Source organism: Crocodylus siamensis, chromosome 8, assembly GCF_052110815.1.
Source record: "Crocodylus siamensis isolate JL-2025a chromosome 8, ASM5211081v1, whole genome shotgun sequence".
Lineage (NCBI taxonomy): Eukaryota > Metazoa > Chordata > Crocodylia > Crocodylidae > Crocodylus > Crocodylus siamensis.
Genome location: NC_143402.1, coordinates 43,146,690 through 43,289,873, shown reverse-complemented (window position 1 = coordinate 43,289,873; position 143,184 = coordinate 43,146,690). Strand labels below are relative to the sequence as shown.

Genomic DNA, 143,184 nt, shown 5'->3' with positions numbered 1-143,184 from the left:
CTCCTGTTTTGGGAGCAAGGTACAGCTGTCTGCTGTAATGCACACTACAGGAGACGCTGCAGATGGAACAGCCCCAAGCAGCCCTTCTCCCTGTAGCTAGCGAACACATGCCCAGACCAGAGAGCATGCTGGGATCCTGGGCGAGTCTGGTTTATTTTAAAACAGAAAGGGGTCTGGGACAGACATTGCATAAACTGGTTTGACCCAGATCAGTTAAATCTGATATACTGCATTCAACCAGGTTTATCCCAAACTGGTTTCAGCCATTTTCAAACTGGTTTATGTGCACTGAACATCTGTTCTGTTACAGGTTTAAGCTAGTTTCTGATCACTTAAACTGGTTTGTGTGTAATGTCTGTCCCTAGCCATGGTGATGGTGGCAGTGATGTGGTGGGGGCCACTTACAGCAAGGTGTGCACCATGCACACTGCCACCCTCCCTAACAGTATTTGTTATAAGGACCCTTAGCACAGGCCAGGCCTAAGAGTGCTGTTTTGTTCCCTTTGAAGTGGGCAGTTATTTGTTACTGACTGCAGTGGAAACAGGCAGAGCCAGAGTTCAGTGTTATAGCTGGCTTGTGTGGGAAGTAAATGGGAAGCTGGTCAATTCTGCTGCTGACTCATCATATTTAGGTGAGTCAAAATTATGCAGCATTCGTGAGAAACCTCTGAAGGCCCAGAAAGAGCCAGGGAATTGTTAACAATAGGAGTTGGTGGACAACATGGATAAGAACAAAGTAACATAACTTGGAAGAAGCAACTTGAATGGTGAGCCATGGTCTCTGAGTTATAGGCGGTTACTATATAACCTCTGAATTGGCCCCATCTCGGGTAGCTTCCCCAGCCTGGCTATGGACTGCCAGGCTTATGGAAGCCACAGGTGTGGGGCAGTGCAGCAGGGATGGAGGTGGACTGTGGATGGAGGTGGATGGGTCAGTGGTTGCTGCTTTGCAGGCTCCAGGGTTCTCTGTTGCAGCCCCAAAGACCCCTGTCTACCCTGGTGGAATGGGATTGGGGGCTGCCATCCAAATGTCACAAGGTTATGCTCTCACCGAGGAGAGCAGCAAATAAGGAGGGCTAGAAAGCTGGCCATGAGGGTGCAGTGGCAGAGAGGCTGTGGCTGGATGGCTGGTATTTCCTTATGGATAGTCCCATTGCCTCAGTGTGATCAAGGAAAGAGGAGCAGGAGATTAGGGATTTAGCAACAGGAGAAATGGTTCCATGAGGCACGATGACTGCTCCTCTCCTTGCAGCAGGCTCTGAGAGTTGTTTTTGCATGTGCACTAGGTCCCTGTCAGGACTGGAAAAAGCCAAGGAACATTTCTGAGAGGTGCCTCTGATCCTGGCAGTCTGTGGAAGGGAGACTGCTCCTGTGAGATGCCCATCCCAGAGGAGTTCAGGCAGATGAGGTCCAGGTCACGAAGGGTCTGAGCTCTGCAACACTAGCCCCATGGAGACTGGGCAGTACAGGGACCACTGGGAATTTGTGCTGTCAGAGAACCAAGGTTTGGATAGTGCAAACATCTTCATGGAGTTTGAGCTTTTCTGTCCCCTGGCACAATCCCTGAGCTCCAGTGTGCCTGTACTAGGCTCAGTGTGTGGGGATGAGCAGGTCTTCTGTCTGTGTGTATATGTGTGTGTACCCCTTGGCAGCCCAGTGCCATCTGGTTGCCATTGCTGCCATAGCTGTCCTATGCCAGGGATATATTCGTGTGTAGCAGGCTTAACTTTCAGAGTTTGGGTTGAATCCCAGGCTTGAGATCCTGATGTTTTGATTGGTGAAGCCCATCCACCAATCAGGAGGCAGCAAGGTAAATAACATCACACCCCTTTCCTGAGGGGAGGGGGAGAAGAGTTCGCCTTGACCTGATTGAAGACTGCAAACTGTTAGGTCCGGAAGACTTCAGGGATGGAGCCTGGAGCATATAAAAGGAGCTACATGCCCAGCACAAAGGGCAGATGCATCAAGGACTGAGAAGAGAGAAGAGCTGGGTTTAGAAGAGCTGAGGAGAACTGCTTAGCAGGGCAAAGCAGTAGCCCAGGAAGAGCCCCTGAAGACTTCTATCAGCGGGGAGCGGGGGATGGTTCCAGTGGTTAGGCTTTCAGTGTGCAGCACGGCCCACGGCATCCAGACCCTGGGAGCTGTGTGAGGCAGCTCAGGTCTGCAACCTCTGGTGTGTGGCCAGAGACACGGTGCACAGAACAGGAGTCCCTGGAGCAGCTCAGGTCCTCAATCCCCAGAACGAGGCTGGGAGCTCGGTGCAAGAGGTGCTGCACAGAGGGTGAGAGACCCTGGGAGCTGCTTGGGGTGACTTGGGTCTACAGCTGCTGACACGGGGCACCAGCTCAGTGCAGACAATGCAGCCCAGAGGCTCCAGGAACAGACCAAGCCCCGGTGCTGCACAAGGCTGTCCATGCCTCCAAACACTTAGTATAAGGCAAAGCATCCACTACACATAGCAGTGCCTGTGGCCCTAAGCCAGGACAGTGGTAGCAGAGTCAGGTGGCAGGAAAACCTGGCAGGGACAGAGCTTGACCTGGAGAACAAGAGGCAACTCTCTGGGACTATGGAGTAGTAATAAGTTACCTTGGAGAGCTGGTCCCCACAGGGGAGGTCCCCCCACAAACTGGGTGTGGTATATCTGTGTGTGTGTGTGTGTGTATTATAGGGTTTATTGTTTTGTAAACTTGTACATAGATTATATATATATATATATATATATGTCCTTACCCTTTAATGGTTTTGTTGTGATAATAAATCTTGTATATAGTTAAGTAATTGATTGACTGGACCTGACTCTATAGGGGACAGAGGCAGCCACTGGGCTGTTGTGTCCCTCCACAACATGCTACCTGCCAATAATTCCCTCAATTGGAGAGGGAAGTACAAACTCATGTATGCCCAGGCTACACCTGTCTCAGTCATGCCATAAGCCAAGGAGACACTCCAGTCCTTCTCCTCATGGAAAAGAAAGCCTTCAATATGTTCTCTAAGGCAGAGAGATTAGCTCAGGAATGTCTTGTTCAGTGCAGGGGCCTTTGGGCTGATTCAGAGAAAAGGGATCATTCTGTGCGCACATTCATCCTACAGCTGAACCCATCTTGCTCTCTGATGCATCACTGAGCATGTACTCCTTAACAGAGCTCAAGATAGGCTCTAGGCCAGAATCCTTACAGTTGAAACTGGGGCAACAGGGGCAGGTGCAGCAGCTTTTGAAGGTGTCTGGGCCAGAGAAGGGACAAGATAATAGCAAGGAGTTGAATGAGCCAGGCCTGGTACTCAGAGGCCCCTGTTTTCTGACACCACTGTTTTCTGTATTAGTACCAAAAAAAATCCTCCTTTTAGCAGCTTCAAAGGACAATATGATCATCAGCTTTCTGACTCTATCTCCCCAGCGAGGAGAGTGTTGCTATCCAGATGTACAGAGGAGGAACCTGAGGCATGGCTTGTCTCAGGGCCACAAAGCAGCTCAGTAGCAGGAACATAACAGGCCTCCACACACCAGAATCATCATGAATCCAGGGCGACTTTGGGCACAGATATCCCAGTTCTGACCTCTAGGCTTAGGTAGATGCTGTGCAGCCCTGGCAGCTTCAGAAACTGTAGGCAGTGGGTCACTGAGTTCCCTGTGCCCTGTGTTTGCCTGAGTAGCCCTGGGGAGGACCTGGCATGCTTCTCTCCCTGCTCTCCCCCAGCCAAATCCCCTCCATTTGTGCCCAGAGGGTGGCTGTGCAAAGCAGAGGTAAAAGGGGCTTTGATATGCCATTTCGCTCAGTAACCACGGCTACTGGGCACAGCGGGCTGGCACCAGCAGGGAGCTCCTCATCTGCACAAAGCTGCCTACATGGTGTGTTCAAAAGCGTCTCTGGCTCAGATCACAGCACGGTGCTGCCTTGTTTTTGTCTTGCAGGGCAGGATAGTCCCTGGGCACTCCAGCTCCTGCTGTGATATGTTCTGAATGTGGCAATCCTCAGACTTTCAGAGCAGCAGGACAGGCCAGCGGGGCTTCCCTAAGGGAACTGGGCCATGGGGTTACATAAGAGCACGGATGCTGCCCCATGGCAGGGGGCACAGGGAGATCTACACACCTTCCGTCACAGAACAGTCAAACAACAAAGCCATAGTCTCCGCAGCCCTGCATGGCTGGAGCCATCCAAGAAATTGGTTTAATTAGGAGGCTGCTAGGGAGGAAGAAGCCACTCACACACTTCATAAGTGTGCAGAACAAGATTCAAGAGAGGACATGGGCACTGTAATCCCCCTGCAGGAAGTGGAAAGGTCTTGGGCCTGGAGATATGCACCTACGTGTAATGGGCCCTAAGCAGCTTCCAGCACCATGTGATGGCTTCACAAGCAGGGACTTCATGGAGCAAACAAGGAGGGTAGGATCCTAAGAGCAGGATCCTGAGTTCAGCCCAACCCAGTATCCTCAGGGACAGAGAGCCCTGCTGCACCAGCAGAGAGGCTCACGGGGCAGAGAGAGAGGAGCAGCAGCAGGATCATGGAGCCCAGGACATGCCTGTGAAGGGCTCTGGGGGAGGACTGGGGTATAGCCACAAGATACGGCTAATGTGGATTTGGTAGCCTAGCTCCCATCCCCTTTGGCAGTGCAGTGGGGAAGGAGCTAATTGCAACTGCATGGGTGACTGGAGGGTTGTGGTGCTACGAAGAATGGGCTGAACCAGAGAGTGAATTTCCCCACAAAAGCTGCATGTGCTAGGTTCTGTTTCCTGAGGACTGATGAAGCATCGTACTTCGCTCCCTAGGAGGCAGAGTGCCACTGGCCTCCAACTGGCGCTGTCCCACCATGGCTTCACTCCTGGTGCTTTTATCTTACTAATGTGCACCTTGGCAAAGGCTGCCTTTTCCCAGAGATCCTGGGAAGGCCTGTTGCACTGTAATGAAAAGAACGCCCATGTGCCTGCATGGTAATGGCACTATCTACGTCACGGGAGGGTCTTGCAACCTGCCCTTACGTCATGTATGGGCATCGCTCCAGGCCCCAACAGGGTCTTGGCTTATCGCAAGGGCTCCATGACCGTAGAGATCTGGGAAAGCTGTGATCATGCAGCTGCACTGGAGCTGATACAGTACTCCCTCTCCTTCTACCTTCATGCTGCATGAGGGGTCCTGCCCATAAGCAGAACAGGATGAAAAAAGCCTGGGTAAAACCAGCAGCCTGTGGAAGCAGCAAAGCTATGCTCACACAGTGCTGCACTTTGGCTAATTAGCTGTGCCTCTCAGTAGTGTTAACTAGGCGACCTACCGTACTGCACTCACTCAGCTACCCTAGCTGGAAACAGGAGCAGTGGAAATGACTTCCTCTCTGGAGTGTCCCGTATTTTGCTGCCTAAAAGTTATTGCTTTACCTCTGCTGGTACAAAATCCTGCCTAGCTGATCCAATGGCGCAAAATCTGGATGTTGGTAAGGCCTTGGATTTTACAGGATCAAATAGTCTCTGCAAACCTTGCAAGTCAGAGCCTGAATGTGAGTTGATGTAGAGAAATGACAGTCAGCTGATGGGCAGCTGGCAAACCAAAGGAGAAGTGGAAACCTGCGAAGCACTCCCTTCAGCTGCTTTGCTTGCCTGGCAGGTTTTCATCACACCTCTGTCCAATGGCCGGGCCAGATTCCAAGCCAGCCCCAGGATCTCTTCTTTCACTTGAGCAAAGAGCGCAATGAGAGGAAAGCCCCATGGATGGCTGTATCGCACTGAACATGGGGGCATTGGCCCAATCACTCCATCATCCAGAGGTCAAAGCCACCAGAGAACAAATAACAAAAGCTGGCAAATGAGCTATCCAAAACATCCATCAGCCAGCTCAGGTGCGCTTCTCTCCTGGACTGACTACATTGATCCTGTCCCACCCCTCCCACCCCTCCCTTCCTAATCCATTAGGCAATGCAAAGTGAATTTTCTCATGGCACAGACCCGACAGACCTTTGCAGACATGGACAAAAACTGCGTCACATCTGAGATAATATTTGCCCTGGAAAGTTCATCTAGGGATTTTGGTGAAAGCTTCCTTCAGGGCAGCTGGCGTTGTCTCCCCAGCTCCAGCTAGCACTCTCCACACTGTAACTAGTGGTGATCTTAGACCCAGCACCACAGAGAGTAGCTCTGTGCTACCGTTTATCAGTAGGAGGGCTGACCAACTGGCGCTCTGTGGGCTGCATGCAGTCCTTGGGCTCCCAGTCCAGGAGCCACTCCTCCCACTACTCTAGTTGCTGCTGTTACCACTGGAGCTTCTGGGCTTCTCTTCCCTCCTCTATCTTCTGTTTCCTGCCCCAGTCCCTGGGGGCAGGATGGGGCAGGGTGGATGGTCCTTGAGGTGAAGGAGCCCACAGTCATGGGATATGGGGGGCTAGGGACCCTGTGTGGTACAGGGGTGTTAGCACAGGGCAGTGTGGAGGCACCCACAGCATGTGGGGAAGATCCACGCAGTGTGCAACCCAGGAGCATGTGGCATGCAGCCCACATGCCATGTGGCTAGGGGATCTGCACCCCCTGGCCTCTGAGAAGTTAGATTAACCTGAGCTGGAGCATAAAGCAGGGATTGCAACCACTTGCGGGCATGAGAGAGCCCAGGTTCCTTTGCAGGAGAGTAGAAGTAGAATTACAATATCCTGACCAAAATCTGTGATACAAAATGATGTTCTGACTCCTGGACAATCTACCTTTGGTTTCAGCTATAGAAACTGCCCCTCAGAAAACTCACCAGGCCAAATTCTCCCTGTTGCAACCATATTAAACACAGCATCATTATCTACTCTGCAGTCAAGCTGAAGAAAACTCAAATTTTTAAACTCATCTCCCCCCATAATGTCCCCTACACAGATCAGTCCCCCTGAAATGTCACACTCCCGGGTCCATCCATCCCAGGTCAGAAATTATTAAGTGTGAGCTAAGTAACTGAAAATGTCAACTGGAGACCAGCTCTCTCCACAGAAAATTACACACTAAAAAGCCTGCACTTTCAACCGCAGACAGATGAGGTAAAGCAAAGTTTAGACCTCAGTCCAGCACCAGTCCAGCATTAATTCTGACTCCAACACCTTACAGAAGTAGATTTAAAGGTCAAAACTCATTCACCAGGAGGTGGTTAGTTTCTAATATATGATTACAGCAGTATTCAAACAGAAACAACACATCAGCTTCCAAACAATACTATTACCATGCCAAGACTTTATTCACTTATCTATATCTGCTCCACCAATATGCTTAGTACAATCCATGACAGCAAACAGATCAGCCCTTCTACTGCCAGGCCTCCAAACACTCTTCTGTTCCACCAAAACTGTGAATGATGAGAAAATGACTGGAACTCAGGCAGTCCCACGGGACCACACAGCCCTCCAGAGCTGCACTACTTCACCTGTCTCCACTTTGACTATAATAACAGCTTTTAGTTAGGGTTGGCCAGACAACTCGAGTGAAGGGGTAACAGTGGGTGATCATAAAGAACTGGGGGGGAGGGAAGGGGGGCGGGCCTGGCAGGATGGATTCCATAACTTTTTGTTTTTCAAATTTTAGAAGGGATATTAAACATCATAGTTTGGGGCTTCTGCAGCAGATTTCTGTGGGATAGTGGCAGTGGCCTTGGCCAGAAACATAAGGGAATGTATCTGTGTCTATGAGAGCAGAGACTTAAACTGGGGCCTTCATAAGGGCAGATCATATCACATCTGTGTGTTCTGCAGTGGTCTCTGATGCTGACCACAATTAGAGACAGGATTAGATAGACACTGGTTCTGGCTGTTTTGACTATTGCTATATGCCAGGAATGTCCTTTCTGCTTCGGAACTCAGAGCTGGTTGCTGCCAGGTGACTTCTCGGCATGGAAGAATGTGCAATATGGAAGAATCACAAAGCCTGGTTACACATGACTTTCCTTCAACAGTGTTAGATTCCTGCGTTTCTGTCCAAAGCCACCGCCACTGTCTCACAGAAACCTGCTGCAGAAGCCACCTACTCCAGGCAAAACTGGCAAGTATTGCAGTGATATCTCCTGGTGGGCATATGATTGGCTGTCCAAGCCATGCAATGAAGTCTCTCATGAGTGTTAGTTCTCTGGCTTAGGGTCATTTTTTCATCAAGGAGAGGTGGCTTTCACAGCTCAGTGGCCAGGTATCCACCCCCACTGACCATTGTCTCCCCATGAGCTGGCAGAGCTGCCCTGGCTGGAAGAATGCTCACTGCAATGTGATATGACAGTGGGAGAAGCCAGAACCCAAAGACTGTCGATGTGAATTGTTCATATTACTGTAATCAGGCACTGTAAAAAGGGAAGAGGAAAATAGTCACTGGGATGCTCTTCTGAGTGAGTTCTAGTCCGTTTTTGAGAAATGACCTCACAACTATGTCAGCTGTCAGTCAGGGGAAGTTCCAGAATGGAACAATGGGTCAGCAATGTGGAGGGCCACAGGCAGGACTGGTAAAGCAGTAGCCTAGGTCTGGGATAGCAGAAGGCTCTGGTTTGAGTTTGAGGAGCATCAGCAGAATTGGTGAGTGGGTAAATTGCCATATTATGTGAGATCCAGAGCTCTCTGGCCTGTGCACCACTGCTTACACCAGTGTGCATCAATGTACTGTATAACCTTCCTGTTAGTAGTATTTTACTCATACTTTATTTAGGTGTAAAGACAACAAGGTGCAAGGGGAGCATGCAGGACCAGGCCCATTAGTCGCTGTTTTAATGGTCCCTTCTACAGGCATCACATACGAATGCACCAGAGGGGAAATGCCCATGCCACTTAGATATGTTGTAGCAGCCCTGATCAATTGAACACCCTTAAGGCAATACAGCCATGGCCAAAGCCCCCAGGAAAACATAGGCCAGATGACACCCATACAATGACCCACTTCAACCCTGGCACCATCCATTCTTTCTGCCTAGTGCTTGGCTAGAGCTCTGTTGTAAGCAATGGAAAATCATGGTTCCTCCAGTTTGCCTTGTGCAATCCTGAATGCTTAGTGAGACCTGGGTTTCACTTTGAGCTGCGGCTGCTGGGACTTCCTCATTCATCTAGCATATTAGGAATCAACCCCTTCCCACCAATGGCTGCACAATAACCAAGGCTACATGAACAGCTCACTTCCCTCCCTAGAGAGATAATCTGTGCAGCTCAGGGCTCACACCCACCAGCAGGGCAGCTGAGGGAACCTGCAGTCATACTTCCCAAACTGCCCCTGGTATGGGGTAACCGGAGGCCCAAGATGTGGACTCCCCTGAAACATCTCCGTCCTGAGATCCTGCCCCACACACCAGAGGTACCAGGTCAGACCCTAGCTCCTGGCGACACCTCTGAGTCTATCCAGCAGAGGATCTAATGCAGTCTTACATCAGGGGAAAAGCCCCAGTGCCAGTGTTCAAAGGTGTCCTCTGCAGTCCAAAGTTCCCAGCTGCTGAGCTGAGGAGGGAGAGATAGCAAAAAGATAAAGAAGGAGACTTGGCACAGCTTTTGCCCAGCTTCCCCCTCAGCCAATCACCTTATTCTGCACTGCTGCCCTTCCCCCCCATCAGGAAGTGATGGGGTGGGGGCATTGACCCTAGCAGATCCCTCATTCTGGGAAGACCTAGATTACCAGAGAATGCCCCCTACTTCTCCTTTAACAAGGAAGCAGAGCCAGGGCTGGGATGCTCCCCTGCAATAAACCAGTGCAACCGCACCCACAGCCTAAGGAGAAGGAAAGGGCCAATGCAGATAGGGCACTGCAGGGACCCCAGTGACATTCCAGGTCTGTCACCAGTCTAGTGTTGCCACTTTCCCCTTTGTAATGGGAGACAACATTTTGAGCATCTGATCTGTGGCTATCTGAACGTTCTTATAGTCTAAACACACCTCAGGGGCTGGCTGTGACTGGCAGGGTCACACTGCAGGTGGGTAGCAGAACTTCCCTGGGACAATTGCAGTCCCCTGCATGCTGGGTCACACTGCCTCTCAGTGAAGCTACTTGGAGCCTATGTTGGGTTCCCTGTTACTTGACCTCCTTTAACCAGATTGTCCAAAGCTTTGAGGAACCCTCCCCAGAGCAGGTTCTATTACTGGGAGTTGGCTCCTATCACTGGGAGTTGCTGGGATGCTGTCCCAAGCAGGTTGTGTCCCCTGAGCCTGCCCTGCTGAGCACTGGCTATGCTGGCTCCCAGGAAGTGTTCTACGTGAGGCTTGACAGCTCTTTCCCATGCTGATTACTGCAATTCTAGGAAATGCAATCCACTGGAGGCAATTAGCCAGCCTGACATTGTGGAAGGGCTTATCAAAATCTCCACTGGACTGGTGCCAACCAGTGAGTCTACTCATGGCTCCTTCAATGGCCTTTTTTAAGATAAAGGTCACATACCAGCCTCAAGCTGTGGATACTGCCTAAGGCCTCCAAGTAAGCTGCCTTCCCAGCCCAGGGTAAGCAGTGAATTGCATTCCCTTGAACCATTATAATAGGAACCAAGGAACTCCCCAGGGCCTCCTCCTGCTCTCCGAGGCAGCTGTGTCTGGTGACAAGGGAGCTATGGCAGGTTGAGGGTGCCTTTCTGCTCACTAGCCAAAGTCACGGGAAGGCATCACCCTATTCCCCAGCCTTACATCGACCAAAGAGCCAGTCCAAGGTCCTTCCTCTGATTTCCAAAGCCCCCCTTAGTGACACAGTTCCATATATCTCCCCTGTGACACCCTTTCTTTCACCGCAAGGGCCTCACACAACAGATTCACTCAACCCACTGGGGAAATGAAGCAGTCAAGAAACCAAGGGAGACATGTCCCCAGGGGATGGACCTTCCCCAGCAGAATGTCTGGAGCTTCCAGAGGACAGGAGAACAAGCTCCCCCTAAAGAAAGAGCCCCCAATCTCTGGCAAAGTGCCCCCTCACATGCCAGTGCCCTTACACCCCACATACTGATGTTAGAAAAACCTCTGCACAATGCTGAGCATGCTCCTGCCTGTGAGGTAGAGGAAAGAGGGGGATTTGTGCACGCATGGTTGCTGTGGAAGCCACTCAGATGCCAGGGCAATGGGCAGTTTCACAGTAGCTAGACAGACAGCCTCAGTTGGGCTTAGCCCCTTGGGCCTGAGTTCCAACCTTTGTGTGGAAGTTGTCTTCAAGGAAATGTGTCCCTGAGTTTACACCCATTCTAGACATGCCTAAATATATAAGCACATACGGCCAGCAGGAAAGCTGATAAGGTGGGCACTATCTGGGCACTATGTCAAGTCCCACCTGACAGCCTTAATGGGCACATTGTACAAGGACATGCCAGCTACCAGTATGCCCTGCTGTGGGGCTCTATCACCTCACCTAACATCTGAGGAGGGACCACTGATGAGATGGACCAAGTTGGCAAAGGATTTTTATTGACAGTGCTCCAGACTGTCTACTGAGATGCAACTCAGTCTGTTACTACAAGCTGCAACACATCATGGGTCCCTGCATACTAGAGCTGTAAAACGATGACTAGTGATCTATGTGAAAGTCCACCTCAGTGCCCTCTCCTGAGGCAAGGCAAGGGGTAGTGCATGAGCCTCTTGGTGTTTCACTCACATAGCAGCCCTGTGGCTAGAGTGCTTCACTGAGGCTGCCCAGCAGTAGCGTAATATGGGATGGGCAAGCAGGGCACTAGTCCCAGATGCTGATTCAGAGGGGGTGCCAGATGGCAGCCCTCAGGGAACTCAGGCCACTGCTGCAGCAGCCTGTGTTTGGGGAGCTTGGTCTGAGGCAGTAAAAAGCCAATGTCATTCCCCAGAACTGAGTGGTCCCTGTGTGAGGAGATAAATGCTTTACCATCTCCCTGGCCAGGGCACCAGTACTCCAAGTTATGTCTCTATCGCCCAGCTGTTGCAGCACCCACAGCAGAGTGGGATCTCTTTGTTCAGTCTGGAGTCTAGAAATAGAGCTTGCACTGGGACCAGACCAGGACAATGCAGTGAAATCCACAAGGAGCTACTGACTGTGCTAAACCTCTCTGCCTCCTTTTCTGAATGCAAGGTACACTGCTTTGGTTGGCTTTCTCCAACTGAAACATATTGCAACAGGCTCAGGTTGTATTTACTTTAACTGGAATTCCAAAACAAAATAGTTCCCTTATGCAACCCTCTCCCTCTGGGAAGAGCAGGAGAGCGCAAACCCAGGATAGGTGTTAGTCATGGGACTGCTGGAGAGTGCTGAAATAGTTCTGTGGTGAGGGTGGGACTACCTATATAAGAAACTAGGGAACATGCTATCTAGACTACTACAGACAGTGGTTTCAGATAAATGCATATTTGAGCTTACGGTGCATCTTTAGAGGAGAAGGCTTCTTTTTGTTCTATCCTTATATGGCACCTGACATGCTGCAGATGGGGGGAAACCTGTGAGAACCACTGTAGAACGAAGAAGAAATACTGTAGTTGCCAAAAAAAAGCTAGTGCAGAACTGAGCCATCAAATTCTCTTTCTCGTGAGAAAAGAACTTTAATTCCTTTCCCCCAGGTTCTTTTTACGCTGCCCAAATGAAGGTTGACTGGAATTTCTCAGCATAAGTTCCAGCCAGTGGTTGCTACTAGGGTCCATGTCACAGAAAACCCCATGTGTCCAGAAGCAGAAGAATCCAATGGAACTGGAAGGTTCATCTTAATGTCCAAGCTCTGATGCCTTAGGACAAATTCCTTCTGGCATAACTTGGTTGGAGGCCATTGTATTATACATCAGGTTTCCAGAGCTTTGGAGCAGAATTGTGTTAGCTTATTGCAGGTTGTATCCAGGCGGAGGGAGGAGCAGCTTGCCAGGGATGGTGTTAAGGAAGGTTTAATGAAGGTTCAGGCTAAACTGTTTTAAAATGGCATAAAGGCCATCTGGCACTGCTCCAAGGGCCAGGCCTGCTGTATTTGCCTATGCATTTTTCCTTCACTTGTGTGTCATGAGCCCAGCTTGCTTGCTAGGGAGCATACTCTGTTAATCATTGACCACTTCTTGTGCAGGCTGCAGGTTACACTCTGTTCTGCTAGAAAAGGAACATGAAAACTGGGAGTCCTGCTTCAGGGAAATTTCCATGGACTTTGGAAGAACCAGCAGTGTCATAAGCCCGGAAGCCAAGGACAAGGCAGCAGCAAGTGAAGAAGAGGGAGAAGCAGTGCTACAGGTAGAAGGGGAGTCACCAATCATGGAGCAGAGTGGGGTTAGGAGATGTTCAACTAGGACCTCAGGAAATTGGGGTTCCTTGCCCAACCAGGGGAGCTGGTTGGCCCCTTCCCTTGTGTAGGTTGGAACAGCCCTGACTTGTGCATCTTGCAGCTAAGGCACTGGAGAGCCTTAAGAGTGAAAACTGGCCTCAGCCAGGGTCCTTTGTTCTTGTGTTCTGAGACAGAAGTTCCTGCTTTGAAATCAGGAGTTCCTTCCTGCTATTTACTTCCCATTCATTATTTCATAGATTTTTACTATGTCCTCATTTATTCACCTCTTTCTTAATTTGACAAGCCCAGTCTCTTCAAGCTTTGCTAAGCATGTTACACTTTCATCACTCTACTCCAAACCCCCATTCTTCTGCTATCTCTTTACTGGGATGAGGCAACCAATATGGCACATGGAATTCCAGAAGAGGCTGCACCATTGACTGATATGAAGACACTGGAATACTCTCAGTATTATTGTCTACCTCCTTATTCTCCTACTATCTTGTTAGTTTTCCAGTGTAGCTGATCAGAAGGCTGGAAGGGAGTGAAAGGCAGACTGAGCAAAATTCCCCACTGGGCTGTCTGCACCTACACCATGGTCTCTTTCCTCAGAGCATACTATTAACTCTGTGGTATATTGGGTGAGTTCTTGTGTAGGACTGTCCCAGTGACAACAGCCTCTCCTCTTGTTTACTGCAGAAAGGACAATCTGCTTCCATGTCAAGCATGTGTTTTGCTACACTAGCCCCGCCTTTGGCCCCTTTGATCTTGTATATGTGAGGAGTTGAAGACTCTCCACTAACAAGCATCAAACAATCAAGCCACACAGACTGGTCCAATCCAAGGGAGGTAGCTGTCACTCCTGTGCATGACCCTCATTGATTGCTCAATATATTGTAATGTGAGCCCTAGGGTCAGTCATGCCATTCTCTGTGTTCTCTACCATGCAATGGCCTCTGGCAAAGCCATGTTGGGGGAGTCACTTATGGTTGGCAGAGGGGTAACTAGGAAGTTTTGCACCCTGGTTGGCAGTGATGGCTGGGGCAGTGCTGGTGGCTGAGCTGGTGGCAGTGGCTGCCAATCTTACACCCTTCTCTATCAGTGCCTGTGGCTCAGGCTTAACTCACTAGCCCCTAGTTGCACTACTGATAGTTGGTACAGTATGACTTAAGGATCAATATCTTCTTGTCAAAGGCCATGCAATGGACTTTGTGCTTATGAGCTGCAGGCTGGAAATCAGGCCTTCTGGGTTCTATTCCTGGCTCTGTGAGGAAGGGCCTCATGGTTAGAGGAGAGGTCTGGGAGCTGGGGTTCCTAAATCCTGCTCCCCACCTGCTCCCCCAATCTGCTCTGTGATCTTGGGTGGATGATTTCTGCCTTCTGCACTTGCTTTCCACCATGTGCAAAGGTAGCCCTGCCTGCAGATGATCAACACATGTCCCAATGGAAAATGTTGACTTGACAAAGTCAAAGTTTTGGATGGAATATGTTGATTTTGTTAACTATTCATGGGAAGTTCTTGAAATCAAAAGTTTTGGGGGGATCCAAATTTAAGGTGTTGGTATATTTTGTTTGATGTTTCCCATGGGACACACATTTCATTTTCTACAAGACTTTGCTCTGGAGCAAGCTCTGGATCTGAATGTACAACAGTGAAGAGCCTTATTAAATGATGACTAGGGAAAGTCAGCTGCTCCAAGGCAGGAGCCACTTTCTTCTCAGTGAAAGACTGTAAAGCACTTGGCTCCATGAAGAGAACAGAGGGTGTGCTAAGGTGAGAAGTACAGTCAAGACCTGCTGTCAGTGCTGGTACAGGCCATCAGACCGGGGCTAACTACATATGAGCTGCCTCAGGCCACAGTAGGGAACACTGGTGAGTCACAGCATCAAGAGAGCTGTATCTTGTTGAAAAGGTCTGGGTTGGGCTGGCTCCAAAGAGCTCATAAATAGGACAATTATGAAAGCAACAACCCTGCGTCAGGAGGGTGGGAGCAGGAATTGGAGTACAAAACTGGAACAAATGGTTGCATCTAACCAAGAAAGGTGACAAACCTTACTCCTTCCTGCAAATCAACAAGAATATCACTGGGAGCAATGCGGGGGAAGCTGGAACCCTGAGGCTACACCTACACTTTCTCCTCTTCAGGTAGGTTTGCTCTAAAGTAACATGGCACTGCTTGATTGTGGTAGCCCTGAGAATTCCTACCAGACCCCATAGCCCTTCCTACCACAGTTGGCTCTACAGAGCAGGAGCCTGACCTTGGGAGTCCCAAGGCATTCATAAAGCAGACATGCCCTCAGCTAGATGCAATTCACATATCAAGGTAAAACTGCCCTGCTGCTCCCAAACCCTGCAGCCTGGGGGGAGAATAGGAAGCGGTGATTGGATTGGGTCTGCCCTGAGATTGCAGTTGCTTGTTTCCCTGCAGCCAGCCAAGAGCCAAGTGGCATGCCAAAACTCTGAATTAAGGGCCTTCCTTTGGCACCTTCCTGATAAACAGCCTTGAAATGGAATCTGCCAGAGACGGCCCATGGTGGGCAGTGCTTAGATGCAGCCCTAGGCAGAGAAGGTCAAAGGCCATTGCTGTCTGATGGCAGGAGGAATTCCTGTGTGAGAAGCGAGGCCCTGAGAGGCTCGGAGCCATCACATACAGCACTGACGCCATGGGCACTTGTGTCCTTGCTGCCAGTCTGAGCAGATAGAGCCACTGAAAGGGCCTGAGCCAGCTCTCCTCTCCCACTTAAACCACATCTACCTGCTCCTCTGCACCACACCCAGGGCAATGAGGGTCACAGGAGGGTTTCCTAATATGATAGCCTGACTGACTCCTCATAGCAGACCTCAGGAACAGCAGCTTGCATGAACTTCACCCTTTGCACAAGGGACAGAGACTGGGAGCTGGCCTGAATGCTGCCTCTGTTGGCTTAGAGCGAAGACTGGCCAGCAAGGCAGCATGGAGGGAGATTGTCCCTGCTCTGGGGATAAACTGAGATCTTCAGGCTGACACCCAGGGCCCCATTCACACTTTGAAGAGCAATGTGATCCCAGGGCTTGCAGCATGGGAAGAAGTCAATGCTTCCTGCCTGATCTGGGTGGCTTCTGTGTGCCAGGCTGGGTGCTCAAATTCACTGTGGCACCTGCAGGCAGCTTCCTGCCAGGGCTTGGCCTCTCTGCGTCTACACCAAGGTGTGGAAAATGATGAAGGGGTTTTGCAACGTGGTGACTGGGGTCAAGCAGCTGTCCAGAGAGATGGTGCTGTATGGGCACCTCTCCAAACTCCAGGGGAGCCTGTCAGCCTGCTTTGACCAGGTTGCATCTTGTGTCAGGAGTGTCCTGTGGAAAGCCAGGAACCTCCTGATGTAAAAGCACAAGGACTTAGAGGTGGTGGACTGTGTTAAAATGGCTCTGAGTGAACTCGAGACCTACTACCAAAGAATGGTAGCAGAGGACAGTGAGGACGCGGCCAAAGCCACCCGGCTCAGCAACTTCCGCCAGTGAGGAAGAGCGAAGTAAACACCGAGATGTCTGGATCTGCAGACAGCAGCAGCAACAGTGACAGCAGCAGTGGGTCCTCCAGCAGGGTGACAGCGACATGGACAACGAATGAACAGAGACTTGCAACCCTGTAACCAGGGTGGGGATCAAGGGACTGTGATTGTGGGGTTTTGTGCAGGTGCGTATATTGTAACGGGTTTATGGTTTTCCTTTTTGGTGTATGACTAGGAGTATAGATATATGTAACCTTACACACACACACACACACACACACACACACACAGAGATTTTTACAAAAAGAAATAAAAAATCAGCAGTGCTGCCCTGCTCAGCGTGAAGGGGACTTGAGCCCTCACTTCACATCCCTGCTGGACACTGGTTCTTCGGACGCCAGCTTCCTGTCTGCAGGCAGGGAACAGCATGTACTTCCTGCTCCCACCAAACACACCGGCCTGGTGCCAGTTTCCAGTGCAAGGAAGAAAACATGATCCCAAACAACAGCCCTGCCCTGGCACTGTTCTGAGCACACAAGGAGGCTGCATAGCACGCAGTGGTTTGACTGGCACAAGGGCCGCTACTTCTGTTGGTCCCAGCCAACCATTTTCACCTGACCCATGCACATCTTCTCTCCTCCCATGCAACTTCAAACCTTTCACCTTTTATAATGATGCAGTCTGGTCCCTTCCCTCTGAAGCCACAGTCCAGGGCTGGGCTGAGTCTGGCACACAGTTCAGTACACTTGAAATGGAACAAGCCCATCCCAGCCCTTCAGGTTACCAGAGCCTGGAGGTTACCAGAGCCGTGGCTTGGCTCCGCCTGTGAGGAGCCAGGAGCTGGCTTTGGTTTTCCGACCCAGGCTCATGGTCAAAAAGCCCAGTCTCCCCCAGGGCTGGCTCCAGGGTGTGGGTTGGCCTACCTCATTCCTAGTGCAAGCACATAGCTGTGCCTTCCCCTTTCCCCCTCTCTTTCCTCCTTGGCCTCTAGTGGCCTTGTGGTTTCCACTAGCTTAGATCACAGAGCCCAAGAGGCTGCCAAGGCAGGGGCTGCGAAGCAGGTGGGAGGACACACGTACTAAAAGTACTTGAGCCATTCTGATGGGACCATGACGCAGGCACCTTCTTGTCTGTTTATTCATCTCCAGGCAAAACAAAGTCCTGTCAGAAACGTTCAGGAAAATGCTGCATCCTGCCAGCTCTCCAGCCCAGTCTGGGCTCAGTACTGGTCCCTGCAAATGCCACCACACAGACTTGGGCTGAGGCACAGGGAGACCGTGAGACAAAGGGCAAGAAGGCGCATGGCCCTGAACTGATCCTGAAGGAGCCAGCTGGCTGCCTGGCCTCGGCTAGGCCCGATGCAGCCTGCTGGGCCTGCACTGGGCTGCCAGAGTGCAGCCCTTTAATGCTCCCTGTGACACTGGCTGAGGTGCCCAGGAAATAAAGTTGCTGGTCCTAGGAGAAGGAAGGGCCACAGTCTTTCTGCTGATCATTTCCTTTGAGCAGGGGATTCTGCTGGCACTGGGGAGACGTGGTTGGCACTACCTCCTGCTATCACAGTCAGCCCTGACTTCTCCCACAGCAGCATAGGCTGACAGAGCCGAGGCCGGAGGGGCTGAGGAGGCTCAGTCACAGGGTGTTTACCAACCAAGTTAAATGCAGGCCCACTTGTTTACAGACATATTGTCCTGTTATTAAACAAAAAGAACAACAGGATGCAGCTCCATCTCAAGGGGGAGGCCAGGCCCTGCCAGGTCCCAGGACTGTTACAGTGAAGCCCCCAGATGCTGCCAGGAAGATAAATGGATACCTTAGCCCTGGAGAGAACAACAGATCTTCAACCCCTCCATCAAATCCAAGAGACAAAGGGGGAAGGCACAAGAAAACATGTCCTGGTGTGTGGGTGAGGGGAGGATAGATGGAGCCAAAGCATGGAGAAACTCCTTGGGTCTGGGGCAAAGCCAGGCCCAGTCCCAACTCCCAGTGATACTGGGATGTGATATTAAATGCTGCTCTCCCCTCAGCATGAGCTCCTGAGGGGTAGCCCTTGGGGAGGTAAAGCTGGCAGCCATGTCTCTGTGATGAGTGGATGGGTCACTCCTGTTGATACCAAAGGAGTGGCGGTGCCATGTGGCTCACACACCACAGCACGGGAAGTCTGATGCATTCGAGCCATCCTCCTCCCCTCCTACTGGTTGGGCAAGCCTCCCCCAAGTGCCCAGGGAAGCATCTGTCCCCAGGGAACCTACTCCCCTTGAGGACCCGCACAGTAGTTTGATTGTAGGGTCTTTGGTGCAGGCTCTGTGTTTCTCTGCATCTGTGCAGGGACCAGCCCAAGGGGCTCCAGTCCTGGCTAGGGACTTTCAGTGCTGCTATGGTCCTAATATTAAATGGTGGCTCCAGGGCTGATACCACCCAAGCGACCAGTTCCACTCCTGTCTCACCAGGTGTATGTAACATTCAATCCCTCTCCTTGCTTTCATACTTAATTGTATAAGGTAGCAATGGCACTTAAGAGCAGAGAGAACACTGGGGGGTCTAAAAGCACATGAGAGCTGATGCAGCCTTGGAGAAATAGCTGGATGTTCAGTTCTTTTGGCTGCCTCTGCTCATGAGGATCTGTTTCTAAAAGCATCTACAGTTTCCAACAGGTATTAGCCCCAGAGTGCAATGATCATCAGTGTAAATTCAGTGCGCTTTGCCTTTCTCCCGCCCTGGTTCTGTGTGACCTTGAACCAATGCTGCGATGTGTACGGCCTGCAGAACATGGGCCCAGTGACCATAAAAAGCCACAGGAAGATCCAGGAGATGGTGAGACTAAGGGACATCCCGTCATCCATGGACCTGCTCCTGGGCGACACATGCCAAGCCACGTGGGAGTGCATCCACCTCAAGGAACTGTGCAAAGATCACAGGGACCTAAATTGACTTATAGCTCACTGAGCTCTCTGGGTGAGGGCCCAGAGACATAGAGAGGGGCAGTTGGGGAGACCCAGCTGCCCATGGCCCAACTGCCACGGGGCCACCGAGACAATAGAGCACCTCCTGTGGCTCTGCACCTGTGCCAAGGAGGTATGGAAGAGGGTACAGCAGCTTTGCAAAGCAGTGACTGGTGTCAGCTGGCTAACCAGCAAGGCTGCACTGTATAGGCACCTCACCAAAAAACAGGGGAGCCCCTCGTTCTGGTTTGACCAGTTTGCATCCTGTGTCAGGAGCACCTTGTGGAAGGCCAGGAACCTGCTCCTGTACAGACAAACAGACGTAGAGGTAGTGGGCTGCATGAAGATGGCTCTGAGCGAACTCCATACCTACCACCAGAAATCGGTAGCAGAGGGTGGAGAAGATGCAGCAAATGCCACCTGGCATTGGGACACATGGCCCAGGACCATACAACTGCCACCGAGGGAAGAAGAGAGCGGTGGCACCGGGGAAGAGGAAGAGACAAGTGAAACAGAGAACAGTGACAGTGACAACAGCAGCAGCAGCAGGTCCTCCAGCAGAAGCTGGAGTGACAATGACGAAGAGACCCTGTGTGCTGAGTACCTGACCCTGGAAGCAGGGTATGGGTGGACGTGAAGGGAGGGCTGGTTGGAGAGACCAGAAAGGACTGAGTGTGTTTTGCGTGTGGTTGCGGACATTGTAACAGGTATGGGTGGCCAGCGGCCCTTTGCACGGATGTGTGGGTGCGCAGGAGCAGTTTTTCTGTAATGGGATCAGTTAGATATATATAACCATATATAGAGAGAGAAATATATTTTTACAACCCACCCAAAAAAACCCAAAACAAAACAAAAAAAACCCAAACAAAAACAAACTTTGCCTTTCTCCTCTTCCAGCCTCTAATCATAAAGCACTTTATGATGCTAAAGCATTAAGTGTCACAATCCCTGCTGTAGGGTAAATTAATATCGGTGACCCATTTTAGAGATGGGGAGACACAGACATAACGATCTGCTGTGGGTCATACAAGCAGCCAGTGCTGGGAACTGGGGGTTGAACCCATGTATCCTGATCTAATCACTAGACATGCCCTAGAGGTAGAAATTACTAGAGAAGTGTGCAGCTTTCCTGCAGTTTTGTAGGACTGGGCTGTCTGAAAGCTTATTCTTTGTCTATGGGGAGTACTAGGGTTTGATTCTCTGCTGGAGTCTGTGATTTGGGGACTGAACCCTTGAGGTCCCTTCCAGACCTTTATTTATTTAAGTGATAAGCATTGCTGTGCCAATGTGGTGCTGGATGAACAGCCCTGATGCTGAGATGGGATTTCTGCCTCATTCTGAGAGTCCAGCCAGTGCCCCCAAAAACTCTCAGTGGGATTCATAATTTCAGGCTTTCGCTTCTGTTTGCTCTTAATGACCCACCTGGAAGATTTTCCTGCATTCTGCTATTGGACAAACTGGTTTTGCCTGGAACTGGCTGAATTCCACTCGGGAATGTCCTGCAGCATGCAAATTCTGACAGCACCGTGTATATTGACCAGGAGATGGTCTGTCTGGCTCTGATTCTACTCAAAGCAAAATCTCTGGGGCTACAAGTGCCCAGGGACAAAATCACAAATATCCATCTGCTGTTATCTTGGCTGTCACCACTGAGGCCCCTGCTGGTCTGCAGTGATTCTGGCTCACACAGGCTCAAACAGACCCCCTCTTACCTGGCTCCCAAGACAAACCTTTCTCTGTGCAAGTGCCTAGCTGGGCAAAAAAATGCAATATAGTGCAAGAGACAAGGGGATGTTTGCAAGGGGGCTTTTTCCCTGCCTGCAGTGTGAAACAGAAATGAACAAGAAATAGAGTATTTAAACATACAAAGGAAACAGAGAATGAGGGAACTGGCACAGCAAGGGCTGGTTACATATTTCTATGGCTGTCAAGGAACGATCTGCTCCATCCCCTATATGGCTCTGGTTCATTCTGGTGGTTTATGGTGGTCTTGTAAAGAGTCTCCATTGAGTGACAGTGCTGGAATCCTAGCCGCCTACTGTATTATGGTCTTGGATTATTAGACCATTTGGAACAGCTGAGGCTCAGAATTGCATCTGTACATCCTGAGTTGCTGGGTTGAGACAAATGCATAGCCTGCAGTTGAACTGTTCACCTCAGAGAGGCTGGAGTGTTTGCAGTTATCTGTGCAGGGCCCACATCTGAGATAGCCAGTCTGATAATATGGCCATAAAGGCATGGGTCAAAGCCACCTGTGGTGTTACCCTTCTGACTTTAGGGGTGGACCTGGCTCAGACTAAGTCAGGGTCCATATGAAACAGCACAGGGTCTATTTACACCAGCTGAGCACTAGTCACTAGGAACAAAACACACGCCATGCCTTGGGGGACTTTTCCTGAGTCCCCAGGTCTGACAGCTCATACCATCAGTCCTCAAGGATGCACTAAATGGAATTTGTGGACCATCAATCCATCACCACCCTAGCTCCCATGAGTATGCTGACAGGAACTCAGCATTGCCCATGTTCTCTCTGTGTCTGCACAACCCTGCTGTGGCCATGAAATGGCCATGAGTGGGACAGGGCATTTCTCTGTGATGTAATAGCTTTTGAATCCTGCAACTGAGCAATTCCAGTATTTCAAGGCAGGCCCTAACACTAATGAGGATCACCAGGCAGAACCCCATTGCTTCTGCAAATCAGAGAAACCTAAAGGAGGTAAATGGGCACACAAAGGGACTCCAGCACATCATTAGTACACCCAGGATCTCCATCCACCTGCAACTGTCTACAGATCACAGAACCAGGTGTTGGCAGGCGTAGCACTTTTCACCATAACAACCCCCATCCCCATCTCGGCTTTGTTGATCAGGTTGATAGGGTTTAGAACACTGCATGACTCTTCTCCCAGAACAAGATACAAGACTGATGGGAGGGAAGAAGAATAGGGGGTCATGAGAGAATGGGAAAGGGGCATATGCCTGGGTGGAGAATGGGGCAAGGGAGAAATACAACATTAGGTAAATTCAGAAGCCATGGAATGGGGGAAAATGGTGGACATGGGGGAAGGAGGGAACAGAGCTACTGAGTCCTTGCCAGGGAGGACAGGGTGGGGTGGTTGCAGCTGGTCTGTGACATGGGAAGTGCTGGAGTGTGGCATAAAGGAGTGTGTGTGGGAGAAACCACATGACTACTTCTGTGGTTCAGCTGGTCCCATGAGTGCTAAACACAGAAAGCCAATATTTATCCAGCTTTGCAGTTTCTCCTCACCAATGACTGCATGGGGAAGTCATGGCTGACATCCTCCCTCCAGCTCTCCAGATGATTCAGCCAGTCCTGTTTGCTCTTATGCCCTCTTTTGCTTTCTGACATTGCCAATGTGGGGGGATGAGACTGAGCCTATCTTGTTTCTCAGGACGTTTGTTAGGTGCTTCATTGTTTTGCATCAAACTTTAAAAAATGTAGGTATTCAGGCACAATAAAAGGCTGTTGTAATAAAAGGTGTATTGTGTACACCGTTCCAGAGCAGGTCCCTATTATCAGTGGCGCGCTGTTTCCTTTGGCATGGTCCCTATATGTGCACTCTGGTGCACTTCGAGAAAGTGTGCTCTTGGTAGAGAATCTATAGCAGGATGCTTCTCATGAATTTGAAGTATCTGAAGCCCCAGATTGATGAGTCTGCAAGGTAGGATAGTGTTGCATGGACCTGAACAACTGAGCTCTGCTCAGTTAATAGAACCCATGGCACAAGCCTATCAAAGATGCATGTTCTCCATCTGCAAAGCAGAAGTGAAAATGAGCTACCCCTAGGCCTTGTAAAGGCCTGGCAATGATGGCAGGACACAGGGTATAAGCAGGTTGCATCATGCCTCAGCGACACCATGTTCTGTGGGGAGCTAGCAGGAATATGGCTATAGAGACAGGCAGAAATTAATTTTCTGTGAGATCTGGAAAATGTTGTTCTCCTTTCCTAGCAGTATCCATAGGCTGGACAAGAGTCATGGAGCTACCAATTGCCATGGCATCATGTCTTCTCACATGATCATCTGTGTTGCTATGGATGATGGCTCATGTGTACATCCTGACCTCTCTGGAGCAGGCTTTCTCCTTCTCCCCACCATCTCTAAAATGTCCAGGATCCATTCGGGTCTATAGTACAGAAGTAATAACAGCCTGGTACTCTATGTGCTGACATATGCTTCCTCTAATAGCTGGGGAGGGATGAAAACCTTGGTTTCCATGTCCCCATGCCAGGCTGGCTGTGCTTGGCATATCCTCAGATCAGTGTCATGAGCCACGGCACAGACTGTAGCTCTGTGTCATGGTAACCATGTGTTATTTGTTTCGCTTTCTGGAGGAGATAGATTTTGTCGTCTGGCTATGAGGCAGAACACAGGGACCACAAACCAGCCGGATGACAAGTACAAAATGTACACAAGTGAATGTTCCCCCTGGCTGATTTGGGAGTTCCCTTTCTTCTAGTGCCGGGTTCATCACACTGGCACTTGTACTTGGTTTTGCCAGACCATGTGTGGTGACTGAGACTCTGCCACATTGTACTGACAGCATAGGAGCCCAGCTGGGTAAAAGAAGATCCAGTGACAATGCAGCCTGGGAGCCTGTGGGAAAGCCATGTCCAAATCACCCAGTAACCCCAAGATATCTGAGCTAATCTAAAATGGTGGCTACCACGTACTCTGAACAAGAGCTACAGCAGGGGCTAAGAATGAGCCACTCCTGGATTCAACTCCTGGCTAGCCAACAAGAGGGTCTCTGTCATATATTTATCCTAACAGAGCACGGCACTGCTGTTACCCTGCCCTACAGAAGGAAAACACCAAGGCTAAGGGCCTTGTTTAAGATCTCGCACAGTTTGTGGCACAGCAGAGAAATGAACCCAGGTCTGGGTTTCAGACTAGATCCCTAATAACCAACTGACCTGGGGTGAGGTCACTGTGGGGTGATAGGACTTGCTCCTCCTTCACAGGGAGGTGAGAGGGTTAATCCATCTCAAGTGACTGCTCTACCAAGGAAGTGTATTGTTATGCGTCAGCAGAGCCTTTTTCCAGTGGGTCTCTCTGGGAGATCCTTATTCCAGAAGCCAAGGCAGATTCAGACTTCTGCCCCTGCCACCCCTCTACTGCAGCTAGCTGCTCTCACTGCATGCACAGCGATGGTGAGATTGGAAAGGGCTCCCCCTGCCTAAGGTGTTGGGATGGGCAGTGTGTGGGGTCAGGGCTGGAGGCTGGTGGGTATCAAGCAAATGCAAAAAACCTGCTATTAAAGAACCAGCTTCCTGCAAGGACCCTGCGTTGCCTGGAGAGCAAGGTTGCCCCTGGCTCCAGGGGCAGCACGCACAGGCAGTTGGAGTTAGTAACAGCCCTCGGCTCATGCTCCTGCAGCGTGTGAGCTCCAGGTGTTAGCACCCTGCTGGCTGGGGGCTGGTCCCAGGGGGTTGTTTCATAGTTTTATAGTTAGTAGGGTCAGAAGGGACCTGACCAGATCATCAAGTCCGACCCCCTGCCATGGCAGGAAAGAGTACACGGGTCAAACAACCCCAGCAAGGTGTTCATCCAGCCTCCTTTTAAAGACCACCAGGGTAGAAGCCAGCACCACTTCCCTTGGAAGTTGGTTCCAGATCCTAGCCACCCTGACCGTGAAGTAGCGCCTCCTGATGTCTAATCTGAATTTACCCTCTGCCAGCTTGTGACCGTTATTCCTAGTCGCTCCTGGTAGCGCTTGGGGGAACAGGGACTTCCCCAGTGCCTGCTGGTCTCCTCTGACTAGTTTGTAACAGGCCACTAGATCCCCTCTCAGCCTTCTCTTGTGGAGGCTGAACAGGTTCAGGTCTCTTAGCTTCTCCTCGTAGGGCCTGCCCTGCTGCCCCCTGATCATGTGAGTGGCCCTCCTCTGGACCCTCTCCATGCTGTCCACATCCCTCCTGAAGTGCGGCATCCAGAACTGGAGGCAGTACTTCAACTACAGCCTGACCAGTGTCACATAGAGGGGGAGGATCACCTCCTTGGACCTGCTTGAGATGCATCTGTGGATGCATGACAAAGTATGGTTGGCCTTCCTGGCCGCATCCCCACACTATCGGCCCATGTTCATCCTGACATCAATGATGGCTCCAAGATCCTTTTCTGCCTCTGCACTGACAAGAAGGGAATTCCCCAGCCTGTAGGTATGGTGCTGGTTCTTCCTCCCCAGGAGCAGCACCTTGCACTTGTCAATGTTGAATCCCATTCTATTCTCATCCCCCCACCCCTGTAACCTGTCTAGGTCTGATTATAGCCTATTCCTTCCTTCTAGCGTGCCCACATCCCCCCACATCTTAGTGTCATCAGCAGATTTGAACAGGGTGCTTTTTACCCCTCGTCCAAGTCGCTGATGAAGATGTTGAACAGTGCGGGCCCGAGGACTGAGCCCTGGGGGACCCCACTGCCCACATCCCTCCAGGCCGAAAATGACCCAACCCCCACCACTCTCTGGGTGCGGCCCTCCAGCCAGTTGGCAACCCATTTGACTGTGTAGGTGTCGACACCACAGTCCCCCAGTTTCTTAATGAGAACGGGGTGAGAGACAGTGTCGAAGGCCTTCTAAAAGTCCAGGAAGACTATGTCCACTGCTACCCCTGTGTCTAAGGATTTGGTGACCTGGTCGTAGAAGGCCGCTAGGTGGGTCTGATAGGACCTGCCTCTAATGAACCCGTGTTGGTTGCCCCTAAGCATAATCTCCCCTGCTGGACCCTCGTGGACATGTGCCAGGATAATTCTCTGAAAAAGCTTGCCCAGGGTTGAGGTAAGACTAACTGGTCTATAGTTTCCAGGGTTCTCCTTCCTCCCCTTTTTGAAGATGGGAACCACATTGTTGTGTGTCATAGCTGTAGTTACCTCCATAGCTGATGCGTAGGGGCACGTGTCCCTGACCCCGAGAGTGCTGGTGCCCCCCCGATAGTGAGCGCTTCCCCCGGAGAGCACTCGTGCCCTCCCCTGAATTTGGCTCTGCCAGTGGCAGAGCTTGAATTTGGGGGAATTTGGTTCTGCAGCTCCCCCCTGAATTTGACCGGCCACTGGGGGACTCCCCCCAGTGCTGACTGGCCACTGGGGGACCCCCTCCCCAGTTGTGCCCCGCTGCTGCCTCCCCAGACTCGGGAGGTACCAATTGCCCATGGTTATCCCCATTCATGACTCCTGAGAGGGGAGCCCCAGCTCTAACTGCCTGTGTGTTATTTCATGTATCTCAAGTGTAACTGGCCCCTTGAGCCAGGTCAAAAACCTGGCCCTTGGCACAGCTGAAATCTGAAGGCAAGATGGAAGGGACAGCTAGGAAAGGCCAAGCAGGGGCTAGGTGGCTCCAAGCACCAGGAATAACATTAAGTGCTTCAGCTTTGGCCCCGTTTGAGCTGAGATAGCAGATGCCTGGGGAATCTTAGCACCTGGCCACACATGAAGGGGGGAGTTCCATTAAATCCTTCCTCTGCTCCCCTGGCCACATAGCACCTGGCCCAGCCCTGCTCTGGACCAGCTCCTAGCTTGGTTAAACTCAGCTGGGCTGGGCTGGATTCTACCCATGTACCAGCCCATGTACACACCACAGTATCCCCATGACATGGTGGAGATGGGACCTCAGTGGAACCTCCACAAGGAACTCCTAGGTCAGCAGCTCTGGGGGTTCAGGGTCATCTGTCCTCTGCTGGGCTCACTCCCACCTTGGCCTTTTCCTTCCTTCCTTGGGGGCACCAATGCCAGCTCGGCCACAAGGACTCCATCCTGACATCCAGCCCCGCGTCATTCCAGCAGCCCAGCCTGGGCATTCACTCCTGACCAGACCAGTATGTTGATGTAAACTCTGGCTCTTGTTCCTGCTCCCTGGGGTCCTCATTGCCCTGCTCTGGTGAGGAAGGTCCTTGATCCACTGAGCAGGCCAGCACAGGTGGACATGAGCTGATTCCCAGAGTCTCTGGCCATCTGGGTCACACAGCAGTGACTGGGATGGGCCTTGGCAACTGTCCTGCCCAGAGCTTCATGGAAAATTCCATGCCCCAAGCTGGACCCAAGCTCTTGCTTATAGCAGAAACTCTTTGCAGGGCTTGGCTCCGCTGGTACACTGCACACCAGGCACAGGGGTGGGATGTTTGCACAAGCTCGTTAGCTTTGGCTGTACCCAGCCCTTCCATGAACTGATCCCATTTGCAGCAGGGGATGTGGCATGTCTGGCTGGTCTACTCTGAACAGTGAGAAAGGCAGCAGGAGAGCAGCAGCATACCCTCTGTAGAGACACCTTTCTTCCATAGTGACATAGGTGCCCATACACACACTACTGAATACAGAAACAGGCACACTACTACATACAAACACACACACAGAGCCATGGGCACATTCAGACTCCCTTCCCTCCATCTGTAGCAGCTGTCACCTGGCACAATCATACACGCACCAATGCACATACCGATGCACACCTGTGGATACACACATATATGCTCATAAACACCCATCTCTTCATGGATGTCAGCTCAGCACACGTAAATGCACAATCACATACAAAACCCAGTGACTCAGGCATTCAGCTCTCACTCAGCTGCATTCACAATGTTAATCCATGCCACATTTGCTCCTTCTCTTCCCAAAGCCTCTTAGCACTAGCTAGGATCCACAAGCAGCTCCACATGAGAACTCAGAAATTCTCCACCCTCTCTCCAGCTGGACGGGATCTGGAAGAAAAAGTTCTTTCATTTCACAAATCTGACCTGAAATTCTGCACTCCAAGAGCAGGGGCAGAGCTGTGGACTTGAATTCCAGCATGGCCTCTCCAGCCTCTAGCACCAAGAGCCCCCCACCAGAACAGGCCTCATGCTCTCTATCTTCCCATCAGCCCCAAGAATGTGCTCCTGTACAGGGAGCCAGCTCCCTCCCCCAGAGGCGGTTACATTTCAGTAATGACAAGAGGTGATTCCTTGTACATCCCTGGTCTGAGTCCTCCTTCTCATGGGTCAGATTTGTTATTATGCTGCCCTTTGCATTGACTGACACCAGGACAAGGTGACAGTGTGGTTCTGCAGCTGAGCAGGGGAGGTTGCAGCTGGAGTGAGCTGGGGACATTGGGACTGCCAATTTCAAAACCACTTCACAATGGGGTAAATGCTAGTGCAGATGCGAAGGGTGAGGGAAGACCTATTTGAACACGTGCTCAGTTGTTCTGTCATGGGCTGAGCCATAAGCACAGAGCTACACACAGGCTGCACCTGCATAGGGGGGCATGTGCGGGCAGCAGGGAGGAGCATGGAACATGTGGGCACCACAGCTGGCACAGAGTCATACCACATCCAGAAAATATCACTCAAAGGCAGCTTTGGGTTTTCACAAGCAAAACACTTTAGATCCTCTGAGACACAGTGATTTAACCCTGCAGGATCTGGATGCAGTCAGACTGCTGGGACTATCAACCACCAAAATGTTTGGAGGCTGCCAGGCTCAATAACACAAGGCAGGGATGGGTATTAATCCTGAGTAGCCCCAGTGCTCACAAGTAAAACATGACTCCTTGGGGGCCAGGGCTTTGCAGGGAAACAAGCAAGAAGCTGAGCTAGGCGGGATGAGGCTGCAGGTTTGAGGAACCCCTCCCTGGTACAAGAGCAGGCTGATCCATTATTTGGGGGAGCTGCAGAGGCAAATTCCCCCAAATGCTTCAAAGTCAGCTGTGCCCTCCCCCAGGACACTAAGTAGCCCTCTCCCCTAAGGGCAGTGTTGCTGGCCTCGCTACTGATCTCCTTGCATCAGGAAGGTGGCAGGCTGGCTTCTTGCCCAATTGACCCCAACTAGAGAAAGGCCCCATGCTGCAGGGGGGTTGGGTAGTACAAGCCCCAGCCTGGTCTGCCACGATCATGTTAGTGCCACGGCTGGTGCCAAGGCTCGCCACACCCAGAGCAGTTCTCTCAAACCCTGCCGAAGCTTCAGTTTTCCACCAGCAAGGAGTTTCAGAACATTCCCCTGGACACCCAGATTAACCCTTTGCAGCCTTGGACACACCACGGTACCTGGCAGGACTTATGACATCCAGAGACAGACATTAACACTGACCAGCCCAGAGCACTCGGAGAGCACTTGTCTAGTAGCATGACAACAAAGCAGGCAAACAAATAAGCCACTGCATAAACTCCAGCCTCCTCTCCTGCCCAAGATGGGTAGGGTCAGTTCATCTTTCTGTCTCCAGTTTGGAAATGGTGGGATTTCACTGCCTACCTCAGAGGCTTACATGATGCCAGACCACCAAGGGTTAACCTGCTGCACCTCAGAGATGCTCTGCGGTGCATTACATTAGAAAACAGATATCTCCGCATGGAGGTAATTTTCTTCAGGCGTGGTGTGACTCTGTGCCAGCCAATGGAGCACAGTGCACTGGCTGCATGCCCCTCCCCACAGGCTGCACATGTCTCCCCATGAGGATGCTGGCTGCGTGTGGTTCAGTTGTCTCTACTCCACACAGCTGGGCTGTTTCATATCAGCAGGAAATGAGCAAAATGCCTGTTTTTGCAGAGCTGGACAGAAGCCAAAGAGAACAGGGCTCTGTGGTTGCTTGGGCTTGCTCAGTGCTCTGAGCCCTGTGCCCTGGTGGGGCTGCCCAGTGCACAGCAGCTTGGTGGATACTGGCAGCCTGACAGGGGTAAGGTCTCCCTACACAGCTGGAAAATCTAACTTTGCCCAGTTCAGAGACACACTGGAAAGGGGAAGGCCCCCCAGCCCATCCCAGTGCAGGATGGGCCCCCATTGTGCACACTTTAGGGCATGTCTTAAGTGCGCAGGCACCAATGCGGGGGCACTGCCATTAGCATAAGGGAGGGGGGCTCTCACCCTGCTACAGCTCACAGACCCTGTGTACTGAGCTCTTCTCATTCCTGATCAGGAAATGATGCCAGCCCCTCGGACCTGCCTGCTGCACTTCCCTGCATTTCCACCCAAGTGCTGGCATCCGAGAGCTGAGCCCAGTGTTTCAGCAGGTATTTCCCCAGAGCTGCACAGCAAGGGCTGCCTCTCTGTGGGCAGGAGAGAAGGGTTGTGTCTGTCTGTGCAGCACCCATGCTTCACTATGTTTCCTTGCTTGCTTTTGCTAATATGCTACAAGTGCTCTCTAAGTGCTCTGGGTTGGTCAGGGCTAATGCCTGGCCCTGGCTGTCCAGGCTCTGAAGGGTTAATCTGGGTGTGCAGGAAAATGCTCAGAAATTTCTTGCTGGTGGAAAAGTGAAGCTTCTTCAGGGTTTGAGTCGGTTGTTCCAGGCATGGTGAGCTTTGGTGACCACCTGATACTCACATGATCCATGCCCCTCCCTATTGCCTGCACATGTCCCCCCATGAGGGTGCAGCTTGTGTGTATCTCCTTGCACAGCGCTTGGTAGTTCAGCCTGGCTTAGCCCCATTTCAGAAGTTGCAAATTCAGGCCCTTTACTGGAAGGGCTTGCTGTGGGTAAGCTCAGGACCCAGGCCAGGGCTGCCCCAGGGGAAAAACTGGCAGCATTAACAAGGCACCTGGAAGGCAGGGCTGCTGCAGCCCACCAGGGCTCCAGTTAAAGATGTTGTCTGTAGCCTACAGTCATCTGAGTGGGGAGGGGAGGTGGCAGGGGAGGAAGGCACTGGATGGATAACTCTGAAGAACTCAGAGCAGACCGGTACCAGCTCAGTCTTCCCCTACACTGCTTCTACCACTGAGCCCAGCCCTGCCTGGGAAGCTTAGCCCAGATGTCCTGTTAGTCTGTGCCCTCTCTGCCGGCACAGAGGTCACTGGATACTCATCCAGGTGGTGGTGCTTTCAGGCTGTTAGCATCTTTCCCAGTGGCATGGATGAGCCCTATCAGAGCGTGTCTGCAACCACCACGAGCCATTTCATGGACACAGCTTGATGATGCAGAGCTCCGTGGACACCCTGACTCACTTTGCAAGCACCAGTTTGCTGTGGCACAGTCTGCAAACCACTGGAGTGCTAAGTGCTGCTAGCCAGATTATACCCATCATCACTATGCAGGGGCTGCAGGGTACCCAATCACACCACCCAGGGGCTCAGCTCGTGCTGGCAAGGCTTCAGCAAGCAATTGCTCAGCCATTTCCACCTGTGCAGCGGAAAGACTGTCTGGCATGCTGGCCACTCTGTTCTGCTGCTGAGCTGTTCTCCCCTGGAGAGCCGTGAGCAGCACATGGAGGCAGAGGGGCCTCCTCTTTGCAAACTGCCCCTCCTTGGCATCTCAGGGACCTCAGTGAACCAGGAGTGGGAGAAGGAAATGGGAATGGAAATCACACACCCCCTCCCACTGCTGGACTCAGCTCTGGCTGTGCTGGCCTGGAGCCTTCTGAAGGGGGAGATTGGGGGAGCCAGGATTGGAGCCCTGGGATCTCTTAAGATAGCCCTGCCCCCACTCCCCTTCCATCCTGTTCCAGCATTCGGGAAGGGGCTGTTTCCAGGCAGGGATGGAGATGGACAGAGAACATGACCCTTGTGATCTGGGGGTATGGATGCCTGGGCAGCCTGGAGCCCTGGGAGAGCCTATAGAGAGCAGACAGGTTGCAGTCTCCAGGACTGTGGGGGAGGGGACTGCCCCCTCTCCCTCAAGTTGTGCTTGGTTCTGGTTCTTCTCAAACCTTTGGCATTTCCTCACACCCCGTGCAAATCTAGGGTCCAGAGGCTGCTTCAGCTGCAGTGCCCCAGCCCCCATCCTGCAGGGGAACCCCCTTTTCTCTAACAGGAGCATCTCACTGCTCCTCTCAGTGCCAACACTGCTCCTCCCAGTGTTGTGTGCGCCTGTGTGTGTGTGTGTGTGTGTGTGTGTGTGTGTGTGTGTGTGTGTGTGTGTGTGTGTGTGTGTGTGTGTGTGTGTGTGTGTGTGTGTGTGTGTGTGTGTGTGTGTGTGTGTGTGTGTGTGTGTGCGCGCGCTCACAGGCATGTTTCCATTTTGCTCTTCCGCCAGCAAGCAAAGTGATAGCTGGGGAGGGAACCAGGGGCAGGTGCCCAGCCCCAGGTACCTGTAACAGCCCTGCAGGGCAAGGGACGCTGGGGAAGTCAGCAGTGGTAGTGGTGGGGAGGGAAGCCCTGGGAGCCACAGACTCCAGCAATAACGGTTGGACACACAGCAGGGCCTCCCAGCTGTGGCTGGGACACATCTGCCCCACCCTGCACCATGCGGCTGCACCCGTTTGACTGTTTACCTTGTGTTACCAGGGAGCTAACTACTCTCCCACCTCTTGGGCAGCCTGCAAGGCTCTGACTCATAGAGGGTTGGTTTGAAAACTCAGTTTCTGTTGTGCTGGAAGCAGCTTCAAAAAGCAAAGGCAGCCTGTAAAAGCCCAGCTGCCTACCAGACTGCTCCCCCCACCCACCCCGCACTGCCAGCCCCAGTAGGGAATCCCCTGGACACTGGGAACATCTCAGACAAGCTCTGGGGAGAGCTCCTGTATGAGAAAATACTCAAACAATCCCAAACCTCCCTCCCCTCCTATTTCAGCCCTGGGTTGCCCAGGAACAAAGCATCTTTTCTAGTGCTCCACAACCCGCAGCCCTCTGCTACCCCAGTCCTGGGGTCCTCCCACAGTTCTAATGGCTCCCCTCAATCCTGATCTGTAGCCCCCTGATATTCCTACACCCCCACCCTCCTGCTGACAGCACACCCCCAGTTGACTCCTGGGCATCTCCCAAACAGCAGATGACTTCCCTTACCATATGAGGTCATGATTCTGCATTAGCCAGGACTAGTCTGGGCTCAGAAGCTGCCCCCGGCCCCACCAGCCCTCCTAGCCCACTGGGGTAAATAGCATTGTGATGAGCCCTCACTGTACCAGCAGGGCTCCCAGCCAGGATGTTTGAGGCAAGGCCTAACTCCTATCACTCCTCCTTTTGGCATTCATAAATATCTTGATGATGCATCTCTCCCCTCCCCACCATCTGACAACAGGGCCCTGGTGAGACGCCTTAGCTCCCTGTCTGCACTAGGATGCTGAGAGATGTTGGTTGAGGGAAGTAAAGACAGCTGCATGCAGAGGTTTGTATGGTGTTTGACTTTGGCTTTAGCCCCAGCCTCTATTTAAAAACAAAACACTAAGCAGTATTAGTGTTACCACTGATCAAGAACTGGCTGACAGATCTCAGGAAGTGATTGTGAGTGGGGATCATGGAACGGGATGTTTTCTAGTGGGGTTCTGCAGGGATCAGCCCCAAGCTTGATGCCTTGACCCTTCTGTGAGCAGTCTGGCAGTAAGTGCTACCTTGCTCCTAATGGAGTTTGCAGATGACAGAGCTTCGTGGAGATGTTTACAATGCAGCCAAATAGCAGGTCATACATCTGGAAACCAGGGATGCAGGCAAGACCTACGGGGGTGGGGGTGGAGGTATTCTGGAAAGCAGGGACTCTGGAAAGGGAGCAAGGGTCAAATTGGATCAGTCACTCAACATGTACAGTGCTGCAATAAAAGGGGCTAATGCCAGCCTTGGATGAGTAGACAGCATGTGTAAGGGGTGACTTTCCCCAGGGTAGTGGTGACACTAATCCTGAAGCCAGTTCTGAGACCATCTCTTAAAGAGGATGTTGAAATATGGGGAGGAGGGGGGAGTATAGAGTCCCCAAACAGTCTGAAAGCTGGGGAAAATGCCTTGCAGGAAGACAAGCTGCTTAGCTAATCAAAAAGATCACAAGGTGTCTTGATTACAGTGCATCCAGCTATGGCTATGCTGTACGCTGTAATACAATATACTCTACTATAGAGCCTTCACAGCCAGAAAGCACTGGGTGCTGAAGGGCTCTCTAATCTAGCAGACAAAGGCAGAACAAAAGCCAACTGGAAGCCAGAGTCAGACAGATTCAAATGAGAAATAAGGCATTGATTTCTGACAGTAAAGGTGATTACCCAATGGCACAAACTCTCAGGGGAAGGAACAGATTCTCCATCTCTTACTGTCTGTAGGTTGAGATGTGATGCCTTTGTGGAAGGTCCTTTAGACAAACACAAGCGACTGGGCTGAAGATAGAGAATGCCCTGTGGTCATGCCTATTTGTGCTGTGCAGCTGAGAAGATCCAGTGGTCTCTCTTTTAGCTTTAAACTCCTCAAAGCCTGTGGCCGCATCTGTCTGGGCTCTGGGTACCATGCTAAAGTACCAGACCTTTCAGCAATAGTATTAGACTACAACAGCTTTGAGTGATGGCAGCTGGGGAGGGAGAATGCACCTCCTGGACTGTACAGTGGAGGGGCAACTGGGAACAGCTTGCCTGGCTGATAGGGAAGAGTGGGCACATCACAGCCCCCATGTTGAGCCAGTCTGTTAGTGCCTGAAGGACCAGGACCTCAAGGGGGTTGGAACAATCAGAAGCAGCTGGGAATGTGGGCAGCAGGTTCAGCATCTGCCAGAGCCCTCTCCCTGCTAGGTACATCAGGGGAAGGGACATTTTGGCCCCACAGTGGTCTCTGGCAAGCCCTAGCTGCACATCTGGTCCCCAGGTAGGAGAGTAGGGCTGTCCCCTCCAGGTTTTAGGCCATGTTAAAATTCCCAGTGACAGCCCTTCCCTTAGGAAAAGGGTACCTCAGGCCTCTCCCCAGCTTGCCTGCATCTGTGACATCATCCCTGCACCCCATGCCTTTGAGAGCTCCCAATTTCTACTCTCTTGGCTTTAGAGCCCCGTGCTGGAGAAGCAGCACCGCCAGCTGTCACACATACTAACTTGCAGGTGTGCTCCTCCTACCACAGGAGCCCTTTCCTTGGGTGTTGCCTTGCATGGATTCTTCCATCTGTTACTCACAAGCAAAGATGAGCTACAATGAGGTGGGGGAAAGCATCTGCACCCAAGGAACAACCCACATTATGGTCCCCAAAAAGCATTCCTACTCTCTCAGACACCCACCCTGACTGGGCCCTGCCACCCCAGCCCTTCCGTCCCTCCCACAAGGCCTTAATAGTCCCTTCTGAACTTAAGATGTTCGGGTGCTCGAGGAGTAGCAGCAAGTGATGCATCTGAATGTTTTGTCACTTGAGTTCAGCTTGCAGAGTGCTGTATGTAGCAGCATGGTGCTCCAAGCCTGGTTGGGTGACCTCCAACAGGGCTGGGGACAAGCCGCACTGAGGACTCTCCAATATTAGCACCACTAACCTAGTTGGCCTCATACTCCAAGGCTGCAGGTGAGAACTGGGAGAGCCCTTTGCTGGGGGAGCTCCCCAAAATAACCATAGCTCCAAGCTCTGCCCATCCAGCTCTCTCTCTCTCTCTCTCTCTCTCTCTCACTGCACACAGGGAGGGCAATAAGGACTCCCTCCTTGAGTGATCTGCAGCAACCTCAGTCCTCGTATGTTATCGATCCACCTCTTACTCAGGCCCTGACTGCTCTCCATGAACAGGCAGAGGCAAAAGGGCTACTAAAGCTACAGGCCACTGCTAGCATTAGAATAAATGCAGATGCATTGGTTAAAGATGAAGGAATTGAAAATCAGTTCCCAGCCAGCAGATTCCAGAGGCTCTGAAATAGCATCTTAATAGAAGGGTAAGGCAGCCACACTAGATTGATCAGCTGAAAGGGCTGACAGGACCGCTACCAGCAGCAGCAGAGGACTGACTCCCAGGTCCAGCAGGTCCCCACTAGGGCTGTAAGCATGAGCTTATCTTCCGCAAACACCCTTTCCCCACTGCTTTCCCGCAGGCTCTGCCTCCACCCCTCTTCCCATAAGGAAGCAATTCTCAGGCTAGTCATAAAAAAAGTACAGTTTATTGCCATTTCCATCTAGATTTACACAATCACGTAAACGGTCTGACTGTCCAACGTCACGTGTGACGCCCCGTCTGCTCCCAGTGTTGTGCTGAAGGGGAAAGCTCACTGAGCCAATAACTTCGGCTGTCACACTGAGCCCCATGATGGGACACACCCGTCCCATCCCTCTGTCCTTATTACAGGTTTTTGATTGGCATTTGGTCTGTTTCCATTTAAAAAACAAAATGTCTCCTCTGTGGGTGTCCAGCAGTTCTACTGTCAGCCTCTCTCTGTGCTGGTCAGCATGAAAGTATCTATCACCACTTTTCCATGGGGCAAACTACGTATTAGAAGAGGTAGCCCCGCAACAAGGCAACACCATTCACCCTTTTTAAAAACAGCTTCTAAGCATCCTACTGCCAGTCCTGACTTTAAGGCCCGCACATACCCCAACTGTATAAAGTTGGGCACACATCCCATGATCAAACACAGGTTCAGCAGATGCTGCTATCACCATTTGTGTGCGCGCTTGTGGTACATAGACATGGACAGAAGCAACCCCCAAGACTAACAAAGCTTTTCCTTGTAATCCCCAAACTGTTGTGTACAGGCCATGCATTATAGCACAATTGCCAACATGAATGTGCTGGCTAGGTCAGTGTTTAGTTCCTGCCCCAGCACACTTCAAGGTGGCTGGAGGGACAGATTTGCATCTCTCTCTAAGCAATGACTGGCTTCCTCCAGCAGTCAGTCTCTGTCAAAACTGGGAGACCTGCTGAACGATGCAGCAAGAGTACTCAACTGGCATGCAGCCAGGCCCCTCTCAGCTCTGCATTCCCTTGAACATGCCAAGAGACCCCCTTGGGTCACCTTGCGCTGCCAGTGTTTGAAGACTCCCCTGGGTTTGCTTTAGCTCATGCTGGGCAGACAACCTGCAGCTGCGACTCCCAGGCGTGGGCTTGTCTGCTTGGGCAGCACCCTAGTGCAATGCCTCACTCACAGAGCTCCTTCCTGCAGAAGACAGTCACGCATACAGCAATGCGGGCAGTGCCCTCAGAGCATCTCTCAGCACCAGCTATCGCTAGGTTGGCAAGTTCTCCACAGGAGACCAGGGAGGAAACAACTTGGGAGGAGATAAGTAGAAAAAGTTCCGTGGCTCTGCCCACCCCAAGGACAGAGCCACCTTACACCGTAGAGCCCCCAGCATGTTGGGCTGGGGCTGCCCCGGGGCTCTTCTCCTCTGGAGACAGCACCTCTGCAGGGAGCCGGGACTGGAATTTTTCCAGTTGCTCAGGGCTGGCGAGGGTTTTCAAGAGGTTGTTCTCTCGCTCCAGTTGCGAGTTTTTCTCCACCAGTTCTTTGATCTGCTCTTTGAGGATCTCCACCTCCTCCCGCACTGCATACATCAGGTGGTTCTTTACCAGATCCTGTGAGACGAAAAAAAGACAAGCTGTGAGCAAGCTGCTGCATCCCATGCTAGCTACTCCATTTTCCCAGCCTGGCCTCTAGCAATGCCTTCTCCCTCCCTGTGGGATGGAGTGCACTCTGGGATGCCACAAGCAAATCTCTGGGTTAGTAATTCTCCAGAGAAGCCACTCAGCAGCAGCAGGCAGTGCAGTGAGTAAATGAATGCAGCCTGCTTTGAGTGGGCAGAGGGCAGTCATTACAGTGCTCCAATGCAGAGGGGTAGCATCTGGCAGCAGGAAGACAGTTAGGACAGTTTGGCACTCAGCAGGGGCTTCCTACAAGTGCAAGCCTTCAGCCAAACCCAGCAAGCCCTGAAGGAAACCTGACAAAAGTGTTCCTGCCAAGCCCTTCTGCCATTTCCTTTCCCCAGGCAGGCTCAAGCTCTGCTCCCTGTCAAGGCTCTCAGGGGTGCTGGCACTCAGACCCAGGCTGAGCTGTGCTACTGGAGCCCTCCCGACATCTTGGATCAGGGCTAGGGGAGCCTACAGCACCGAATTACAGCAAAGGGATTGCTACACACAACTATCCCCAAGACAGGTGAAGCCACAGTAGATCCACCTCCAGATGGTGAAGTCATCTTGAGGTCCCTGGGACAGCCTTGCTGATTTCAGACCCCTGCCTGCAGGACTGCCTGAACCTGGCAGCCGCAAGTCCTGCTGCATGCAGACCTGGCTCCAACCCATGGAGCCCTGTTATGAGCCCCATTATCTCAACTCTGCTGCAGGCTCGGCTGGCTCCTGCCCAGTAAAACCCACTGATCCCAGGCCCCCAGTGCAGGCTTCTGCCCAGGGGACCAGGCTGATCTCAGACCCTGTTGCACAGCACAGAGCTGGCTCCTGCCCAGGCAATGAAGCACACTGCTCTCACCCCGCTGCACGCATGGCTGCCTCCTGCCCAGGGCAGGGATCTTAGCCAAGTCGCGCCTGCAGCCCTTGCAGGGTGAAATCCTGGAAGGGCAGTACGAGCAGACCGGGCTGCAGACAAAGGCCACAGGGGACCACCCCGCTCCGACACTCACCATGGCCTGCTCGATCTTGTTGTCGATGGCCACGACACTGGCTCCGGAGGCGCTGCAAGACACAAAACGGCGGCGGGTTAGCACCGGGCTACGACCGCCCCAGCCCTGTCCCCGCCCCGCCGGCGGCCCCCGCTGCTACCTGTTGTCCAGCTTCACCGAGACCACGTCGCCGCCCAGCAGCGAGGAGAAAAAGGAGATGGAGAAGTTGTGCAGCTGGTACACCGCCACCTCCATAGCCGACTGGTACATGTCGGTGGTCATGGCGCGGGCGCGGGCGGCGGTCGGGCGGGGCGCGGCGCGGGGCTGGGGCCGGGCAGCAGCGACCATTGGCCGGACGCGGGCACGACGCGACTGAGCGCGAGCCACCGACACCGCTCTTATCTAGCTGCCGTGACGTCACATGGTGTCAGGAGCCCAAAACAAATCAGGCCCGCGGGGGGCGGGGCTTGGCTGGGCCTAGAGCCAACCGCGGCGCAGCTCGGAAAGGCTGGGGGGGGAGGAGCAGCTGTAACCCCCGCCCCCGCCTGGCAGGCTCCCCTTCATCCGCCTGCGACAGCGCCCGGGGCCGTGGCGCTCCCCACGCACGTTCACACGCGCGGCGGGGGGCAGGCAGAGGCGCTGCGCGCTCCCCCGCGCCGGAGCACGGCCCCGCCGCCTGCGCTGCCTTGCCCGCGCCGTCTATGGCTCGCGGCTCCCGCCGCCCGGGGCCGCGGTTACGCGGGGCGGAGCTGCGGGCGCCGCCGGACGAGTTTGCGTTACATAACACAACATGTTTTGACTTTGAAGCGCGGCGCATACTGCCGTGGTGCAGGCTTTCTGGATTCCTTGCAACAAAATAATTGCTTTATTATTTTTCTGTAGTCAAACAATGAGTGGAAATTAGGAGCTGGCATTTTCCAAGGGCTGCCTCGAGGCTACTGAGGGCTGCCTCCAGCCTGAAAGGACCGAGCACCACTGGTCTGTGCGTGCAGCGCAGCGTGTCCGCGCTGACAAACGGCCGCTTGACGCAGCCATGTTCTAATACAGCGGCTTTGTGTGGCACAGAGAGATGCTGCCCTCTAGTGGACGGGGCCCCTGCAGGATAATCGACTGGTGGCTGCCGACACTTGCTACCTGCCTTCAAGGTCCTGGGCCCGTACTGTGGAAGGAATATGACTGCATGCACATGCATGGTATTTATGCAGTCTGAAGGCCGGGGAGATCTGCAGCCTGCAGCATGCCATCAGGCCTGGGGGCTCTGTGTAGTATCACCCTAACTGAAGGTCTCATTTGCCAGCACTGTCTTTCTCAGAACACACTACATCACCTCAGTGTCCTTGTATTGCCTCAGCTAAGGCTGAAACTGTACTCAAGAGCCTGCGAGACACAAAGCCAAGGGCCTGGTCCCTGCCCCTGCACTTTCCCTGTCTAATAGCAGCTGAAAGGGCCACATGGTGGTGCTGACAGATTTTCTTGGTGGAGCCTCTCTGGCAAGCTGTGCCTGCTCCTCCCAGCCCAGCTATCCCGTTGTCTTCACCTGGGCAAGGGCCCACTTTTGGCTCAGAGGTTCACATATTCCTTGCCCAGGCCTCATGTCTGCTCTCAAGCCAGCAGCTTTGCTCAGGAAGATAACACACCCTAGGAGTGCAGCAGCTTCTCTGGATAGGCTGGCTCTGCTCCCTGCTCTGCTGTCATTTGCCCCAGTGATGGTCCTTTCTTTCACCTGTTATTCTCTGGCTGCAGCAGCAGCAGCCATCCCACTGAATATCCTGTCCCTCCCTTCTGTCACCCCTCCCCAGCCCCCATCACATGGCCCTGGGGGAGATAAAGGACAGCAGAGCTGTTTATCTGAAGTGCTCAGCTAGTGAGCAGAGGCCACTGGGCTCAGCGTGGAGCCCCAGGCTGGTGTTTTGATTCTACAGTGTGTGGCATTTCTCAGGGAAAGAGGTGCACAGTGGCCCATGTCTTGGCTTCAGGCTCCTGCTTAGAGTGGGCCGAAGGGACTTTGGTGTGACTTGGCGTTGCCATATTCCAACTGCTGTGCAAGGCACTGCTTTACCCTCTCTAGCCCCTTTCTGTGCTAAGTGGGATGGGGGATATCTTCTGGTTCTGGTGATGCCTGCAGACCACTCCCATATTGCCGTCCCAGGGAAACCCTAAAATCCTTTCCTCTAATCTCTCGGCTCTAGCAGAACCTAGAGACTGGTCCTAGGCCTCTTCAACACTCTTGAGTACTTGAGTACACTCGAGGCCTCTTCAACAGTCACCTGGCTTACCCAAGGCCCAGAGACAAGGACCCATGGCTCTGCCCCATGCTGGTGCCACCCCACTGTGGTGACACATAACAAACAGGTAAAAGTCAGTTCGCAGTGACTCCAGCATTCAGAGTACTTCAATCTGCTCACTTCAAGGCTGGTCTCTGGGACAGTCAGTCAGGCACCACTGTGAGATGGAGAGGAGCTCAGGACACCCTCTGGCCAGCTGAGACAGTGTGGGTGAGTCCAGGCTAGCACAGGCCCAGTCTGCCTCTAGCACCCATCGTGCCTAAATAGGCTCTTGTAGGCAGCTGGCCAAGCTGCAAACCAGGTGGCCTGTGCCAGCCTAAGCCTTGCCAGAGATGTCTTGCCACTTGTAATTAGGACCCTGGTGTTTCCTGGCAAAGCTTCAAGGTATGGCTGGTCTGCATTGCCAGCAGGAGGGCATAAACCTTAAGATACCCCCTGTCTTTGCTGGGGGTAACTGCCAACTTCTCCCCTTCCCTAGCACAAAACTTGCTACACTTCAGCTGCACTGGACAACTAGCATCTGCAAGGGTTTCAGATCTAGACAAAGACAACAGTTGTAAAGGCCGCCAGAAAAGAGCACTACCACTCCTGGTATCTGGAAGCTGGATCCGTGCAGCAGTGCTGGTGGAGCCAGGGTGCCCAGCATCTATCTAAAGTGCATTTGAGGTGAGGACAGTCCAGCAAAGTCTGATGAGCTAGCAGCCTCTTGGAGTTCTTTTTTTGCCAGGGGGTTAAGCACTGCCATGGGATGCAATAACCAAGCTAACAGCTCATGTGCACACATCTCCTTCTGTCCAGGGGTCCCCCATGCACTTTCCACAGGGCTCAGCATTATAATCACTACTTTACGGATGGGGAAACTGAGGCACAGATTGGGGAAGCAACTTGCAAGGCACCTGCAGAGCTGGGAATGGGGTCGAAATCCCCAACATTATCTCCTAGAGCATGACTAGAATTCAAAGTTGCACTCTGCCTGGTATCAGGGGCCTGGGAAGACCAAAAGATGTCCCTTCCCATTACTTGTGGGTACCAGCCCCTCATTATAAGAGTGTACAGGAAAAAACACCTTTAGACTAACCAAAGTGTGTGTGTGTGTGCATGTGTATAACAGAGCACAGGGTGCGCTCTTACTTGCAGGGGCCTCAGCAGCAGCAAGGCAGCCTGCAGCTGTTCACAGCCCCACTTAGGCGGGACTGCCTGATTGGAGAACAGGGCCTAGCTGTTGTACATAAGTGCCGGCCCTGAACAACAGGGCAGCAGTTTGTTGTCAGCAGCTGGAGAGTTAACATTGGCCGAGCTGCTACTCAGCATAACTTAGAGGTAAAGGAGGAGCTATGGGGGTGGCTAGAGGCTCCTGGTCCTAGGCATGACTGCAAACTGCACCCTGTCAGGGAAGGGTGGCCTGGTGGGACTGTTTGTGGCAGGACAGTTCCCCAGAAATGCCAAACCAGTTACCTCCATGGTGAAAGGCGGACAGGGGTGCCTGATAACCCCAGCCCCCATGTCCCTGGTGGATATTAAGAGCTAGACGGGGGGAGCCCAGGCTCACTGCAAGTACTGAGGCAGGGCCCAAGCCTGGAGGGGGGACCTGTGGCAGTGCTTAGACTTGCAGTGAAGGCTGTGGTTGCACAAGAGAGCCAGGAGTTAGACTGCAGAGGGGTGGGGCTCTGAGCCTTGGGGAGATAGTAGGGGAGCTCCCAGGGAAAGGGATAAGGGTTATGAATTAGTGCTGGGGGATGGGACTTGGAGCTCTAGTCCTGTAGTGTGGGGCTTGGAGCCTGATGTGAGGGGCTTGGGTCCTAGAGAAGGGCTTGGAGCCCAGTATGTATTAGGAGTTGATAAGGCTGGGTGTTAGGCAATGAAATGTCTGTGAGGCATGGGACACAATAAGGGAAGTTTGTAATTGTTAACTTCGAGGTGTGGCAGGCGAGGAAGTGTGTGGTTAGCCTGAAGACACGTGGGCGGGCATACATTTGAGATCGACCCCGGGACACCTGATTTGTTACAGTGTATGTATGTGTACATGTATGTATGTGTGTATTATTTGATGTTACATCATCTGATGAAATGAGCTTTAGCTCACAAAAGCTTGTACTACATACATACGTGTGTGTGTGTGTGTGTATGTATGCATGCATACACACATTTCTACTTTGGTTAGTCTATAAGGTGCAAATCTACCCTGCCTTCCACTTGACTTCAGACTAACATGGGCATCTACCTTTTTCTCTACTAACTCCTGTCTAAAGTACTTTAGATACATTTTTGTTTCTTATGCTTATCACAACCTTAGGAGCAACTTTTACACACAACTACCAGGCAAGGTGCCCAAAACATCTTTTAACTTGCCACAGCTAAAGCAGGGGGGTGAAGGCATTGTCAGTGACTTCTTGCAATGGCAGGACAGTAGACAAAAAGCACCAAGACAATGTGCACACCACGGTACTGACTGCACAATATAGACCTGGTAAGGAACTTCATCTAGCACAATGTTTGTGAGTGCATCCATAAATACTTCAAGTAATGATGACTCAAGTGCCACCCACATGCAAACAAAAGCTGATGCACTCAAAGAGGAAACACAGAGTGATCCACCCTCACAACAGCTTGAGAGAATGATTCTGGAGGACGCACAGGAAAAGTTCAGACGCTTCCAAGCACGACATCTTACTGGGAAAGAGGAAATTACTGCACAGGATGAGGTTCTATGGAGAGGTCAGTTCTGCCTGTAGCAATGGTATTCATAATCTGAACAAAGCCCAAGGTGTGCAAGGTGAATGCAGCCACTGAAGATAGGGCGCTCAAATGAGAAACCTGTAATCAATGCAGGAAGCTAAAGGCAAAAAAAATCCTACTGAAACCTGAGATCCTGCACTGCCCTTGCTATGAGGCAAACATAGATCTCTGTGAATTAAACAGGAGCACCTGCCTCTTTCTTAAAATAGAGTTATCACATAAGGCAGCAATGAAATAATGCCTGGTGAACTGCAGCATGTCATTGTGAGATTCTAGATGGGTTAAGAGCAGATAGGCCTTAATTCCCAGGCTGCTTGTTTTTGTGTGTCCTTTTGCAATCTTGGCTCAAGCCTGCTATGACAAGCTCTTACAACTCACATGAAAATGGTTAGCACACAGTCACTGCAAATGGTAAAAAAATAAACAGACTTTGCAAACTTGAGAGAGTCATATGGAGCATTATTAGGATATTGCTACACAGTCCAAGAGCTTGAATAGCACCAGTGGTTGTTCTGAGATTAAAGAGCAGAAAGGCCCCAAATCCTAGTGTCCTAATATCAAACAAGGGGGACAGAGGGAAGGCTATAGCACATGTCTTCCCAGGACATCCAGAATGACTAAGGGAGAATGCTGCACATGGGTGGTAACCAGCAGCCTCCCCAGGGACCAGCTAGACTATAAGCACTAGGGTCTCAGAGAGTATAAAGTTCGGAGTGACCTAACAAGCCTCTAGTCTAGCTATAGAACATGCCATTGGCACCTAAGGCTGCCTGCAGGAGGATCAGTCATCTAAACAAACCCAGCAGGGATTGGTGCTCTGCTCCTGGAGGCCATCCAGGGTGTGGAGATAGAGTTCCTGTACTGGCAGAGCTGACCCAGTGACAAATATCAGAAGCAGCAAACAGGCTGCCCACAGCAGACCACAAAGGTGCCAATAGGAGCAGACCCTGCTTAGCTGCAGAGATAGGAGTCACCGCCTTGACAAATCACTTGTAATGCCTCAGGGTTCAGTTTGTCTCCCCTGGCCTCGTCCAAGGGCTGTATTGAAGCAGCTTGGTTCCTGGATCTGTTAGCTTGTGGCTCTTGGTTTCAGGTTAGTATTTGCACTATTTGCACTTGACTTTAAGAGGGAGATGTAGTGGCAGCTTCCAGACCTGGACTCTGCCCTGCCATATGAGAAGGCACTAACATCTGGAACCCTGGTCCCTGGCAGGTCTGTTTCCATCCCAGTGCTCCTGCACACCAGGTCTTTATCACTTTCCCTCTATGGCCTTAGTCTGGCACTGACCATGATAGGGGCCACAGCAGCAGCTGACCGTTGGGCACGAGCTTGCACTGGGTTTTATAGGGCTAACCACACACTCCTGCTACAAGCTCTCCTGCTAGATGCTTTCTCAGCACATCAGCTGGGCAGATGTTTGTCAAGTGGGGGGGGGGGCACTGATCAAATAATGGAAGAATTGCATCTCCCTGCCTCGCTGCCCTGTGCTCATTGGATTGGCTGGGGTGGGAGAAAGGGTGGGAGGGCTCTGCCTCTTGGCTGATACCTATGGGAAACCAACACACTGAAAGAGTGGGAAAAGAAGGGCAAAATGGCAGCTAATTCCTCAGGCTGGGTTTAAAACCCTCTGTAAAGTAAGGAAATAGTTCCTTACCCTGAAGTTTTCCCTAAGCCCTGTTACCTGGCTTGGCCTAGATGAGGGCCTATTCCAAATGTTACTAAGGGTTTACGTCCCACCACCCACATGTCAGTGAGCAGCAGTCATGGCAAAATAGTCAAATTCTGGCTACCCACTGCTGGAACCTCAAGGAAGGTGTAGGGGACACGTGAGCATGCTGAGGCCCATTGCTAGAAGGAGCCCTGCAGTGGGGGACCCAGGAGCACTGCACCCTGCCAGTGAGAGGCTGAGCCCCTGTCTAGCCCTAACCCCTCCTGGCTGGGCTGGGAGTGTAAGCCAAGTGTAGCCTCCCATTTGTAGAAACCTGGAGTTTTGCCCATTGAGTGCTGAGGCTGGGATGTCAACTCACTGCCATGGAAACCCCTCTCCCATGGCGAGCCCAGGACTGTGACTTTACTGCTCACTCTGGTAAACGGGGGAGTTCTGCTCGTGTCTCCTTGGATGCTTCTACTCCAATGTTATATACAAAGCCCTGTATAGGGAATCTGGATTATTTTCTCTATTTCAAAGCAAGATGTACCTACAGCTGCCTCTGGGAAGGCAACAAAATAGGCGCCTTAGGCCCCCAGCAGGTCTGAGGCGTCAGTAAACAGAACAGTCCCACTTGCTGCTCGGCATACTTACAGAGAAGGCGCCTTAAACCACTACCCTGGGTAGGGGGAGTTAGGAGCTCTGATGAGCTCTGCATCCAGGGAACCTGAGACAAAGGCAGAGGGAGACTGCAGGATTTGTGTCCTCTCCAGTCAGGTGAGGCAAACAGAGCCTCGTTCACTGGTTCCAGAACATTTCTGCTTCTAATTTTAGCAACCAGTGAGAATTTCACTTTCAAACTCTGTAGGGAGGGATGGTGTGGCTGCAGGCAGGAATACTCCATTCTAGGGAGCCTGGGAAGAGCAGGAGGGTGTTGGATCATTTTTTTTTCTTTGCCACAGTAACTTCTCCTGCAAGTTTATCACTGTTGGAGGGATCTTTTGTAAGAATATAAGTTTGCCAATGCAGGCCCCTATCCTGCCCTACAGGGAATTTTGCCAGAGGTGTTAATGAGAGCAGGATCCCTGTCACTTCTGGGACAGCGATAGCCTGGGGCTTTGCTGGTTAAGTGGTTTGGCAGTGGCTGGAAGGGATGACCTGTCCAAGAGTGATGCCAAACTGGGACTAAAGCTGGCCTTCAGTCTTTGCTCTCTGTTACTTCCCCCAGTGCTGGCTAGCAGCACTGAGAAGCACTGGATCTTGCGGTACTGTTGGGATGTGTGACTAGATTCTTCCCATCTCCAGTGCTTCTGACTGGAGGGAGATACCCAACCCCTGGATTCAGAAGTCCTGGAGAAACAGATTTTTTCTGTGCTGGTAAGATAACCCCGCATGGAGCAACAGACCCAAGAAGCAAAAGCTACGAGGGGAAGCTATGATAGACGGGGATAGGCTGGGGCCCAGAACTGCAGCTGGGAGCCCTGAGCAGTATGCTGGGGAAGCCAAGCTGCCCACCCACCTCTTGGCTGCAGCCAGCATCAGTAGTGAGGGACAGAAACACCATTATTTATATATTGCTGATCCTATCACCCCATATGTGGAACTACCAGGGATCTGCTGGCCACAAGATGACAAGGGCAGGGTCCAGTAGGACCCAAAGGTACCTCAAGTCCCTCACTATGGCCCTGTACAGAGCAGGGTCCCCAAGCTGGCTTGGGATACAGATCTGGCTTCACCAATGGCCATATGTCTCCAAAAGAAACAGAACTGGAACCCAGCCCCAAGGCCCCCGCACCTTTGCTGAGGTACTCATCTATGTCAGGCCCTTTCTTTATCAACAATACAGTCCAGAAGCAGCATTTTGCTCTCAAGACAAGCTCAGAGCCAAGGATCTCAGCCAGAAGGCTGGGAGAAACAAGTCTTGCCGGTACTGTCCTGACCTGGGACTACAAAGAAGTATGTCTGGTTGCCTCCTTTGCCACACACTCCTTTTACTAGAGTGGATATGTAGGTGAGTGTGAAACTCCTATCACAAGCATAATGAAGCAGAGAAGGGTAAGTAGAAATGGAGGGCAAACACCCTATCTTGGCTATATTGGGTGAATCCAGGCAAAGGCCAAGAACACACTCAGGTTATTTAGAGCCCAGCAGTGAGACAAGTCTGGCTTTCCCAGTTCTGTCTTTGCCTCTCTGGGACGGTGCTGCTCATCAGAGTTTGGACATGAGTGTTTCTGAGTTTATGAAGCTCATAGGATGGTGGGGGAGGGAGGAGGAGAGGCAACACAAGGATTCTGGCTAAGTGTGAGGACACCTAAATGCAGCCCAGACAGAGCCATCACAGCTCTCAGGACTTCAAATAGCTGGGTGCCCCTGGCACCTGTAAGCACAGTCTCTGGGGCAGCACCTTGGATCCACCCACTGCAGCCTCCAGCACAACAGAAGTCACCTTTACTGGAAAAGACCCTTTGGAATGGGGGGAGCTAGTCTAGCCCACCAGGACAGATGGATACGCCTGGCACAAGAGCACAGCATAGACCCCCTCCCTCTGATCAAAACCAGCACGCTTTGCCCAGCTGGCTGACCCAGCACCTGATGCCGCAAAACAAGGTGAAATCGCCTGTGCTCCCATAATGCACCTGGCTAGTTGTCCTGTGATGTGGGCTCCTTCCTAACCAGTCCCACAAGCCCACCAGAGATCCTGAAGCATGAAAGTTGATTTCCCTTATACTAAGGGAAGCCTTCCCATGAATCCCACCCCACATCCACCTGGATCACTGTACCCCAGGTGTATGTTCACAGAGGTCTGCCTCATATTTTGCTTACCCTCCCCTCCAGTACGTATAATCCAGCTGGGCACCGTGCGTGTATCACCCTGCCCTATACTAGCGGTTCCACCCCCTCACTTGGCCCCACACACACACCTTCTCCTGGCTGGCATCTCCCTTCCCCAGCCCGATCCTCTCCAGAGCAGCGCTCCTTGGGTGGACTCTTCTCACACAGACCCCGGGCAGCCCTTCAAGGTACCCAACGCAGAGGTCCCGTGTCCCACTGACTGGCTGTCTGGCGGCCAGGCCCAGCAGCAAGGTGGGAGGGGACAGAACTTGTCCGCGTGTTTGGGATAAACAATTGTGAGCTAATTAACTTACCCAATGGTTTGGCCGGCTAATAAGGCCCTGACTGTGTTGAGCCCCAGTTATGAAAGGCAGGGCGAGGGAGACTGCTAACCCCTGGCAGTGTTATTGCCAGCACAGACCTGGCTGTGAGGCAGACCCAAGCACTCTCTGCCTATTCTGGGTCACACTCCCTCCCCCATCCCCATCTGCACTCCAACCAACCAGGAGCTAAAAGGCAGCAGGAAGGAGCCTGACCCAGCTCCAAGGCCCCTGCACCTCTAATAGGATTTTCCTGGGCGCCTTTTTCATCCCTGCATGCTTGCTGCAGCTGAACAGGCATTAAGAGATCGCATGACAAAGCCAGAGCACAACTTTCAACTGAGTACTCTGGGCCAGGACTGTGGGGCATCAGCAGAGCTGTGAGGGCAAGGCCAGGGCTGGGATGGCAGAGGTTAGTGGGTCGGGACTGTGAGGCATCAGTACAGCTCAACTGAATCGCGTGCTGCTTCTGCCAAGGCTACGCCTGACTCTGGCACCAGGTATTGGAATTTCACAGGGAATAAAGCGTCTGTGTTGAGAGAAGGAAGAAAAACAAGCATGAAAACAGCCAGTGAAGCAATGAAGCTGCTGTGCTTTGGGGAAGCACCATGTGGGCAGTATCTCTGAGGGGCCTCTGCTCAGAGGCCAGCAATATATATTTCAGAGGCAGGAGAAACCTCAAGGTGACCCCAGAGGGTGTGTGCCCACTGCCATGCCAGCTTGGGGTGTGCTTTCCCTGGCCAGGGGCTGTGTGGCTTGGCATCTCCATAAGAGCTCTTTAGCCTTTCAGCTTGCTCCTTCCTTCTTGTTGACTTCCTGAACCCAGCTCAGCCAAGCTCTCTGGAGACCATCCTGGAGGGGCAACGTCTTAGATGGGCATTTCCCTCCCTTCTGCCCTACACAAAGTGGGCTGTTATCACCATGGCCAATGGGGTCACTTCTGCTTTCTTGCATTCATGAGCTATTCAGGGTAGCTTGGCTGGCACCTGACTGGACTTAACATCCCAAGGAGCCTCTGGGGAATCCCTGCCTCCCCTCGAGTTTTAGGAAAGCTCCTGATGATTTCAGCAGGGCTGGAATTTCACTCTCAGAGATTTTAAGGCTGGGTGGGATTGTCTTCATCATCCAGCCTGACTACCTGCATCTCCCATGCTGGGGAACAACCTCACAGACTTCTGAATCTAATCCAGTTGCACATGTCTGGGCGGGAGAAATGATTTAGAGTAGGGGTGGTTAACCTGTGGCACATGTGCCAAGTGGTACAGGAAGACTTTGTGCGTGGCACGTGGCAGATCAGGGAGGGGACAGGCAACACAGGAGCAGATAGGACAGGGAGCAGGAAACAGCAGCAAATCAGGCAGGGGAAGAGGATGGGAGTAGCACTTGGGTAGGGTGTGGGGCTGATCTGTGGCACACCTGCTGAAAAGGGTGGCTCCCACTGCTCTACTGAGAGATGTCTGGCCCTCCAAGTAAGATGCTCCAAGTAAGCCAGAGACTAAAGATCATCTGGCCAAAAACAAACTGCCTCAGTTTTCAGTAAGGATCATTAGGCTAGATCCAGAGTAATGTGGAATGAAAAATGGCAAAGGGGGACATGGAAATTAACACCATGAGGGAAAGCAAATCTCAGAGAGCTCAATGCACACATGCTGGGGGCTGGAGGGAGAGAATAAGATGATCTCTGCCAGGAAACTGGTGTATGAAAATGCAGGTCTCACAATAGGTGTTTAAAAAAATCAATCAATGGCATCAAATGACTAGAAAAGAGCAAATGTGGCACCTGTATTTAAGAAAGGGGAAACAGTGATCTGGGCCACTGCAAGGCTTAGTCTGACTCCAACAGTGGCAATAACCTCGGACACATATGCATACATACATACGTAAGAATGTGTAAAAACTTAAGACTAATTTTGAAGGACAAAATAATTAACAGCTTGGAGTTTGTAGAAAATAGGATAAAATGTAAGTAAAAAGAGTTTCACAAAGGCAGACCATGTCCCACTCACCCGATATTGTTTGATGGCCTAGGGAAGATGGGAGATCCTGTCTATGTGGACTACAGTGAAGCATTTGATCCAGTGCTCTGTGGAAAACTATTAGTTAAACTGAAGAGGCTGCAAATTAGTATAATACTTGCAAGATGGAGGTAAACTTGCAATGTGGTGAACGGTCATGTTGAAGGGGAAGAATCAGGTTGGAGGGAATGTAGGATTGGAGTGCCTGACGGATCAGCCTCAGCTCCTCTCCTTTTTGCTATTTTTATTAAGGACTTTGGCACTTTGGTCAGGCCGCAGCTGGAGTACTGCGTCCAGTTCTGGGTGCCACACTTCAAGAGGGACGTGGACGATATGGAAAGAGTCCAGAGGAGGGCCACTCGTATGATCAGGGGTCAGCAGGGCAGGCCTTATGAGGAGAGGCTACGGGACCTGAACCTGTTCAGCCTCCACAAGAGAAGGTTAAGGGGGGACCTTGTGGCCTGCTACAAACTGGTCAGGGGGGATCAGCAGGTATTGGGGGAGTCCCTGTTCCCCCGTGTGCTGCCAGGAGTGACCAGGAATAACGGTCACAAGCTGGCGGAGGGTAGGTTTAGATTAGATATTAGGAGGCGCTACTTCACAGTCAGGGCGGCTAGGGCCTGGAACCGGCTTCCAGGGGAAGTGGTGCAGGCTCCTAGCCTGGGGATTTTTAAAAGGAAGTTAGATGAGCACCTTGCCGGGGTCATCTGACCCCGGTGCTCTTTCCTGCCAAGGCAGGGGGTCGGACTAGATGATCTACCTAGGTCCCTTCCGACTCTAGCTACTATGAAACTATGAAACTATGAAACTTAAAGTAGGATGGTGAGAATGTAGTATGTTGATGACACAAAGTTGGGAAACACTGTCCATGCAGAGGAGGACTGGAATATCATATAGGAAGAACTGGATGGTCTTAGGAACCACAATAATAGAAATAAGATGAGATTCAACAGTAACAAATGGAAGATCTGGCACTTAAAGACTAATAACAAGAACCTTAGCTGGAAACTCATGAACCAGAGACAACAGAAAAGAAAGACCTGGATGTACTAGTTGATCACAGGTTGATCAATAGTTGCTTATAAGCCAATGTGATGTGGCCATGAAAATGTGCTATTAGGATGTATAATGTGAAGCATTCCCTGTAAAGAATTCATACCTTGGTGCAAGGTGCTGGTGAAAGCACATCGGGGATACTGCATCCCCTATGTTTATAAAGGATGAAGTCAAACCAGAGCCAGTACAGAGACAGGTCAGTGAGATGCCCAGGGGAATGAAGAGCCTATCTTACTAGATGAGACAAAATAACCTGGTTTGGTTAGCCTGGCACAATGAAGGCTGAGAGGGGATCTGATTGCTGCCCACACTGGGCAGAAACCCCAGGCAGGGAGAAGAGCTATCTAAGCTAACGGACAATATAGGCATAAGAACAACTGGCTACGGATCCATTTAGAAGATGATTTCTAAGCTTCAGAGCAGGACAATTCTGGAAAAGCCTCCTATCAGGAGGGATGGAGGTAAACTACCTCACTCATGTAGATATGAGGCTGGCTCTGTTTACAAAAAAGCTTTTATGCCATGTTTGTCTGCAGTAGCACCGCAGTTGGACTCAACAACCCACGAGGTCCCTTCCAGGTCTGTGATCCCAAGTGATAGAGACTCCTGGGTGACCTGTCCCACTGGTTATTACCTCCCTGAGTCAGATTCTGTGCTGTACCCTGAAATCAGCCTGTGCCTTTCTCCCTGGCCTCCACCGGGCCTGCCATGGGAGGGAATGTGCTCTGAGGGAGCAGGGGTGACAGTTCCCACCTTGGTAGAGCGGAGTGCTCACCCTAACAGCTCACCTGACTGGGGAGGGCTCAGGTAGTCTGGTGGCAGCTACTCTGCACTGGGCATATTGCTGCTGGAGAAGGGCTTGGGGTGTGGTGGGGAGATCCTGGGAATGAGCTGAAAAGCTCAGTCTTCCATGGGATAGACTAAGGGGAGGCCCCTTGGGAACAAGACCACTGATCTATGGAGAAGCCCAAGCAGCGATGCCAGGGCCAGGAGATCGCCTAAGCACTACTCACCGGTCTCTCCTCTTGAAGAGGCTGGGGGAGTACGGGGGCTGGAATGCCATGCTGGGTAGTGGGCAATGCCCCTCGCTGCCCTCTCTCTTCTTTCTGCCACCCCACGTCAGAGTTATGTGCACTGGGAGGGCTGGACTGAGCAGCACCCGATCTGCCTAGGGAGCTGTCCCTCTGGGCTCCCGCACTGCCAGGCAGAGCACAGCAGATGTATCCTCCTGCCCTGCAACAATGGGTCTGCTCTGCAAGGCTGCTGGTAGGAGCGGGTGCGCACAGAGGGCTGGAGAGGTGGCAGAGGGGGTGCGGAGCGTGGGGGCCGTGCTGCTCGGAGACATAAGCATGCAGCAGTTTGTTTTGGGTAAACACTTGGACACATGATCTCATTCAGGATGAATCGCTCCATTCAGCCACCACCGGTTCTCGCGGGGCCAGCAGAACAGTGTGCCACTCGAAGTATCCTGGGTGCCAAGTGGGGAGAGGGGGGAGCTGGTGCTTGCCTCTGCCAGGGAGATAAAAGACACTCTGTGTGTGCTTGGTTACAGGGAGGGGGAAGGGAGAGATCTCTTTCCAGGGGTGCTGCCTTCTATTGCCACAGGGATGCAGGGGAAGAGCTGGGCTCTCTTGCCCTTCGACAGGTGGAGAGAGATCCCTTTAGCACCTGTGAAGGCAGAGGGCAGCCATGAGGGTAGCCAGTGTGCTCTAGGGCAAATGTCCTGGGCTGGGGCTCAGCTCACTTGGGCTCTAATTCTGGCTCTGCTGCTGACTCAGCGGATAATATACACCAGTCACAGCCCAGTTCCCTGGCTCAATTTCCTGTCTGTACAGCAGGGAGGTGATCCACCTTTATCAACTGCCTTGAGTGAGCCAAAAGACAACCCCAAGTGCAAAACTGTGTGAGCTTCTCTTTGCCCATTATACAGCCCTTCACTGCATTAGCTTGGGGCAGAAGGCAACACTGCTCAGTCTTACCTGTGCTAGAGCAGCAGGTGCTGGCTTGGGTTCTGTTCCTGCCTCTGCCATGGCTCTGCTAACCAACTCTCAGCAAGTCCCCTTCCTGCTCTGTGCCTCAGTTTCCCCTCCTGTTCTGTGTCCACTTAGCCTGGGAGCTCCTCTGGGCAGGGATTGCCTCTGTACCAGTGCACCAGAGGGCCACTTGGCAATGACAGATATCCAGTGCTTCCATCATGCAATGTGTGTGCTAGTTCACCCCTTAGGGCTCTGTGTCAAACTCACTGTCCCCTGCCAGTTACATACCTCATGGCAGGAAATAAGCACATTATGGCAGGCTCCAGTGACTCTGTGGTCCATTATGACTGGCCCTCATGCTGCCTGGAATGGCATTGGCATATAATACCCTGAAGGACATAAGCTTAGTGTTCTAATGTGACAGAGGGACTCTGATGGTTTACCTGTCACCACGAGCCTGAGAAGAGCCTAAGTCAGTACTGACGTGTGCTGGAGCATTTCATTCCCCTGAGCCCATCCCTCAAGGTCTATTTTGTACCAAGGCACAACTCAGTGTCATGCAGACCTCTGAGTCCTGCACCATGTCTTGCAGCACTTCTTCTAGCACAATCCCCAATCATGCACCACTCCAGTTCCCCATGCCAACAACATACAGTGCTTAGTCACAACTGGATGTCTTCTGCACTGGCACTGAAGGGGAAGCTACGTGTATGCAGCAGCCCATTACAAGGGCATGGTCTGGCCACTGTAGTCAGACATGGAGCTATAGGAGCTAGTTAACTGACTGATTGATGTGCAGTAGCCAACCTCACATCATGAGCAGGGGATAGACTAGCCTTCTGGAACTGCCTGAGGTCTTCTAACACTTGAGAGGGTAGCAAAGATGGAGACATCCTATCAGAACCAGTGCTGGGCTAGACAGTACTGAGCTGCGGACATCTGAAAAGCCATTCATAGCTTGCACCTGGGATCAGAATTTAATTTGTGAGGACCAACTCCAACCCCTCTGTGTCATCATCTTTCTAGCCTCTTATGCAGACATCATGTACCATGAAGTGTGGCCTGGTTGCTACCATAGAATCATAAAAAATTAGGGTTGGAAGGGACCTCAGGAGGTCATCTAGTCCAGCCCCCTGCTCAAAACAGGACCATCCCCAACGAGATCATCCCAGCCAAAGCTGTCTAGCTGGCTTTTGAAAACATCGAATGATGGAGCTTCCATCACCTCTCTGGGTAACCTTTTCCACTGCTTTACTACCCTCCCTGTGAGAAAATTCTTCCTAATATCTAACCTAAACTTCCCTTGCTATAACTTGAGACCATTGCTCCCTGTTCTGTCATCTGCTACCACTGAGAACAGCCTAGCTCCATTCTCTTTTGAACCCCACTTCAGGTAGTTGAAGGCTGCTATTAAATCCCCCCTCAGTCTTCTCTTCTGTAGACTAATCACAGAGGGACCATCCTCTGCTTAGTTTACCCACCCACAGAGACAAACACTGAGTCCCTTTGAGGCTTTCAAGCAGCCTTTCCAGGAATTGCGGGAAGCCTTCCCAAGAAACATGGCTCACAGCAGGGTCTGAGGAACAAGGTCCTATCAGTACCCATTTCAAGAGCCCATTATAGCCTGGGGTCCAAGCTCAGGGGTCCAGTTGGGCCTTTTTGAGCGCTACCTCTTCCTGCTGCAGTTTGCTTGGTGTCTTGCTGCTGGAGCATACTTGGCTTTGCTCCTGTTCTCAGGATAACGTGAGACACTGAGGCCTCTGAGAGCAGCTAGTATAGCTGTACTGTTTATATGGAAGTCACAGGACCAGCCACCCTGGGCTTGGTCCGCCCAGAGCCAGTATAACTAGCAGGAGGACTTTAAACCAATGATAACCCCCTTTGATGCATGAATAGCTGGCACCACCTGGCTCACGGCAGGTTAGCTCTCACAGGTAACATCCAGGCAGAACATAATTCCACATAAGGGTGTGCTAAACTCAACCCTGCAGTCATGCTGGAGGGGACAGTAAGCCTAAGACCCAGTGTTGCAAGGTGTACTTGGCCTTTCCAGTTGCTCCTCCTACCCCCAGTCTGAGCCTCCCCAGTACCCAGGGTTTGGGTTGGCAGTTCCAGTTCATGCCCAGGAAGCTTGTGAGTTTTGGTAGACAGGCGCCTCACAGTCTGGGTTTCTCCAGCCTGGGTTAGCACTCTGGGTTTCCTGGTCCAGACCCAGGCCTCAGAAGGATGCCTGGGGTCTCTCAGCATCACAGCCCTGATGCTCCCCACCCTATCAGGCACACAACTCCAGTGGGATCACGTTCTCAGTTCATTTTTTTTCTGTGACCTCTCTGCCCAGCTTAGTCCCAGCAGTTGGGCTGGCTTCTTTCTGAACCACCCTTCCCTACCACACATGCTGACAATGGCGCTCAGAGCAGAGCTGCATGGCCAGGCCCACCTGAAACCGCCTCCAATCCCTGACCCCTGTAGCTGGCTTCTGATGGTGCAACACAACATACTATGCAGGGAACAGAGTCAGTATGAAGGGTTGTGCCTCCCTGAGCTTAAGTGCTGGTTTCTGGGACCAGCTGCCTAGTGAGTTCAGCTTCTTTCTGCTTCTGTCAGCACAATGTGCATAATCCTCCCAGGCTGCTTGTGGCTAAAAGTGTTTTAAACCTGAAGCAGGGTGACAGCAAGGCCCTTAGCAAGGGCAGCCAAGGGGACCCCAACAACAATACCCTGCTGCTACTGCTTGCAGGATGTGCCCTGCCAGGCTCCTGGCCCATCATGGGGCCATCTGAGTGGTGAAATGCAGCAGAGGTGCTTCTTGCAGAGCCCAGGGAGAAGAATTCCAGCTTGCAAAGGGAATTCAGCACTGCAACTTATCGACTGCATAAATCACCAAGACTTGAGACCTACTCAGGGCCAGGTACTTAGCAGCTCCGTGGCTCAGCTATTCAAGTTAGGAGCCCAGGCTGGGAGGAACTTCTGAACTTCAACACATGAGCAAACAACTAGCTTCGCTGCCTCCCATATCCACAGAGTAGCAGTCAGTTGCACATAGGCACAGGAGATTTATCGCTGGCGCTGATTCCAGAGGGGATGCTCACAGCCTCAGTTTTCTCATCCCTACCCTGGGAGACAAAACACTCACGATGGTAAAGTGCTTTCAGACTGAGGTATGGCCAGCACAGAAAAGGGCTGGTTTTGCCTCAGGTCTGATCTGTTCAGTTCCTGGCAATGTGCATTAAATGAACAGAAGAAATAGGCAGCTTATTAATTATTACTGAGATCTCCATTGGCACTGACTGGTCCCTGGTCTGCCAGCACAGAGGTCAAGAGCTGATCTTCCTTCTCCCTGCTCAGATCAGGCTGAGTCAATTGGGCACAAGGCAGTACCCCTAGCAGCCATAGTGGAGAAATGAAAGAAAACAGACCATGGTACAGCAGGTGCTGGCAGGCTGGGCACTTGGGTTGTGTCTGTGGATTTGCACTATGTTGCCGCCTTAGCTGAGGGCCCTTCTCTGCTGTGCATTCTTTCCTGGCCTGTTTCCAGCAAACCATCAGCGAGCCCAAATGCTTCTGCATGAGGCAAACTGCTACCATTCGTTCTGCCACTTGAGCTTCCTCACACGGATCAGCTGCCCATGCAGGGATCTATAGAAAACAACTTTTAGCCCAGACAAGCAGTATAGACTCAGTGGACCCATTGGACTTGTGGGTCCATTCAGCTGCAATGGGCTGGGCTGGGCTGGGGTCCTGAGTGCAAAGCCATTCAGGGCACATGGGCTATAGATGTATAATACGACTTGGCTACTATAAGAATGTACTACCTTCACAGTCTAATGAAGTTTTTAGTGCCCCTGGGAGCCAGAGAACCTGAGTTCTATCCCCAGCCCTGCCTTCACCAAGGCACTACCCTTCTTTGTGCCTCAGTGTGGGACAAGCAGTAACAATACCCCACTACTTTAGGAAGTGGTGGAAGACCCTTGGACAAAGCATGCATGGAGTCATTAAACTCCAAAGTCTGCAGCCACTCTGCAAGCTGAACTCCGCTCTGAGGAGGTCACAGGCACTGACCCAAACCCGCGCTCTGAGATAGGGTGCAAACAGCAAGTCTAGCCACTGCCCTAGTTAGTTATTTACATGTGCTAAGAAGCCACAAGGTGCTGCTTTCCGAGCAGGAGTGTGCAGTGCAGGCTCTGTTATTTCCACTAGAGTGGGTTGGATAAACAGGGCAGAGCAGGGATCTGGGGGTAGAAATCAGACATGTTTTGGCACCTCAGATGTTTTCCCTGGTAGCCCAAACCAGTGCAAAAATAAAATAAATAGAGGCAAGTAAATAACTTGCCAGAAGCTCCTCTTCTTGCCCAGGTGCCAGGGCTCCTGCTGGGCACTGGGCTGTGAGGTTGTGTGGTATTGACTGCCTGTCCACTCTAGCCTCCTGTGGCCTGCAAGCAAACATGTCAATAAAGTTTTCTTTCCTTCTAAATAAACTTTATTGAGCCTGTGGCCAGGGCAGCTTAGAAGCACGACAGAGGGGCATTGTGGACTGAGTGGCGTGATCTTCAGCCCAAGGGCTGGGCTTGCCAGGACAGGCAGAGCAGAGTGGCGAATTCACCGAGTCATCACTGCAGCTGGGTCAGGTAGATTCCTCCCAAACCAGAAGCAGCAGGAAGAACAATGTCCTCCACGCTGGGGGAAACAACCTGCACCACTCATGGGTAAACCAGGGTGCTGACTGGCACACTAACAAGGACTCTTTCATCTACTGCACACCCAGTATGGCAACAGCTGCCCTCTGTGGAGTTCTCCTTCAGCCTCACCAATTCCCACAGGATGCTTGGTGCAACATGAGAAGGCCTGAATGTGTCACTATTCCTGGGTGTGCGCCTGTGCAGAGTGGGTATCCCTATTCCTGTTGATGCATGTGCACATGGAGGGGTTTGTTATGCCTTCTGAAGTAGGGGAAAGTGCCATAAACTGGGTGCATGAGACCAACCCCTTCCAGTTACCTAGGGGGAGCAAAGGCCTGTACTAGCTTGGAATGCAAGAGACCTAGGTTTTCCCCCAGCCCTGCCATTGTCCTGCTGGATGACCTTGGGCAAGTCACTTCATCTCACTATGCCTCAGTGGCCACAGCTGTGAAATGGGGAATAATGACACCAAAGTGCATTGAGGTCCAGATGAAAACACTTTATAAAAGTGAGGTGTTACTTCTATCCATATATGCAGATCTGTTCCTCTGCCTGCACATGTTTCTTCTGGGCAGCCCATGCCCCTACGTATGTATGCTTTAGTGCCCTACTTAATGGCTGGCACAAGATCTGCTCTCAGTTAGTCCATGAAGGTCTTGCTCCTCCTGGCTGGCTGCCTGGGAAGCTGGCATTCATCCTCCCTGACTAATGCCAGAGGCCTGTGTTTTAGGAACAAATGCCCTCAAGCTCTGGCCATGCACAGCACAATCCCTACTGAAACACGGGCTCTCAACCCTTCAGCCAATTCTCATGTCCCCAGTGAAGCACAGTCCAACTGATTTCATCCCTGCCTCTCAACTCCCAGAAGGCTTTGCCCCTTGCTGGGTTCCTGGCTAGGTCTAGGCCAGGGGCAGGCAATTATTTTGGATGGAGGGCCACTTACTGAGTTTTGGCAAGCTGTCAAGGGCTGCATTGGTAGCCCTGCCCATTGACAGGTGCCCCGCTCCCTATTCACCATTTTAGGACTGGAAGTCTCACCTTCTAACCCCTGACCTTTGCCACCAGAAGTCCCTCCCCTTGCCCCTGGAAGTAATCCTTTCAGCAAGGGGGTTTGCCAACTTGGAACCAGAAAAATATATATTCTAAAAAGTGAACATCTAAAACATTCATTAATTTGATTTCAAAAAAATATTTTTGTCCTGGTTTACATGTGCTTGTGTAGTGTACACAGAGGTGATTGCACAATAGCTTAAAATGAAGTCTTCCTCTTGTATGTTGTGGGGGTGGGTATAGGGTTGTGGGGTGAGCGAGCATGTGGGTGTGCATGTGGATATGTGGGGTGTGGGGGAGAATGGGGTCTGTGGGGGGTTGTTTGGGAGGAGGGTGGCTGGGGTGTGTGAGGAGGTGTGGGGGTCTGCCTGTATGGCAGTGTGAGGGGGGGTGTGGGTGCATGTGTATGGTGGGGTGTGCATGTGGGGCTCACCCTACGAACACACGCACATATGCACACACGCACGCACGCACTCACCCACACACACACACACTGCCCCTGCCTGCGCACACATACTCTGCACCTGCCTGTGCGCACCCCCCCACCCACCAGCATGGCCCTGTGCTCCCTGGTCCAACCATGTAGCTGGGAGCCATGTGATGCTGCAGCAGGGCAGGGGAAGGAAGCAGGGAAATAGCTGGGAGTAGGCAGAGCTGGGTTCCTGCTGCTGGCTCCCCCGGGTCCTACTGATCTTGGCTCCTGTCGTCTTTGACAGGCAGGCAGGAGCAGATAAATATTTTCTAAATTTTTAGGGGTCCCATGGGCCAGATAGAATGGCCTGGTGGGCCGTATCTTGCCCGCCCCTGGTCTAGGCCCTAGTGTTCTGCAGGCCTCTTTGGTCCCGTTTGACCTTTCAGTGCCTATTAAGGACAAAAAAATTCCCCACAAACTAAGGGAGATCTTGTTGCGGCCACTAGATACAGGAGGAGGAAGCAGAAGCTGCTCAGCAGGGGCTGTCTGTATGTTTCTGCTGAGGCCCTGCTCTAAGCTCCAGGCATGGAGGCTCACTCAGATCAGCAGAATAGAGAGAGAGCAGCATCAGAGCCAGAGCACAGCTCTAAAATGCGGCTGGCATAGCCTGCGACAGGCTGGCCACGGGACTGCAGTGGGCACTGGGCAGCACCCCTCATACTGAGGTCTCTGATGCAGCTCAGGAGAGGCTCACTCTTGAGCAGGGGTCACCACCAGTTGACCCAGAACCTTCCACCAAGCAGTGGCTGCAGGGGTGATCAGTATGTCCCATGCATGGACAAAGCAGAGCAACGGAGCCTGCTGGTTTGCAGTTTTGCCCAGAAGTGTGCAATATGGCTGGCCCCACGCAGCTCTGCAGGGCTCCCTGGGTAAGGAGCAGCAGCAAAGGGTTCCAGACGAACCTGTGAAAGGCCCTGCAGGAGAAAGGGAAGCCCCCAGCACAGGGAAAGAAGAGCTCCTTGCAGCTGGGGCCTGCTCTCCCTGTCACTCCTCACACCCAGAACAGAGGGTAGAGGATGCTTGTAGCAAGTGCTTCAAACTGTCCATTCCTCCCCCATGCCTTCCCGTGATATTCTATTTTGCAGGGTATAAAGAAATGTTTGCTCCAGCTGTGGACTGGGCTCTGCAGGAGGGCTGTTTGATTAGTTGGTTATTCATACCCAGAAAATGTAGTGACTCCCCATTGCTAAGCATGCCCTGACCTGGCTGGGCCAAGCACCTGCTGGGCTGCCCTCTTCTTGCAGCACTTGTGGTTTCCCTGTACTTTGATCAGCGCGTACAGTACATGGCATATCAAGTCAGGCGGTGTTACCAGCTTCCGGACATGGGCTACCCCCCAAGCTCTGCCTCCCCAGGCCAAAGCCGTTGTTGTGAATCAAAAGCTGCGGTCACTGTTTTCCTGAATGGGAACCCTGTTTGCAGTGGTGGGAACTGAGTCAGCAATGGGTTAAATGCTGCTTCCTCCTCTGTCCTGTGTCACATTCCCCTGTGAACAGACTACCACAGCTGCATGTGTACATGCACGCACCCATTACACACATATGTCCCACAGCCATGCCACACAAAGGTACACCTGCCCTGAGCAGGTCATCACATACACATTCATGCTGTCTACACAGCCACACCACACAAAGGCACATATGCTTCCCCTACACATATATACACACACAAGCTCTGCACACACCCCTACCCACAGCTACAACATACAAAGATACACATTTCCCACCCCATGTAAACCTCCCTATGTACACCTCCCTACACACAGACACACCTCATGCACACACATATGTACATACATATGCTGCATGTACATGTCCTATACATACCACTTACACAGGCGCATCACAAGCATACATACCGCAAACACACAAATGCCTCATGTACACTCTTACAATTGCATGCTCCATGCAGATCCACTGTACATGTGCATATGTGTTTCTGAGTGCACGTATGCACACACACAGGATACCTATATTGAAATCGCATGAAGCCTAAGAATTAGCCTCTGTAAAGCGTTTAACCTTGGGGCTGTGTGTGGCCCTGAGTACAGGGAGCTGGTGCTGGGCACTGAGGCAGACTGCCAAGCCTGAGGCTCTGCACCCCCCAATCCTGTCTTGCCTGGATGCTGCCCCAGGAACAAGCCACTTCCTGAGCCAAGCACTGCATGGGACTGTGAAATCAGAGCCACTTTCAGGCCTGCCCTGAGCAGGCAATTTGTGATGTGGCCAGTGCCCTGGGGCCAGCATGGCTTGACACTGGGGCTGGGAGAAACAAGACCAGCCAGTCTCAGCCCTCCTGAAGGGTTTGGTTATGATAAGTTTCCTAGGGGGCACCCCCCCAACAACCTCCAGGAGCTCCCCCCAGGCCAAGACCTCCAGATCACACGCAGAAGGCTGCAGCAGCAGCAGCATGAAAACGTAGGCGCTATGAGTCACAGGAACCCCACCTTGCTGCCGACACCATCCTTCTGCCCCAGGCGCCAGTGGGAACTGAAACCCGGCAGACGGGGCGCCTGGCCAGCTGTATTCTAATCTTGTTGTGACTGGGAGGCTCCTATTCTGTGGAAATACGTCAATGTCAGAGGGAGGCCAGCAGGGAGCAGCCCTCATTACCAAGGTGAATACCTTGATAGCACATGGCTGGCACTGATGAGGTGGGCCTGCTACAAACAGGGCATCCCCTGGATGAGTCCTGAGTTGACCTAGAGCTGAAAGCAATCACTGAGCTAGCCCATCAGAGCTTGGTCTGACTAAGCACTGGAAATGATTGATCCAGTGCACAGACACCTGTTTCTGCTGCAGCATCAGGGCTCAGTTCCCCCATGGCCTGGTGCCAGTTACCTGTCCTTGGGGACATGCAGGAGCCTGGCAAAGCTGTCTGAGAACATGGTGTTCCTGGGCAAGTTTGAAAACAAGGGTGGGTGCCTAGAGATCCCATGTGACTCAGACACCTGGGTTCCATTTAGCCGCTATCCTAATCGGCTTTATGATCCGGGAAGAGCACACTGACTTTACAACTGGGTCTAAAGCTTGGGTTGAGGCACTTTGCTCTTTGGAGCCTGTGCCACTAAGTACTTCTGGACAGTGGATTTGCTGGACTGGTTCCAAGGCTAAGCTCTCAGCAATCCATCCCAGTTCCTGACACACACAGGATGTAAACCACAGAAACCCCCATCTTTGGGGAGGGACTTTCATTCCTGACCCCAAGCAAGGTGGGGCTAGTTTGTGCCTTGGTGCATGAAAACTTCAATATGCTATCCTGGTACCGCTCCAGGTGATTTCTCAGCCAAAGATCTAAGCGGTATCTTCTTAATCCTACAGGGGCCTTTGCCCTGCTGTAATGTTGCAGTGAGTTCCACAGACTCTTTCCCTTTCAGGCCATTCTAAAAAGCCCCTGCATCTCACTCCCCTGAGATTTGTTCTGAATCACTCCTGATGGTCCAGGAGCTCTGTGCTGGGATGCATTTCCCAGCAGGTGATGGTCACGAATGCTATTCCTGTGGTAGCCTGTACCTGAGGCCTATGGAAAAGAGAATGATTGCACCTTCCACCCACAAACATTACATAACAAGAGCATGGCGCCTAGTGCTCTGAGAGAACAGGGAGTCCCAGCCCCACCCGGCTTGGTCCCAGCCTGTTGAAGCGTGTCTCTAGGGCTGTCCTGCATCTCAGGGTAACAACAATGCATTTCAACAGCTCACCTGCAGGTTAGCAAATTCCAACTCATTCTGCTCCCAACCAGCCTGTCCCTAGGAGGACAGAAACTCTAATCCAGTCCCAATGTGGCTAGAAGCTGGTGACATTTCATACTAGCGGGTTCCATGGCTTCTGGAAAATGGGGCTGGTGACTCTGCAGATCCCAGTGGCAGGTGTGTTCACAGCATCCTGATGTGCACTGACTGACCTTAGGATGGCAGTGTCAGCATAGGCCATGGACTGAGTGGACCCTGGAGACCAGGCTTCCCTCTCTGGTAGGGAATCCCTCCAGGTCACAGCTGAGGCGCCTTGGCAGGACCTGCACAGAGGGCTGTGTCTCCAAGACATTCCACCAGCACCAAGCCTACCACAATGCCAGGGCCTCAAAAGGCCACTGTCTTTGTGTCAGCACGTGTTAATGCAGTGTCCTGGTGGGATCCCTCATTAGTCACAACACACTGTCTACCACCACATCCTGGGCTGCACACACTTCCGTGAGAAAGGAGCTATTGAGTGATCCCTGTCCTGACCCAGGGCTCATTGTTGGGGAAGGAGGTATGCTGGTGGTGGGGCTGGGGCTTGTCCAGAATACAGAGAAACCCACCAGCTGTGAAAAAAAAGAAATCACAGCTCCCAGTGCTTTGTGCCACTGCAGCAAACTGAGAAGTGGCCTTGGACTGTCTCTGGCATAGAGCTGGAGGAGGGCAGGGCAGCTGCAGAGCCCCATTCCCCCCACCACGTACAGCACCAGGCTTGGGCTGGAGCTGCAGTAGTGAGTGTGACGGCTTTGTGTCCCTGAAGCCTCCTCCTTCCCCACAGTCATTACACTGCAGGCAGCCACTACTGCGCTGTTTGCCTGCACCAGGTGAGATATCATCAATACCTCAGAGTCAAACAACCCTGCCCAGGGCCAGCCTGCCCCCACAGCCAAGGGACCCCCTGCAGCCATGAACACTCCAAATCAGTGCCGTAGCAAAGTTGGGTAGGTGGTTGCCACCACTCTGCATTGCTGGCTGCTCCCCACTCCCCACTCCCCCCTTGCTGCTGCCGGCTTCTTCGGCTGCTTGCCACACCCAGCTTCTTTGCATCAGGGGGCCCCAAAACTATATCTTGCAGGGGGCCCCAAAAAATTGTACGCCAGCCCTGACCCTGTCTTTCCCTGGGAATGAGACTTGATGAGATGGATACAGCCTCCAGTTCCGCAGCACCTGCTGCTCCCTGGGAGTGCAAGCAAGCTGCATTCAGGAGCACTCAGGAGCCTAGGACTACCAGGGCTCACTGAGCCATTCCTCCCTACCTGCCCGATTGGCTGTGGGGCTGCTTCTTGGCATGGGCTCAGGGAGCAGAGAGTGGCTTGGAGCCAGCAATCAGGATGTGGAAAGAAAGGACTTCCCAGGCCAAATCAGATACTGAAGCACAGTTGGCAGCCAGGTCCAACTGCTCCAGCAGCAGAAGCTAGCAGAAGTGACAAGTGCCCTGCACTGGGATGGCAATGAAGCTACCACCTTGGCCCTAAGAAGCCCCCTGCTGTGCCCAGTGACTTCCATTCCTCCCCAGTGAGATGCTTAAACCCAAATGCTTCAGATCCAAGGCTGACCAGTCGCTGATGCTGCTGCGAAGTGGCTGCACGTTGTTATCAGGTCAGGATGGGAATGGCAGCACTGCATGCAGGGGTAGGGGGGAAGGCTGTCCCTATCTGACTTGACCACATGCTCATCACCTTGCACTGCATCACAGACTGCTGCAGTAACACTCTGAGATTATACACCTGAGCACCCCAGATCATGTTCCCACATGCCTGGACTCCATCCTCCCAAGCGGGCAGGAGGAGGAGCTGAGGTCTCGGCTGCAGTGAGGCCTTGCCCAAAATCAGAGACTGAAGGGGATGGAAGCAGTGTTGTAACACTGGGAAGGTCAGGTCTCTACCTGCTCAGTGTGCAGCCAGGATCCAGCAGCACCCAGAGTGTGGGACAGGTGGGCAAAGCCCTAGCCCCAGCACATGCTCTGAGCACTGAGGAACTCAGGACTAGAGAAGTGAGAGCTGCATCCACTTCTCATCAAAACCATGAACCAAGACCACAGGAGGAAGGGGGTCAAATTCTGGGCCTGGGTAGACTCTGTTTCTATCCCATGCTGGTGAGGCAGAGCCCTCTCACCCAAGCCCTGGGCTCCCCTGCCTGCCCTTTGCTGTTACAAGAACCGGCTGGGGTGCCAGCTGTGAAATAAGCCACCTACTGGTTTCTTGCTCTGCTGGAAAAGAGCAGAGAAGCAGGGTGAGAGGGGAGCCCAGCCATCCCCAGGGTGCTCTAACCACTGGCAACCTGATCCCTATGTAACAACTTCCAGTGTGTGCACCCCCTACCCCCACAGACATGCACATACACACATGTACACACATATCCACATGCTCACACACACGTACATAATCACCCTGCTAAAACCGAGCCCCCAGTAGCAATGCCCTACTGCAAGCAGTGCTCTACTGAAAGACTCATGCTCAGAGCTCATATGCTACTGAGGCTGCTGGCATTATGGTACAGACACCTACTCTACGGGACTAGGCAGCAGGGCCCCATGACCTCAGGTGAGTGCCTTCACCCCTTCTGCTTAGAGTTTCCCCCTCATCCCTTGGAGGCCAGCACCGCTTCCTTTGATGGGGAGTGTGGGGGCTGTGATTCAGCAACACTTGTGCAGTGACGGGCAGAACACACTCTCTAGGCGTACCTGACAAGGACGGGGCGGGGAAGGTAGGGGGGGTGTCAGTATGTTCACAGTCTGGCAGCCAGGGCCCAGACTACCAGGCCACTTGGATTTAAAGGCCTTCATCTGCAGCACTGGTTAAGGAGGAGCGTATAGGTATCTGCCAGGCAGCCCTGGCTGCCCTGAGTCAGGTGAACTTTGGACGCTACCGCAGCAGCGCAGCAGGAGGGAGCTGGCTGGTTTCCAGATCTGAGGCACTCTTACCTTGGTCTCCCTTGTTTGCTGCCATTTCAGAGAGGAGCAGCTTCACTGTCCAGGGGCATTTGCAAGCACTCCCATTCCTACTACTCATCTTCCAGATGCTGGGGAGGGGGTGAGTGCCTGGCCCTGAAGTGACCCAGTACCAGGAGGGTGGTGAGGGAGGCAGCATTGTAGGCTGCAGTCCAAACTTCAACAGCTCCTTAGTCAACCCTGGGGCTGGCAATGTGGCCTCCTGAGCCACCAGCTCTTTGCTTGGATCTCAGTCCCACTAGAAACAGAGGTGTGGGCTGTTGAATCTGTTCTTCCTTTCCATGGAGGAGGCAGCCCCTCTCATTTGCTGCCCTCTCAGTACTGCACCACTCCAGGGTTCAGCACTCACCCCTTCCCCAGCACCGGGGAGATGAGTGCTGAAGGAAGGGTCTCCTGTCTGGCTGAGACAAAGAGCAGCAGCCCTGGATACCTTCTCTCTGCCACCCCAGTTGGCTCTGAGGATTGCTTACCCCACCACCATGGCCACTGGGCAGGGTGACACAGGCAGGCATCTCCCACTCAGACACACAACCCCCTTCAAGACAGGTACTCAGAGCACACTTGTCTCTCAGGCACAAACCACACACTGGTGTTCACCTTTGCAGGGCTGCCAGCTCCATGGCTTTGCCCTGTGACATCCTTGCTTCAGACAGGCTTCCCTGCTTGCTGGGGAAATAGCCCTCCAGGAGATCTCAGTGGGCTGGCTGGGTGCCCAGTGTGCAGGAGCTGCAGAAAGCTTTGTGCTTCCTCAGGTTGTGCTGAGCTCCCATGAAAGCAACAGGAGTGTGTAACAGTGTGGTCTGTCCTCTTAAAGAGGTCCCTGGTAAAGACCTTCAGCTGTGGGGCACTCTCCCAGGAGAAAAAAAATCAAGGGAAGCAAGTGGCGAGGGAGTAGATTGCTGTGAGAAGCCAGGGCAGAAAGTGGCTCATCTTATGTCTGGAGAGGAGACGGGATTTTGGTTTGTTTTGTTCATGGGGTAGAAACTGAATTTGTTTTGGGAAAGCAGAATGACCTGAGGAACTCGTAAGAGAGAGAACTGTCTCGCGCAAGGCAGGAGGATGCAAACCCTGAGTGGGTGCCCAGCTGCAACGACAAAGCTGTGGCACCTGGATCAGCTCCAGAACCAATGGCGGCAGCATGCTGCACCAAGGACACAGTGTTATGGCTCTGGCTGGCCACCAGGGCTTTTTAACATTGCCCCACACAGGCCCTTAATCTCAGGTACCTGAAGCTGTGGCAGGCTTGAGTGGATCAGGCTGGAATTTCTTGTACTGAGAGGATCCCCACAGGGAAAGGCAACCCCTCAGATTACGAGTGGCTTCAAGACTATATGGCCCGGAACTATGAGCCAGGCAATGCCAGGAAGAAGCACAAGCTAACATGGCACTGCCACAGCCAGGGCCTGTGAGATATGTTGCTCTCCTTCTCCCTTACAGATGTGCTCCTTGGGGGGAGAAGGAGGAGCATAGGACTGCTCCAGGGGCTGGCACGCAGCCTTTGCCTTCCCCACACCCAGCAGGGGGGCTGCTACTACAGCATAGAGAGTGCTGGGCTGGGCCACATGTGCCCTCTAAGCCCCCCCAAACACTCTCCTTCCCTGAGATGTCAGGGTGTCCCACGTCCTCCAGGCTGGCTGAGAACCCTCACCCCTACAGCTGGAACAAGGAGTAGCCCCCATCGGAAAAGCACAAAAATGGCTGAATCCTTCTCAGCAACCAACCACTCCCTGCTCTGTGCACATCTGAGTGCCTAGCCCCCCATTCACACACATTCATCCTAGACCAGGGGTGGGCAATTATTTTGGGTGGAGGGTGCTTACTGAGTTTTGGCAAGCCATCGAGGGCTGCATGACAAGCAGCCCAGGGCAGATCAATATTAATTTTCTAAATTTTTTAGGGGCACTGCAGGCCAAATAAAATGGCTTGGCAGACCACATCGGGCCCGCAGGCCGCATTTTGCTCACCCCTGTCCTAGACCATGCTTACTGCAGCCCTCCAGGGCCTCTATCATGAGCCTTGGTTGTTATGATACAGCAGTGTTACATGTTACTGCTGGGGAAACTGAAGCACAGAGCGTCACAGTAACTTCTCCAAGGACATGCAGAGACCATGGCAAAGCTGAAAATAGAAGCCAGGCATCCTACTCAGAGCCCCTTGTTCTACCCAGCAGTCCCCTGTTCCAGATCCAGTTCCCAGGAAGAGGTGGCCCCTTGTCTCACAAGAATACACCTAGACAAGTTACCTCCTGGGGTACGTCTATAGGATGGGCTATGCACATTATGTCCAAGTCACCCTTCCCAGGGAGAGGACCTGGAGTGTGACAGAGAAGTCTCCTGGGAAGGAGATGCACCCCAGGGGGCAGCACGGGACTGGGGGTGGGATGTCTAATGGAAGCAGCCCAAGCCCTGGTAGGACAGCACAGCCCAGCCCAGCCCAGGGGATGCACCACATGGAGATGCCATGGGAAAGGTTACATAAAGGCCCATGTCACACTGTGTCAGTGCAGCAGGCACAAGCAGAAATTGGCTCTGCTGCATGAGTGGGCAGGCAAGGTCTGTTGCTCCCTCATGCCTCACACAGGGTCTGGGCTGGCAGTGAGCCCTAAAGCTGCCCCCACCAGGGCTTCCAACATCTGATGCAGAGAGGGGGAGGCACTACCTCACTGGGACGGTCCCCCAGCTAAGCCAGTCCCTGACAGCGGCTAAAGCTAATGCTTCCGGGCAAGGGCTGCAACCCCCAGGCCCTGCTGAGTGTCCTGCACACTGGGGAAAGTTTTTCCTGACCCACTGCTAACTGGGGCTAGCCCTGGAGCCTGAAAGTTGTTTCTTCCTCTCTGCTACTTTCCAGCTGCTTCCTATCTTGCTAGCCCTGGGGAATTTTGCACTTGGGGTCCCTGAGCCCTGCTGGCATGTGTCTTGGGCCTTGGGCAGGCAGGCCACTGATCTGTGATGGGGCAGGTGCATGTTCAAGGCTCAGCCCAAGCCTTCTGCTTTGTTGGACAGGGTGCACAAGGGCTTGCACACCTTCATGTCCTCCTAGTATGACTGCATACTGGACATGTTCTCCTCCCGGGACACAGCTGGGTTCAAATCCAGCAGCTCCCACAATGGCTGAGGGCTGATCCATTCCCTGTCTAGACTTATCCTAGCACTGGCAGGAAGACCCTCAAGAACCAGTCCATGCCCAGCCAGCCCCTCATCCTGGGGCATCATCCTGGGGCTAGGGCACTTCAGAGCTATCATCCACTGGAAATCAAGCCCAACTCAGCACCCACGTACACCTGGCTCAGCCCCTCACACTGGCTTGTGGCTCCCAGGGAAGGAACTGGGAACACTGCAGAGATCGATACTGGCAGAGGAACACGCTGCTCAACTGGAGCAAGGTCCAGACCAGGGGAATGGGATCCCAAGGTTGTTACCCCCCCCCAACACACACACACACACACACACACACACACAGAGGAAGTCATAGGGACAGGGCAGGGGGAAGGAAGTTTCTGCTGAAGATATGAGATGGAAACAGATGGCCTGGTCAAAGCAGCTGGGGTGCAGACAGGCCTGCCCACTGGAAGCTTCCTGACCCCCACAGGCTGTGCAAACATCCTCCAGCACTGCCAGAGACCTGCCAGGGCTAGCTACTGGGACTTTTCTTCTCCATCACCTTGTGCTTTCCAGGGCCCCTGGCTGGCCATCTACCTTTCTCAAGAGCCACCTCCTCTGGCTCCTGGCTTTGTAAACACCGCACCATACATACTCCTGATGCCTGCTCCCTCAGGCCCAGTGGCAGGAAGGGCACTCTGGGCATAGGTGTGGGCACTGGGCTGTGAGGTCAGTGCCACCCCCCGCTGTGCTCTCCAGTGGTGCATCCACCCACCCGCCCTGCTCGGGGGTCCATGGGAACCCTCAGATAGCGAGGCTCCCGGGAGAACCAGCACCAGTGTGGGTAGCATCCCAGGCTTCCCACTTGCGGCACTCCAGCAGCATGGTATCAAACAGTTGCTGCTACCATCCATAGGGGTGAGGCATGGCCAGCAAGAGAAGTGAGGAACCTACAGGTTTCCCTCACTTTATGCTGTACATGCGTTCCTGGAAAATGGCACATAACTTAAATTTGCATACAGGGAACCCACTTTACAATGTAACAAATAGGGATATGTTCCAAGACATTGACTGTATTGACCCCCAGGCCCATTTCTACCACTTTTACAAGACAATTTTGGTATTTACCAACCGCAGACAGTACACACAAGCACAGGGTGGTGGTGAACGTTTAGCTGGTGTGAAGAGAGGGTGGTGAAGGGTCTTCAGTGTCAGACTTCACATCACTGGTAGGAGGTAGAGACAGGGTAACATCCATAGGAGAATCAACAGGCAAGAGTGGAAGTTGGAGATCAGTGGGGCCTGGGCCAGGCCAGGTGGTGAGACAAGCAGGGACCCGGGAGGCACATGCCTCCCAATCTGCATGCAGGGTAGAGGTGGTTGCCACTGTGCTTTGAGCCCCACTGCCCCAAAAGCTGCGTGACGCCACACGTGTCCTGCCACCTGGTGGGCAGTGGGCTTGGCATAGCTGCAGTAGGGAGCAATGCGCTTGGGCTTCCATCATACCAATCGCATAAGAGTGAATTTAACTCGCATATACCAAACTTTTGGTATAAAAAGGGTCATTGCATAACAGTGAATTCACACATACAGAACCCACATAGAGCAAGGGAAACTTGTAGTCCATAAATGGAGGGTGTGGGGGGAGGAGTATGGGGTGGAATATGCCTCAAGGGACAGTAGCCCCCAGGACGGTCTCAGATGGAGAACAGGACAGGCTTGGGAAGAGCTTGGCCTCCAGGGACTTGCAGAGCCCCTGCTACAGAGAGTCTGATTCCACCCCACAGAGCAGGCACCTAGTCCTGAGCCACTTGGGCCAACAGAGGCCTGCAAAGAGCTGGGGCTGCTGGTGCCTGCATTTGCTTGGGAAGCTGCCTGGCTCTTGTGTCGCCAGGGAGGTCTCCTTAGTTCCCAGTAGGGTGGCCATCATAGAGGACATTCTGGTTTTCTGCTACTCTGTCCTCTGTTGTCTATTGATACGAAACCCAACACCTTTATGTCCTCTATTTTTCTCTTTAAGTTATGTGCCATTTTTCTCTTTAAGAGAAAAAGAGAGGGCATAAAGGTGACCAGTTTCATATCAATAGAGGACAACTGGACTGTCCTATAATGGCCACCCTAGTCCCCAGACACCCAAGGAAGACTGCTGCTGTGTGTGCTTAGGCCCTGGCAGGCCCCATCTCCCCCACTCCCGTGTCTGCAATGAAGCAGCAAAGTCCTTCCCTGGGGGCAGAAATTGCTCCTGCCTGCCACAGGCAAGGGGCAGCCTGGCACCCGGGGCCCCTCCTCACCTTGTGGGTGGGAACCTCTCTACCCCCTCACACCTTCACAATGAAGAGAAGGGAAGAGAGCGGAGCAGATGGACAGCAAGATGCTTTGGTCCTACTGCTGGGGGAAAAGCGTCCCAACCCACAGGCCCAAAGGAGCTGCTGTGTCAGGAGGGCCTGTGCTCCCTCTCCCAGAGCATTCAGTGGTTATTTTGGGGAAAATAAAAGACACCAAGATGAAACATAACCCTGACACTAATTGTCCTTCTCTCCAGAAAAAAAGCCTCCTTAATGAGCCAGCTCCCCAAGACAGCTGCACAAGCCACTCACTTTATTTGCAAGGGAAAATACATAACATTGCACTTCTTACAGTGGTTCTCAACCTTGCTAGACTCAAGGCGACCCTTAGAAAACACCAGCTCTTAGCTTTCACTCATTGTTTGACTACTGAAAAACAATTGAACAGGTCCTCTGTTGCAAAGAATGAGAAAGATCACTGCAGGTCAGAATGGTTTCAACATTATGAGCTCCTACTGGGAATCTCTGGGTTTATCTCATGAATTATACACAGGTGTTTGCACACTGAACAGTGTTATTATTACACAGAACCCCATAACACCCTTCAAAGGATCTTATAGCGCCTCAAAGTGCTATGGCACCCTGGTTGAGAATCACTAGCCTAAAACCTTTGGCCATGGTCTTAGTAAGTCTCACTCATGCATGTGCAACCCTCTTCTACACTCACTCCCACACGTAACACTGTTGCATACTGCACCCACATTACTGGGCCCTGCCCTTATACAAAATGTAAAGGATCAACCCCCCAGGAGTTACCGTTGCCTCCCATCTTTGCTACTGGATGCTACTGCCTGATTCAGCTTACCAGTGCCCTGGGAGACATACCCTCAGCAACCAGGTTCACCCACACAATTTACTGCAGCCACTGGGGCTTGGCTGCCAACATATCAACCCCTCCAAAAGCTAACCTCGGGAAGATGATGCAGTGGAACATGCCTGTGAGCCACTGGCTTACAATGGCTGTGCAAGCCAATGGTTATTGCAAAGAATGCCACTTTTCCAACTACAGCAGTGGAGATGACACACCTTTCAGCTAACTTTCAACCCCACCCTCATGACTCCACAATGAAACAAGACCCTCTGGATCCTAGTAGATCTATGAATGACTTAGGCCATCTATCTTAATCCTCAGGCATCAACTCAGCAGCCTTCCTTTCCTGCTGCTGCCATCCACCTTCCCAAGCACATGTATCTCTCTGCATGAGGATCCTGCTGGAGCCATGCAGCTTCCCCTAACCCAGCTTCTCCCAAGCCCTGTGCTGACAAGCATGCCATGGCAGAGAAGGCATCATGCACATCCTGCATGCTGGTTGAGAGCAGGGAACAAGCAGTACGGCTTGACTGCCTCCCACCCTACCCCTTCAGCAGCCAGGGATCCAAACAGCCAATTCACCTGAGCTGCCCATGGTGAAGTGCATGCACTGGAGATGTCACAGTGCAGACACTGGTGCAAAACTCAGCCCCACAACTGCTCTGCCCCTGCTCCCCAGAGCAGGGGTGTGCAGAAAATGCTAGCACCTTTCCTGCCAAACACATACCTTGGGGGCCAGATGCAGAGGGCAGCCTCCAAGGCAGCACCTTTAGATCTTTGTCTGTAAAGCATATTGAAGTTGTCATGCACCAAGCTAGCCCCACCTTGCTCGGGGTCAGGGGCGAAAATCCCTCCCAAAGATGGGGGTTTCCGTGATTTACGTCCTGTGTGTGTCAGAAACTGGGATGGATTACTGAGAGCTTAGCCTCAGAACCAGTCCAGCAGATCCACTGTCCAGAAGTACTTAATGGCACAGGCTCCAAAGAGCAGAGTGCCTTAACCCAAACCTTAGAGGCTGCCCTGGTGCCCTCTGCACCTGGCCCCCAAGGTATGTGGAAAAGGCAGGAAAGGTGCCGCCCTGTGCCACGGCTCTCGGAAGCCCCATAAGTCTCCGACAGCAGCACTGTGCCTGTTAATATGGCCTCTGGGGACATACATCATATTAGCTGTGAGGGAGTCAGGAGGAGCGGGGGGGAATGGACACTGGGACACCTGGATAGATTCAAGTAGGAGCTGCAGTCCCCGTCACCAGGGTTCTTGCTGGTCCCCCCACCCTGTGCTGTTCTCACAAGGCGAGCATTAGGCAGCAACACTGGGAGGGTATAGGAGCACCTACAGAAGGTGAAAAACCCACTAAGCAGCCCACCCCAGGACCTTTGAAGCTGCTTTGTGGCAGCTGCCCTGGTTCATTCCCTTCCTTGGGCTCAGTTCAATGGAAGGAAGGTCCTCTGGAAGGTCTGAGGCGTGGGAAAGGTTTATTGCATTTCCTCTGAGCCGCTGGAGAGCAATAAAGGAAAGAATTTAAGCCAAGTAAATGCTGGCAGTGCAGCGGAGAAACTTTTCTAGCTTTGACAGGGGCAGTGAGGACAGGGGAGGAAAAGGCACCAGACAGAAAAATGCAGCAAAGAAGTTTTCCTTCGATGGCCTTAAAACCTGCAGACCCAAGCTCTGAAGCCAGAGCAGGCCAAGATCTCGCTCCACAGAGGCAGAACCAGAACAGGGCAGGGAACACATGGGGGCCTGCTGGGGGTTTACACAGGAGTGGCCACAAGGACTGGAGCTCAGAGCAACAGCAATGGGGAGTGAACCAAGGAAGATGGCATGATCTGACCCTAGCAAAAGGTTAGAGGAAGCAAGGACTTGTGAGTAAGACCTAGGGCTTGGACCTAGGTGTCCAGGGGTCAGGTCCTCCCCCTGTTGCAGATTCACTCAGCCTGAGAAAATTACAGTGGTCACTCTGGGTCTCAGTTCCACTCTACCTCCTTTTGTCTGGGGACAATACACCTAACAATTGCTCTGGCTGGCTGGGGCAGGGGGGTGGTTCTCACTAGGTATGGGGATAGTGTGCAGCACAACACCTGGTCCTCCCATATTATCCCACATAGGATAAATGGGCCAGTAGCCACTGAAGTCACTGGCACTGTGCCTGCTCCCTCCGGTAGTGCATTCACTCCAAAGAGTCACAGAGCAACAAAGCAAAGTTATTGGCTACTAATGAATGAAGACTGCAGTAGCAGTCAAGCCATGCTGTGAACCTGCCAGGCTTGGGGGAGGCCACAGCCCCAACAGTGAGGAGCTCAAGAAGGGACTGAGGAAGGCAGGCAAGCCCATGTATAGGGAAACTCAGGGCAGCCAGGAGCAACAGAAGAAAGATTCTTACTTCTGAATCCCTGAGGAGTTGAAGGGGAGGGAGCTTTAACAGTGGTTCCCTGCTTGCACAGGGAATGAAGTGCCAGAAGGGAGAGGGCACGCTGGGGAAGGCTTGTTGGGTGGGGAAGATGGAGTGAGAAGCCACGGAATTGAGGTCGTGCTAAGGAGAATTGATAGGGAGTCCGGCTGCAGTGGTAAGCACTCGCAGGAGCACAGGGTGGGCTCTAAGGTCAGCCCAGGGGTGGGCAATCATTTTGGCGGAGGGCCGCTTACTGAGTTTTGGCAAGCCATCGAGGGCCGCATGACAGGCATCCCAAGGCAGATAAATATTAATTTTCTGAATTTTTTAGGGGCCCTGTGGGCTGGATAGAATAGCCTGGCAGGCCACATCCAGCCTGCGGGCCACATTTTGCCCACCCATTGGTCACCCTATCCCAGTATGGACACTGCTAGTACCCAGCCCAGCAGAGGGAGGTGCAAGGCAATGTGATGCTCCTGGCTGAATACTGGAGAAAACTTCCTTCCTGGTCCCAGCCTTTACTCTGAAGCTGCTCAGGTCATAGTGCCCTTGACTTAGCCTGTGGAATACCTGCTATTAATAGTCAAGGAATTAACCAGTCTCCCTACTGCAGTGCTGGAAAATGACTGAACAGAGCCCTGGGAGTAGCCAGCAGGGTATAACTTCTCAGAGGGATGGGCAAGGCACCTTTCCATGGCTGTTCTGGCTGTACTGTCCAAGTGGCATCTTCCTGCTTTTCCTGTGGCCTGCTGCCAGCACAGAGCTTTTGCAGACACCCAACAGGGGAAACAGAGCAAAGGCAGGATTTTGGTCAGTGCTTTGAACTGTTAAGGCACTCAACCTGCCCCCCCCACCCAACAGCTCCCCTCTGGTTTTTTGTTGTTTTTTTGGCGGGGGGGGAGAAGGGGGCACGTAGGTTAGATCCCTTCTGTGAGCCTCTACACCCTGGAATCAATGTTGCCACAGGATGAAGGGAAGAGTGAACAAGGTCTGAGGAGACTCCACACCTCCCTTCCAGTGCTTTCCCTGATGCATCCTCCCCTCCAGCCCTCTGCATGAATGTCACACCTCCTTTGTCTCCCACATGCTGCCAGACATACTTGCATACACCCTACTGAATTGGGCACAGGGCACCTGTGACTTGTCCATAAGCAGAAATGGCACCCAGGAGTTCTGCTTCCCCATGCCCTGCTAAAACTCTGAGACAATTCTTTCTCCAATTCTCTTGAGAGATGGACAGTGAGAGCTTGAGCTTCAGCAGTGCCAAACCCAAACTCTAATGCTAGTCAGTGAAAAACACACTGCATTGACTGAACATATCACAAGTGCTCTGGGAGGCCAGTTCTGAAATGCAGGAATTCCAGATGAGCCATCTGCTCACCCTTCCTGGGACACAATCTCCTGCTCAGGTAGAAACCATGGTGCATCCCCACAAACAGAGAGTGAAATGGGAAGCCTCCCTCTGCATTTCCCAGGCCTTGCTCCTCATCACCACACAGTAGGAAAAGGTCCAAAGCTCATCTGGGGGGAAGAGTGCAGCAGCCACATGCCAGGGCTTGGCCAGAAAAAGAGAAGCGAGGTGCCCAGCCCACCTGAGCCCCAGAACCCAGCTTACAGGCAGGAGTAAAGATGCACAGCAAAGCACCCCGTGCTCCTGGATGCCGGGAGTACACAGAGACTCGGGAAGCGGTGGGCCAGCTGGCTGGCCGTTATGTCCTTGTCCAAATGACCTGTGTGTCCTGGCCAAGATGTTTACTGCAGACTTGGCACTGCCCTGAGCTCAGCCTGCAGTAAGCACTTCCCCCTGGGAGTGGAGGGAAAACAAAGAGCAGTGGCAGAAGCCAAGCATGACCTGGAATCTCCTCTCACCAGCCATGTGTTACCTGCTGCTGCGGGGTCATGGAGCTCCTCTGGCCACAGCTGGAAGTCCCACTATGAAGGGAGCTGGCTCCTTCCACCTGCATGTCCATGAGGCAGAACCAGGACGAGATAAGCCATAAATCCCTCTGCCTCAGGGCACTGGCTGACCCATGGCCATGGATGAAGAGGAGGGACAGATTCTCCTGTCCCTGCCCCATGCTGGCTTTTGTGGATCTCCTTTTGAAGGAGATAGGGTGGGCACTGTCACGGATGGAAACTGGATTTCCCTCACAGTGACAAGAAAATTAAACCCTAGAACCCAATCCTACAATACCCTGGGGTAGGCCAGGAGGCAGACATTCATAGGCAGAAGCCTGATAAGGTGTGACATGGGAGAGTGTTTTGTATTTACCATGTTTTAGGGATGTATTTGGTAGCCGAGTTGGTCTGAGACAAAAAGAAATGCAAAAATCCAGAACTCTAGTTTATTTCCTACATATGGGGATGTTTTACCATCTTTAACTTTTCCTGAGCCTGATGAAGGGTGTGTGAGCCTGAAAGTTTGCAGAAAAAAATATTCTTTTGCAATTTCTCACTTGGTCTAATAAAAAGTATCGTCTTTGAATCAAGAGTTCTACATTTTTGCATTGCATTTGCCATGGGGCTCTTACTCATTCAGGGACAGACTCCTCACATCATAGCTCCCTGTATGCCCTGGAGGCTGATAGGACTGTGGGCTGGGTTTGGGTCAGCCGCGTCTCCAAGGCGAATGCTCACCAGAGCCTTTAGAGTCTGTGCAGTTAGGATGCCTCTTCCCTCCAGGTCTAGCACCTATGTATGCTCCTGAGCCCTCTGCAATCCCCAGTCTCTTGCCTGGGCAGAAGAGCCTCCGTGTGCATACTTGAAAAGCAGTACTGATTTCCCAGCCCACCCAGGGGGCCCAGGGCCTTCCCAACCTGAAACAGCTTTTGCGAGAGCTCGCTTCTGAATTTCAGGCTGAGATTCTTTTCTGTCCTCTGGGGATTCAGAGAAACAAACTGAAATTAGGCTACTAATTACTGAACACATATTACAGCTGCGATGAGGTGGCTGCAGCAAACATAGCCCAGCAAAGCCAGCCAGTTCAGGAGCGCTCAGAAGCTCTCTGGACAGGCCAGGGGAAAGAGACCCTGCTCCCCACTCCTCCTCTGGCAGTCCTTTCACTAGCTAAAGCAGCAGGCACTGCTGTAGGCAGCAGTGCTAGTAAATACCCAGAGAGTGGCTGTGCTCCAGAAGAGGTTCCCTGGCTGCTTTGGCAGGTCTGACAGAGAACAGGCAGCTCCCTGATTGGCAGAGCTGTCAGTGGGCGGCTATTGTTGCTGTTCTGCTTGCCTCTTTATCATAAAAAATGTTCCTGGTTGAACAGCAAGGGGCTGGCACCAATCATAGAGCCAGGGACTTCTCCAACCTGTTGAGTTTGAAAGGCTGTGAGGAGGGAGAGGGTGGGTGAGAGAGAGAGAGAGAGAGAGAGAGAGAGACAGCTGGCAGGCTCCCATCTCCAGCTGTTGGGCGGTCTGCTTCCTTTGATAACGTACTTGGCAGTACTCCCAGTTCTGTGTTTTCTGGCATGTAAGTGCACACCCCTGAACAGGCCTGCCCAAAGCTCCTGCTTTCCTTTCTCTCTTGCTACTTCATAACTAGTCCATCCCCTCCATCCCCCACACATGGACTGCCCCCTGTTGGGCAGAGCCATCAGTGACATCCACCCCCCCACCCCGCAGGTGGGTCCTGCCCCACTAGCAGCTGGCTTTGTTGGGGGGCTGCTGCCTAGTGTCCAGCCCAGCCAGAGCCATCCCCCCAGTGCCTGGCTACTGCCAGGTTCACTTTTGTTCCTGCTGTAAATGGGAAGCCCCCAAAGCAGCTCAATTCCCCAGGACACCGTGTACCGGTAGGAACAGAAACGGCACAATTTGCATTTTAATAGCTGTGCTACCACACAGCATGATTTTGCAAGCTGCCACCCTCACAAAGGCAGCCTGGTCCCATCCTGCCAGGTGGGATTAGGGTCAGGTATCCTTCTGAATGCCCCTCACATGGGCAGCTGCTGGTTCCCATCACAGATGCCTTTTCCCAGGTAGGGGCAGGGGCAGGGGCAGGGGCAGGGGCAGGGGCAGGTAGAATCTCATGACAGGCAAAGCAGCTTGAGAAGCTGAATCTTAATCAGCAGTTCAGAACTGGGTTAGACCCATGTGACCAAATCTCTACACTGGGCCACTGTAGGAGCCACGATCTGAATGGCTCTCATCAGACCCAACTCCACCAGTTTAAGTCCTAATTCAGAGGAAGCCTAAACTGTCTGCCAGTGCTTCAGACAAGGAAGGTTTGCTTGTTAGCTTGCTGATCCAGATTCTGCCTGGGGTACCCAGAATATTCCTAGGGAAGCCACACACTGCAGGCTAGGGGAAAACTGCATAGGTATTCACCATTACCAGGGGCCCATCACACCCTGCAGATGCATCTCTCCAGGGGCCGGTACAGGCCCCAGGGTATTTGCAGAGCCCGGCTGACCTGGTTGACACCAAAACCCAGCCCTCATGACAAAGACTTACTAGCATAGCAAGTTTGTGGCAGGATCCTGCAACCTCTGCCTGTTCTGTACAAAGGACACCAAACACCACCAGGAAGGAGGGACCTTTGCTCAGCACCTGGTTTGGACACTGAACATAAGTGGGGCTGCACCAGCGCTATGTCTGGGGAGAAACAATGCTGCTGACTCAGCAAATTGCTCTGAGTGTCCAGCTGCATAGAGCAGCTTCCAGCCATGACCCACTCAACATGGCTCTTTTCAGCTGGGCAAGGGACAGGCAGGGCTGATGTCTAGTAGCCCCAAGGATCCCAGTTAAAGTCTAAGCTGCAGCAAGACGTCTGCAGCAAGGACGAGAGTTCAAAAGGAAAGGCCTTCCCAGAGTTTGACACCAGCTGAGACCCAATGCATTGAGGGGGTAATCACCTTGGGTTGGCCCATAAAGCATGAGAGGGGTGCTTCAGACTCAGCTGCTAGGTGGTGAGGCCATCTTCTGAAGAAGGGGACAAGCTGTTAGTCCAGTCATGAACCCTGGGAATCAGCTAGCTACGTGTGCAATGTTGCAAGCCAGTCCCTGTGACTCCAAACAACACTTTGAGTAAACAGCTAAAGCGGGCAGTATATGATTAGCAGGGGATATGCAGGGCCAGGCTGGGGGCCTAGGGCAAGACTGCTGACAGGATGCGCTAGGAAGGGGCACAGGTGTTGGCTGCAAACTTAGAGGTGGCTAGTAGCCTTTCCCTCCCCATAGCAGGGAATCAACCCTGCCTAGAGTGTGTGGTGCTTATGACACCCCCCTATCCAGGACTATCTGACCAGGCTTTAATGAGCAGTAATTTTTCTGTGAATGATTAACCCTCTCAGGGATCATGGGATGTATTGCTGATCGGGAGGAGAGAGGTACCCTTCCAGCCCAGGAAGCCAAGCTACACAGCATGACTACCATGTGTTGATATCAAAAAGCTCCCACTTTTGTATCAGCCAAATTATGAACAGAAAGCTGGACCCAGCAGGATGTGATGCCTGTGGGATGGGACAAAATGGTCTATGGGCCCTCTCTGCCCCACAAAACAAAAGCTGGCCTCCTTAAATCTTAAATAACTGAGGCTCTGTCTGCCTCTTAACTTTCACAGCTCCTGCCTGCCTGATGCCAGCTTGCAGAAGGCACTGTTCCAGATCAGCTGTCACACATTCCCGGGGTGCCCTGAGACTTACTGTGAAGTAACTATCTGGGATACCATGGAAACCCCAGTTCACCCACCCCCAGACTTTCAGAGTTAGCTTATGAGACAACCCAGGTGTAGCATGAGGTGCCCTTCACACATACAATCCCAAAGTGGTAATTTCACCCTACCAGCATGCTTCAGAATGACTAGAAACTGCATCCCCCATTTGCTTCCACACACAGTCAGCAGCCCTTGCGCATTGCAATGGAGGCTAGACCCCCAGATTTCTGGCACTGCCCTTCTCTCTGCCTTAGGTATCACCCTCAGCAATACATTGATCTCCAAGGTCACTGTTCTGGAGGGCAGAGCATGAGGCTCCACATGAAGGCTGAGAAAAAGAAGAGGAAGGTTTAGGGCTATTGTGTCTCCTTGTCCCCAGCAAACACAGCCACAAGAGCACCAGGTTTCAGTGTGGGCCCTGTGCTCTACTCTTCTCACTGTTAAGAAGACTCAAGGGTGAATGGCCTATTCCAGTACCCGAGACACAACAGCTGCCTGGAGACCCAAGACAGCCCCTGTTCCCATCACTACTTGTGAGGCTACTGGGTCCAGCAAATGGTGCTCTATTTAGGAACTGAAAACAGGGCCCCATGTGACATGTGGTTGATCTTCTGTACTAAAGGCTGAATAAGGCTACAGCTCACAAATCATGGGCACTCAGAGTTAAATGGAAATTAGGCATGGGTGGCTGCTTGACCTCTTCTGAATCAAGGTGCCATATCTGTGTCAGTTATCAGCGTTAAGGGTCCATTTCTGCCACCCTTTACTTGACTCGATGGAGGTTGCTTGCAGAACAACGCGAGTACAAATTGGTGGAATCAGACCCCAAAACCCTGTAATTCGATGTGATGTCCTCAGTGTCCTCAAACATCACCATTACAGGCAAACCTCCAACAGGCCCAGACGCTGCTTCTCTCCCCCCTCCTAGAAGGTACAAGGGCAGAGACGGGGCTTAGTTACAGATGGCATTACCTAGAAGAGGCTTCAAGGTGATCTGAACAACTGAGGCTTATGTCATATCATAGAGAAGACTACAGGGGTCTAAGCATCTGCATACAGTTCTGTTTGAACCAAGCAAGGGATGATCTAAGAACCCTGGCCTGAGATTAAGAGATGGAGGGTTCCTGTCCTGAGTTACCTGCAAGCACCGTGGGGACTATAAGAAGCCACCGTGCTAGAATTCAGGGGAGGAGTGCAGCTTAAATGGACACCTGCCTGAACACAAAAGGGATTTGGGGGTAAACATGGGAGATATTCCACAAGAGTGATCTGTCTGAAGTGACCACTGCAGTGATGTTTCTGTCCTTATGGCAGGGACCCTTCTGGACAGAGGTTGCTTTTTGGATCACTGCACATTGGCTGGGGCAGGTGGGGGCATGCCGTGGGAGCAAGGTTTTGAAACCAGAAGGGGCTGCTGTTGGTTCTTCCCAAGTCCTGAATCTCCTGGGTCAGGGCGGGTGAAGTTAGACCCAGAGAGACAGAAGCATGTTACCAAAAGTCTGGATGTGGGACACAGAGGGGCACCCCTGACTGTACATTGAGGGCAGCTGCTTGTGCCTCGGGCTCCTGGTCAGCCATATTCAAACCTCCTTGGTGACATCATGACTGGGGCAGGTAGATGGCCAACCTGCAGGCAGCCCCAGGGTGCTGATGCTCTGCCGAAGGACCCTCCCTCAGGTGGCTTTTTTCCTGTGCAGGATACTCTTCCGGAGGAAACAATTCCCAGGGCAGGGCCTCAGGCACTCACAGAAGGAAACCACCAGGTGATTCACAAAAGGAAGTCAAACACTCAGACAGACTTCGTGCTGGCAGCTACAGCTCCACTGTGCGTGGGGAGAGTCCGTGCCCTAACTGAGGTAGCTGGTTATATGATGAGAGGCGAGAGACCAGGAAGTTGCCAGCACTAGGGGTAAAAAGGTCACGGGTAATGTGGGGCCTGGATCTGGGGGTCATCACTGACTCCAAGATGAACATGGGCCGGCAGTGTGGGGAGGCAGTCAAGAAGGCCAACCGCACCTTGTCATGCATCCACAGATGCATCTCGAGCAGGTCCAGGGAGGTGATCCTCCCCCTCTATGCGGCACTGGTCAGGCCACAGCTGGAGTACTGCATCCAGTTCTGGGCACCACACTTCAAGAGGGATGTCGACAGCATGGAGAGGGTCCAGAGGAGGGCCACTCGTATGATCAGGGGTCAGCAGGGCAGGCCCTATGAGGAGAGGCTACGGGACCTGAACCTGTTCAGCCACCAAAAGAGAAGGCTGAGGGGGGATCTTGTGGCCTGTTATAAACTAGTCAGGGGGGACCAGCAGGCACTGGGGGAGTCCCTGTTCCCCCGAGCACCACCAGGAGTGACCAGGAATAACGGTCACAAGCTGGCAGAGGGTAGGTTTAGGTTAGATATCAGGAGGTGCTACTTCACAGTCAGGGCGACTAGGGTCTGGAACCAACTTCCAAGAGAAGTGGTGCAGGCTCCTACCCTGGGGGTGTTTAAGAGGAGGTTAGATGAACATCTTGCTGGGGTCGTTTGACCCCAGTACTCCTTCCTGCCATGGCAGGTGGTTGGACTAAATGATCTGCTCAGGTCCCTTCCGACCCTAGAAACTATGAAACTATGAAACTAGGACAGAACAGGGAACTAAAACCCACAGCTCCAACCCAGGGTGCTCCCTGCCAGCCCTCACTGGCCAGCCTGCAACCAAGCTGTGGAATTCTCTTTCTTTTCCCTCTCGCAATGCTTCAAAGGAGCTTGGGCCAGGCACAAAGGACTGGCAGCAGCTTCACCAGGCTCTGGGATCCTCACTGCTTAGTTGGTTTGGCACACTGCAACACCTGCACAACAGCGCCTGGCTTAGCATGGAAGTGCAGGGAGACCTTTGCTTATTCTGTAGACTGGACCTGCAAGTCAGTCCTGGGTGCCCTCACTCCTGCCCTGCAGCCCCCTGACATATTGGCTCTCCCTCCCAATGGTTCTCCTGGTGCCCCTAAATCACAGCCCACTTCCTCCTGCTCTTCCAGGCCTAGACTCTCCACAGCCGCTCATGGGTCTCCTGGTGCCCTTCCTTCCACCCTGTGCCTCTCATGTATGAGCTGCCTGTCCCCTGTTCCTCACTGTGGGCTTTCTGAAATTAGCAAGCATCCACTATTATTTGGATAATCAGCCCATGAACAGAATTGTTCTACTTGGGCCCTAAGACAGGCATCAAATCAAGTGCTCCAAAGTGGATGCCCCTAGGGCACTACAGAGCTGGCTCTTGCTGCACACCGAGCCCTCCAACACATCTCCTCTGATCAGTAGCTAGAGGCTCGATAGGAGAAGCTTTCCCACAGCAGAACTCCTTGACCCCTGGTCCTGGTGGCTCTCTCACGCATCAGGCGGGTAGTGGGGGTTGTGGTTAGTGGTGTGGAAGATCGGAGGGGAGGTGTGAGGGCTGAGTCGGCAGCTTCATGAGCAGTGTCTTTCCAATGGTGTGTTTTTAATGAGTCCTCCCATTGCATAATGTCTGGCTCGTTGCTTCCTGGGCCTGGGCCAGATAGGAGTGACTCACACATCACTGCCTGCCATCCAGTCTTCATAGAGAACTGTTTTTTTTCTGTGGAAATGGTGAAAGATAAGGAATGGAGCAAACAAAAGACATGGCTCCTGCAGTGATTTCCTTGTTGCTGGGTAGTGTGGGAAGGATATGGAGACTTGACACTCACTGGAAGCTCTCAGAGAACAATAACATTCAATATTGTTGCCAGTGCCATGGACCCCAAAGGAAATCAAACCCTTGGCTTACCACATGAAAGCCTCTTCCCAGGACCTCCCCAGCCCAGCTGGGAAAAGCCAGGTAGTTTGAACAGTCTGGATCAGAGAAGCATCCAAACATCTGAGGGCTTGGCCATGAAGAATTTTGGAAGCACTTCCAAGAACATGCCAGAAATGGAAGAGGGTCAATGGTCTGTCAACAGAACACAAGATGTGTCGTCCCAATCATGCGTAAGCAAGTCTCCCTGCAAGAGGTCAGCTCAGGACACGCAAAGACTTCTCTTTTGGCATGCACCAAAGCTGCAAAGACCCAGCTGAGCCTATTATTAATACCCTTCCTGGCCTTTGCAAAGAATCCTGGGTATTTTCAACTGAGGACATTTTGCTAAAACGGCTCCCTGGCTGACATTAAGAACAGTAACAACACTTTGGACAATAAGCCATCTGCTGGGCTTGTACCTACAGCCCCACCATGACTGTCAGAATATCTCAGCCTTGGCAAAGAGCCATGGCCCTGACCATGCCAGTACTCAGGGAACAAGCTGGGACTCCCGTGGCCTACAGCTGTCTTCTTACAGCTGTGCTCAGACAGCCAAGCACATTTCTTCCCATACCAGACAACTGTACCAGACAAGAGTGTGACAGGTGGACTAAAGGCTGTGTGCACCACACAGCCCTCAGTCCTCAAGAGAGTACCATAGGCCCTACCTGCAAGGTTCCCTGCTACTCAAGTAGCCAAGCATCAGAGGCCTGTGCCTCTAGAGCAAGAGGATCTAGGTTCTACCCATGTTGTTGCTGTGAAGATCTTGGTTCCCAGTATAGGCACTTTAGTGAAAATCCCTGAAGTACTTGGGATTCAAGGGCACTGGGGCTATTATAGTCATAGTCTGACATTTCTAAGCCTCTTGCTGGCAGTGAACGTTTAACTGCAAAGATACCTCAAGGTGCCCCAAACCTCTGATGATGCCTCAGCAGAGCCTCTCCATGTATAACATCCAGTGTCACTGCCATCCTCTTGTGCTGCTCAGCCATGGAGGGAAACTGCCTTCAAGACTCTGGCACCTGGATATCCTGCTGGCCTTTCCCACCAAAGCCCACAGCAGATTCTAGCTTTGCTATCTCAGCAAAGGGAAAGGCACTAATACGGGTCACACCTCTGAGTGGAAAGTCAGGCTGCCAGCTAAGTCAAGACACAGGGCCACTGCAAGGAGTGATCTGAAAGAACTGGGGAACCACATAAACACCAACGATCAAACACCAAATCCTTCCTCAGGCTTAGCTCTCATTGAGGTCAGCAGAATTCTGGCCATTTGGAGGCTCAGCATTTGGCCTGAGGACTGACGCTGTTCACAGATACCAATGGAGTCACTTTCCTCCTCCCTCCTTCCCCTGGATCATCCTTTATTTGGACAGCAAAATCCCCTAACACATATTTAGAGGGAATGACAAACTTCTGTCCTGCTTTCAGCAATGTGCAACGCTATATAAATAGAAATCCATGCTCACCGACTGTGACGCTGGGACAGCTTGCAGCCTTTTAATAACTCTCTCCTCCTCACCCACCCACCCGCATGCACACACACATGGACACGTGCCACAAACACATATTTATGGTGTTCTCCAAGAGTAGGACTTCCCACCCTGTCAAAGCACAAGAAGGGGGCAATTCTCTGGACTACCCTGCAGGCTCCAGGACAGTAGCAACCAAAAGAGTTCACTAACCATACACACCCCAGATTAAAGCTTGTTCCTCCCAGGAGATGCTTGGATTCCCCCTCCGTCCACCGCTCAAATGAAAGGCAATCAGATGCACTAGCGAAGCAGCTTCAGATGGATGAATGGAGAACATGGAGGGCTGGGCTTTCTGTTGTTTTCTAGCTGTAGTTGCTTCTTGTTGCTGGATTTCTGAATCCAGGGAGTTGCCAGATTTGCAATTTTCTGAGTGCCTGCTCTGACAGTGAACAATGACTAATGAAGCAAGCATGACAGAGGCTCCTCTGATCTCCAGAATAGAACATGCTCATAAAGGCAATATCTAATTTGTTTGTTAGACAGCTGCCTGTTCTCCTGCCCTCCCTGCCTCCCCCACCCCCTTTTTTTTTTTTTTAACCTAGTAAGCCCCTCCAGGGAAGAAACACCTCTGAACTGGCACCACCATTACTACATAATGCACACATGCCCCAATTATACATAATCATTCCCTCCCTAACACCCCCCCACACCCCAAGACCCTTCATATGTCATAAATAAATGCACACACCTCCCTTCAAAAACACACAGTCTTACATGCACCTCCTGTGTACGTATGGATGTGTTTTCAGACACACACACAGAGCTGAAACCTAAGGCCCTTTGCTCACTGATGCTCAGAGCACAGCTGGAAAAACTTATACACTGATAAATATTTAGACCATGTGCACAACAGTAACATGCATTTTCATGGGCATTTCTGAGCTACTACCAGGTGGTGTCTCATTGCAAAGGGGCCTTGCTGCTGGTTGATGATGGGGAATATGCCAAAAGCAGGGGCTCTAAAAATCATGGAGTACCCCACAGAGTTCATGTCTCTGGTTCAACTACGCCAGTCTCCTGCCTCCTGGGATACAGAATGAAATGGAAGGACCACTCAGTGTCACCTCCTCTTTCTGAATCAGTATCTGTCTAGCTTGCTGAAGGGTGGTGGCAAAGGCAGCCTTTCCTACAAAAGATGGCCAGCCACAGAGCTGGGGCCACTGGAGAGTTAGCCGCCCTGATTTCTCAGACACAGGAACTATCATGGGTGGGCAGCAGGACCTCCCTGGGGCTCCTAGGAATCAGCTTTTGGAGCTGCCTCCCATTCAAGTAAGTGAGAAGTTGGGGTGTCCAGCAAGGTCAAGATCTGATGCAGAAGTCAGGGGCATGTGGGGATTAGATGATCCCTCCATAGGGCCAGTGCTTTCCTATAAGAGTCACACACCTCATGCAGAAGAGGAAGACCAGGGAAGGTAGTAGTGCTGAGCCCAGTGGCAGAAGTTCTCCTTGAGGCCAGATTTATCTGAGTGGTATGTGAGCACCAGGCTGGGCAGGCAGGATACCAACCTCTCTAAAGTTGCAGGACTGGCAAAAAGCAGTGCCAGGCCCAGAAAGCCAACTCCTCTCAGTACACCCCCAACCCCTGCTGGGACATTACAGGGACTCAGTCCCCCATGCCTGCATAATGCTGGTTCTGTCACCTTGGCAGTCCAAGCTCACGCTGGGTTTCTGTGCCCATCTGGAAGTGGGTGCCCCTGCTAACAGGTCTGACAGCCATTGCTCCTGACACTACAGAGTAGGTCTCCTCCTCTGGCAGCTCATGTTTTGGAGGAGGATTAAATCTTAGCTGTCTCCTTACCCTGTATCTGTGACCAGACAATGCCCTGCCACAGAGCAACCTCACATGACAGTGGGTAAGTGCAGGCTGTGCCTGGGAACTGCCTGCTGGAAAGTCCCAGTTTGCCAGCTGTGTGCTGCCATTTGCTGTTTCAGCTCCAGTGCAAGTCTGCATGTGACTATGTGCGTACTGTGGGGGAAATGTGCAGAGATGTATGTATGGAGGGAATGCACATGGATGTCTGTGTGTCTGGGGTTGCAGATGTGAACATATCCAGGTGTATATATGTGCGTGCAGTTACTGCCAACAATAGGAACTGCTGCTTGAAGCCAGGGAAGTTCACCCCAGCACTGAGCTTAACGGCTGTCCAGCTATTGGCCTCCTGAGAGGCAGATGGGGACTGAAGTCTGGAGACCTGAGGGCAGTCTGCCCAAGCGCACACAGGAAGGCTGGGATTTCCTCAGGACTTGCACCTGAGTGCAAGACCTGGGTCTTTACCACAGAGATAGCCTTTGTATCCCAACCCTGCCTGGAAGAGTAAGCGCTGGAGCAGTCTATGCCAACTTAGCAGCAAAATTCTCCCCAAGACGAGACTGAATCTAACACCAGACTCAGAACCCAGCTTGACAGGTGATTCACATCCCAACTCTCAGGGGTGACTGGTGCCTCCTTAGTCTGGGGGAGCACAATTTGTGGGCGAATCAAAAGACCCACATCCACTCCTATGCTTCTGTGTTGTGGCTTAGTACACTCCCCCCTCCCCCAACATGCCACTGACTTGTGCGGCAAAAAACCTGGCCGGTCCTGAGCAGTGCCAAGTCAGGGGGCCAATCTTGGGGGGGGGAGGGCATGTGCCCCCTGATGGCACCCCTATCAGTCGTGTGTGCCAGCTCTGCATGGCAGGGCTGCATCAAACTGGAACAGGCTGACCTCCTGCAGGGTCCCTGGGAAGCTGCCCAGGTGAGTTCCCCTAGACACACCCAGTCCCCTTCACCCTCCTAGACAGTGTTCTTTTCCCTTTGTTGGTGAGGCCAGGGCCTTGGCCTGTCACAGGATAGAGATCAACACTGGTGGAGGTGGCAGGAGCCATCAGAGGTGACAAGCGTTAATGTCCAGGTACTAATTCACAGGTTCTCACCTGTCAGCTAGTGTACTCCACCTCCAACAGCTGCTGCAACCCCAGCCTGGGTGACAGCATAATGTGATCTCTCTGTAACTGCAACTCCAGGCTGGCCGATATCCTGGCTCACTCCCTGGCTATGCCACCTGCTATTCTTACCCTTGGTGATGGTGAGGAATGCTGGCCCACACTGGGCCTGGCAGTGGCAAGATGGGTGGGCTAGGGGAACAACAGGCTGCTATTCTCAAGCTGCACAGAGCAAAGGGTGCAACATCATGATGAAAGCCTTTGCAGCCTTATTCTGCAAGCAGGGGAGCATGGCCCAGTAGTTAAAGCATGGAGCTGGGAGTCTGGATTACTGGGTAATGTTCCTGGCTCTGCCAGTGCCTTGCTGTGTGGTATTGGGCAATTCCCTTCGCTTTTGCTTCAGCTTTCCTATCTGTCCAATGGAGACACGGGCTCCCAGGCTAACCCCTGGGGGGATGAAGAGGGAAAGGGGCAAGGGTGTGCTGTGAGTCAGTGCTCCTTGCTAGGGGAAGCTGTCACAGGCCTCCATGCTGGTACAATGCTTTTGCAGTCCCCAGAGATTACGGGACTATTTCTACATGCTGTGGTTCAGGAAGAAGGAAGTGAACCCAGGGCAAACCATGGTTCTTTGGGAGCAGCATCGAAACCCTGTCCTTGTGACAACATTGTTCAGTTCTGTGATTCTTCACAGGCTCTGTGTTATAGACAAACCCCACATATTAGGACAGTATGGTGTGGCCACAGCCAATTGCTTGCCTGCATCTCTTGCCTGTCACACACTTTGTCATGGCCAGGTCTCCCTCTTCCTCAGCAACAGGGGTGGGGGCTGACAGACAAGGCTGAAAGGCATCAGCAGAGCTGTGGGACTGCACAGGGTTATGATTGCAGGGAGGCTACAGGCATGGGGTGTGACTGACAAGTAGTGGGCTACACAGCCAGCAATGTCTGAACTATGCCTGGCTCTAACTGATCCAGCCCTGACTTTAACAGCAACAAACTCCTATGGCATGGTGCTGAGCACACAGACCAACTGCAGATAACATCCTTTCTGATTATAGCCCTGTTGCAGAGAATGCAGGGCAGCTCTAACTCTGCTGCTAACTGTTGGGAGGGGCACAGGCCAGAGCCTGATGTTATACAAATGTGTTATTCAAAATCACTTGGGCATGTACTACACCTGCCCAATCCATGCTAATTTGTGCCTGGGCAGATTTCCGGTGCCACAAGTCACCTTGTACACTAGACGAAGAAGACTATAGATTTGCATCCACAAGTCACTTCCTTCAATGCCAAACTACACCCCTGGAAATCAGAGGACACCAGGGCACTGATATGGGCTGGGCTGTGGTGCCTATGACCCTGTGTGTGGGTCTACAAGCTCACCAGCTGAGCTGATCCAGCACCTAGCCTAATAGGGGACTGAATCTGATCGAGTCCACTGGACACTGCAGGAATTTCAATTGAAAATGCTGGTTCTAATGAAACTATTGAGGCTGGGACAGTTGTAGGAGCTCTAGAAATACAGGACTTGATTCTCCATTGCTCTGCACTTCGGCTCATCATTCATAGCACTGGGAAGTGGGTATGAATGACAGCACTTTGCAAACACTTGGAACTAATATACGTGTAATGGTGAAAGGTGAATCATGTCCATAGTGGACAGACAACTGGATGAGAGATCAAGCACAGTACATAGTAATATGCCACTGACACCTGCCTGGGCTGCTGGACTAACTGAAGAGGACCTGAATTCCCCCTGTGCCCATTTTAGACTTAGTGAATAATCACTCATTGCTCAGTGATGGGCTCAGGGTTTAGTCCACACACAGCTCCCTGCAGGTCATTAGTGCACTGCTGCCTCACAGCTAACACCACAGAAAACATCCTTGATCTTATGTAAGGCCCTTGTCACCACTTGGCTTCTCTAAGGGGCACTGTCCCCTGGTCCCAGTAGCTGGAGTTCTGATGACTTGAATCACATTCCTCAGGGCTGAAATCTAAGCAGCTGGCCCCTAGCAACCTGGAGTGCCACTCTCAGACTGCCAGAGTAGAGGGATAGATAGCACTTGCTTGGCTAGTGGACTTCAAGGTTTCTGCTACAGCAGTGAAATAAACCAAATGCACTTCTCACGTGCACTGTAATCATCACCACCTCCTGTGCCTCAGTTTCCCCAGCTGAGATGTGGACACACTGAGGGTTACTTTCAGTGCAGTGAGGATTCCCAAGACCCTTCTCTGACACCCCCCATCCAGGGATTTCAAAGCCCATCGCAGCTCTAACTTGACAGGGAAACTGATGCCCAGGGCAGGTCCACAACTCACTCCAGCTCTTAAAGCAAGTGGCAAAGCCAGGATGAACCTTGAGCCCTTTGAGTTCTGTACATGGGACATAACCCCCAGCCCAGGAGGAAGACCATTCCCTGATGTGGCCACTCTGCTCCAAGACCCTGGGATGAGACACCACAACTCCCCAGACAGCAGAGCAAAGCTCAAGCTTTCCCAAACAGGGCACTGGCCAGTTCTCAGGGTCCGGGCTAAGCCTTGCTCCCAGCACAGCCCCTTCACTGCCCTGAGTCAGGCACTGCCCAGAGAACAGTCTATCTAGGCATGCCTGGAACCCCCAAGGCTGCAACATCAGAGCTCCATTCACACAGCCTGTACTCCTCTAGCAGGAAGCCCCATTACTTCTACCTGTGCCAGATGGGAAACTAAGCACAAAGAGAACTGACTTGCCCAAGGTCACACAAGTTATTTGAGGCAGAGGAGGGTCTCTTGAATGGTAGGCTGGTGCACAGCACCGCTCACATTAGAGCCCAACAGAACACAGCACAAAACTCTGCCTTTGCCCCCCACTGAGTTATGTATGCTCATAAAGCCCAGTGCAGGAGGGCATGGGAAGTTTAACTCAGGGGAGGCACAATGACTAAACACCACCACAGCAGGAACAATTGAGACTCCAGACACTCAGAGTGACCTGGTGGGGTAGGAGGCCACACAAGCACAGGAATGACTTTGTGCTGAGGGAACTGGTTTCGGTGGCCAAGGTGAACACTTCAGCAACTAGAGCAACCTCAGTGGAGTCATTGGAGCTGCTGTCTTGGGGCAAGAGTGCCTTCTGTCCTCACAGGGTGGTGTGAGGACAGATCAGTGAAGGGGTATGCGCTCAGATATGGTGATGATAGCAGCCAGATCAACAGATAGCGTGACTTCACTGGAAAAGCTTAGTCATGGCTCACTCCCCCTCCCTCCCTCCCCGTAGCCAGGGGCAATAAAAACTTTATAACAGCCCCCCCCTGTAGGAGGAAGCACCGGCATGAAGGCATGTTGCTACCCTCTCCTCCCTGTGCTGCTGTCTTTTCCAGTACACACTGGCTCCAAATGCTACTCGCAGTGCCCTCAGTCCTGTCACTTCCTGGCTGTTTTGGCTGATGCTGTCTCGCTGGGTCCCATAGCTGGGATTTTTCTGACCTGAACCCCATGCCTCAGGGCTGTGTTCTAAGCAGCTGGATCCTGGCACATACCAATATCAGACTGGGCAAGGGAGCAAAAGGTTTTGGGGGTTTTACAAGGTTAAAACAACACAGCGCTAGCACTTTGACACTACCTAGGAGCAGGGGCCTTTGCATAGAGCTATTCCAGGGAGCAGCCACTCAGGAGGCATGGTTAATTTTAACTTGGTGCTGGCAACTTTAACCCAGTTGGTGGTGAGGAGAGCTCCTTGTATGCTTTCCTGATGATCTGTAGCCTGTATTTGGGGGTGCATACCTGCCCTTTAAGTAAATCATTTGTGGCTGCAACTTCCTCAGGAGAAGCAGGTTTTCTGTTGGGCTCTGTGACATGGGCAGACCAACCTGCAGCCCTGCTTTAAAGCCCTTCAAGACCACACCTGGTCCCCTAGGGCCAATCACTAACAAAAGTTCAGAGCCACTGGCTTTATGCTGAGGTAGGCCCTAGGTGCTCCTGGTCACCAGCCACCGGCAACCGTCTTCTGTTCTGCTCCCAGGTGCCTGGGACTCACAAGAACGGGCATCTCCATTACAAAGATGCATACCCAGATCTGCATCTCCACCTCAGCAGGCCCTGGGAACCAACTGGCTAAGGGCCAGAGGCCCATCTCCTATAGCCAGACTTCCCAGCCGCACCCACCAGGGCTGAGGAAAGCAGCTTCCCCAGAGAACCGAGATGAATGCTCTGGCTGAGTGGCTCAGTGCTGAGCTGAGCATGCCTCTGCAGGCAGGTGGTACATGGCCCTGTCAACCATTCAGTTTATGGTTACCAAAACCACCCAAAGGCTTCACTTTATACCCAAACATGGGTCCATTTAACATAATGCTTTCCCCCCTTGCAAAGTCCTGGGCTATAACTTATAATAACTGAGATACAGCTTGTAATTCAGTGTTGCTGCTGAGCAGGGAGGCATCAGGCTGGGGAGCCCCAAGACCTAGCATACAAACAAAATCTCACCTGCAACACACTCTCCTACCTCTGTAGGGTTAAATGTCTCCAGCAGAAAGCCATAAACTGCTCCGGGCACTTTCATTTAATCTGTTGCCTCCCTTTCCCTGCCACTCTTCTGCCTTTTCCACTGCTCCTACTCCTCCCTTCTGCCCTATGCCTGCCAACCCAAAACTGGCTTCATGTCCCAGGTTGAGAAACACATGATGGCACTGCCTGGGCTGAAGCACAGCCACAGAACAGAGATCTGTGAAACAACCAAGTGCACACACCTTGGCAGCCAGTGCCAGCTCAATGCTGCTCCCCATGTGCCTGGCAGCAGTCTGGAGCCAAATCTGCAAAGGTATAGTTGTCTAATGTGCACTGACATCAACGGGAGTTTGGCATCTACCTGCCCTTACAAATCTGGCCATTTGGCTCCCAGCCTGGCTAAATACAACTGTGGTGCAAATGACTAAGATCCTTTAAATCAATGTGTCCTCCTGCAAAGGACAGCATACCAGCCAGACCAGGCAGCACCAGCTTGCTTGCCTCCCTATCCACACAAACACCTTGAGACACTGGCACACAGAGGGCATTTCTGCCGGGGGGGAGGGTTTAAGAAAGGAGTGGGTCCAGTTCCATGCATGTAAGAGCACGTGTATGATTGTGTTCAGCCATCTGCAGCATCTTGCCTATGGCATGTGATATGTATAGTTTTTAGACCGGTATGTAATGTGTCATGTTATTTCGCAGTGGTGTGTCTCTGTCTAGGAGCAGTGTTTTGCATTGTATAATAATGGGAGTAAATTGCCTGGTTTGAAGCACACAGTGTGTGTTAGTAGTGTTGTGTTGTGTGTACGGCAGGTTGTGGCACACTGTGCAGTAGGCTGTATAGTGTAGGTGTCTAGATCCCCATGGTGCAGGGCACGTGGAATCTGTGCAGCAGAGTGCAATTGGTTTGGGAGGAGCAGCTGAATTTCATGGCGTAGGCCATCATGCATGATGTGTGCCCCCGGAAGGGGGGGGGGGCATGGTGATTGCCTGCAGGCAGCGGCCTGAGCGAGTGGGGACCTCCCGCAGGTGGGGGTGGGGGGAGTGGTGACTATTCGCAAGCCCTGCTGGCAGTGTTGGCTGCGCTTCTTTCAGGGAGTGCACACCAATCTCAGCGGGTGCATGTGCACCTGCATGCATCCCCTACATATTGCCAACGGAGTAGGTATAACAGCATTTCACTCGGCGCCTGAACAGGGTTGTATACCACAAGATGTGGATGATATGCTGTTTGTAAGATATTCTGTGAAACAAAGTGTGTCCAGTAAGCTGTGGTGCATGGAATCAGTCCACGGTTACGCCTCCTCACTTTGAGAATTAAGAAGGGCAGCGATTTGTTTGGCAACATTTTATTAAAGCAGCTGTATATTCGCTGGAGATGTCAGACCAGCTTTCAGGCACTAAGTGCCCTTCCTCAGGTGCGGGAAGGAAGCTGCAGCTAAACAACAGATCCGGCTTGTGCTTGCTCCTTATGTAAATGCAATGAATTATGAAGGGTGTATTTTTCCACAGTGGGGCAGGCGTGAAACTGCGCAGCGGGTTTTCGCTGTGCATCCGCGTAGGGCCGGGCACCGCGTGCCCCTGCCCAGCTGTCTGCGGCCTGGGACGCGCGGAGGCAGCTCCCGGCGCGCAGGGCGGCGGTGCCAGGCTAGGGCTGGGCCCTGGCGCCGCGCTGCGTTAGGCAGCGCCCTGCCCGCCGCTGCCTGGAGGAAGCGGCCCGTGGCGCGCAGCCGGCGCACCCCGCATGCCGCGCACGTGCGGCCCCTGTGCGGGGCAGCCGGCCGCCTCGGCCAATTAGCGCCCGGCCCCGCCCAGGCCCCGCCCTATTGCATAACCCGCCCCGCCCCCCGCGCGCGCCGGCCCGGCCCCAGGGCGGTGCCCGGCGCCCTCCCGGCCCGGGACCGCACCTGCGCGCTGCCCCGTGGGTGGGTCGCGCTGCTGTGGCAGGCGCCTGGGCAGGGGTCCCAGAGGCAAGGGGCTGGGGCGCCATAGGGCCCCAGGCTGGGCAGGGAGGCAGCTCTGGAGCCGAGCCCAGGCTCATCATGCACAGCTCTGGGCTGCAAAGCAGCCTGGCAGTGCCCCGAAGCCCAGGTGCCCACCAGCGGCTGGCTTGGAGAGGCTGCCACACGGGTCGCTGTTGGGGGCACTTGTGTGCACAGCCCCAGCCCCCGCCAGTCGCTGTGGCGTGGGGCACACCCAGTTTGGTGACCCAGCAGCTCCCAACTGGTAGCCATGTTGGGTTTTCAGGTCCAGCAAGCCTAAAGCAGTGAACCCTGCTTAGAGGCAGACACCGGAGCAGCAGACTTGGGCGGGGGGGGGTGTCATCTCTCCACGGACTTGGGGGGGGGGGGAGGTGTCATCTCTCCATGACTTCTCGGGAGAACTGCCTTGCAAGCGATCCCTAGCCTGGAACCTGAAAAGAGCCAGGAGACAAGTGTCTGGCTACAGCTCACATTGCACAAGCTTCCTGCCCGCCCTCACACGTGTTACGCAGGCACCCACACGTGTCTTTTCTCATACAACACTTCATTGTTGCTGGAAAACCCACTTGTCCCCATTAGAATGCATAGCCCATCCAGGACGCTCTGTGCTGCCCTTTCAACAGTGTCCACCAAAGGCTTCCGTCAATGTGATACAAGTTGCTGAAAACTTCAGTCTGCCTCCCAAAGAGTACATTAGTGCTACACCTGGTATCCCAGCCCCATTCAGTCCTATCCGGTGCCACAGCACTGGGCAGCATGGCCCTTTGGAGAATGCACCCCTACATACTGTGTGCATCCAAAATCAGCACAGTGCCAACACAAACCCACACAACAGGATCAGAGAAAAGGAGACAGACAGCAAAGCAAAGCTCTGACCTTCTGCCAGGGCTCAGGGAAGAAGGTTCCCCAAAGACTTGTGCAATGCACAATGCAGCAATATTCCTTATCAACTACTCTTCAGGGCCTCAGCCACTGATGTTTTGAATATCTCTAGCAAAGGGGCTTCTCCTCAGCCTTAGGAGACACCACCATGGTCACCTTGGTGATGAGATTTTCCTGGCAACCCCCATTCCCTTTGCACAACTTTATCCTGTTACTCTGTTTTATCCTGCTGGAGTGGACACACTGCGTCGCTCCTCGACTTTCTGTGCTTCAGCTTTTTCTGTTTTTGCTCAAGTCTTCCCTAAGCACTGGTTCTGAGTCCAGGTGTGCTGCAGAGAGCAGCCCATCACTACGCCTTGCTGATGGACCTGATCCAGTGCAATCACTGATGCCCCTGCATGTGGGGGATGTGAAGCACAGTCAAATCAGGACTCTGCTTGTTCTCCTGATGGGAGGGTTTCGTCCTGGGCAGGTTTGCATGAGGGCTGACTTTTCAGGGAGCTGCAGCAGCACAGTGGATGTGAAACAGCAGGGAGTCACTGTAGCCTGCCCAGTGAGGGGCCCTTTGCTCCCAGACAGGAGGTGCCAAGTTACTCCTGGGGCTGAGCTGAGTGCACAAAAGGGTCTCCCCTGAGTCCACCACCCCCCACGATCCAATCCAGCTCTCCCACCCAGGCCTCTCCAACTGAGCTCTGTCTCCTGGGTAAGTGACTTTATGCCTTTTCTGTCTCTTGCTTGAGTTTACTGGAGGGAGCCTGCTGTGTATCCATAAACCTTTATGCTGACTCTGGAGGCTTTGCTGCTAAAGATCCCCTATCCCTGCTGGGCTGTAAATAGATCTGTGTTATCACCAGGGACAGTAAACCTACCAGATGTTTCCTGAGGGTGTGGTCAAGGTGCCATTCAGGTGGCAGTAACCTCCAGCTTGTGCTTAATAGTTTGGCTTATCAGCATGCCCACACCCAGCACCTACAATACTGACCATGCTACTGCTTCTCGTTTATCTTGCCTCATTACCCAGAAGGAGAAAGTTCAGGCTGGTAGAGAGCAGGACGCAGAGTGGCCAGCATTTCTTCCTCTGACCCCAGGTGGGAGCTACCTCCTCAGTGCCAGAGCCCAAAACCAATGCAGCAGCCCTGGGCCTGGAGTTCTGTCTCGGGGGCTTTCATCCTATTCTCCTGGCTTCAGCAGCCCAGCAGAGCAATCACACTCAGGGCCTCATTGCTGGGAGAGCAGGGTCACATGCAGGGAGCCCTCAGCTCAGAAGAGAGGAGAGGAAGGCTGCTGGCAGGGGTGACACAGCCAGAGGGACAACACACTGTGATGCTGCTTTGTCCTATACCCCACGGAAATACGAGTACTTCATGAAGGCAAACAACTTGACCCTCCCCGCTCCCTCAGGGAGCGAGTCTGGATCACTATTCCCATGTTACAGCCAAAGCTGCCCATGACAGCAAGTGTCACAGAACCCAAAAGTGCTGATACTCAGGCTTGTCCTTCAGCTGCAAGGACACCCACCATCCTCCAGTATGAACACCATAATGGGTCTTAAGCAGTCAGGGTGAAGGGGGGTCTGACCCTCACTGAGGTGTGGGGAGGGGGATGCCAGCAAGTTGCTGGCTCTGTCCAAATCCTGCCCCTAGGTTAGCAGAGGCGGGGTGGGGGGGAGCACCTGTAGCTTGCAGCTTGATATTGCCCAGCCCATGTGACCTTTATATACCAGCACAGCAACCTTCTCCCTCATGCAAGGGGTTGGCCTGTGCTCAGCCCTAATGCTCTGGTTTGGGTGCTCCAGCAGCATTCTCTGGAGGATGATGTCTGATTTCCCTCTCTTGTTTGCATTGCCAATGATTTATTGGCCCATGGTTTCCCTGGGAGAGGGAAATCTCACCCTCTCACTTCCTTGCTCCTATTTTCCTCTTGATTGGTTTTGTTACAAATGAGAGCCAGCTCCTGCCTCCCACCAGTGCAGCCATTACACTGGGCTGGAATGCCTCTTGCCTTGGCTTGTGGCCTGGCCCCTCCCTTCCCCACCTCAGCAGCAGCCTGAGTTACATAAGGCCCACATAAAATGCCTCCCAGAAGGATGTCCCTGAACAAGCAGTCTGCCTCAGCATCTGACTGTTCACCAGTAGCACCGACTTCACCAGGCAGCAGTGAGTCGTTCGGAGAGCAGGCATATATGGGTGGGGATGCACAAGCTGCAGGCTAAGCCGCCTGCTTGTGCTGTGCAGGTGTGCATGCACCTAAGTGCTTCTCATCCACATATATGCGTGATGCAATAGTGAATGTATGCTTGAGTGAACAGGTGCTGAGAAGAGTTTGTGCATATATATGTGCATGTCTGTATGCAGATTGCATGTACATAACATGATGCACACTCCTGTTGTCCAGAATGTGCGAGTACATGCAAGCATGCAAAGGGAGATGCAGGAATGTGCGGATGTATGCAGAAGGGAGCAGGGTGTGGGGGCAGGCAAGCAGGAGGAGGTATCCAGAGGCTGGCAGGCAGGTACAGCAATGGGTGTGCATTTGTTTGCCTCACCCTGCTCTCACGCACGTGAGCCAGCACTCACTAACACATCTCCCAGGGAGAGTATGACAGGCCTGTGGCATTCTAGGAAAGGGCTGTGATGTACACACACCTACAACAGTACAACACCCACTGTGCACCCTCCACTCCCCTCCTCTGTTCATTAACCTCCCCTGAGGAAGCAGCGTGTCCCAGCAGTGCCACCTGCTAAGCTCAATTCTCCCTCCACATCTGTTTTATAGAGACTCCACCTCCTGGTCCCTGACCTGGTGTCTACAGCCGCTGGAGCGCTTCAGTCACCTGGCCAAATGGAAGCGGCACAGGTCCGGCAGAATGGAAGGCACTGTCACTGCAGGGGGCCTTGGAAAGGTCAGATCCATCCCTTTGCCTCAGCTGCCTGCTCTGTGCCAGAGGGATATGGAAAGGGACTCACCCCTAGAGAGTCCCAATCACTGCCTGGTGTAGGGAAGTAGGGTGAGATGCCTCTGCACATTTGCACTGGTTGAGGCAGCCGGTGACAGGACGGTTTCCCATAACCCAGGGCAGCCCAGCTCCACTGTGGTTATACACACACAAGCCTGCTGACCGTACACAGCTCTCCCGGATGCACTGATCTCCCCGCAGCTGGCTTTCACCTGTACTGTGCTACTTCATCACAACCTCCCCTCCACCCCCCACAGTATATTTCGCCTAAGTCAACCTGGACACTTTTTAGCCACTCTTAAAAAATTGTCTCTTCCCACTGATTTGGCTCGTGCTTGCATGTGCAGAACCGGAGAAGACTCCCAGAAATTGACTGAACCGGAGCTGTCCCTGCTGTTGGGGTAGTGATGCTGTTGGGCAAAGGGAAAGTTATAGGGCCCTGGGAGAAAGACAGGGCAGCATCATGCAGAGTGAGGGAGCTGGTTAGTTCCATCATGCTGGTTTGACAGCTAAGGTGGAGCTCTGCACCACTACACACACTCCCACTTCCTGCCTCTTGTGTTTTCATGGCTTAGACTCCTCTCGCATCCATCTCTAGCCTGCCCCGCACAACAGCATCAATGCCATTTCCCTCATAGAGACAGCTTCAAAGGGCAAGTTATTTAGGAGCATGCCCTCAGATGGACAGCAGGCTCTGTTCTCAGCCCACAACCCCATTTCAAGGGTCCCTCCAGTAGAAGGGGGATCCCTGGTGGCAGTCAATGGGCCTGGCATTTCAGATAAAGCGAAAGGGGAGTTACGGAAGACAGTCCCGTGGCAGCAACTGGCCTCTACTTTGCTGGTGCTGCTTCCTGCCCAACTAAAGCCTTGGCAGCCTGGCTCCCAGCAGTCAGAGAGGTATCAGTTTCTCCAGCATGAACCTCAGTATATCTGGGACACACAAAGGTGGCTCTCCAATAGCTTTACGCTGGGCTCAATTAGTCACCACTGATGAACTGGGGTCAGGCAGGATCCTTCTTTGCCAGTTCCTAGAACTTGGTCAGTGGCCAAGCCTTTTTTTTTTTTTTTTTTTTTTTTTTAAAGTAAAGAGCAAACTCTCTCTCAAGGGAGGCATGTAGTCCAATTGTCAGAGCAGGGGGGTGGCAGCCAGGACTCCTGGGTTGTGGTCTCAGCTCTGCCATAGGCACTGCACATGACTCTGAAAGCTGGTCCCTCTCCATGCCTCAGTGTCCCCCTCTCCTAGCAAGTGATGAAGCTATTTCAAGGCATGTTAATGAGATATGGGAGAGGGCTCATTCTCTCACAGACATTGCCTGCATAGAGAAGGCAGGTCAGGAAAGTGAAACCTAGCTTCCAGAGGGGGAGTGGGCCCAACCAAATGACTAAAAGCAGATTTGCTGCCTCTGGCATGCCCCAGGAAAAATGCCAGTGCCTGGAAGGGAGCAGCGCTAGTGGCAGCTGGACAGTAGCTGGACAATAGCATTTTTTTAATTTAAAATTTCCATTTTCCAAGCCAAATTAGCTGAAACAAATTCCAAATCTGTGAGTCAGTCCAGAGCCATAAGTGGCCCTACTACCGGCAAACGTCCTCCCCCGCCCACATCTGGGGCTTCAGATGTTCCCAAATCCTTTGGCAGCCATCCTACTTGCAGGCCTAAGGCTGGAGGCCTGGGCTTCATATGCCCCCAAGTTTTGCTTGCCCTTATCCATAAGGCCCCAGAAGCAAGCTCAGAAGGCGTCTCCCATTTCCAAAAAGTGGGCATAAAGCCAAGGTTAACTGCATTATCTATGCTGATACTATCCCATGGCAGCAGAGCAGTCTTCCCCAGGAGTGACTAGGAAGCCAGTGTGGCAATCATGGCATTTCTCCTAACAGGTAAGCACAGGGCTACGCTTGAACTGAGCTGACAGGAGGCTGACAGAAGGGTTTGCACTGCCTGCACTCAAACACCTGCCTCTTACTCAGCTAGGCAAGTAACCCCACCACCACAGTCAGCATCCAGACACACAGGGCAAACTGCACTCAAGATTTCCCAGGCCTGACCCAAAAGGAGCAGCAGACACAGCTGGCGCCCATCGCTCTACAGACCCCGCACCCCCACCTCCTCACCCTAAAAAGTATCTCTGTCCTCCACCAGAAGGATGCAGCCATGTGGTCACAGCCTGCCAGGGATACTAGGTAAGGGCTGCACTTGGCAAGTCCTGTGTGATCAACCCTCCCAGCCAGGTGGGAGCAGGGCTATTTTCACATTGCTCATTCCAGGCTGGGGAGGCTTAGAGGGCCCTGGCCCTCACCAGTGCCATGGCTGGTTGCACAGTGAGCACCGGATCACCAAGGGCTGTATTTGGACAGGTATTTAGGTGCCTAAAGATGCAGACTGGAGCCACGCAGACTTACACAGGTGCTGGGCTCTGAACCACCGCAGCCCTGGGACCCCCGCTCTGGCCGGGCCCGATCCCGATCAGCACGGGGAGCCCTCCGCGGCCAGCGCGTGGCCCCACTGCCCGCCCGGCAGGGCCCTGGGCCAGCGGCAGCGGCAGCGGCACCCACCTGTGGAAGAAGAGCAGGATGGAGAGCATGGTCTGGTCGATGTTCCGGTTGCAGATGCCCTGGTTGAGCAGGTAGCAGGGGTCCCGCACCACGGGCTCCAGCGAGTCCTGCCGCATGAAGCTGCTCAGCTTGTCGGCGTTGAGGTTCTCGCACACCAGCTGCTCCCGCAGCTGCCGGAAGTTGCTCACCGTGGGGCTGCCCAGGGGGTTGCCGTTGCCCCCGGCCGCGTCCTCGGGGCCGCTGCGGTTGGCCAGGTCCAGGCAGCAGCTGCAGCAGTCCAGCCCCACGGGCGAGCGGCACTCCTCCGAGGACGACGAGGACATCCTGGGCACCCGGCCCCGCGGCGGTGGCGTGAAGCCCTCCAGCCTGCGGAACCAGCGGGGCCCCGCGCCCGCTCCCCAGGCTCCGCCGCCGGCTCCGCTGCCCCGGCACGGGCTGGGCGCCGCTCAGCTCCCCCGCGGCGCGGGCGGGGCGGGGCGGGGCGCGGCGGGCGGCGATCAACAGCTGCGGCGGAGCCCGGCGCCCGCACCCCGCACGCACTGCTCCGCCACTGGCTCCGCGCCGGAGCGCTCGCCCGCGCCTGATTGGTGCAGCGGCGTCCCGGCCCGGAGCGCGCCCCGCCTCCCGCCCGCCCCGCCCGGGCGCCGGCTCCGCGCTTCCTCCGCGCCCGGGAAAGTCCCGCCGCCCCCCGGCCGGGGTCCTGCCGCGCTCTGGCCTCCCGCAGCTCCTGACCCCACACGGGCTTGTTCTCCTGAGGGAAAACCAAGAGCTGGCGGTGCTGGGGGGCAAGCGGGGCCGAGTCTTATCGTATCACGGGCTGCCTCAGCCTAAGGAGGTTGAGGCTGAGGTTGCCTGGTGGGCTTGCGAGGCTGAGCAAGCCAGGGATGTCCCTGACGCCTGTGGCGGGTTGCTGGGGCCTCCTCAGGGGTTCGCTGCACGCCTGGTAGCGCTGGTGGCTCTGCTGGAGGTCGCTCCCCTCTTCGGGTCCTCCCTGGGCCCAGCTGAAAAACAAGTTGGCAGGTTCCCAGCTGCCATGACAGACAGTTGCTGTATTCCCCAAGCTCCTGGTCCCCAGCACTCCTGGACAAACAGGGAAGGCTGCTTGCCTGTCACACTGGGAAGCGTGCAAAAGAAGCACAGGCAGTGCCCTATGCTAAGGCCAGCTACAGTCTCCCGGCCTCCAGTCAGACACTTACCCAGTTGCTTCCCTGCCCAGCAAGGGCCAGGAGAGAGAAGTGACCTTGGACCAAACAATCAGCACTACCAGACACAGCAAACTCCTGAGGATGCCTGAACCACCCACTACAGGGATGTGGAACACCATGGAGCAGTGCTTCTCAAAGTGGTGGTCCACGGACCGACCGGTCACCGGTCTGCAAGTGAGTTGCCAGGAAAGAAAGAAATATATTTTCAGAAGCATAACATTGATATGTTGTAGCACCATAGTTTGTACGTTCCAACACTCCAGGTGACATCACGTTGTGCGAGGTGAGCAACGAGAAAGAAACATCCGGTCGTGCATTTGTGTAGTGCTGTTACCTGCAGTTGCTCCCACCAGCTGAACCAGGCACCGGTCCCTGGCCCACTGGAAAAAAATTACCTGTCTGCCACATCAGATACTTTGAGAAGCACTGCCATAGAGGACATCCCTGGTTTGTTCTGTGTCCCAAGGACACCCAAGAGAGGCTCTTGAGCTGCTTGGAGCAGACAGGTACTCATCACCACACTGCCCACATGAAGAAGAGTGAGGGGAGCATTCAGCAAGAGACATGGGCTGGATAATGTCAGCCTCAGGGGTTGCCACAGCAAGTTTAAAAACCCCTACAGATGCTGGGCAGGTGGGGAAAGTGAGAAAAGGCCAAGCCAGGGCGGCCTGGAGGTATCCAGGGTGCCGGTTGCTTTCCAGTGTGCTGTGCCCTTGGGACCAGATGTGGGGGCAGGGACAGCAAGGTTGTGAATACTTCCCCAGCTGGGAGTAGCCCAGAATGGAAGCCAGAGGAAGGTGGTTAGACTTCCTGTTATCCATCTTTTTAAAAATTTATTTTATTGTTTAACAGGGCTGCCACTTGGAGGACCTGGGGAAGAAGCAACCACCACAGAGCTAGGCACGGGAGAGTCTCTAGCCCAAACCTCCTTGGACGGGAGTTGGTAGGGAGCCTTGATGTGGAAGCTTTAGAGGCCTGAACCAGTGGCTGAAAGCTGACTGGCATGGTGGGCATGTGGACTGGGGTGCAGGAGAGGTGGAGCCCCAGGACCATCAGCACTGGTGATATGAGTACTACCAGCAGTGGGGACCAGGTAACACCACTGAATCCCTCCTCATTACATTTTGACATCAAAGCGTGGAAGGTGATTGAGGGAGCCTGCCCTCAGGTGCCAGGCAGTACGCCCAACACGTAAGCCATCACTGCAGGGACCCTTCTTCACACTCATATATATCTATACCCCACCCCCTCACCCCCACGCACATTTTAGAAACTAATGGCAATTCTGAAATAAAACCATTTTGTGTGCATTGCGTAATAACCTACACAGCAGTGGTGGTGATGGTAGCATTGTTGAATACACTTACTATATAGACAAGTGATTTGGTCCAGTAAATGATCGTAGGCAACAAGGTTCTTTGGGTAAATGTGATATCTTTTATTAGACCAACTAAATAGTTGGAAAAATTGTTTACAAGATTTTGGGCACAAACACCCTTTTTCAGGCATTGGAGAGGGTCTGCTGTTGGTTTGGGTGCTCTCCTGGGTGGATTAGAAGCCAGTATGCAAAAATGCAGGTGTGTGAAAATGCAAATGCATGGTAAATGCAAATGCAGGTGGGTGGGTGGGGAAAGGGGGATGCTGACCTGCTGAAAGAATGCAGCTAGCAAACTATAGAGAGGTTACCTAGAGTTCTCAGATGTTTGGCAGATTATAATGTGCTATAAATCCACTGTCTCTATTTAGTTCATGATTTTTTGTATCTAGTAGACCTATGAAGTGAAGTTCGTAGGCTTGTCTACGAAAGGTATTTTGTAAATTCCCTTTGAGGATTACAACTGAGAGATCAGAGAGAGAGTGGTTGTCTTGTGAGAAGTGTGCACTCACAGGTAATTGGGTATTTTTTCTTTGATAGATTTTTGGTGTGTGTTAATTCTGGTATGCAGTTGTTGTTTAGTTTCTCCCACATAGCTTCCATCAGGGCATTCACTGCAATGCTTGAGATACAATACATTTCTGGAGGTGCAAGTGTAAGAAAGATCCAGAAATGGTAATGGTTCTGTTGTGGGGTGTAATTATTGTGGGGGTGGTGAAGATATGTTAGCAGGTTTTATATTTCTTATCCCAGCCTGGGCTGGATCCATTTGGTGTGATTTGGGCCATAGGAAATTTGCTTCTAGTGATGAGGTCAGCAAGGTTCAGTGCTTATTTAAAGGCTAGGATGGGTGGTTCTGGAAAGATGTCTTTGAGAACTTGGTCTTCTGGTATGGGTTGCAATTGTTTGAGGATGTTCCATATAGGTTCCAGGAAAGGATGGTATGTCATAACTAATGGTGTGCAATTTATGGGGATTTGATCATTGAACACAAAATGATCATTGCATGCAAAATGGTTTTAGTTTGAAATTCATGTTGCTTTCTGGAACATCCTCATATGTATAAAACCATACCCCCACTTCTATACACACACATATTCATAGATTGTAAGGCTGGAAGGGACCTTGGAAGATCATTGGGTCCAGCCCCCTGCACCAAGCAGGAAAGATAACTGGGGGTCAGGTGACCCCAGCAAGGTGACTGTCTTGTCTTCTCTTGAAGATTTCCAGGGTAGGTGATTGCACCACCAGTGGAGGGAGCTTCTGGCCACCCTGACTGTGAAGAACTTTTTTCCTAACGTTGAGCTTGAATTGGCCTTCCAGGAATTTGTGGCTATTACTCCTGGATTTCCCCTCGGGTGCCCTAGTGAACAGTTGCCCACTGAGCCCTTGATGTACTCCCCTAGTGTAGCAGTAAGCTGCCACCAGGTCCCATCTCAGCTTTCTTTTCTTCAGGCTGAAGAGTCTCAGATCCCTCTTATGGCTTGCTGTGTAAGACTCTGATCATATGGGTAGCTCCTTTTTGGACTTTCTCAAGCTTTTCCCTGTCTTTGTTATAGTGCAGTGCCCAGAACTGGACGCAGTACTCCAGCTGCGGTCTCATCAGTGGTGAGTAGAGTGGAAGAATCACTTCCTTGGTTTTGCTGGAGGTACATCAATTGACGTATGCCAGAGTATTATTTGCCCTACTGGGTACAGCATTGCACTTCTGGCTCATATTCATACCATGGTCTATTATTACTCCCAGGTCCCTTTCATTCATGATGCTTGTAAGTTTGCACAGCAAGCCTGTAGGTGTGTTGGAGGTTGCTTGTCCCAAGGTGGAGCAGTTTGTTTCTTGACGTTGACCTTCATCAGATTCTGATCCACCCAACTTGCTAGCCTGTCTAGGTCTGCCTGTGTCTGTAGCCTATCTTCAAGCATGACCACATTTCTCCATAACTTGGTGTCATCCACAAACTTGGCCAGTGAGCTCTTTGCTCCTACATCCAAATCGTTAATAAAGATGTTGAAAAGTACTAGACCACACATGACCCCTGCGGGACACCACTGCCCACTTCTTGCCAGGATAAGACAGATCCATTCACTATGACTCTCTGGGTCCTATACTGCAGCCTGACTGTCTTGGAGTTAAGCCCACAATCCTCCAATTTGCTCACGAGGACATTGTGGGATAGTAGATCAAAGATCTTTTAGAAGTAAAGGTATACAAAATGTCAGTCTGCTCTCTCATGTCCAGGTGGCGAGTGACCTGGTCATAGAAGGAGATGGGGTTGGTAAGGCAAGACCTGCCCACGATGAAGCCATGGTGGCTGTCATTCAGAATCTTACCTTCTGCAAGCTTATCGCAGATAGACTCCTTGATGAACTTTTCTAGGATTTCCCCTAGGATGGAAGTTAGGCTGATTGGCCTATAGTTACTTCGCTCCTCCCTCCTGCTATTCCTGTGGATGGGCACAACATTGCAGAAGTCCCTGAGGACTGGAAGAGGGCCAGAGTGCCACGAATTGTGGAAGAGTTTTGCTAGGGGTTCCGCAATGACTTTGGCCAGCTCCTTCAGCACTCTCGGATGAAGATCATCCTGCTGACTTGTATATGTCTTTTTTTTTAATTGGTGATGCACCAATTCTACAGTGAAAGTAGGAAGGTGATTATTCTTACTGTGCTTCTCCTGTACTCTACCTGGCATTGTTTTCCCCTTGGTCTGGTGAAAGACCACGGCAAAGTAGTCATTCAGGACTTCAGCTTTCTCCTGGCTCCCGGTAACCAGCTCTCCTGAGTTGTTAAGTAATGGCCCCCACACACAGGCAAAGCGTGGGCGGGAGCACCGGGGGGCATGTGCCCCCCCCCCCCCGATATTGGCCCTCACTGCTTGGGGAGTGGGGGTGCCAAAAGAAGTGCTGGCCGGTGCCCCCCTCGAGATTGGTGCCTTCTGGGGAGTGGGAGTGCTGAGAGAAGCACCAGTGGCACTTCCAGTTTTTCCGCTGGCATTTCTGGGGTTAGCGGTCAGCCACTGGGGGACTCCCCTATTAGCAATTGGCTGCTAGTGCCGCCCCCAGACTCAGGAGGCAACCAGTTCTCCATGGCCCTACACTCCCATTTGTTTTCCTCCTGTTCCCCATGTACCTAAAGAAGGACTTCTTGTCCTTGATTCCTGTTGCTAATCTAAATTCAGTCACCGCTTTAGCCTTTCTTATCTGTTCCCTGCAAATGGGGGCTATCGTGGAATAGTCCTCCTCGGGGCCCACTCCCAGCTTCCATTGTTTATAATCCTTTTTCTTCTTTCTTAAAAGGACTAGGATTTCCCTGTTTAGCCAAGAGGGCTTCCCAGCCTTTATGTTACCTTTTCTTAGCATGGTTTCATAGTTTCATAGTTGGTAGGGTCGGAAGGGACCTGAGCAGATCATCATGTCTGAGCTCCTGCCATGGCAGGAAAAAGTACTGGGGTCAAATGACCCCAGCAAGGTGTTCATCTAACCTCCTCTTAAAGACCCCCAGGGTAGGAGCCAGCACCACTTCTCTTGGAAGTTGGTTCCAGATCCTAGCCACCCTGACCATGAAGTAGTGCTTCCTGATATCTAGTTTAAATCTACCCTCTACCAGCTTGTGACCATTATTTCTAGTCACTCCTGGTAGTGCTCAGGGGAACAGGGACTCCCCCAATGCCTGCTGATCCCCTCTGACTAGTTTGTAACAGGCCACTAGATCCCCCCTCAGCCTTCTCTTGTGGAGGCTGAACAGGTTCAGGTCCCTCAGCCTCTCCTCATAGGGCCTGCCCTGCTGCCCCCAATCATGCAAGTGGCCCTCCTCTGGACCCTCTCCATGTTGTCCGCATCCCTCCTGAAGTGCAGCACCCAGAACTGGACGCAGTACTCCAGCCGCAGCCTGACCAGTGTCACATAGAGGGGGAGGATCACCTCCTTGGACCTGCTTGAGATGCATCTGTGGATGCATGACAAGGCACGGTTGGCTTTCCTGACTATGTCCCCACACTGCCGGCCCATGTTCATCTTGGCATCAATGATGACTCCAAGATCCTTTTGTGCCTCTGCACTGACGTGAAGGGAGTTCCCCAGCCTGCAGGTATGCTGCTTGGTTCGTCCTCCCCAGGTGCAGCACCTTGCACTTGTCAGTGTTGAAACACCTCCTGTTCTCATCCGCCCACCCCTGTAACCTGTCCAGGTCCAGTTGCAGCCTATTCCTCCCTTCTAGCATGCCCACATCCCCCCACATCTTAGTGTCATCTGCGAATTTGAACAGGGTGCTTTTTACCCCCTCGTCCAAGTTGCTGATGAAAATGTTGAATAGTGCGGGCCGAAGGACCAAACCCTGGGGGACCCCTACTGCCCACATCCCTCCAGGTCGAAAATGACCCATCCACCCCCAACTCTCTGGGTGTGGCCCTCCAGCCAGTTGGCAACCCATTTGACTGTGTAGGTGTCGACACTACAGTCCCCCAGTTTTTTAATGAGAATGGGGTGAGAAACAGTGTTGAAGGCCTTCCTAAAGTCCAGAAAGACTACTATGGTAATGGACTTCCTTTGTGCTTCAAGGATAGCATCCTTAAGGAATAACCACTCTTCGTGCACACCTTTCACCTTTGGTCCCTGGTCCCACAGCACTTCCTCTACTAGTGACTTAAGCTTGTTGAAATTTGAATTTTTGAAATCCAAGACTTCAATCCTGCTATCAGATTTGTCTGCCAGACGTCAGACAGTAAACATGATGGTCGCATGGTCGCTGTCACCCAGACTTCCCTGTATATTTAAGTCAGTCACCAGGTTGTCCCCTTGGGCCAGGACCAAGTCTAACAAAGCATCACGTCTAGTTGGCCCATGCATCTTCTGAGTTAGGAAGAGCTCCCCGACACAGGTCAGGAAGGACCGCAACTCATCCAACTTGGCCGAGTGTTCCTCCCAGATGTCTGGATAATTAAAATTGCCCATGACAACCATGTCACGTGCGTGTGTGGCCTGTCACTTCTTAGGTGAACTCCAGATTGAGTTCCTCCCCTTGGTTTGGTGGTCTGTAGTATACACGTACAGTTAGGTCTCTTTCACTGTGCCGTGCCCCGTCCCCTTCCCCGCAACTTAACTCAGAGGGTTTCAAGCTGTTCATTTTTGGAGTGAATGTCAGCCTCCAAGTAGGTGTACTGCTCTTTCATGTTGAGAGTAATAGCACCACCTTTCTTCTCCATCCGGTCCTTTCTATGCAGGGTGTAGCCCTCTATAGCTATGCTCCAGTCATGTGAGGAGTCCCACCAGGTCTCTGTAATCTCTACTAGCTCCTCCTGCTTGTTTGCCATGCTCCTGGTGTTGGTATATAGGCACCTGGATCCTCCTACCAAGGCCCTCATCTTCCTGTCCTGCTGATGGAAAACTATTCCCTCAGATCCAGCACGAGTGGCTCTCCCAGTGTCCCTATTTACAGGGCTTACTTTTATGTTGGTCTCTGGACATGTTTGAATTTGTGTATCCTTGTTCTCCAGCAATCTTAGTTTAAAGCCCTGTCCAGAAGATCGGCCATCCTGGCCACAAACAGGGACTTACCTTTCCGCATGTGGTGGATACCATCCCTTCCCAGGAGTCCTCTCTCCCTGAAGTATGCACCATGGTCAAGGAATCTGAATACTTCTCAGTGGTACCGGTGCTGGAGTCTCTGGTTCACTTCCTTGATGCATCCTTCCCTTCTGGGACCATGGCCTGCAACAGGAAGCACAGAAGAAAAGGCTACCTGGGCCCTTAAGCCCAGCCCCCAGAGCCCTGCAGTCGTTCAGACGGTCTGCCTTATTTCTGGTCATGTCATTAGTTCCCACATGGATGAGGAGCATGGTGTAGTAGTTGAAGGGCCTGACAAGCCTGGGGATCCTCTCTGCTACATCTTGGATGTGAACCCCTTGGAGGCAGCAGACCTCATGGGCTAGGGGGTCTGGATGGCAGATGCATCCCTCAGAGTCCCCCACCCCTTGCACCTCCTCTTAGGGGTGGCAGCAAGCTGCTTACCTTCCTCCTCTTCTGGTGTCACCATCGGAGCTTCCTCACATATGGGGAGGGGAGCATACCTGTTGTGCAGGGCTGGCTGGGGAGGAGCAGCCCTGGCCTGTATTTCCTGGATCATGAAGAGACTGTCTTCCAGGTCACTCTAGGTGGGTCTTCTTGGTTAGCTATCATATTGGTCACCATCTCTGTCCCTTTCTCTTCTTACTTCTTCTGAAGAAGGGTTTGGCGGTAGCCATCAGTGAAGCCTTTGTGGGCCCTGATGGTGCGCAGCTGACCTATCTCCTCCTCGAGCTCCTGCACCCAGCCCTACAGAGACTCCACCAAGGAGCACACCCCGCGAGTAGGGGTGCCCCCATCCCCAGTTGCCAGCAGTTGTGCCAGGCAGCCCTCACAATCCGGGACCATGGGCTCTGTCTGGGTGGAGGTCACAGCAATGCTGGGATGCCTGCCGTAGGATGAGTCACCACCATGGCCAAGAGTGGTTATGTGGTAATGGGCTATGCTATTACCCATGAACTAACCTGTGAACTGCCTACAAACTGCTTCCCCTGTTTGCAGTCCCCATTGGCTGGCTCCCTGGTTGCCTAAGGAATCTCCTTTTATACCTTTCTGGGCCTGGGCTGACTCAGCCCCAGCTTCTCAGAGCACCTGCCCTAGACACAGCCCACCAAACACTCAGCAAAACCAGAGGTACAGGCAGCTGGAACACTTACCTTTCCTAGGCAGGATCTGGTGTCTGGATTCTCTCCTTTCTCCTCTTGCCTCCAGCAACTGCCTGCAACAGCACATATATGCATATATACATATTAATAGAAAATGGGGATGTGGTCAGTAATGATTTTAAATGACTGCTAATTTAGGAGGTATGAAGTATAGAAAATGATTAGGGAAGCTAAAGATATGGAAACGTCATGGTTGGTCTGACTGAGGGCAATAATAAGGCGTTTTTAAGAAGTATAAGAAAAAATATCCTAGCAAAGGTACAAGCCCATTAGTAGATGGAGATTATAGGACTGTTAACACCACTGAATAAAGGAAGAAGTGTTCAAAAAAATTCTGTTCTGTAAAAAGAAACGGGTTGATCTACTCATATCACATGAAGATGATGAAGTACTTTTCATTCCACTCGTAACCAAGCAGTGTGAGACAATATATACCACAGATGAAGTCTTAAAAGTGCCAGAAGAGATCTCTGACTGCTAATGTTAATTTGTTATAAATTTTGGAATACTGTGGAAATTCTGGAAGACTAATGGAGTACCAGTCTTTTAAAATGGTAATTAGGACGACCCAGGAAATATAGGCTAGTTAGGCTGGCATCCCAAGACAAAATAATGGAAAAAGTAATAGCATATTCTATCAATAAAGAATTAAAGGGTAAGAGAAAAAATAATCCCTTCATCAAGATTTATGGAAAATAGACCTTACAAAAAAGGACTTCCTTTTGGTTGAGATTGCAAGTTTGGTTGATAAAGGTAATTGTGTAGGTGTAATATACTTCGGTGTTTGAAATATTTGACATAGTACTTCTCCACAGTCTGATTTAAATACTAATACTAATGTTACCATAACAATGGAACACACTAATGGACTGAGAACTGGCTAGCTGATTGAGCTTCAGAGGTCAATCCTGATCAGGACAGTGTGGTCATATAGAGTAACCTGGACTGCTTGGGTAACCTGGACCCCTTCAAATAAAATGCGTTTAAAACAGCTGTGTGCAAGGAGACACATCCAGGAGCAAGGAAAAGAAGCGGGGGATGGTTCTCTGTATACCAGTGCTCCTGGGAAGGATCTGGGGTCACAGTAGACAAACAATTCAACATGAGATCCCAGGGTGATACTGCATCCAAAAAGGCCAGTGGCTACCCTTGGATGGATAACAGGGGGGCAATGAGTGGGGGCAGAGCACTGATCTTCCCTCAGTTTATGGACACAGACTGGCACTGGAATGCTGCTCCTAGTCTGGAGGTTCACATTTTGAAAAGGATATTGAGATACTGAAGAGTTTGTAGAAAAGAGCTACAAGCATGATGTGAGGTTGGAGAAAATACTTTACAGAGGGAGACTTAAAGAGCTTAACCTGTTTAGGCTAGCAAAAAGATCAAGATTACTTGATTACTATGTATATATACCTTCAGAGGGAGAAAATACTAGATGCTAAGGGGCTCTGTAGTCTCAGGGAGAAAGACAGAACAAGAGCCAGTGGCTGGAAGCTGAAACCAGACAGATTCAAGTCAGAAATCAGGCACATATGTTTAGCAGTGAGGATGATTAATCACTGGAACAAACTACGAAGGGAAGGGGTGAATCCTCTATCTCTTGCGGACTTCAGATCCAAATCAAATGTCTTTCTGAAAGAGAAGCCCCAGCTAAGCAGTATTTATTACTGTATTTTCCAGGATACCTGAAATTCTCTGGCCTGTGCTGTGCAGAAAGGCAATACAGATGATCTGAGGATTGTTTTTGATCTTAAACTCTATGAGTCCATACAAACAGCCACCCATAGACCACACACAGCTGTTCAAATGCATAGTCATCCATCTACCCTATACGCCTGTTCATATATAGCCCTTCTTATGCACACACTTTGGTATAGACATGCACGATATAAATCCAAACTTACGTCGAACCATATAAATATTCACACACCCTCTTCACACCCATACACATATCATGTGCACAGTCACGCATACAAACAGGCCTGTCCACACATCCATTCAAGCTCATAAATGCCCCAAATCTGTTTCCCCTTTACACTGCTCTGGCAATTCTCAACACAGTAAGTCTGTTTCGGGGGTGGGGGGGACCGTGTGCCTGTGACTAGCCATGGGCCTTGGCTTTGTGTTTCTTGGAAGCAGTTTGGCTCGTGCAAACAAAGGAAAGAACCAGTAAATGGATTCTGTGAGACAAAAGCTTATTCCTGCACTCCCTATATCTGCTGATTGTGGTATCTTGGGGTGAGACAGCCAAGAGCAGCCAAGTATGGTGTTTTCACACCTGCTCAAAATAGGGAGAGGAACCCTAGTGCTCTTAGGACTGCTTGCAACTGGTAGGTAAGTTACAGCAGAGCCTTTTGCTCTGAGCTGCCTGCATACAACCCCGTTCAGGTACACAGTACATGCACATACAGCACACATACCTGACCCTTCACAGATACAGGTTGGCACATTTGTTATATGCACACATGCATAAGCTGTACATTAAGATGTGCACATACAACCATGCAGACAGTATATACAACAATTCACAGACACTGTCATGCATACAAAAAGCCAGACATGTATGGGTGCTCACACTCGCCCATGATCTGCGAAGTCCTTTCTAGCCCCTAACAATCTATGAATCTATTAATTAATCTATAAAAGCAAAGCCATTCCCTGACACACCCACATTCCTATGGACCTATGGAATATACACATACATCATGACTGCTTCACCTGCTTAGTTCCAGAACCCAGTGCCTTGTTATTCTCCTGGGCTACTCAAAGAGAATGGCAATAGGCAGTAGGGATTTTACCCCCATAAAAATACAAAACACCACCCCACAGATTTCTCTCCACCTTTAATGCCTCCCAGGCTCATGTTTTGGTTATGATGAGTGCAATACACCCTGGTTGTACTGCAATGTTGACATGTCAGGAAAGACAGTTTGGTCCTTCTTGGAGAAAGACCAGGGGTGGCTGTCCCTTTTCAGGCCCTGGAGACGGGAGGGGAAAAGAGTCATCTTCCTGCCTCTTGCCGGGCAGGTGTGGCTCAAGGTTGGGGTGTTGCATGCCAAGAAGATGCTCGCCCACCAAACACTGGTAATCTTGGACCTTTCCAGGGAGAACAAGAGCAGCCAAGTGGTTTTATCTTAATTTCTTCTTGCTAGAAAGGAGTTCCTGTAACCAAGGGAATTTACAGGGTGAGCCACACAGAGAATCATTCATGCTGGGGAGAGATGCACACTGATTTATTGCCTCCAGCTGTGCCCTCTCAGGTCACTTGCTGTGGGACATCCTGTCACATACTGCCTGTTGCACCTGTTCACCCAGAGAGAACACTGCTCTCAGTCCTATGTCAGAGACAATGGCAGACTGGGCAGGAGCCTCAGGATGCTGCTGCCACCCAGGGGACAGAGGCAATATTTCATGCTCCCGTATCTGCAGCTGCCATGTAGTCCAATGGTAATAGCAATTAGAAACATAGAAACAGAGAAAAGGCTGGAGGAGACCTCAGGAGGCCATCTAGTCCAACCTCTGCTCCAGACAAGATCATACCTGATGAAACCATCCGACACAAGGGTCTGTCTACCTGTCCTTAAAAACATCCAAGGATGGAGATTCCACAACCTCTCTGGGTAGTCTGTTCCATTGCTTAACCATCTTCATAATGAATTTTTTTCTAATGTCCAACCAAATTGCTCTTGCTGTCATTTAAAACCATTTCTCCTTGTCTTGTCCCCTGCAGCCACAGAGAATAAATTTATTACTATAAATCCCACTTTCTATCTTGTACAAACTAAACAACCCCAGTTCTTTTGGTCCTTCCTCATAAATTATGCTCCCCAGACTTCTATTCAGTTTTGTCATTCTCTGTTGGACTCGTTCTAATTTTTGACCTCTCTCAAAGTGAAGTGCCCAAAACTGGACACACTACTCCACATGAGGTCTTACCACTGAACAGAGTGGAAGGATCCATACCCTTGGCTTGCATGTGACACTCCTATTAACGCAACCCAATATGTTGTTGACTCATATTCAGCTTATGATCCACTGCAACCCCCAGGTCCTTTTCTGCAGTATTGTACCCTAGCCAGGCATTCTCCGGTCTGTATTTGGGTATGTGATTGTTCAGTCCCAAGTATAGGACTTTATCAGAACCTTCCTCCAGTTTATCAAGGTAATTCTGAAACTTAACCCTACCCTCCAGCCTGTCTATAACTCCACCAAATTTAATGTTATATGAAATTTTGCTGAATGTGCATTCCATTACACCTTCCAAATAATGAAGATATTCAACACTATTGGGCACAGGGCAGGTAACCATGCTTCAGGCCTCCTCCCAATTGGACATTGAGCCATTGATGACTGCTCTTTGAGCACAATGATGCAACCAGTTACATGTCCACCTGACAGTACTTTCATCAAGATTGTATTTCTTGGCTTACAAATTAGAATGTCATAGGCATACCCCAGACCTCTTCACATGGTCTTGGCCCACCAATTTATAAATGGCCGCCACTTAGGGGTGGCAAGAGAAGAAAAGGAGACAACAAAATGTCTGGCCCCGTTCCCCCCACCCCCACCCCCACCTGCTGCTCCTTGTCCGGCTCCACTCTACCCCATCCCCCCTTCGGGTCCAACTCTGCTTCCTCCCTACCCCTGTGCTTCAGGTCCGACCCTGCTCCCCCCATCCCCCATGCTGCTTTGGCCTCCCTCTCCCGCTCATTTCCGACCCTGCTCCCCCCCCACACACTTTGGGTCCGACCCCGCTCCCCTCCCTCCCCAGCCGCTTAAGGTCTGCCTGGCCTGCGTCCACATGCCTCCCTGCTCCCCACTCCCGGCCCTTTCTCCCTGCCTGCTGCCTCCCCCTCTCTGCCAGATGTCCTGGGGGACATCTGGGCTGGGCACCTGGGGGAGGGGGGCACTGTTACCATGATCCCCGCCCTTCACCCTCCGGCAGGGTGGGGGGAAGCCTCACTGCTCGGGTGACCGGGATATGTTCGCTGCTGCCACAAACTTCCCTGGCAGCAGTGCAAACTTGGGTCCCCACAGCCGATCACCATCTGCCCTGTCGGCAGTGCATGCATAGTTGGCCAGAAACGTTGCAGACAGACAGACATACAGACAGACACAGCCTTTTATTATATTAGAATACATGGGGTTGGTCAGGGTAGCCAGGCTGTGTGAAGTGCTTATGAGTTGGGGCCCAGATCTGATGCCTTCACATTGGAGTAACTGATCTTATGTAGCAAAGCAGAACATGCTGCCAGCACCCTTCCTATCCTCTCTTCATACCCCTCTGTTGCTGCCTCAATGAAAGCAGCCCTGACTGCTTCACCCCTGGGGGCAGGACAGAGCTGGAGCAGTCATGTGTGAAGACAGAAGGTGGCACTGTGGTCATCTGGTTGGAAATGAGGATGAGGAGTGGAGATGGATGAAACATGTGAAGTAATTCACAAAAGCTGTTCAGAATGCTTATCTTTGATGACTTGCCCCAGCCCACATTAGCCATAGAAACAAAGCAGTTGCTGAAAGGATCTGTTGGGAAGTGGGGGGTGGGGCGTAGAGGTTGAATCAAACTTTGAGTTTTTTACATCTGAGTTTTCATTGAATAATGGAAGATCAAGAGATTTCAGCCAGCACTAGTACAGCTGCTAGAGATTCAGAGCTAAGTCCTACTTCACCTCTCTGCACCTAAGTGGCCTTACATTGCTCTGTAGCTGTAATTCTTGGCATTTACACAGGCTGTTGATTCTACTTTCAAAACAGAAGTAGCCAGGTTCATGCTTAACTGCTAGGATGAAACCAGAGACTGTGGCTTAGTGAGATGGATGTTATTTGGGGGGGGAGGGAGAGGAAGAGGGAAGTTCTAGCTTCTGGCCTCCACTCCTAGTTGCTTTTCTGTACCTCATATTTAAAATTAATTGAATACAATGGATGAACAGCAGCGGAACAGTTTCTGCTCCACTGGGGAAAAGTCCAGATGTCATCAGCCTAACTGAAATGCATTCCTGATAGCTTGCTCCCTTTCTCCTGACTTCACATATCTTCCTTTACTGGCTGCTCAGGGAGCTGACTTTCAGAACAGGGCTGTAGAGTGTTTTGGATAGTGTCTAGCCGATGGCCTAGTGATTAGAGCACTTTACTGGGATATGGGCAATACAGGTTCAAATATAAGTTTAACCTCTGGGTGAGAGGGGGCCTAGAATCCACAACAAATACATGTGGAATAGGTCCACTAGTGGCTATCAAATGTAACAGCTAGGGGTACAACCTCCAAATTAGGACTTCCTAGGCTTCTGGAAACTGTAGGGCAAGGTGGGAAGGGAGAAACATGTCCAGATCCTGCTTTCAGCCAATAGGCAAAAATGCAGGGACAGACTGGATTTGAAGAAGTTGAAGCTGTAGGGCAAGATGGGCAGGGAATGACTCAAGTTAAAAAGCATTTAAAATGCCTATCCACTTCAGCAACCACTGTGAGATACTGGCCACTGTGGTCGTCCTTGTGTTCGTGTTTCCCACGCTCTGGGCAAGCGCCCTACTGATAAGGTCACTAGGGTAGAAGTGGGGAGGGTGCTATCCTCCAGCATCAAACACCCACTTGTTTTGGGTTTTCTGCAAGGTTCAGTTTCAGGACTTGCCTGTGAAGGTGAAACAGGTCCAGATCCTGCTCTCAGCCAACAGGCAAAAATGCAGAAAGACAGACTGGATTTGGAACAGTTGAAGATCTGGCACCTGATCTTAAGTGACTTGACTCAGGAGTCACCCTACAGTAGCTGAGTACCAGTCTTGCCTGGGGGGGTGCTGCCAGAGATGACACAGATTAGGATCAGCATTTCTGCAGCTCCCAGATGGCATCCATGTTCTGCCAGTGCCTTAACACTGGGCTGGACTCCCAGCCTAGTCCCCTGACCTATGCTGGGCCTTATCTCATGCCCTTCACTGGCCTCATAAACCCCTTATTTCCTTTCCTCAGGAGCTTCACTCATAGCTCCCCAAAGGCTCAGCCCTCAGAGCCTCAGTCCCAGCTCCCTTAGTGCAGCCTCAGATCTCGCCATGAATCTGGGCACCATCTCTGGCCCGCTTACTTGGCCAGGACCCCACCTCAGAACTCACAGTGAGCCTGGGCCCTTGTTTTGTCCTCCAGGGTGTGCTCTCTCAGCCTTTCCCCTTCACGGGGTCACCCACAAGGCAGCAGGAGCTGAAGGTTTTTGGTGCCCCATACTTGCCCTTCACTGGGGAGGCCCCTGGTGTGGCATTTCCTGGAAACTGCCCCACCATTGTCATTCCCACCACACCAACCAGCCCCAGCAGGGTGTAGTTTTAGATCATGCCCCAGGACCAAGAGCCTCCTGCCATTCCCATAGCTCCTGCCTTTACCTCCCAGGAGTCACAAGCAGCAGCTCCAGCTGGGTAGTGTTCTCCCAGCTGCTAGCAGCAGACTGCTGGCTTTGCTGTTCAGGGCCCTGCTCTTATAGTGAACAGCTGGGCCCTGTTCCCAATCAGGTAATCAGACCTAGTGGGGGAGAATAGCCAGCTGCAGGCTGCTTTGCTGCTACCCATGCCCCCAGGAGTAACAGAGCACACCCTGTGCTCTGTTATACTGGGTTATGTATAAGATTGGAAGGACTATTGTGAGGAAGCCATGTGCAGATATCTCTCACTAGCCTGGTCCTTCCCAGGCCAGCTCTGTGAAGGGTCCTCTGCTGGAACCAGCGTAAGCATCACTAACCTGATAGCACTAGGACTCCTGTGCTAGAAGTCGTGCCCTGTGCCCTCCAGTACACTAGAATGCCTTGCATAAAATGCAGTCACTGGACAAACTTGCCCTCATGCAGAGACAGCAACAACCCATCACAGACACTAGAGGGATGCTCACCTTCCATTGCTAATGAAAGCAGGTTGCTTTTTCCCAAGTCTCTATTGTCAAAGTCAGTTCAGCTTGGGCCTGTGACATTAGTCAGCAGTGAGCTCTGGGCCAGTTTAGTGACCTGATGTGGGGCCAGGAGCTGCAGAACTGGGAGGAACCATCATGTCTGTGAGAGACCCGCAGCCTGGATCCAGGAGTCCAATCCTAAACGGTACAACTTAGGCTCTGGGAACCTAGTCCTGCTCTCAGCTACTGAAGTGTGACTGATGTGACCAGCTACTGGGGTCACTCTGATGTGACCCCTTCTGTGGCTGCTTCCCTGTCCCCTCCCCAGCGCTGTCTGAGCATTTCTAACAAGGAAATATTAGTGGGCAACCAGCCCTTACCATGTGCCAGGAGAGACCCTGGGTAGCCCTAGGTCTCTGGAAGGAGCCATGACCCTGGCCAACCCCCAAGCTGTACTCCCTTGGTGGGCAGTGGTTTTTGTAGTGTCACCATGTGCTCCAGGGGAACCCTGTGCCCCCTAGCAACACAGTGAGGAAAGAAGCTCCACTTGCCTCCACTGGGTACTAATAATAACTGGCCCTGTCAGCAGCCATGATATTTAGAGGTGTCTGCCAGTGCCACCCACACAGCCTGCTGGGTACAGGAGCTTCTGTTGCATGACGTCAGCCACTGGCAGAAGCAGGCAGACTGTGCAGGTGCTGTGGGAGGCGGGTAATGGGTGGGCACATAAATTAGCCCAGTCACTATGGCCTGCACACAAAAAGCATGGCATCCAGAGAGCTCTCGCTCTCACTGTCAGCTTCAGCCTCATCTACGCTCCAGTCCTATTTTGATCCAGCACCCACCACGGCTCTGAATTACCTCCCACAGTGCCAGCTGGCCCCTGGAGAAGGGGTGGTCCCACTGACCCCAGGACAGAACCTAAAAGAGGTCACTCGGTCCTTCAAAGCTGGGGACTTTAGGGCCTGCTTAGCTCTAAAGCAGCTGCCTTTGAGGGATGTTCCTTCCAGATTTACACCTGTGTAGTTGGGATCTTGGCTTGGTCCTTCCTGAGAGCAATGACAACAGGGAGAACAAGAAGTTCCCCATGGCAAAGTGCAAGGCCTTGCCTCTGGCTCTGTGAGCATGACCAAGTGTGGCTGAGGGCCCTCTGGAGACAAGCAGCAGCATCCCCATCACTGCTCTAACATCAGGTTGTGCCCTTCTAGCCTTAGCTCCTGTCTGTTTACCCAGAAAAGCTGGAGAGTCCTGGCCCTGCCTCTCTGGGCTCAATTCTAGGCTCCCTACCCCTGGATCCCTTTCTGCTTATTTGCTTAGCAGGCTCTACCCCTTACACTGCTCCAATCTCTCCTCCTCTGCCTGGGTGCAGTCCTTGTTAGCAGTTGCGCTACATAGTTACAGCTGAGGAGGTGACCAGCCTCTCAATAACCCTCTCTGGGCTTCTGCTATGTAGAGGTGGCTGTGTACCTCCACAGTCTGCACCACTGCTAAGTGGGTTAGAGACCCAGTAATGCAGTGATACTCATGGGTGCCTAGAGATATGACAACTCACTGGAGTTGGTGCCATAGTGGCAACATGGGGATACCTGCAATAGGTAACAGCCATAAACCCAAGACAGAGGAACTGCTGCTGCTTGGTGCATTGATAGCATCATACACTTGGAGAGACTCTACCAGGTTGTGAGGACTTTGTGGCATGACAGTGATGTAGGTAATGCCCCCTGTGCTGCATTAGACACAGCAACTATGCAAAGCCAGGCACCCTGGAGTGGAGCTGAGACATAACTGCCAGGCTGAAACTGCTGACCTGCAGGGCTGGGAGAGCACAGCAGTACAAAGACACTGCTCCTTTGGTAGCCAGTCAGAGCAGTGCTGCAATTGTCACTTTATGCTAAGTTAGACACTTGCAAGAGTACCAGGGCCAGAAGAGGAGTGTCTCTGCCTCTCTGTTGGCCTGTAAGCTGAAGATCAAGAGAAGTTCCTCCTTGGAGGTTTTCAAAACTGGCTAGACAAAGTTTTGGCTGGGATGATCTAGTTGGGGATGGTCCTGCTTTGAGCAGGGGGTTGGACTAGATGACGCCCTGAAGTCCCTTCCAACCCTAAATTTCTATGATTCTAAGAGCCCTGTGTTGACTCGGACCTGGGCTCTGTCCATCCAGTACACAAACTCATTTGCTCCCCTGGCACTGAAGAGCACAGCCCTGTTCTGACACCTAGCTCTAATACCAGCTCTGCCCTAGTTCCCCAGTGGGCCAGTGGTACCAAGTACCGTGCAATGTTCTTGACAGCCAGCCTGTCCCAAGCAGGGGCTGTGGTAGGGCCCTCCCTGGCTCTATCACTACCAGCAGAATGTCTGCCACATCCTGGGTACAGACTCTGAACCAGGTGAACCTATGCTGGAAGAGGAGCAGGGCCAATAAGGGTGGGTTTCTTATCCCTGAAGGTAGAGTAGATTAGGTCTTGAGTCCAGGAGGCAGCAACCCTCAAACCCATAGTACTCTCTACCTGCCTCCTCTTTGCAGAGTGGGCTTTGAAGCAGCAATGTATTTAGCAGCAGGCAGGATAACATCCTCCATGATGCGGGGAAGAGAGGAGGAATTTCCCAGGGATCAGCAGCTTCCTAAAGAGGAAACTTTTGGCCTAAGGAATCCACCAGACTGTAGCTGGTCTTGCTGGTTCATCCCTAGCAAGCTGGAGATTTAGTAATGCCCCCTTGAGCTCTCCTTGTGTTTGAAGTGTTTGGGTGTTGCTGGTTTCAGGGCACTTTGGAGGAGAGACTCCCTCAAAGGCAGAGGAGACACTCCACTGGGGAACAGGCTCCCTCAAAGGCAAAACTAGAAGCAAAACAGGAACAGATTCTTTTCAGTAAATGCACTTCCATTCCCCTTAGGAAAGCTGAGTCAATCAAGCTGCCTTCTATTTTTGGCTATGCCAACTGATTTACTGTGCGACTATGGGCAGCTCCTTCTGGATAATCCAGACTTCTGGAAAAGGCCTGAGAAGTGCTGAAGACTTGCTCAGAGCTTGTGGCATGAAAGTGCTGTTCTACCCTGGGAAGAAATAGCATCTTACTCTGAGTCACGACTGTCTCTTTGTGTGTTTCACTAACAGCTGCTGATTTGACTGACGAAACTAAGTGCCCTACTTTAGTCCTGTTAGCTCTGTGGAGGCAGTGAAGCAAGGAGAGAGGGAGGAAGGTATTAACTACATTTTCACTGCGAGCTTTCGTTGGTCAGGTGGGAACTAGATGGAGCCCAGCAAGACTCCCAAACTGCAGCATGAATTCACTGAGCAAGCCTGAGTCATATCTTGCTATTGAATAATGAATACATTTGTTCTAGAATCACTGAAAGGTAATAAAAAGGGAGATCCTGGGAAGCATCTTTGGAGAGCCACTTTCTAGAGCAGAGCTACTTTGGAGAAGGGCATCAGCTCACATAAATCAGTGTAGCTGCACTGAGTTCAGTGAGCTGAGCCAGTTTATACCAGCTGGTAATATGGCCTTTTATGGTTGCAGGACCCCAGGTGAAACTCTCAGAGCAGGAATCCTCCTAGGCAAGAATCTTTCCCTGCCTTCCTACAGCAGTAAGTAACAGGAAATGCCTTTCAAAGGCATGGCACTATTTTGGTGTTGTTCACTATTAACTGAATGTATGATATGTGTCCTTAATAGTAAGTCCAGCTAAAGCAGGAGGTTGTTTAGAGACTAGCAAAAATGTTAATATTTAATGGTGGAAGAGTGTCTTTAAAGAGTATGGTTGAGAATGGGCATGGGCAAAGGTTGGCTTTTTCATGTGGGGGGCTGCCATAAACTTTTGTGCGGCCTCATGAGAGAGGTGGCACCAGAGCTATTGCAAACATTTAAGCCTATAGGTGACAGGGAACAGTATGTGGGGGGAGCCTATAGGTGATGGGGGTGGGAAGGGAGGGGCTGAAGCTCACTCAAGGCCTCCCCATCTCTTATCCCCCAGGATAAAATTTTGAATCTGGGTGTGATTGCCACAGTCTCAAGAGGCGCTTGATGAAGAGCTGCTTGTCTGGGAACAGCAGAAATCTCTTCCAGCACCCCTAGATATATTGCTTCATTATCATTGATATTGGCCTAGAGAGAGATGAGTGCTGGAGAGAGAGGTGGATGGGCGTGCTCTAGTTTTTGATAACTAGAAAGAAAGCAAAGGGAACTGAACTCTCAAATACAGAGGGTCACAACAGCTGGTTTATCATGGAAGTTAAAGATGACTTGAAATGAACAATATGTTATTCCAGCCTCATTTGAAATGTCAAATCTAAGTATGAAAGAAGAGGCTGTGCAGACCATATGTGAAACTGTAATGGGGCCCCTGTCCCATTATTGAGAAGGGTGAGAGAGCTCAGGGCCTGCTGGTCAGTCCAGCCCTTTTGAACAGGCTTAATAGTAAAAAAGGACCTAAATAAGATGGCTGGCTGCCACAGGTGTAGGTGATGGCTGGCAGGCCTGGGGCAGAAATAGAGGGTCAGATGATCCAGGGAGAGCCTCAAAAGCCCAGGGATTAGCCCAGAAGGGGCAGTCTGGCCATAGGAGCCACTGGCAAGAGGCAGACCTCCAGGGAGGGCCAGTCTAGACTGCCTGGAGGAATGGGCCATGTGCCACAGAATGGCAGAAGCGATTCATAGATGCATAGATTGTAAGGCCGGAAGGGACCTTGGAAGATCATTGGGTCCATCCCCCTGCACCAAGCAGGAAAGATAACGGGTTAGGTGACCTCAGCAAGGTGACTGTCTAGCAGGTGCAGCTGGTGAACTCACTGTTGGGGCAGTGGAGCATCCCATGGGAGCAGGAGGGGGGGCAGGGTTTGCAGCCAGCCAATGGGGGCAGGGGGGTTGTAGCAGGCTGGGAGCAAGGCGGATTGCAGCCTCCTTACTACTGGCCAGAGTGCCTGGCTGGCTGCAAACCCTCCCCCAACCACCTTCCCAGCCAGCTGCAAACACCCCCTCTCCTCCCTCCCCCACTCCCGTGGGACGTTCCACTGCCCCACCAGTCTGAGTTCACCAGCTGTGCCTGCTGTCTAGTCTCCTCTTGCAGATTTCCAGGGTAGGTGATTGCACTGCCTCTGGAGGGAGCTTGTTCCACAGTTTGGACACCCTGACTGTGAAGTAGTTTTTCTTAATGTTCAGCCTTAGGGGTGAGTGATATAGGCAAACTTTGCTATGGTACCATGGTCAGGGGCTGCTATATGCATGTACGCATGCACACTAATGTATGAGCAGGTCGCCCTCACAGCAGCACTCGCCCCCCACTCTGCCTTGCCCCACTCTACCCCAGCTGATCCCTGCCCCAGACAGGAGAAGCACCCCCCACCTCCAGCCACTGCTCAGGAGGAGCCAGGCCAGAGGTGAGCCTGCAATCCAGAAGGGGCACGTGATATCAGGGGACAGTGTGGGGGCAGAATGGGGCACCTGAGTGCCTCAGCTCCCACTGCCCTGAAGGTCACCCCATGGAGGGGAAAAAGTAACGAACCACACCCTAACAGAAAAGGGAGAGAATGGGACCAGACAGTCACCTTGCTGGGGTCACCTGACCCCCAGTTCCTTAGCCCCCCTTTGGGTCCTAAGAGGAGAGACGGAGGGGTCTGAGGCTCAGAGAGGGGCTGTCTGTGTAAAGAGAGAACAGCAATGTGAATGACATCTGCAAGGACTGGGGTGTGGCGTAGGGGCAGAATGGAGCCATGCAATTAGCCTATGAAGTGCAGACCACAAACTCCTGGTGATCATAAAATTAAGACCAGGGCAGCCTCCCACATTTTAAATAACCATTTTACATCAAGGCATGGTAGTTGATAAGGGTGGAATGCCTGCAGAGCAGAGTAAAAGGAAATTTTTTGGCTTCCAGGGGCTTCACAGCCACCCCTGGAGATGGTGCCATGACAGGCATGGCCCTCTACCTGGGATCTCTTGAGCATATATTGAGAACTTTTTATATTCATCTAGCAACAGTTGTGGTTTCCCTACTTTACCTCTGACAGGTTAAGGTGTTAGGTCTGTGTTGTGTCAGGGTTGATGGCAGTCTCACAGATAAATTAGATTAGATTAGATTATGGAGTGTGTAGGATGGTTTGGATAGGGATGATCCTTCCTCAGGCAGGGAGTTGGACTAGATGACCTCTGGAGGTTCCTTTTATCCCTGCTTCTCTATAATTCTATGAGAAAAAGGGATTGGTCATTGCCAGCAAAGCCTGATGGGGAGAACATGGGTATCAGCAAGGAAAAGGCGGCTTCAGTGCAGTGCCCATCACATCACCCCTAAACAGTTTTCTCTCCAGGGGAAGCCTGAAAAGACATGGTCAATAGGACACAACCAAAGGATATTAGCAGACCTGGGGGACTGGAATGGTGAAGGATGGGGAGTTGTGGTTATGTAAAACTACATATGGAGGAGCCGTAGTTTGGGATCGTAGGAGGCTATGGGTTAAGACTGAGGGGCATCAGCAGAGATAGGGGTAAGGAGATCAGGCCTGAGAAAGCCTGGGGCTCCAGACTGGTATTGAGGGACACTAGTGTGTGCCATATTAGTCTCTGGCTGCCATGACTATCAAAGTCTCTGCATACTCTGGGCTGCTGGGAATCCCAGCCCACTACCTCCTACTACCTCTCGGGGTGGGGGTCAGAAATTCTTTTATGCCTCTTAATTGACTAGGGACTTTCACTTCTTCTCCCTGTGAGAGGAAAAGGAGCTGTTTGTCATTGCTCAGGGGGATCCACTGCAGCTGCTTCCCTCAGAATAGAGCTGGCATGGAAACCACCTGCACAGCTGAAACCAGTTGGATTCCCTCTTGGCACCTTAACAGAGAGGCCTAAGTGTGATTGCTCACAGCTCCTAACTGCCTGCCCTGGGAGAGGCCCCCATCAATACTGGGCAGAAGCTGCATGGAAGGGGTAGGGAAAGTCAGGGGTTGCTTGCATAGGCTGTGCTTGTGCTGCCTTCACAGGCCTCTACTCTGCAGTGCTGTTAGGCCAGGGGTGGGCAAAATGCAGCCCACGGGCTGGATGCGGCCCGCCAGGCCATTCTATCCAGCCCACGGAGACCATAAAAAACAATTAGAAAATAAATATTAATCTATTAATCTGCCCCTGGCTGCCTGTCATGAGAGGCCCTTGATGACTTGCCAAAACTCATCCGCCTGATGAGTAAGCCACCCTTCGCCTGAAATAATTGCCCGCCCCTGTGTTAGGCCATGCTACTGGGCTTCATGGGAGTGCAGAAGAAGTGCAGTGGTTACACTGCTTGGCCTCAAAGGCTTCAATCCTGGTAAAAAGTTGCATGCCTTCAGGTTCCTAACTCCTGTCCTTGAAAGGATTGGGACTGAAGAGATTTCAGCCAGAAGGGGTATCTGTATCTCATGACACTGTCCTATGGCCTGTCCTCTCAGGGGGCGCTTGCACCCAGCAGCTTTTCATTGGCTCAGCGTTTCTAGGATTTCTTAAAGCTGTGATTATCAAATGTGTGTGGGTATGGGCAGCCCAACCCAGCAATCACTGTCAGGATAACATCCAGCCTCGTGCCATCTCTATCATTCAGCTGCTGTTGGACAGTCACCGGCCTGCAGCCTAGGTCAGCCCAGCTTTTTACCTTGGGTGGACAGGACTGGTTAGGAATGGGAAAAACTCACATGTAAGAGACATCGGTCTATGTTGCACACATGCATGTGTGTACATACACACGTTCTCTGAATCACCCAAGGAGCAACAGGTAAGACTTGACACTAGGCACATTAATGAGAAAAATCCTCAAAGACACCCCTTGCTCCTCTCTTGGTGTCCTTCTACCTCATAAAGGAGTAAAAATAGAACCCTTCAATTTATTATCTTTTGCCGGTTCCTTTTAACCCTCTTTATATAAGTACATCCACAGGGTTTTAAAAGCAATAATATGGGAGCTATGGGTCACTGGGCTGAAAAGAGCTTTAGCTCCCTCTGTTTCTCTGTTGCGGCCTAGTTTTTCAGATAGCAGCTCCACTGTATCATTCCTTTTATCCTAATAACACACACTCACACATACTGCCCCCCCCCTTCACTTTAACACTGTACTGCATAGGCTCTTGACTCATCATCACGCAAAGCACACAGCACAATAAACAACCCTTCTTTTATAATCAAGCCAAACAGTGCTTAGCGAAAAAGGAAACAACTGAGGCCATGCAAAGATCTGTATCTCACGACACAGCTGGCCCCCTAGTGGATACCATCCCTGATTATGGGTATAGTCAGAGTCAGTCAGAAAACTGAATAATAGGGAAAAATAAACCAGAGAGAGAGAGAATAATCTGCCATAATTTTTCATAGAAACTTTTTTTTGTTTTAAAGAAAACACTAAAAACAAAAACAATCATATACAATGTTTTATTATAATTTATTTGGTTGAAAACAGAACATATTGAACAGAACAATAATTTTCTGTAAAAACTTTTATTAAAGAAAAAATCCAATTTTCTATGAAAAAAGTTTTGATTGAACAATTTCAACCAGCCCCCTGCTGGGCCAAACTTGATGGAAGGCTGTGAGACAGCTGTAATGCTTCCTGTCTGTAAAGCACCATGAGGAGATGTTCTACATGTCATAGGGCACCCATCTTTTTTTGGAGCCATCCTTGATCTCTTGGACTTGGAACTAGATGGGCCTCAAAGCAGAAGCTTCACTGGGACCAGATTGCTTGCTGGGGTTTCTGTGATGAGGCACTAGTTCAGAGCCCCTTATGAACAAAATCAGGATTTGTCACTGGGTCTCTGGACGTGAAAGGGGACAGCAAAGTGATAGTTGCAGTGAGTTCTGTGCTGGTGAAGCTGCTGTCTCCACAGCCCTGGAGATCAAAGTCTATGTTTATCTTCAGAGCAGGACAAACCAGGTAGCACCTGGGCCAGCTTCATGGGCCTTGGTTCTGGTCTGGAGAGGCCCATCCATCCTGGGAATGTTAACTCAGGCAGGCCTGGCCAAGACATAGCTTGAGTAGCTCCTTGTGCCGGCCTGGTCTCAAGAATACATTCGCGAGCCGTCCTGGTGTATGTGCCAGGTGCTGGCCGCTGCGCAGATCCCAGCGACCTTTGAATGAGCCCAAGATCACCCTGAAGAGAGCCTAGAGGCATGTGCCACGACTTTGATGATTTTTCAGTGGTGGGCTCCCCTTCTGTGGGCTCGCTCAGATTGGCTGCAACCCTCGGCGAGTATCCGTGGGGTTCTGCCTCCCTTACACCCCATCCATGCACCAGCCTTTAGAACAGCCCTCGGTGTTCACAAGACTCGCTCTCCTATGTTTTCTCTTTCTGTCCCTTTCATGGGGAAGGAGACAATGGCTTGTCTCAGCCTCTGTGTTCTCGGGCTTGATGGACCTCTGGCTAAGTCTGGTTATTGGCTGTGATCCTTCAGCCACCCCTACCTTTGGAGTGCTGACTCTGCCCCTGCCTCAGGGCCTCTCGGGGCTGATCTCCATTAGAAAAGGGGGAAACACAGAAATAACCAAAATAAAAAAAAAGGATTTCAACAATAGTTTGGGGTAGGGTCCTGGCTTGTCCCTTTCCCACAATGCTTGTAAGTGCCACTTAGGCAGTCATATAACTGCAGCTTGGACACTTACAACTTTGATTCCATTTGTGGTGGGAGAGATCCTGGTACATGTCCTGAAATGAAGGGAAAAGCTAGAGTCAGCATTTCCCAGCCTGCCATACAGTCAGTATGACATGGTTGCCAGGGATACCAGAGGACATCCCCCAATGTCATCCGAGGTCCTCTTCCCCTCTGTAGACCCCCTCTGGTACTCCAGCTCTGGGTCTGGGTCCCACACTGCATGCCGGTGTTGGAAACACCCAGAGTGGGAAGCACCCTCAGCATCTGCCTCCTGTGGTGCCTCCCCGGCATCTTGCTTGGTGCCAGTTTTTATCCTGGCCAGGTGGCGTCCAGGGATGACATCCTCCGCCCGTGCCGGCATGGCTCACAAACCATGTGGCTGTTTGGTACCGGTGCGGTGCGTCTGCCTCCTCTCCTCCTGTAAAAGGTAAGTTTGCCCTGGTTTCAGGGCTTGTTGTGTAATGGTGGGCTGTCCCGTTCCCTGTCCCACGGGAGAGGGGGGTCCTCCCATCTCCCAGTGGCTGTCCTCCTGGGACACTCCTGATCTCTCAGAACTCAGTCAGTAGCCACTGCCTGGGTTCTAGTTAACTATATGGAAGTTTTATTAAAGAAGGAAATTCAACAAGAAGACTGAAAACAGCCAAGGGCAGTTACGGGAGGGTGTTTTCGTCATAGCCCTGGTGTTTTGTGGGAGGCTGCTGTCAAGCATGCCCAGCCCCGAGCTCAAGCTCTTACTTTCAGGTGGCAAACATGTAATGCACCAGTGATGCCTCTTTGTAGACACTTTTGGCAGCTGCCCTTGAACCCTCTATCTGCGGAGTGTTTGGGCGTGGCTAAGAGGAATGCTCCCCATGGGTGAGAGGGAGCAGATGGGCAGCAGGTGCTGAAGAGACTCTGTCAGGAATCAGGGAAGTAGGCAGGCTTCAATCCTAGTTGGGCCTGATTGCTGAAGTGGGGCTGGCTGTGGCTACCTGGACATAAGCAAGACAGACACCTCTGTGTTTAGCTTTTAGGCCTTGTCTAAACCCATTTCTGGTTCCTAGATCCAGCCTGAATCTATGCCTAGGTTTGAGTTCCTGCTCCCTGATCACCAGCTCCTTGCTGACCACAGTCCAGGACCCTGTCTCATGACTTTAGTGTAGTGACCATCCATGCTGTGAGGCTGTTTGTCTGGCCTGCCCTGGCCTGTAATGGTAGATCCATGGTGCACCCCCCACCCCAATGTCTTTTTGCTTCCAAAAGAAGCTGTGCCAGCTGCTTGCTTCAGCCAGAGGTAAGGTTCACAAGGCAGGCCCAGCCTGGTGCAAAGCAGTGAGATATTGCTGCCACCTAGCGTGAGAAGTAGAGAAGCTCATGGTACTAGGAATGTCACAGAACGGAGATGAGACCAGGGTGGGAAGAGCAGTCAGCCAGGTCTGACCACTCACGTAGGTTCCTAGCCAGAATGGAAGACCTCCATCTAACCCAGGAGGTGCACAGTCCCACCAGGGGAGACGGCTTCTTGGACCTGGTGCTGGCCACAGGCGACGACCTGGTGAGGGGGCTGCGGGTGCTCGACCACCTGGGCAACAGCGATCATCGCCCGCTGGAATTCACCATCCAGCGCAAGGTGGCAAAGGCCTGCAGTAAGGCAGCAGCCCTAGATTTCAGGAGGGCAGACTTCAACGAGCTAAGGAGGATAGTTGGGGAAGCGCTGAGGTCCCAGAGGGGAGGGGAGCCAGGTGTCCAAGGAGAGTGGTCGCTCCCTAAGGAGACGATCTTCCAAGCCCAATGGAAGGTAATCCCAACGAGGATCAAAGGGAGCAGGAGGGCACACAAGCCTCCATGGCTCACCAAAAGCATCCAGGAATGTCTCCTTGCTAAAAGGGAGGCGTACACCCAATGGAAAGAAGGGGACATCACCAGGGATGACTATACTGCAGTCGCTCGGGGATATAGGGGGGCAGTCAGGAAGGCCAAGGCAGAGATAGAATTAGGACTAGCTTCCCAGATTAAGTACATAAGAAGTCCTTCTTTAAATACATAGGGGGTAAAAAGAAGGTTCAGGGTAATGTGGGGCCCCTGCAGGACCCGTTGGGAAATTTGGTCGTCGCACCAGACGACAAAGCTAACATGTTTAACAATTTCTTTGCCTCCGTCTTCCTAAGCAGGGACCAGAACAGCCACCTCCCTGCAGGGCCCCCCTCGGGCCCCAAGGGAGGCACACCTGGGCCAAGGGTTAGTGAGGAACTAGTTAGGAAGCTTCTGGAGGGACTGGATGTATTCAAGTCAGCTGGTCCGGATGATCTCCACCCTAGAGTACTAAAGGAATTGGCCGAGGTCATTGCAGGACCCCTGGCATGGCTTTACGAGCACTCATGGTGCTCTGGTGTGGTGCCAGAGGACTGGAAGAGGGCCAGCGTGGTCCCCATCTTCAAAAAGGGGAAGGAGGAGGACCCGGGAAACTATAGGCCAGTTAGTCTTACCTCGATCCTAGGCAAGCTGTTTGAGAAAATTATTCTGCCACACATCCAGGAGGGGCCAGCAGGGGACTGCATGCTTAGGGGTAACCAACACGGGTTCATCAGTGGCAAGTCCTGTCAGACCAACCTGGTGGCCTTTTATGATCAGAACACTAAATCATTAGATGCAGGGGTAGCAGTGGACATAGTCTTCCTGGACTTCCGGAAGGCTTTCAACACTGTCTCTCACCCCGTTCTCATTAAGAAACTGGGGGACTGTGGTGTCAACACCTACACAGTCAAATGGGTCCCCAGCTGGCTGGAGGGCCGCACCCAGAGAGTGGTAGTGGATGGGTCCTTCTCAACCTGGAAGGACGTGGGCAGTGGGGTTCCGCAGGACTCGGTCCTCGGGCCCACACTGTTCAACATCTTCATCAGCGACTTGGACGAGGGGGTAAAAAGCACCCTGTTCAAATTTGTTGATGACACTAAGATATGGGGGGATGTGGGCATGCTAGAAGGAAGCAACAGACTACAATCGGACCTAGACAGGTTACAAGGGTGGGCGGATGAGAATAGGATGGGATTCAACACAGACAAGTGCAAAGTGATGCACCTGGGGAGGAAGAACCAGCACCATACCTACAGGTTGGGGAACTCCCCTCTTGTCAGCACAGAGGCGGAAAAGGATCTTGGAGTCATCATTGACTCCAAGATGAACATGGGCCAGCAGTGTGGACAGGCAGTCAGAAAGGCCAACCGACCTTGTCATGCATCCATAGATGCATCTCGAGCAGGTCCAAAGAGGTGATCCTCCTCCTCTATGCGGCACTAGTCAGGCTGCAGTTGGAGTACTGAGTCCAGTTCTTGGCACTGCACTTCAAGAGGGATGTCGACAGCACGGAGAGGGTCCAGAGGAGGGCCACTTGCATGATCAGGGGATAGCAGGGCAGGCCCTATGAGGAGAGGTTACGGGACCTGAACCTGTTCAGCCTCCAAAAGAGAAGGCTGAGGGGGGATCTTGTGGCCTGTTATAAACTAGTCAGGGGGGATCAGCAGGCATTGGGGGAGTCCCTGTTCCCCCGAGCACTGCCAGGAGTGACCAGAAATAACGGTCACAAGCTGGCAGAGGGTAGATTTAGGCTAGATATCAGGAGGTGCTACTTCATGGTCAGGGCGGCTAGGGTCTGGAACCAACTTCCAAGAGAAGTGGTTCTGGCTCCTACCCTGGGGTTTTTTAAGAGGAGGTTAGATAAACATCTTGCTGGGGTCGTTTGACCCCAGTAATCTTTCCTTCCATGGCAGGGGGTCGGACTAGATGATCTACTCAGGTCCCTTCCGACCCTAGAAACTATGAAACTATGAAACACTTACCTGCAACATGGCCTGTGGCACAGCCTGGGCGAAGAAGGGAACCCACTTTGGTTGTAAGCTGTGCCTTTATACAGCTGAGGCTAGTCGGCAACGTCATCGGCGATCACCAGCCAGCGGGAACAAAAAGGACCACCTGCGGAAGCTGGGGAGAGCAGGAGGAGAGAGAGTCCGTGGAGGCTCTCTGCACCAGTGATGGCAGGCATATCTAGGAGGAGAGAGAGCCAGCAGAGGCTTTCTACAACAGTGACGACTGGCGTGCCCAGGGGGAGGGAGAGCCGGTGGAGACTCTCTGCACTGGTGGAGGCTGGTGTGCCCAGGAGGCAGGAGAGTCAGAGGAGGCTCTCTGCACCAGTGGAGACTGGTGTGGGCAGCAAAAGAGAAAGTCTGGCCGGGCAATAGCAGGCTTGGCAGCAGCCTGCCATGCAGGCAGCAGTCCACCAGAGCAGAAAGGACTGTGGGGCGCTGGAAGCGGAACGCCACAGACAATGTCGGGGGAGAGCGACTCTGCAACCTGCATTCGCTGGTGTGAGGGGAATAATGGCCCAGGAAGAGGAGCCTTAGCCCAGAGCATTCCCAGGTGCCAGGTGGGAAGCATTGACTGGCGGGGATGAGATCAAAGAAATCTTAGAGAGAGAGAGAGAGAGAGAGGAGGCACCACTGTGTCCTAACTGTAGGGCCAGGGAGAGAACTGAGCAGACCCTCCCCAACTCATAATTTTGTTTCACTCTCTTTTCCCTCCTCCCCCCTGCTTTTGGAGGGGTTGTGTGGCAGGATAGACAACGCCAAGGAACTAAGTACCCTAGCAAGGAAGTAGTCTCAGTTAAGGGGAAGAGAGTGCAGCATAGAGGCACTGGCAGGGTGGCTTCTTTCCATCCTCTTTCTTTTTCTCTTTCTTTCCTTTTTTTTCGTTTTGCTGTTGGCCTTTCTGTTTCTGGTTTGAGGTAGCCTAGGGCCGGAAGAGGCCCAGCTTAGACTAGATAGTGGATCAGTTGGATCACCATAAGAGAAAGTGCTTGGGATACAAGACTTAAGAGAACGTCGGTGTCAAGAGCATAGCTGCACTGGAGGAACGGCTGACTCAAGATCCAGTGACCCAACAAAGGTTGGCGTGAGGCTGGGGTGTAGGGGAGGTGAAGCCCCATGGATGGCTGTCTAGCAGACTGCCCACTGCTGAAGAGCCCCTGGTGGTTTGCCCCCCCCACTGAAATGACATTCAAAGTCATGGCAGGCGAGTGTGGGTGGCCACCTAAGTGATAACTATCTACCTCAGGGTATACAAGAAACCTCGGTATGTCCGTTACTGACCGTCCGGGCCAACGCAGAACACAACTGGGTGTTCGAGGCCAGGTGATCACAATATTCTTATCATTGTGGCAGCTCTCAGCAATCACCACATTAGCAGTTTAACCTGGTTTTGAGAAGGGAATGGTGCACAGTTCTCTGTGACCTGTATGAACCAGCTCTGATTAGTGAAAAAGCAGATGGGTCATTAGGCAACAAGTTCCACAATGCCATCATCCTGGGCCATGCGACATTAGAGAAAACATCTGACATCTTGGTTCTTGGTTGGTTGCAGGCTGAGTTCCTTTCTTTAAAGCATGGTTTCTCAGGAATGTGGAGTAGCACAGCTTCTCAAAGTGTATGCCCCTGTTGTAGCAGACCTCACCTGCCATGAGGTTAGCTGTCAAACACAGGCCCTGCTAGAGAAGTCCAGGGGAGCAGGACTTATTTTCCTCTAAGCTGTGTGTGTGCGGCCACACGATTTAAAATCTTAACGTGCACAAACTTTTTAATGCCGTGCACCTGCCCAGAGAGGAGCTGGGCACGGAGCATGGCAGAGGCACCTGGGCTGGTGTGGGACACTTACCGGAGGTAAGCTCCTTATGCGGGACAGGCAGTGGCTTGTCCCTGAGGTGGGGGTGGGGATGGGGGATAGGACTGAGGCAGAGTGCTTCCTTGCTCCCCAAGGCAAGGCAGGGGTGGGGGATGGGGGCTGGCATAGGTTAGCTACTACTCAGGGGAGATGCATCCTCAGGAAGAGAGAGATGTTTCTTAGTCTGACCCATCTCTGCACCAAGATGTATGTAACTAAATTGCCTGTAAAACAGTTTCAAAGAATACATGTGTTATGATTCATTTCATTTAGACTTTTACAATCTATTAATGGGACACTATATATTATATTTTATAAATCTATTATTTTTACTATTTATATATGATAGAGAAATGAAAAAACCCAGCATTTAATTGACCGTGTTGAGTTATGACCCTAAAAGGAATCTTCATTGGTTACAAAATGCACAGTACTGGTTCTAGCATTAATTTATTGTAGGAGAAATTAAATGTAGGGGAAATAAAATGGTGACTGCTTGGGGAGCATCACCATAAATGCAGGGAAAGAACACACAAATAAACAGTGAGCAAGAAGGTAATTCTGGGGTTGACTGAACCGGCGCACACAAAAAAGGGGAGGCAGGACTGAAGCGGTGCACTCATGGACTGAAGCAATGTGCTCATGGATCACTATACATTAGAGGGAACATTGCAGGAGGGGCATGTTCACATGGAAGACTGTGTCATCCAAGACTTGGAGTCTTTAGGAAATCTAGCAGGCACTGACTGCACTGCTCCCACTTAGGACAGGTGAAAGCACTTCTTTCTGCAAAGATTGCAGATATCACCCACGCAGAGCTGGAAAAAGTGAAGTGGGAGGTGGAACCATACAAATAGGAACATGATCTTGTATGTGAAGACACACACTACAGAGCCAGGGGGAAATATATGAGGAGAACATGATTGATGAGCCTTAGAAATTAGGGTATCTTTGGAGATTGACTCTGTGGGAACTTTTTGGAAGAGGTCCATCATGTAGGTGGGAGACCTGACATCAGATCCTGTTATTCCACCGGGTATTAGGCATTGTTACACAGAGAGATGCAGCTGCTATGCCTGTGCTGTTCTATCTGTTTGCTTCTCCTTTGGCCACAGTGGGAATTATTCCCTTTCCTTTCTCTTTAAAAATGTCATGGTTCTGCTGTAGGGTTCTTGATGCCTTGGGGAAAAGAACATTACCCCCTGTTTGAGACAATGATAACAAGTTATACATCCTGGCACAAACCAGAGTGGCATGTGGAAACCATCAATTGTTATTATCAGGGTAATGATGAAGTAGAAACCTTGTGTGTTATCTTTTGGTAGAGGAAGAAGAGACTTGAAGCCAGGACTGGCTGTTTCTTAAAGCAACCCCTGCTTTGGTTAAGAGAAGGTAAATATGTTTAGGTTTATCTGTTTCATGTCAGAGAAGCTGGAGAGAGAACTAATTCTTGTGCGGTCTGGTTCTAGAAAACTCTGACCCACCAAGCTCTTTAGCATCCTAACCTGTTATACCCAATGGAGCATCAGAACAAACATTAGCTAAATATGCCTTGAAGCTGTTACAATATGACCCATCTACTATTTACTTTACAAATTAGTCTTTTCAGTACTGTCACATTCATGGCACACATAGTGTAGAAGTTTGAGTCTTTAGGCAAGGCATTCTGTAATTACAGTATGTCACACAGAAGAGTAGGCATTACAGACTATTTTCTGCCATTTCCTGCAGTGCCATGCCAAAATGTCACATGAAAATGGACAAACAGGAACAGGGACAGGGCACCATGCCAGGGACCCATGGAATTGGGAGCCAAGAGGGCTGTTCAAGGATGGCCAGAAGCATCTCCAAGATGGTCTTCTATTTCCAGAACAGTCCCCGGGTACTGTGAACATGGTTACCCCCTCAAATCCTCTGACCAGTAACTTGGTGCACGGTGTGTAATTTCCAGTTCTTATGGTAGGGATAAGAAGGAGACACTCACCAAGATTCCCACAGTGTGTGTGAGATGGGCAGCAGGTGTGTGCACATAGTCTGATGCTGGAGGGACACAAGAACATAGACTGGAAAGGACCTCCTGGGTCACTGCAGCCTGTCCTCTGGTATCCCTGGCAACCATGTCATACTGACTGTATGGCAGGCTGGGAAATGCTGACTCTAGCTTTTCCCTTCATTTCAGGACATGTACCAGGATCTCTCCCACCACAAATGGAATCAAAGTTGTAAGTGTCCAAGCTGCAGTTATATGACTGCCTAAGTGGCACTTACAAGCATTGTGAAAGGGGATTAATCCTAAAGTATTTGACCATATTGTTTGTGGACACAAAATGGTTTAGAAACTACTGCACCACTCTTGGGTCAAAGCTTTGTTGGAAACTACAATATTGACAAGGCTTAAAGTGGTAGGAAGTTGAGAGAGCTGTGCTAGAGGCAGTCACTAGAGAAGGAAGGATTGCTTTTATCTATTACAGAAAGTGGTGTGTGTCCCAGCATTGTGTAGATTTCTCCAAGGTGGTTGTACTGAGGACTGCTCTTTTTCCATGACACCGGTATTTTGCTGTCTTTAGTCCAGGGTGTAAACAGTTTTTTTTTCTCTTCCTGCCCACTGTGCTGAATTTTCCTGTGCCATTTCCAGGCAGGCCGGGCTACATTATCCTCCCATCCTCCCAACATTACTTTTTGTAAGGTACTTGCGTGACTTCAGGGTAGGAGGCTAAAGCTTCTCTTTATAGTGCCACACTTGGGTGTGGGATTTCAGTGTGAAATCTTCCCTTCCAGGCTGCCAGGTCCCTCAGCTGCAGCAGAACATTATACTTCTCCGGAGACAGATAGAAAAGAATCAAACCAGGCTTATTAGTTGACAGGCCTAAATGGTGCTTTGGAGAGTAATGAGTTTAGAAGCAATGAGTGTAGTTAAAGTTTTGTAGCCTGGGTGTACACAGGTTTGTACTTCCCTCTCCAATTGAGGGAATTATTGGCAGGGCAGTGTGCCGTGGAGGGACACAACAGCCTAGTGGCCGCCTCTGTCCCCTGTAGAGGCAAGTCTAATCATCAATTACTTAACTATATAAAGATTTATTATTACAACAAAACCATTAAAGGGTAAGAATATAGATTTTATTTTTATATATTTTTATACACACACACACACACACACACACATATACACACACACAAATTTACAAAACAATAAACCCTACACACTCTCTCTCTCTCTCTCTCTCTCTCTCTCTCTCTCTCCCAGTTATCATTTAAAAGACAGATGAACAATAGAACAAACCGGACCAAAGGATATTGGTTGGGCAACCTTATAACTCTATTCATATACAGACTATTACTTCAAATTATTCACATAAACTGTAAGGCACAGTCCACAGATATAATCAGCAGTCCTTAGACTACCTGGGTACTCTCCAGGGTGCAGGCCTCACTCCCAAGGTACCACTACACTAAAGGAGGTGGGGGGGGAAAGAAAAAGGAGAGGAAGACCCCAAAGACTCCTAAGCTCCCCTGCTATCACCCAAGAGTGGCCCACGTGGTAGGCCTTCCAAACCCTCAGGGGGTCCCTCCCCTGTGGGGACCCTCTGTCCAGGGTAACTTACTACTCCATGGTCCCAGAGGGTTGCCTCTTGTTCTCCAGGTAAAGCTCTGTTCCTTGCCAGGTTTTCTTGCTGCCTGACTCTGCTGCTGTCATCCTGGCTTAGGGCCACATTTACCGCTGTGTGTAGTGGGTGCTTCGCCTTGTGCTAGGGGTTGGAGACCTGGACAGCCTTGTGCAGCACCGGGGCTTGGTCTGTTCCTGGACCCTCTGGGCAGCGTTGTCTGCACCGAGCTGCTGCTCTGTGTCAGCAGCTGTAGACCTGAGTCACCTCAAGCGGCTCCCAGGGTCTCTCACCCTCTGTGCAGCACCTCCTGCACCGAGCTCCCAGTCTTTTTCTAGGGGTTGTGGACCCGAGTTGCTCCAGGGGCTCCAAAGATCCTGCTCTGTGCACCGGCCTGTGTGCCGTGTCTCTGGCTGCACGCCAGAGGTTGCAGACCTGAGCTGCCTCACACAGCTCCCAGGGTCTGGATGCCATGGGCCGTGCTGCACACTGAAAGCCTAACCACTGGAGCCGTCCCCCGCTCCCCGCTGATAGAAGTCTTCAGGGGCTCTTTCTGGGCTACTGCTTTGCCCTGCTGAGCCGCTCTCCTCAGCTCTTCTAAACCTCGCTCTTCTCACTTCTCTGTCCCCGGCTTATCTGCCCCTTCTGCTGGGCACGCAGTTCCTTTTATACCTCTGAAATCTTCTGGACTTGACAGTTTGCAGTCTTCAATCAGGTCTAGGGAAGCTCTCATGAAAGGGGTGTGATGTTATATCTCTTGCTGCCTCCTGATTGGTGGATGGGCTCCACCAGTCAAAACAGCAGGATCTCAAGTATGGGTCTCAACCCAAGCTCTGAAAGGTAAGCCTGCTACAGTTTGAAAAACACTAATAAATAGAGCTTTTGCACCTGGTACATTGCAAGGGAAAGGAATTATAATAATTTGGGCCAGATGTATTTAACATTTGCCAGTCTTCCCTGTAACAGAAGGATGGGCATCAGAACGGCGGGTTTGGGTGTCTCAGACAGTGGTGAAGAATGCTGAGAAGAGGATGCTCCATCCTTGTTACTGTGTAGAGATACAGGTAGAGTGAACCAGTCCTCACAGAGGGAGCAATGATATGAAACTGCAAGTCATGGAAGACATCTTCCTTCACAAAACCTAAAATTAGTAAAAGGTTGAGGGGTTTTTAGTTAGAACACGCACAATTAAGGTAAATTCAAGGAGGATTCCCAGTTTTGTTTCCTCTGGTACAAGGTTATATAGCATTTTGAGACCATATGGTCAGGCCTCTGTTGCACTTAGAAAGCAGGATTTTAAACCTAGTGCTCTGAGAATTGACACAACATTCAGCTGATGAATAGCAGAAAGGCCTGTTTTAATAACTTTCAACAAGTTACAAAACTAAGTAACAGAAAAGACTCTTTTCCAACATAAAACAAGCTATTAGTCCTCAGTATTATCTTAGCTGCACAGAGGTCTTTACCCTGTGCAAGCAGTTCTTCTACTGGGCAATTACCAGGGGTGGGGAGGGGAGGGTCACTTACCGAATTTTGGCAAGCTGTTGAGGGCGCCATGGGTAGCCTGCCCCCTGGTCACCATCCTTGTGACTGGAAGTCCTGCCCCCTAACCCCTGATCTTTCCCATCAGAAGTTTCTCCCCTTCCCCCAAAAGTACTCCTTTGAGCAAGGGGTTTTGCCATCTTGCAACCAGAAAAATACCAAATTATATTCTAAAAAGCAAACACGTACAGCATTCATTAATTGAATTTCAAAAAATATTTTGCCCTGGTTTACATGTGTTTGTATAGTGTACATAGAGGGGATTGCACAATAGCTTAAAATGAAGTCTTACTCTTCTATATTGTGAGGGGGGTGTATAGGTTTGTGGGGGGCTGTGGTGTGTGGGAATGTGGGGTGAGGGAGTGTTAGAAATATTATTAAAAATGCATTATCAATAGCTGTTAGCTCCCATCAATAGTGTTGTCCTCTGAATAAGCACAGCTGCTAGCCCTCCTTGTCTCCTTAATGGGAGAGGGAAGGGGGGGTTGGAAACTGAAGGGAAAACTACCAAAGGCTCTTTGTACTAAGGTATCACTCCCTCTTTGTTTTGCAAAGTTACTATCTCTTTGTTACAGTAAAGCATATACTCCTCAGCTTTTCTCATGCAGATAAAAGTAGATTACAGTTCTAGCCTTGAAGCAAGAAAAATTCAGACTCTTGTAACCTCAAATATTGTCTGCCCATGCGCAATAACCTAATACATATTAAGCCTATCCGCCCCGCATACTTAAGTAGTTAATTATAATACACATGCGACACATGATTTGACGTATTCACATACATGTTTGTATGAATCGGAAATGAGTTGTAAAAGTTCCTCCTTCTGCACACGTGGTCAGGAGAGAGGGGATAAAGCCAGCTGGGCAGTTTCCCTCGGGGGCAGCAGAGTGTTTGATCTTTTGTCTCTCTCTCTGACCCTATTTGCAAATATATACCTTTTGTGTTGCTAATAGAGTGTGTCTGTGGCTGAAGGTTTTTTTCGCCTCCCGAGAAACGAACCGCGATTTTTACATCAATAATTGGCACCCAACGTGGGGCTTCTCGAGGACTACCCCGGAATTCAGTGACGGAGCGCCTCCGGTACCAGGGGTTGTGCGCACTGAGCCGACTTTGGACTCGCCCCTGGAATTTGAGGTTTAAGTCCGAATATCCGGGAAGTTAAAGGAAGTATCCCATGTAAATTCTGAGTTTCTGGAGAGGCAGACACACTTTGGAATTTGGATCGAGATCTCTGGGGTATCTGAGTGAGTATACGAATTCCCTTTGCCCAATCTGGTGTACGGATCTAAACAAAGGATGTGTAAGTTTGCTGAGAAATTCTAGGCTCAGCTCTCATTGTAAATCATCTGTTGTTGAGATCTTTTTGGTATTTGGTGTGCCTTGGGCGCATTTTTGTGGGCAAATGGGTACAAGTAGCTCTCGTGTAGAAAACAATATTGATACCCCTCTAAAAGTCTTATTATGTCATTTTAATAAATTTGCAAAGCCGGCCGATTATGGAATAAAAATGAAAAAAGGTGATTTAACTAAGTTTTGTCAACTCGAGTGGCCAACATTTGGGGTCCATTGGACCCCGAAAGGATCCTTTGTGCTAAAAGAAGTGATAGCTATCCATGAAATTGTTATGCAAAATGGGTATTGGAATCAGTTTCCTTATATTGATTGTTGGTTGTGGGTGGTTCAAAATCAGCCACCTTGGATTAAGAATTACTTAGCAAAGTCTCATGTGATGCTTGTTAAGAAAAAGGCTCGGGGGGGGCCGCCTGTACTTCCTGAGTCTAATGACGGGGGGGATTCTGAATTGGCTGAGTACCGGACCCGCGCTCCGGTTGCCCTGTCGGGTAGCGAAGATGAGTCAGATGCCTCCTCGGGGTCCAGTCCTTCTGCACCACTGCCCCCTCCCTTAGAGAGACCACCACCGATGTACCAATGCATACCTAATGAGTTAGAGCGTGAGCCTCAGCCAAGTGCCTCATCTGAATCAGGAAATAAGGGTTATTATTTGCGCAAGCCTGTAGAGTCACAGCCGGTGTTGAACTGTCCGATGCGAGAGGTTATTGGGGAAGAAGGCACTGCAACTTTTGTCTACACCCCATTTAGCACTTCAGATTTATTTAACTGGAAGAATCAGAGCCCCTCTTTTCGTGAAGACCCTGAAAAGATGAGGGACCTGTTCCGATCTATTGGGCAGACTCATCGACCCACTTGGGCTGATGTCCAGATGATGCTCCAGACCCTTCTAACCCCGGAGGAGAGGAGATTAGTGTTGGGGACAGCGGAACGTATTGCGGCAGCTAGAGTTGAGTCAGAAGGTGCTGCTAGTCGTACTCTGCGTGATACCTGCCCTGTAGAGGAGCCAAGATGGGATAATCATACTGCAGAGGGCAGAGAGCTAAGTGCACGGTATCTGGGAATTATAGTGGAAGCAATGGGAAAGGCAGTGCCTCGGATTACCAATCTGTCTAAATTGTATGAGGTGAGACAGGGAAGAGAGGAGGATCCCTCAGCTTTCCTTGGGAGGCTGTATGAGGCGTTTCGCAGGTTTTCGGATCTGGATCCAGAAGCCCCAGATAACCAGCGTATGGTAAATCTTATGTTTATTGGTCAATCTGCTGCTGATATCTGTAAGAAGTTACAGAAAACTGAGGGAGGTGCTGGGAAACCGATTTCAGAGCTGGTGGAAATTGCATATAAGGTGTATGGGAATCGTGAGCAAGTGCAGGAGCGCAAGGAGGATAAAAAGGCTCAGCGACAGATGGCAGCACTAGCAGCTGCTATAACTGGAGGGAACCCTGGAAAGGCTGGGATACAGAAGAGGAAGGGAGAAAGAGTGGGAGCAGATGTTTGTGCTTATTGCAAGGAGAAAGGACACTGGAAGAGGGAATGCCCGAAGTTGAAGGAGAAGAGAGAGGGGGAACCAAGAGGTCACCTCATGCGGGCAGAAGACAAGGGTGAGGATTCAGAATGAAGGGGACAGGGATCTAAGACCACTACCCTTCGGGTTGGAGCCCGAGAAGATCCCATGGTAACCATTAGGGTTGGTGGCAAAAACTTTGAAGCCTTGGTGGATACTGGGGCTACATTTTCAATGATTCCAGAAAAACCCCCCTGTGCAGGAACTAGTGAACAGCATGTACTTGTAGAAGGGATTGAGGGAATGCAAACCCGACTCCCTGTTTGTAAACCACTCCTCACCAAGGTGGGGGACCATTTGCTCGAGCACTCCTTTGTGTATTCTCCAAGTTGCCCGGTTGCACTCCTTGGGCGGGACTTACTCACAAAATTGCAAGCTGAGATCTTTTTCAGAGACGATCAGATGGTGGTCCAGCTACCTGTCAAGCAGAGCTCGAACTATCAGATGGCTCTCCTGGAGGACCAATGCCCTGCAGTAAGTCCAGAAGATCACATGATTGGAGTAGACCCCTCGGTATGGGCTGATGGAACCCCTGCGCGAGCTAAGTTCGTCTCCCCAGTAAGGATCGTACTCAAGGATGGGGAGGGGCCCGTTCGGGTAAAGCAGTACCCACTCAGCCGAGCGGCCAGAGCTGGACTCAAGCCGTTAATAGAGAAATACAAGAGGTACGGATGGCTAGTGGAAGGGTCCTCACCCTATAACACCCCCATCCTTGGAGTGCCGAAGGCAGATGGGGTCTCATACAGACTGGTCCAAGACCTACGAGCTGTAAATAAGAAGGTCCTTTCAGAT

General features: G+C 51.8%; 1 protein-coding gene across 2 annotated transcripts; it reads right to left on the bottom strand.

Moving 5' to 3' along the window:
• Positions 1-36,275: 36,275 nt before the first annotated feature.
• TSC22D3 (TSC22 domain family member 3) lies at positions 36,276-102,428 on the bottom strand. 2 transcript variants are annotated; one of them, XM_090060989.1, is made up of 3 exons: positions 101,891-102,428; positions 38,762-38,813; positions 36,276-37,703 (listed from the first exon to the last, which is right to left on the bottom strand). In XM_090060989.1, the coding sequence occupies exons 1-3, from the start codon at positions 102,211-102,213 to the stop codon at positions 37,461-37,463; spliced, it is 618 nt and encodes a 205-aa protein (XP_089917115.1). In that variant the 5' UTR covers positions 102,214-102,428; the 3' UTR covers positions 36,276-37,460. The 2 variants fall into 2 exon arrangements, with proteins under 2 accessions (XP_089917115.1, XP_089917116.1); XM_090060990.1 differs by lacking the exon at positions 101,891-102,428 and adding an exon at positions 38,901-39,128.
• Positions 102,429-143,184: the final 40,756 nt, after the last annotated feature.

What these genes read in the sequence shown, in the direction of transcription:
- TSC22D3 (XM_090060989.1), bottom strand. Translation starts at nt 102,213, where the DNA reads ATGTCCTCGTCGTCCTCGGAGGAGTGCCGCTCGCCCGTGGGGCTGGAC. An exon ending in ATCCTGCTCTTCTTCCACAG is followed by an intron (nt 38,814 to 101,890) that starts GTGGGTGCCGCT and finishes TGTGTCTTGCAG; the next exon opens with CGCCTCCGGAGCCAGTGTCG. An exon ending in ACAAGATCGAGCAGGCCATG is followed by an intron (nt 37,704 to 38,761) that starts GTGAGTGTCGGA and finishes TTCGTCTCACAG; the next exon opens with GATCTGGTAAAGAACCACCT.